The 123,849-nt window shown below is 44.3% G+C and overlaps 4 protein-coding genes and 1 long non-coding RNA gene across 16 annotated transcripts; 2 read left to right on the top strand and 3 right to left on the bottom strand.

Annotated features, from left to right (window-relative positions):
* Positions 1-3,103: 3,103 nt before the first annotated feature.
* On the top strand, positions 3,104-60,215 carry AGBL3 (AGBL carboxypeptidase 3). The gene is made up of 18 exons (XM_055334575.1): positions 3,104-3,166; positions 4,094-4,154; positions 6,911-7,096; positions 11,028-11,135; positions 14,461-14,599; positions 15,733-16,512; positions 21,930-22,092; positions 23,244-23,370; positions 24,784-24,884; positions 25,105-25,217; positions 26,466-26,532; positions 33,055-33,141; positions 36,524-36,581; positions 38,032-38,103; positions 49,307-49,355; positions 50,897-51,090; positions 55,736-55,967; positions 58,041-60,215. Exons 1-18 carry the CDS (start codon positions 3,104-3,106, stop codon positions 58,462-58,464), a joined length of 3,024 nt encoding a protein of 1,007 aa, XP_055190550.1. The 3' UTR covers positions 58,465-60,215.
* Positions 60,216-61,857: 1,642 nt separating this feature from the next.
* On the bottom strand, positions 61,858-78,207 carry LOC129515633 (uncharacterized). 2 transcript variants are annotated; one of them, XR_008665614.1, is made up of 4 exons: positions 77,732-78,207; positions 74,829-75,969; positions 69,953-74,417; positions 61,858-65,050 (listed from the first exon to the last, which is right to left on the bottom strand). It is a non-coding gene; the product is annotated as an uncharacterized LOC129515633 (long non-coding RNA). The 2 variants fall into 2 exon arrangements; XR_008665613.1 differs by lacking the exon at positions 61,858-65,050 and having other exon boundaries at positions 74,231-74,417; positions 74,704-75,969.
* On the top strand, positions 65,078-80,073 carry TMEM140 (transmembrane protein 140). 7 transcript variants are annotated; one of them, XR_008665612.1, is made up of 3 exons: positions 65,078-65,121; positions 65,244-65,333; positions 68,648-69,152. XR_008665612.1 is itself a non-coding variant. In XM_055334587.1 (3 exons), the coding sequence occupies exons 2-3, from the start codon at positions 65,283-65,285 to the stop codon at positions 80,062-80,064; spliced, it is 642 nt and encodes a 213-aa protein (XP_055190562.1). In that variant the 5' UTR covers positions 65,084-65,121; positions 65,244-65,282; the 3' UTR covers positions 80,065-80,073. The 7 variants fall into 7 exon arrangements, 5 of the variants coding, with proteins under 5 accessions (XP_055190562.1, XP_055190565.1, XP_055190564.1 ...); XR_008665611.1 differs by having other exon boundaries at positions 65,080-65,121; positions 68,119-69,152; XM_055334587.1 differs by lacking the exon at positions 68,648-69,152 and adding an exon at positions 79,474-80,073 and having other exon boundaries at positions 65,084-65,121.
* A 651-nt stretch (positions 80,074-80,724) lies between these two features.
* CYREN (cell cycle regulator of NHEJ) lies at positions 80,725-84,531 on the bottom strand. 4 transcript variants are annotated; one of them, XM_055334593.1, is made up of 5 exons: positions 84,294-84,531; positions 83,420-83,538; positions 82,587-82,662; positions 81,502-81,734; positions 80,725-80,920 (listed from the first exon to the last, which is right to left on the bottom strand). In XM_055334593.1, exons 2-5 carry the CDS (start codon positions 83,524-83,526, stop codon positions 80,728-80,730), a joined length of 609 nt encoding a protein of 202 aa, XP_055190568.1. In that variant the 5' UTR covers positions 83,527-83,538; positions 84,294-84,531; the 3' UTR covers positions 80,725-80,727. The 4 variants fall into 4 exon arrangements, with proteins under 4 accessions (XP_055190568.1, XP_055190567.1, XP_055190569.1 ...); XM_055334592.1 differs by having other exon boundaries at positions 83,420-83,652; positions 84,294-84,527; XM_055334594.1 differs by lacking the exons at positions 83,420-83,538; positions 84,294-84,531 and adding an exon at positions 82,877-83,126.
* Positions 84,532-87,111: 2,580 nt separating this feature from the next.
* Positions 87,112-114,693, bottom strand: WDR91 (WD repeat domain 91). Of its 2 annotated transcripts, XM_055334583.1 has the most exons (15): positions 114,556-114,693; positions 112,852-113,031; positions 112,085-112,291; positions 110,377-110,460; positions 109,361-109,491; positions 108,146-108,311; positions 99,658-99,813; positions 97,955-98,148; positions 97,095-97,245; positions 95,725-95,819; positions 95,401-95,569; positions 93,467-93,575; positions 92,551-92,663; positions 91,098-91,295; positions 87,112-88,719 (listed from the first exon to the last, which is right to left on the bottom strand). In XM_055334583.1, the coding sequence occupies exons 1-15, from the start codon at positions 114,676-114,678 to the stop codon at positions 88,555-88,557; spliced, it is 2,241 nt and encodes a 746-aa protein (XP_055190558.1). In that variant the 5' UTR covers positions 114,679-114,693; the 3' UTR covers positions 87,112-88,554. The 2 variants fall into 2 exon arrangements, with proteins under 2 accessions (XP_055190558.1, XP_055190559.1); XM_055334584.1 differs by lacking the exon at positions 99,658-99,813.
* Positions 114,694-123,849: the final 9,156 nt, after the last annotated feature.

Genomic DNA, 123,849 nt, shown 5'->3' with positions numbered 1-123,849 from the left:
GCACTAAAATAATCTTCTCCATAGGACTACTTGAAATATGTCTATGTAAATATTTAGACTATAAACCACGAGACTCAAGCCCCAACTCTGCCTTTAATTGCTTATGTAACCCGATTAGATCATTTCTTGGAGCTTCTTCACCTTGTATATCTGACGTCCTATGGTTTGCAACCATGACTCTAAAATCCAACAGAAAAATAGATTCCGTATTTAAATATTCTCTGGGCACATCACCTTTAGTTGCCTATGTATGGCATAAAACAAAGTACAGTGGGGATCCCTGGGGGGCTCAGTGGTTTAGCGCCTGTCTTCAGCCCAGGGCATGATCCTGGAGACCCAGGATCGAGTACCTACATCAGGCTCCCTGCAAGGAATGGAGCCTGCTTCTCCCTCTGCCTGTGTCTCTGCCTCTCTTGCTCTCTGTGTCGCTCATGAGTAAATAAATAAAATCTTAAAAAAAAAAAAAAAGTGCAGCTATAAAGGCACCTGGTGGGGTTCAGAACAAGCATCTATGACATATGCCACTGGGCGTGCACAGTATTTTAAGCTGAAGACAATCTGGGCCCAGCTTTTTGTCACCCCCTTAACTGCCTCTAAGAGTTTGGAAAGAGGGCCTGCTGCAGGAAAACAGCTCTCACCAGAGGTAACTAGGAAGAGGCTGGGCTAGGTGTAGTAGGCCTGAGGAGCTTGGCAGGGCCCGTTTGTTCAGATTCCTCTCTGTGTCCCGCTGTTCCGCTCGGCAAGGCACACATTTGCTCTTCCCATCTTCCTGTGAATCGTGGACCTTCCCTCTGAAGCCCCAGACCCCACCTTTTCCTTCATTCAGGATGCCATAAGGGCCTCCATTGCCCCCCACGGAGCCTCTCAGGTCAGGGCGAGGTACCCATCCATACCTAAGACATGAAACTCAATTTTCTATTAATCTCCTATCAATGCAATTAATACAGCAGCCCAAAGAACTTAGAACATTTTCCCTCCCATACACATCAAACATCTTGAAGGCTTTTTCAGCTGCACCTGGAAAACTGTTTCAGATATATTAAATGGTCCCCCAGAACTAAGAGCAGGGGGGACCTCAAGATGATTTCAGGAACGACGTCTCTAGGGCTCCGAGGTCCCAGAGTGTCGGTCTGTTCCCGGAGGACCCTTGTGTCATTAGATAATGCGGGGCAAGGATTTGCGGTAGCGCCATTCGCCAACGACTGGGATCCTGGGAAGACTCGGGCTGACGAGGATTCTGTGCATGCATCGCTCCTCCGTCAAGTTTTTTTTTTAATTTTTATTCATTTATGATAGTCACTCAGAGAGAGAGAGAGAGAGAGGCAGAGACACAGGCAGAGGGAGAAGCAGGCTCCATGCACCGGGAGCCCGACGTGGGATTCGATCCCGGGTCTCCAGGATCGCGCCCCGGGCCAAAGGCAGGCGCCAAACCGCTGCGCCACCCAGGGATCCCCCGAAGCCCAAGTCTTAAGGAGCACGCTCGGCGGGGCCCCTCAGAAAGGAGGAGGCCAAGACCCACGTGCAGAGCCGCAGGGACAAGACGCCGCGGAGACGCCACGCGCCCGCCTCCCACCGCAGCAGCGGCCTCGCTCTGCCCCGGCCCGGCCCCGCCCCCAGCTCCCATCAGGCCCCGGGCTCTCCGCTTCCTCGGCCCAAATCGCTCGTGCGCGGGCCGCTAGGCGGTTCCCGAGAACTGTGGGAAGTCTCGCGAGGGGGTCCCGGCTGGGTGTGTGGGCGGGTGGGCGGGTGGGGGGGAAAGCGTCTCGTCGCCCTGGAAACGAGTGGCCTCGCCTCCGGGGGGTGAGGCGGGGCGGGGCTGTCGAGCCACAGCTGCGCTCCTTCCAGCCGCTAGGGCTTAGGCGTGGCGGGGCAGGACGGCTGCACCCCGCAAGGAAGGACTGCGGGGCGGGGCTGGGGGGGACGAGGGGGTCGGGCCAGGGCGGCCGAAAGGGAAACAGCGTCGCAGACGAGCCCCGCCCCGCCCTGCGGGAAGCCCGCGCGCCCCGGGGCATGAGCCCCTCCGCGCACCGCGCGGTGCAGACGCGAGGGTGGCGGGAGCGCCGGGCCCACGCGACTCGCGGCCGATGAAACCCACCGCGCCGGGGAGGTGACGGTGCCTGCCCCCCGCCCCCCGCGGGCGCCCGGGCGAGGACCTGAGCGTGTGGCTTTCCCGAGGCTCCGGGTTCGCGGTGCCGCAGGTCAGCGCCTAGGTGGGCTCCTCGGAGCGCGGCAGGGCGCACGGGTTCCCGGGTCTGCAGCCGTGGCGGCGCCCAGACCGGGATGTCCCGGCCTCGGGATGCTGGGGACGTCCTCTCTGTGGCGTTCGTGGTTGTTTAATGGTCAATTGCTTTGGTCCTCGCAAAAGTGACAGCATCTTAGGACGGAGGTGCTGTTACTCGGTTGTCTTCAGGACCCCGGGGCGGGGGGGGGGGCGCTTGCGTGGAGGAGTAGCGATCGCGGCGGGTAGAACCTGCTGAGAGCTACTGCGGCTCAGGCGAGAGCAGTGGGGTATTTCCAGAGTATCTGCAGTATCCCGGACCATCGCACAGAGAGCATCATCTATAGAATAGTAACCACAACAGAAAGAGGAAAGTGTAGGGCAGCCATTTGAGCTTTTGGTCAATGGAAAATTAAGCAAAAATTTAAAAAAAAATTTTTTTTGACCATATTGTTAGATTTCATTGAGTAACTATGATTTTTTCTTTGATTCGTGATCTTTTTAAATACCCTCAGGATTATTCTGAACCTGCTCTGCCGGGTGTTGAACTAAATACGGGGCTGCGTGCCCTGGGGATTTCCTTCTCAATTAAATTATTCTCTTGATTCGTCTTTTACTGCGGTTTTGGTCTCCTTTTCATGGCAATGGAAGATTTCTTCAAATGTTCGAAGTTGAATGTTTGACTAGCTGTGTCCTAATTAATATAGGTTTTAGTGGAGCCTGTTGTCACTGTTAATTACATACAGTTGGCTCTATCCGGGGGTTAGTCATTTAATGTAATGAACACCTTCAAATTCAGCAGAAAACTGCCCAGTAAGTTCCCTAGAAATTGTTTTACAGCCTGCCTACGTAATAAAAGAGATTTCAAGCCAGTTATTGGAAGAAATGTCAGAAGATTCAGAAAAAGAAGACTATTCAGATGGAACAATCAGTGATGAAGATGAGTCAGTATGTTTTTCTCGACTTTATCCCTACTTAATTTCAAATAAAACTTGTGTTATCAATTCCCAGGAAAAAAATATTATAAACCCAGCTGGATGCAGAAATCAATTAGATGTTTAAATCACCTGTCACTGAATTTGGAAAATAATTTGAAAGCCAAGCTATTACCATGTGCAGTATGCCCCATCTCAGAAGAGCCTACATCGATACTGTCTTTATGAGAAAATATTTTGGCTAAGATGCTTTTGAGTTTTACTTAACAGTGTGTACTAAATCATTACTAAAGTTTTATTTTTATAAATCATGTTCACTTATATATATTAATTCTGTTACATCGTAGTATGTATCATAATACTGGATCCCGTCTGTTCTAGACCTACTTTGTATCCCCATAAAAGGTTTAATATGGCTCTGATGTAACAAAGGAAAGGACACGGAGGAAGAAAAAAGGAAAAAACAAAACACAATATTTCAAAATAGTTTGGATCTAGTACATATTTCTGAGCGATTTCCTTCACATTTTAGTGAATCATCACATATAGAGGTTAAGGTCCCAGAACAAGCTCCCTTCAAATAACGTATCACCCTTTAAGTCCATGGCTTTCTGTGCTTCTTTTTCTTTTTCTTCTTTTTGTTCATTTTATTCATAGTTTAAACTGTTCTGCCAAGTTTACCAAGAATCTTTAAAATTTATTCCCTCCGTACATTCATTAATATGACTTTAACCAATGAAAGATAAAAACTTAAAGGTTTCAGGATTTTTGAAGTGTTGGGCACTTTGAGACCAGTAGCCCATAATAATCCTTTGGGTTTTTTTCACTCATTAAAGATTAGATGCACTCAATTCTAAGTACTCAAATAGATGTAAAAAAATTTCTGGATTTGGAAACTATTGGTATTAAAAAAAACCATTATAAAACTCTCTTGTTTTAGGATGAGGATACCTTCATGAAATTTGTAAGCGAAGATATCCACTCGTGTGCACTTTTAACAGGTTTGAACTTGTCCATATAATCTCCCTTCTCTTTAGGATAAAACCTTGAGTATTCGCTCAAGGTCAATGAAAAGTAAGAAAGTGTAGAAACTAGAAAAAAGTCAGATTGATTAATATAGAAGTGCATTCTGATATTGGATAAGGAAAGAAATCGTATCCACTTTTATAAACATCTCTTGGAGTTCAGACTTTAAAGGTTTTAGATAAACCTGATATTTAATGAAACTAAAAGTAGTCATTATTTATAAAAGGCTACACTTAACATAAGGAATTACATAGGCATTTCTTTAAATAACTAGCTCTATAATTTACAGTATGACTCGAGTTATAATGGACACTATTTTTGAAGTACATCTTTATTCAAATGAACTATGCCCATGTAAAGAGTTTCCTTAATAAAACCATTTATTTGCAAGTGTACATATAAGTGGGATCTTGATGTATAGTTGATTTTTTAAAATTTATACATTTAGTATTGTATTTAGAGTTTTCAAATACACTAAAATATTCTAAATATTCTCATCACAGATTATCTGAAATTGAAGATAAGATTTTAATTTTTTCTTTTTTCTTCTTTTTCCTTTTTTTTTCTTTTCTTTTTTTTTAAACCATCATCCTAAAACAAATCTTTTGAGATACCTACTCTTCTCAGTTTGGTATGTATCCTTCTAGGCCTTTTCCTTTGCATTTATGCACATATCTATACTCATAGAAAATTTGTAGTACTGGTTTATGGACTTGTACTACTACTTGTACTTGCCACTCTTTTTCTTTTTAAAATTTTGATAATTTGTGGAAGAAAGGAGGTAACTCACCATTTTAACTAACATTTCCTTTATTGCTGAAGAAATTGAGAATTATTTTATGTTTGTCTATAGTCACTCTTATAATGAATTGCCTGTTTATAGTAATCCTTTGTGAATGTTGCTTATATTATTTAGAATTATTTTGATGTTAAATTTATCATTATTTATTTGTGGCTCTCTGTGTTTATATCTGTTTTAAGCTACAATGGCCTTCCCTACCCCCAAGGTCACCAATATAATCATCTAGCTTTTCTCTAAAGACTTTGCATTTTGGTATTTAATTTCTCCATAATTTACATTTACAAATAGTATGAGATATGGATCTAGTTTTATTTACTCATTCATAGCTGCCTTGCCATTTTTGAGTCATACTGTAAATTAGGCAAAATGTATCTGTTCACATAATGAAATACTAGATGCTTAATAACTGTTGAATAAATGGATCTAAATACCAAACCTGAGAAGTACAAGGGAAGGTATTATTATTCCTTATTTACATATGGTAAAATTTATGTTCAAAGAGGCTGCATTAGCCAAGCAAAATCATATAGAAACAAAGTGATAGAACTTTGCTTCTAGTCCAACTTGCTATATCTGCTTTTTTAAAGAAATAGCTCAAAACTAAATCTGGGTAAAAAGCCACATTTTGGCGGTGGGAAAGCAAGAGGAGTCAGTGAGACAAATGGAGAACCACGTATGTGAAAGGTAGGGAGAAAACCAGAAAGTGTTGCATCATAAAAGACAAGGAACATGAGCTTAGGGAGGTGTGATTTTTTTTTTTTATAAATTAATTTTTATTGGTGTTCAATTTACCAACATACAGAATAACACCCAGTGCTCATCCCGTCAAGTGTCCCCCTCCGTGCCCGTCACCCATTCACCCCCACCCCCCGCCCTCCTCCCACCACCCCTAGTTCATTTCCCAGAGTTAGAAGTCTTTATGTTCTGTGTCCCTTTCTGATATGGGAGGTGTGATTATCCACATCAAATTGATGCCCCAAGCTATCCCATAGAAAAAGACAGGGCCCCTACACTGCAAGTAGGTAGTGAAAACACAAGAGGCAATGCCATTGTGTTCTATGTAAATTATGCTCTTCGAGTTGTCTTACACAGTGATCCTAGAATGAGAACAGTTGTGACTGAGAGTTTACTAGCAACCTTTGAGAATATAATAATGCCAGTGGGTGGTGAGGAATTATGCTGATGGAGTGTATTTAACCCATTGGACAAATAGTTGCCTCAGTGTGATTAAGTTTAAGAAGATTCTACAGTAGGGGCATCTGGGTGGCTCAGTCGGTTAAGCATCTGACTTCGACTCAGGTCATGATCCCAGGGGTCTTGGGATCAAGCCCCACATCAGGCTCTGTGCTGAGCAGGGAGTCTGTCCATCTCCTTCTCCCTCTCCCCAGTTTGTGCTCTGTCTCTCAGATAAATAAATAAAATCTTTAAAAAAAAAAAAAAAAGACTTGGGTTGCCTGGGTATCTCAGTTAGGTAAGCATCTGCTTTCCATTCAGGTCATGATCCCAGGGTCTTGGGATTGAACCCAGCTTGGGCTCCTGCTCAACAGGGAGCCTACTTCTCCCTATTCCTCTGCCTGCCATTCCCCTTGCTTGTGTCAAATAAGTAAAATCTTTTAAAAAAAAAAAAGACTCAAAAGTAGACAATTTGCTAGAAAAGCTGCAAGAAACAAATGTTTTTGGAATAACACTGAGAATTCAGCATCAATTAATAGTATCTGAGTTCAACAAATACTTTTTTTTAGCTATTGTGAAGATCAGTTGTTATAAAATTTCAGTAGTGATTTTTTAAATGGCATGAATTATAAGATGATATCCACAAATATTCACAAATTAATGGTATTGGAAGGGAAAAAAAGAATATATTAAAAAATTTTAGGAATTGAGATTTTGCTGCTTATCACTCATGATTGTGTTTGAATCTTTTTTCAGGTGACTCTATTAGTGACCCATTTATCCCCCGAACTACCCAGATACTGTTGGAATATCAACTAGGGAGATGGGTGCCACGTCTTCGTGAACCACGAGATTTATATGGTGTTTCTTCTTCTGGTCCACTGAGCCCAACACGGTGGCCATACCACTGTGAAGTCATTGATGAAAAGGTCCAGCATATTGGTATGTTCTTAATTTTTGGAATTCAAATTTTAGCAAACTTACTTTGCCAACCTTAATTTTAATGAGGAAACTCATGGTCTTAGATTAGTACGTTCCAATAGGAATGTGGGATCCAAAGCCCCAAGTAGACAGATGACTCTTATCAAGCAACCTATGGAACAGGAAAATATTTGCAAACCACATATATGATAAGAGGTTAATCTCTAAAATACATGAAGAATTTCTATAACTCAGTAGCAAAAACAGTAATAACTAAATTTAAAAACAGACTGAGGACTTGAATAGACATTTCTCCAAAGAAGACATACAAACGGCCAACAGGTGCATTTATTGGCTTTTTATGTCAACTGTCTGATAAAATCCTTTGCACATTTTATGATTTGTTGTACTTATTGTCATCTTCTTGATCAGTGTTTTCTATGTAGTTAGATCAGCTTACTGTGTCATATATATTGCATACTTTTTTCAGTTTGTCATTTGCCTTTTATCTTTAGCATGCAGAATTTTTAAATTTTTATGTAATCATTTTGTCTATCACTTTTTGTGGCTTCTGGGTTTTGAAATTCTCATGTTTCTCTTAGTTCTATTCAAATTGTGATTAAAGTTTTCATCCGGGATCCCTGGGTGGCGCAGCGGTTTGGTGCCTGCCCTTGGCCCAGGGCGCGATCCTGGAGACCCGGGATCGAATCCCACGTCGGGCTCCCTGCATGGAGCCTGCTTCCCCCTCTGCCTGTCTCTGCCTCTCTCTCTCTCTCTGTGTGTGACTATCATAAAATAAATTAAAAAAAATTAAAGTTTTCATCCATCCCCAGGACATTTTGGTACAAGAACAAGCTCTCATTCCAGTTCTGTTAACCATCTGGCCACTTGTTTAAAAAATTATTATTTTTTGTAAGCTGGTTGGAAATGCCACAATTAGTGCTAAACTTTTAGGTCTAATTTTGAATTTTATTCTATTCTGTTGACTTATCAATATTATGGCATGAATTTTAAAGCTTTAAGCTAAAGCTTTAAAACTACAAACTTTGTTATATAATAAACTTAGTTCACACTATTACTTTATTTTTTCAAAAATTTTCCATTTTTTAGGCTACTTCTACCAAGACGTTTCTCCAAAGATAAATGTGGCCAATAAACACATGAAAAGAGGGGATCCCTGGGTGGCTTAGTGGTTTGGCGCCTGCCTTTGGCCCAGGGCGTCATCCTGGAGTCCTGGGATTGAGTCCCGCGTCAGGCTCCCGGCGTGGAGCCTGCTTCTCCCTCTGCCTGTGTCTCTGCCTCTCTCTCTCTCTCTCTCTGTCTATGTCTATCATAAATAAATAAATCTTAAAAAAAACACATGAAAAGATATTCAATATCTTTAGTCATCAGAGAAAAGCTAATTAATACCACACTGAAATAACACTTTACAGCCACTGGGATGACTGGGATCAAGGTCTGATAACATGTGTTGATGAGAAATAAAACATATGCCCTCCAAAAAACTTATGTGTACTTGTTAATATGGCAACATTGTTCACAATAGCCAAAAGGAGACACCCAAATGTCCCTCAGTGGATGAGTACTATGCCGTGGAAGTCAGAGGAGACTACATTTTACACTTTAACTTAAACTAAGCATTGTTGACTGTATGGAGCATAACCTGCTGGTGGGTGTATACATTGGTTGACAGCTTTGCATTGTCAACTAAAAGTTAAGTTATGTATGTCCTAAAATTTAGAATTCTTACCTCAGGATCTATACCCAAGAGATTTGTGGGCACATGGGCTCCAAGGAACATGTATAAAGCTTTTCATAGCAACACTGTTCTAAATAGCCCCAATCTGAAACAACCTGATACCCATTATAAGTAGAAATGGATAAATTGGAGCACTTTTATGTAGCATTTTAATGTATTCTATAGCAATAGAAAAGAACACATTACAGCAACACACCACAAGATGGATTGATTTCACAAATATGTGAAAAGCAGAGAAGAATATGTATTATGTAATTCAACTTATGTAAGTATAAAAATAGGCAAAACAAAGCTATAGTTTCATATCAATAATTATGTAGATGTATTTATGAATATATATATGAATACTCAGATTATAAAATTATAAAGGCAAATGAAGAAGTAATTACATTATAGTAAGGTCAATGGTTATATTTCAAAGGGAAGAAGAAATAAATGATTAGAAGGGGGTATGAGTGGAGATCCGAGGGGCTGGCAATGTAATAGATCTTGATCTAAGTGATATATGCTTTGTGATAAAGCAACAGAACTGTATTTCTTTGGTTTTGTACTTCTCATAAGTATGATTCCTCATAAAGGTTTTGTTTAAATATTTGGTTTATTTCAGGCCATGTGAGTTATGGGTAGAAGTATGTTTCAGTAGATTTTAAAAATGAGCACAAATAATTGGTAAAAAAAAGTATTTCATAATAGAATCTGGAAATAGACTAGCACATTTAGACCAAATTATTTTTTATAAAGTCACCAAAGCCATCCAGTGGAGATAAGTCTTTTTAATAATTAATACTGTAACAACCTGGTGTCCATGTAGCAAAAACAATAAACCTTGACCTGTACCCCTCTCAGCACACAAAAAATTAATTCAAGATAGATCATAGGCCTGGGCAGCCCGGGTGGCTCAACGGTTTAGTGCTGCCTTCGGCCCAGGGCGTGATCCTGGAGACCTGGGATTGAGTCCCACGTTGGGCTCCATGCATGGAGTCTGCTTCTCCCTCTGCCTGTGTCTCTGCCTCTGTGTGTGTGTGTCATGAATAAATAAATAAAATTTTTTTTAAAAGTTGAAAAAAATAAGATAAATCACAGGCCTAAATGTCAAAGTTAACATCATAATGCTCCTTGAAGAAAACATAGGACAGTATCTTCATAATCATAGGATATGAACAGTTCTAGAGAGGACCCAGAAAGGAAAAAGAAACAATAAAAATAAGTTAGACTTCATCAAAATTTAAAACTTCTCATCAAAAGACATATTTAACAAAATGAAAAGGGGGGAATCCCTGGGTGGTGCAGCGGTTTGGCGCCTGCCTTTGGCCCAGGGCGCGATCCTGGAGACCCGGGATTGAATCCCACGTTGGGCTCCCGGTGCATGGAGCCTGCTTCTCCCTCTGCCTGTGTCTCTGCCTCTCTCTCTCTCTCTCTCTCTCTGTGTGTGACTATCATAAATAAATAAAAAATTAAAAAAAAAGAAAAGGCAAGCCACAGTCTAAGAAAATATTACTGGCACATACCTGACAACATGGGTGCAAACTATACGAAAAATCCCTACAAACCAATAATAAAATGAAAACTAATTAAAAATGAGCAAAAGAGTTGAATAGATATTGCTCAAAGGGGAAGACATATAATGGCTGATAAATGTGGAAAAAATATTAAACATGGGAAATGAAAATGAAAATCGCAGTGAGATACCACTTTACAGGAGGATGGCAGAGTTTTTAAAAATTTTAAAGGCTGACAACTCCAAATATTAGAATGTAGAACTGGAACTAGAGTTGGTATGAGTGTAAAATTGTGCAACCACTTTGAAAAAAGGTTCAGCAATTTGTTTCCTTTCTAATAAAAGAGAATGGACATCTGTGTATTTGTCAAAACTCATTGAACATACAATAAAGATTTGTACATTGCGTTATATGTAATATGTAAATTTTAGAGCAATAGCATGCAAGTATTGACCTAGGTCTCAAAAGTCTTTGTGTACTTCTGCTTTCTCTTAAACCCTATCCAGCTACCATGGAACAATCCATAGCTAGCTTGCTGGATAGTTGAAAGAGAGAAAGCCTGGATAGTTAAGCCCTGCGTGAAACACTAAATTTTAGCCTAGATATACCAATGAATAGTTTGAAAATATACAATAAAAATTTCCCATTTTATTTTGAAGTAGTATTCAAACAAAGTTTTCTCTTTTCTCCCCAGATTGGGCTCCTTCTTATCCTGAGCCAGTGTACACCCCAACAGGCCTAGAGATGGAACCCCTTTATCCAAATTCCAAGGAAGATACTGTGGTTTATCTAGCTGAAGATGGTGGGTACATAATGAGACATGTTGCTATAAAATATAATTTGGTACCTGGATTCATCCCTTAATTATATTTGCTTTACTATTTATAATGGAAACTACAGATTACCAGGAAGTCCTGATCTCTATCAAGATGTTTGGTTACAGATTGATTCAGATGTGGATTTAGTGCTAATTGTATTCTTGAAGGTGTACTGCAGTTTATGCAAAGTTACTTTAAAATGAAATATATTGCTCACTACAATGGAGGATTATATTTAGAAGGAATTATGCTTCATGTCAGTTTTCAAAGATAAATCCAGGGTAGTGTTCTACAACTATCGTTGCCTCTCTATTCATAGGTCACATTCATGAAATCTTCCAGATGACTTTTTGTTTTGTGCCAGTTTGATGCTTTCTTGAGATTGCACCTTTAAAAGGGTTTCAAAAATACCCTACCCTGCAACTAATATCTAAGATTATATTTCAGGACAGTGTTCTTAACGGCCGGGATCAATATTTGTACTTTGAGAACTCTAGTAATGCAAAATCTCATATCTGTTTTATGATAGTATGTAATAATCAAACATAGGTGTCTCAGCCTATACTCTAAAAGTGTTTTATACTCTCAAACACTCTAGGGTGTTGCTCCTAAAGCACCCATGTAAGGAAGTAAGGGACTCTTGCACCATTTCACCATCAGAGTTCTATATCTTAGCGATAACTTCCAGAGAGTGTATATATATATATATATATATATATATATATATATATATATATTAAATAATATATATATATTATTTAAAAGGATGGCAAAACAGAAAATTTTAGCAGGATTGTTTCCTATGTAGTAAGCAATTCTAAAAATTATATACTCACATATTTTTTAACAACTAGAATAAAGACAAGCATCCCTGATTTTTTTATTTAATTTCAAATATTTACATGGCTAACCTGCCTTAGAACTTCCATATGTAACTTAAATAAGATCTGATAAAATATTAAAATAGTTGAGGTGAGTCAGTCAGGGTCTTGTCAAGAATGGGATGGCATACTTGGAGTAATTTAAGAAAGTTTAATGGGAGTATAATTACAAAAGTGGACAGAATTAAGGCAGACTAACAACGTTGGTAAAGCAGCATAGGACTGTCTATAGAGCAAAATCATTGTGTTTCCTAGGCCTGAGAGAGCCAGATGTGTAGTATTAGGAGAGGGAAGTCCCCAAACAACTGGATGTATAGAATTTTGGGTTCCTATTACTTTTTCTAAAGATTTTTTCTTTTTTAAATATTTATTTATTTATTTATTTATTTATTTATTTATTTGAGAGAGAGTGAGTGTGTGCACAAGTAGGGAGAAGGGCAGAGGAAGGGAGGGGGAGCAGACTCCCTATTGAGAAGGGAGCCCAACACAGGGCTTGATCTCAGGACCCTGAGATGATGACCGGAGCCGAACCCCAGAGTCAGATGCTTAACCAACTGAGCCCACAGGTACCCCTAAAGATTTTTTTCCTTAAAGATGTTCCATTGTCTTGTGACATTTACTGTCTTTATTAAAAAGACAACCATAATTTTTATCATTGTTCCCTCTATGTATGATGTGTCTTTTTCTCTCTGGCTGTTTTCAGCAATTTGACTATGATCTGCCTAGATTTGGATACCTTTATGTTTATCCTGCTTGATGTTTGCTGAACTTCGTAGGTCCATAGGTTAATAGAGTTGAGATTTTCAAATTTGAGACCTTTTCAGTCATTATTTCTTTTTTTCCATATTATTCTCTTCTGTCCTTTGGAATTCCAATTACACAGATGTGGGTTTCTAGCTATGTTTTACATGTCAGTGTACCTTTTTTTTTTTTCCTTCTCTGTCCTTGAGTTTGGATTAATTGTATTTAATTTTTCTTTTAGTTCAGAGAGTCTCTCTTTTGCAATATCCAATTTTTCTTAAAACCATCTAATCTTTAATTTCAGTTATTGTATATTTTATTTCTAGAATTTTCATTTGGTTCTTTTTTTGTAGTTTGGGAGGTTTTTTGAGACTATCTGCTTATTCATTATCTTTATCTTTTCCTTTAAGTCTTTAAATATATGTATATATATTCAAAGTCCTTTCTTAATCCCAACATCTGTATTATCTTGGGGTGTGTTGAAAGTGTGTGTGTGTGTGTGTGTGTGTGTGTGTGTCTGAACATGGATCATATTTTCCTTGCTTTTCTTTGTGTTTCATAATTTTTCTCAATCATATGCAGGACATTGTGAAAGATACCTAGTTGGAGTCTGTTCTTTTTAAAAATTATGCTGAATTTTGTTCCAGTAAGCAGCTAAATTGCTGGCAGATCATTTTACTTCCTTCAGCCTTGGTTTTGTTTTATTTTATTTTATATTATACTCTTTTATATTTAATTTTATTTTATTTATGTATCTGATCTGAAGGCAGTTGCTTAACCAACTGAACCACCCAGGCATCTTGGTTTTATTTTTATGTTTTTTATAAGGGCATATCTATTTTCCTTTTGTCTTAGTCATTTAGTTCTAGGTCATGGTCCTTACCCTTGGATGTGGTACTTATACCTAATATGCAGCCTTTCTGGAGTCGTGATTGAATGCCTGAGGTAGTCAACGAAGCCTTTCCATTCTGGATAGTTTAGAAGTACAGTATATTTTCTAGAATTGCATATCTAATATCTCAGTCCCACAGTAACTCACTCTTATCTTGCTGAGTCTTATCCTGTGTTTATATAGCCAAGCCCTTAGCCAAGGACCAGGGAACCACCACTGTAGACTGTTGAGGCCCTATGTAGCTTTCTTATCTCTGGTGTCCTGCCTCGTAAGTTTCAGCAGCCTTAAGCAACAATCTTGCCTCCTCAGCTCAGTAAGACTGCTCTACTATTTTTAAGTGCCACTTTTTAAAGATGTAGTTAGATGGTATTTCCAGGAAGAAAGGCTAGGGTTAGCCATGGCCTTATTTCATGTATTTATTTTTTTCAAACATTCTATATAGTTCTAGTCTGTGTGTTATCCATATATATGAAAACAATTCATTTTCTTTGGTCTAGTTTTATAGATATTTATAGTGAAAGGGCAAGTTCAGGACCAATTACTCCATAATAATCAGAAGCAGAATAAACATTTTTAATATGAGAAATACATGAAATTATTTGGGGCATTACTTTTCTAGTCTGAATACTCTTAGACTTTTGTATTTCAACAAATCTGTATGTTAGTGTCAAATTACTTTAAAATTTAAAATCTTTAGTGATACTTCAGTTATATTGTGGCTTCAAGCTCTCTATATATAGAATATATACTTTAGACATGGCTTGATATCTTTATGGTATCTTCTTCTATCATCAGCTTACAAGGAACCCTGTTTCGTGTATTCCCGAGTAGGGGGCAATCGAACACCCCTGAAGCAACCTGTGGATAACTATGACAATACTTTGACGTTTGAAGCAAGGTTTGAGAGTGGAAATCTACAGAAGGTAGTCAAAGTGTAGGTTTTAATTATTTTTATTTGAGGAGCTAGACCAACTACTTATTATTTTCTGTATTAGGTACATTAAAGTTTTAGTATTCACAAATGAACTGCAGTTCCTTGAAGTATGATGCAAATTAGAGACAGGTTCGAATTCTGGACTCAAATACTCTGAACCAGTTTCTATACTGTACATTTTTAATTTGCCGGTGTGAAATGTTATTCAGACACACGCACTGCTTCTCAAACTTTTTAATGGAATGGTGTTTGGGATGAATGTCCCGTAAAATATGTTTAGGAACATGTGTACTATCTAAGGTCATTCTTTAAAAAATTTTTACTATAAAAATATTTAAGTACAGAAAATAATACAGTTCTCCATTAACCATCATATACCCTTCACTAGATGCAACAGCTATGGTTTTGCATTATTCATTTCATCTATTCTTAGGTCACTGTTGATAACACACAGTACACACAAAGGAAGTACATAGTGCTGATGGAATAGAAGGTTACTTGGTAAAGAAAAAGTCACAACTAACCCAGTAAGACTGTGTGTGTATACGTGTATTAAACAAATGTATCAATAAAACTATTTTCACCTTTATTTAAGTATCCTCAGTGACTAAGTTTGGAGAATGCAAATAGTTACCAAATACAGTCCTTGGAGAGTTTCAAATTTTTAAATGTATGTGGTTATATTAATTTATATGTTTTAAACCTTTCTCAGTGATAGTGTTTCAGATCCTGAGACTGAATCCAATAGAAAACAGGAATATATATTTGAAGTAAAAAACAAAAAACAAAACATTGGACTTTGAGTTTCAAGAGCTCTTTAATCATTTCTTTTATAGGAAACATAATTGGGCTGAAATAAAGAATTTTTCATTAAATGCTCATTTTAATGTGCTCTCTTGAATTACAAAAAAATTAAAAGGCCTTTAGAAAATTAGCATAGAAGCAGTTTCACATCCAATAGAAGAGGAAATTTCAAAACTTTTATTACTTGCTATTGGATGCTGCCTAAATAAGCAGTTTCAGGGGAAAAAGGCTTTCTGCAAATAGGTAAAAGTAAAATAATCTTCCTTATTTAATTTAAATGTCATTTTTACATTTTTATGTGTTCTTTTTCCTTCTTTTTTGTGCATTAGGGCTGAATATGAATACCAGTTGACTGTGCGCCCTGACCTCTTCACAAATAAACATACCCAGTGGTACTATTTCCAAGTCACTAATACCCAAGCAGGAATAGTCTACAGATTCACTATAATCAATTTCACTAAGCCTGCTAGCCTTTACAATCGGGGCATGCGCCCACTGTTTTATTCTGAAAAAGATGCCAAGACTCATAATATTGGCTGGCAGAGAATAGGAGATCAAATCAAGTATTATAGGAACAACCAGGGACAAGATGGGCGCCATTATTTCTCTCTTACATGGACATTTCAGTTTCCACACAACAAAGATACCTGCTACTTTGCTCACTGCTATCCGTATACTTATACCAACTTGCAAGAATATCTTTCCAGTATCAGTCATGACTCAGCACAGTCAAAGTTTTGTAAAATACGTGTCTTGTGCCACACAATTGCTAGGAACATGGTGTACGTCTTAACAATCACTACTCCCTTGAAGAACACTGACTCAAGAAAGCGAAAGGCTGTGATTTTGACTGCCAGGGTACATCCAGGAGAAACCAACAGCTCTTGGATCATGAAAGGCTTCCTAGATTATATTTTAGGAGACTCAAGCGATGCGCAGTTGCTTCGGGACACTTTCATCTTCAAGGTGGTACCCATGCTGAATCCAGATGGTGTGATTGTGGGAAATTATCGTTGTTCCTTAGCTGGACGAGATTTAAATCGTAATTATACATCTCTCCTAAAGGAATCATTTCCTTCTGTTTGGTATACCCGGAACATGATCCGTAGGTAAAATAAGCCTCAGATAACCTCTCTGTTTATTTAGTAAACTCGGTAGTCAGATTTTCGCTTCCACAGCTCACTCATTTTACTCTAGCTTTTAAGATGGCTTAACTGATAATTAAACTCTGGCTACTTAATTCTTTGCTCGTTCGTTCCACTCTTCTTTCTGGCATTATGCCACTGGATTCACTAGCCTTTTCTTAAATAATGAATAAATTTCTAGAACATTTTAATGCTTTGTGAAACTAATAGTTAAATTTGCATATCCCAAATGTGATTTCTTGCTAAAGCTAAATGTAGCACTAATGTTTACTTTGGGATGCTTGAGTCTCTTACATGTAAAAATTAATTCTGTCTCACTGGGTCTGCTGGCACTATGTTGATCATACCTTGGTCTATGATGAGCATTTTTTTATTAAATTTTTAATTTTAAGTCCAGTATAGTTAACATACAATGTGAAATTAGTTTCAGATATACAATATAGTGATTCAGCAATTCTGTATATTATTCAGTGCTCATCATGATAAGTCTACTCTTTAACATAATAAGTCTTTTGACCATTAGGTTATATAGTTATTAAAACTTTGATGAATAATAGTCTTATATTCCCCCAGAAAAATTGAAGCTTTAAATTTTCCAAAGAATCTAGAACAGCAAATGCACATAATATATAAATATTTGTTGAATGGTTGAACTCTTTAATAGATTAAGATAATAACAATCAGGAATAGGCATGTGCTAGAACAAAAAGATTTATTAGAGTCACAGAACCCCATTCCAAGTCCAAAGCCTCAACTTTTTTGCTTAAGAGTGTGGAGTGGAGTTCAAATATCAGATTGGAATCCTTCTATATCATTTGCTAACTGTGACCTTGAGCAATTTAAAAACAATCTAAACCCCAGTTTTCTCATCTATAAAATGGTAATAATGATACTTAACACACAGGAGGATTAAATCAGAATATTATTAATAAAGTACCCCAAATAAAATATGGAACATTGAAAGTTCTAAATGTATTCAGGTCAGGGTTAGCTCAAATATAAAAAGAAAACAATGTTAATGAATCAGATACAGATGTAAAGATTCTGTAAACTATTTAGGATTATTCACATATTTACAAAAATAAGCACTATTATAGAGAGTGTTTATAGCTGATCCCATTTTGTTACCAGGGCCCCCAGTGCAAGAACAAGAACTCCGTTTCAGGGCTGAGGCCCTCTAGGATACCTCCAGTCCCTCATCCCTCAGAGGAGTTGACAGGCTTCAGAAACATGGAGAAGCATGACTCCATGCTTCTCAGTTCAGCCTCAACTTTCACTTCCATGTTAATCCTTTTATCTGCTTAGGCACAGAGGGAGTGAAGTACAGATCTCCACAGGAAACACTGAAAACTCTTGCTTTCATAAGCCTCATAAATTTGGACTCCAGGATTCCCGGCAGTTACCTGAGAAATGTTAAGTGATAAGAAACAAAAACAAACAAAAAAAAACCTAACAAAACCTGACTTCCTGATTTTCCTGGGGTTGGCAACAATAACCAAGAAGGCAAAGTGCAATGTGATATCCTAAGTTGGATTCTGGGACAGATAATAAGACGTTAGTAGCAAACTAGTGAAATCCATAAGATTGGGAGTTTAGTTACTAGCGGTGTACCAATGTTGGTTTCTTTGTTTTTGAACACTGTACCATGGTTATGTGATATGTTAACAGTAGGGGAAACTGGGCAAGGGGTATATGTTTATGCTCTACTACCTTTGCAAAGTTTGTGTACTCTAAAATTCCAAAATTAAAAAAAATCATAAGAAAGGGAGCTGATTAGAATATCTATAATGTCTACTTAGTGCTCTTCGACATTAAGGGTTTCTGGTCCAATAGAAGATGGATTATAGGCCAAGGCCCTTTGGCTTGTCTTTATGGAAAATACTTTAAATGTCTCCATTCTTCTCAGATTACCTTGTAAGGTTAAGGCAGAAATCTATTCAGTAAGTTTCAGAAAGACTTCCAAGAAAGAAAACTACCTTAATGCAATGAATCATAGGTAGGTAAGCAGAATAAGAAGTCACATATATGTGGGAAGGAAAGCAGCTGTAGGTATATCTAAGATTTAGTATATTTAAAGAATATGAGAATAAGAAAGTTTCAGTAAGTTTTAGTATAGGATGCTTAGTATAAGATACTTAGAATATCTTAACCTGTGGGTTAGAAAAAAGACCCAAGCCATTTCTCAAGTGATTTAAAATTCATGTAAAATTATAGAGACCCTTTGGAAGGATGTAATGACATATCTTTGGGAGTTACTCAGAAGTTTATTTGGACTTAAATGTAAGAAACTGAAAGATCATTTAAATTGGGGAAATACTGGTTTTAAAATGTTCAGCATATTTCATATTTAAGGCCCTAACTTGATAATCTTGCTTTATAATCCACTTATTTTTCTAAAAACTTGTAATGATCATTTAGTGGCTTTATGTCAGTTTTAGGTTATCAATTAGAATTTATTGGGCACCAGATGAGAAAAGGGTAATCAATTAATACATGTAACAGACCTCACGCTGGGATTTCACTGTAGTTTAAAGGAGTGTTATTCCTAATCGAAAACTATGCTTTGAATGTTTTGATTTTAAAATTAAAAAAAAAAAAATAAGAAAAAAAGGGATCCCTGGGTGGCGCAATGGTTTAGCACCTGCCTTTGGCCCAGGGCGTGATCCTGGAGACCCGGGATCGAATCCCACATCGGGCTCCCAGTTCATGGAGCCTGCTTCTCCCTCTGCCTGTGTCTCTGTCTCTCTCTCTCTCTGTGACTATCATAAATAAATAAAAATTTAAAAAAATGAATGTTTTTATTTTAGGTTTTAATATTTTTGTTTTAAAAGTAATACATTTAATATTACTACAAATACCATTGCTAACCTTTTGGTATTTATCCTTCCAGGCATAACAAATAGTATGTGTAATATTGATTATTTAAGTAATATAATACATCAAGTTTATAAATATGAAAAAAGGGGGGGCAAAAAATGCCCATCATCCTACCACCTTAACACCACTACTTTTTTAAAAAAATAAATTTATTTTTTATTGGTGTTCAATTGGTCAACATACAGAATAACACCCAGTGCTCATCCCATCAAGTGCCCCCCTCAGTGCCCGTCACCCAGTCACCCCCACCCCCCGCCCACCTCCCCTTCCACCACCCCTAGTTCGTTTCCGAGTTAGGAGTCTTTATGTTCTGTCTGCCTCCCTGATATTTCCCACTCATTTTTTCTCCTTTCCCCTTTATTCCCTTTCACTATTTTTTATATTCCCCAAATGAATGAGACCATACAATGTTTGTCCTTCTCCAATTGACTTATTTCACTCAGCATAATACCCTCCAGTTCCATCCACGTCGGAGCAAATGGTGGGTATTTGTCATTTCTAATGGCTGAGTAGTATTCCATTGTATACATAAACCACATCTTCTTTATAACACCACCACTTTTTTTTCCTTTTTTTTAAATAAATTAATTTTTATTGGTGTTCAATTTACCAACATACAGAATAACACCCAGTGCTCATCCTGTCAAGTGTCCCCCTCAGTGCCCGTCACCCATTCACCCCCACCCCCCGCCCTCCTCCCCCTCCACCACCCCTAGTTCGTTTCCCAGAGTTAGGAGTCCCCATGTTCTGTGTCCCTTTCTAATATTTCCCACACATTTCTTCTCCCTTCCCTTATATTCCCTTTCACTATTACTCATATTCCCCAAATGAATGAGAACATACACTGTCCTTCTCCGATTGACTTACTTCACTCAGCATAATACCCTCCAGTTCCATCCACATCGAAGCAAATGGTGGGTATTTGCCGTTTTAATGGCTGAGTAATATTCCATTGTATACATAAACCACATCTTCTTTATCCATTCATCTTTCGATGGACACCGAGGCTCCTTCCACAGTTTGGCTATTGTGGACATGGCTGCTAGAAACATTGGGGTGCAGGTGTCCCGGCGTTTCACTGCATCTGAATCTTTGGGGTAAATCCCCAACAGTGCAATTGCTGGGTCGTAGGGCAGGTCTATTTTTAACTCTTTGAGGAGCCTCCACACAGTTTTCCAGAGTGGCTGCACCAGTTCACATTCCCACCAACAGTGCAGGAGGGTTCCCTTTTCTCCGCATCCTCTCCAACATTTGTGGTTTCCTGCCTTGTTAATTTTCCCCATTCTCACTGGTGTGAGGTAACACCACCACTTTTTAAAAATCTTTTTAAAGCCTCTCAAAGTTACTTAATTAATTTTGAGTTAATTAATTAGTCAGTTTGGGGGGCTATTTTTATTGCTTTAATTTTCATTGAATGCGTAAGCTATGCAGACTAAGAAATGTATAATAATTTCCTTATTTATTAGAAATTTACCAGAAAAAATCCAAACTTTGTTACCATTTTTCTGAGTGATATTTACCACTTTAATTAAGGGTTATATAATAATTGGCTTCAGCACCAAGTTGTCAGGTAGCCAATTTTTAACAAATATTTGGGCACTTGTGTGCATAGCACTGTTCTAGGTGATTTAAAGCATTACTTATCCTTAACAAGATTAAATATCAAAAATATGAAAACTTTCCAAGGCAAGTGTCAAGGAAATCATAACTCCAATACTATGTGCTCCAAGAATACAAAAAAAGAAAGAAAGAAAGAAAAGAAAAGAAAGAAAGAAAGAAAGAAAAAAACAATAGTGAAAGGGAATAAAGGGGAAAGGAGAAAAAAATGAGTGGGAAATATCAGAAAGGGAGACAGGACATGAAAGACTCCTAACTCTGGGAAACGAACTAGGGGTGGTGGAAGGGGAGGTGGGCGGGGGGGGGGTGGGTAGGGGTGACTGGGTGACGGGCACTGAGGGGGGCACTTGATGGGATGAGCACTGGGTGTTATTCTATATGTTGGCAAATTGAACACCAATAAAAAATAAATTTATTGAAAAAAAGAGAAAAATCTGTGGTCTTAACTAGTTAGAAAGTGAGACATGAAGTCAGCCTTGAAGGCTGAGGGGCAGTGTTTGAACTCACAGAGATGAATAAAGAAGATATTCTAGTCAGAAAGAATCTCTGTGAAAGCTAATGGGCCAAGTAGGAGAGAACTGTTTTCTGTGTATAGTGGAAACCAGAATCATAAAGCAGAGGGATCCTGTTGGAGAGTCTTGGGAGTAAGGTAAATTTTGTCCTTATAATAGAAGGTAAGCATTCATATTTTATGTATGGCTAATAGGAAATTATTGTAGATGTCTTAAAATTGTTAATAATATGCAGTGTGGATAAGAGAAAGAAGTTGAAAGCAATGATATAAGAAATTCTGTTTATTTGGATTTTAGACTTGTAAATCCATAGTTACATGCATAGAAAAATGCAGAGGTAAAATTTATTACCTTGCTCCTTTTTTTTCTCGGTAGATTGATGGAGAAACGAGAGGTTATTTTATATTGTGACCTTCATGGCCATAGTAGAAAAAAGAACATCTTTATGTACAGCTGTGAAGGTAGTGATAGATGTAAAGCATTATACTTACAGCAGCGAATCTTTCCACTTATGCTAAGCAAAAATTGTCCAGATAAAGTAAGTACCATTTAAGATGATTAACTTTTCTTTTATTACATGTTGCCCATGTGAGACTGCAGGATAGATCACCTTATTCCGTAAACTGCTTTTTTTTTTTTATATATTTTGCCTGGCTTATACAATTGACCATAAAAAAGCAACTATGTGGAATGTTTAATGACCAATAATTTGAAAATGTGAAGAAAAATATGTGCCTTGTCCTACCACCATACCTAATGATGGAAGACTGTTTTCCTCCTAAGGTCAGAAATAAGGCCAGTATAGCCACCCTAACCCCTTCAGTTTAGCCTTATGCTGGAGGTTCAAGTGCTGAAAGGCAACAGAAAGAAATAATAGACAGACACTCTGGAATAAAGATGGTATGATTTTCTTCATAGAAAACCCAAAGCAATGCACCAGAAAAACCTCCTAGAACTAATAAGTAGGTTTAGCAATGTCCTACACAACAAGGTCCACCCTCAGAAACGAACTACATTTCTATATACACACTGAACAACTAGAAACCAAAACTGAAAAAAATATAATTTACTGTAGCTTTAAAATAAATTAAACACTTGTGACTGCAAAGGAATAACACAGGGAGTTTTTTTTTAGAGGTAATGGAATTGTCCTATATCCTGAGTGTGATAGTAGTTACACAAATCTACACAATGTGTCAGACACATAGAGTGAAACACAAGCTAATTTTATTGTAAATAAAATTGCAAAACTTTATAGATACTGACATTCTAACAATCTTTCAGGACAGCTTTCCAATGATTTAAGCTTGTGAAAATAAAACATCCTTATTCTATTCAAAACATCTACATTAATCTTTATTCCTAACCATTTAAGCCCTTTCATATAAGTTTTTTAAAGTATAAGAGCTTATCCCAACAGTATCAAGAATTAATCAGTGGGGTTTGAATGCATATGTCATATATAAAAAGTAAAACGTATTGCTGGCATTCAAATCTGTACTTCTGAGAAATGTAAATATGTCATCCTCAAAATGAGGGATTTCCACTGGTTTGGAAATAAAAGCAGCCCCTGAAGCTTTAGAGAGAATTACTGCTTTTGTACTACTTTCTCATTTTCAACCCTACTTCCTGAGGAAGACCTTGTACTCAGAAAAACACGTTTTCTCATTTTTATTCGCTTCTTTTTAGTTTTCGTTCTCAGCTTGCAAGTTTAATGTCCAGAAGAGCAAAGAGGGAACAGGCAGGGTAGTAATGTGGAAAATGGGAATCAAAAACAGCTTTACCATGGAGGCTACTTTTTGTGGATCTACCCTGGGTAAGACCAAGTGCTCTCATTCATGGCTCTCAGAGCTTTACACCAAAGAAACATTTTTAATGTGAGGTTAATAATGTGGACAGTGTGACAGTGAGCACTTTCCTCCTACTTAAATGCATGCTGGTGTCCAATCACATGTTTATATATAAGGTAGGATGAATAAACAAACTACCATTCTGTGTATCTCCAGCTCATCATTTCCCTTGGTTTAGAAAAGGAAACATTAGCATATGGAGAATACCTAACTGGTTATACCATGAACTAATCTTTAGTTACTTGTTTTCGTTTTGTTTTTAAGAAGGAGTCCTTACAGATGACTTGTGATTTCAAGCAATGCTCACTCATATGTAAAACATCAGAAATGTTTGGGCTTTTTTTTATTTTAAGATTTTATTTTATTTATTCGACAGAGAGAGAGAGAGAGAGCACAAATAAGGGGAGCAGGCAAAGGGAGAGGGAGAAGCAGGCTTCTCTCCCAGCAGGGAGCCTACTGCAGTACTTCATTCCAGTCCTGGGATCCTGACCTGAGCCAAAAGCAGACATTCAAGCTCAACCAACTGAGCCACCCAGATGCCTCAGTATAGAAATGTTTTTAGTGGATTTGCTATTTGCAAGTCAGATTTGCTATTTGTTGGTGGTTCTTTGAGAGAGCCAGTTTATATTTTAACAGAAGGACTCAGTTCTTTTAACTAAAAATAAAAATGTGCTCTCTGTTTCCATTTGAGAAATCTTTTAGTCACATCCAGTTTACCCTTAGAATATTCCATATTAAGATATTGTTATATTTTTAGAAAATTTATTGACTCAAAGGCAAGTGCTAGTAATCCACATACATAATTTGTTTTTTAAAGCACCTGAAACTGGGCGGCCCTGGTGGCTCAGCAGTTTAGTGCCGCCTTCAGCCCAGGGCATGATCCTGGAGACCTGGGATCAAGTCCCACGTCCGGCTCCCTGCCTGGAGCCTGCTTCTCCCTCTGCCTGTGTCTCTGCCTCTCTCTGTGTGTCTCTCATGAATAAATAAATAAAGTGTTTAAAAAAATAAAAATAAAGCACCTGAAACTGATAAAACATTATCTATGATGATGAAAACATTAAAATATTTACCCAAGTTTTTCACTAAGTGATTATGAGTGAGTTTATAGCTGGTAACCAAGTATTCCATAATTCCTGATTAAATTTTCTTCTGCCTTACAACATAAACTAGTCAGCTTTGATCCAGGCATGGGGAGGGAATGAGAGAAAGCAATAAGCTGTTAAATGACCTGACCTAGAGAAGAAAATCCAAAGGACAGGATACAGAATCATATTAGATGTTTTGTTTATTTATACTCTCTGTTGTGCCACTTAGGCCTACCTGTTAAGGACAAATGATTAACTCATTCTCAGTGGTGGATAAACCTATTGATGTTTTAGGTAATAAACGGGGCACTCATTTCAACACAAAAGACTTGGAGTCAATGGGATATCATTTTTGTGATTCTCTCTTGGACTATTGTGATCCAGACCGAACCAAGGTAAGCAAAGTCCATTTGCTAAAGCATCAAACTCCAGTTTATCAGATAACATAACCTAACTCTAAGGGCCAATGGCAGTTTTTCTTTTAATATCCGACCAGTGTTTGAGGTTTCTGGTACTTGATAGCCGCCTAGCTATGATTCCAGATATCTAGAAATATTCAATTAGTTTAATTAGGAAATGGAGTTAATTTATAATTAATTTATCATTTTCCCCTAGTATTATCAGTGCCTGAAAGAATTAGAAGAAATGGAAAAACACATAAACTTGGAAAAAATCCTTGAGGATTCAGATACTTCTCTAAAAGAAATTACATTGGATATAGAGTCTAGGTAAGTCAAGATGGTGAATGTAATATAACTTGTGCTCTTTTACTGTGCTCTTTATAACAGTAGGACATAAAATTCTCAGTCTCAATGAAAATCCCAGCTATAGCTGGAGGAAAATTTTTTTCATGCAGTTTACTTTGGCCTGACTTCATCAAGACTTCAGTTATTTAGTCAAGTAATATTAATTGAGCACCTATTATGTACTGTATGTGAAAGACATACTCCAATTTTTAAATTTTTATGTTTAATATATTTTTTTAATAAAAATTTTATTTATTTATTCATGAGAGACATAGAGAGAGAGAGAGGCAGAGACATAGGCAGAAGAAGAAGCAGACTCCATGCAGGGAGTCCGATGTGGGACTCGATCCCAGGACTCCAGGATCATGCCTTGGGCCAAAGGCAGATGCTCAACTGCTGAGCCACCCGGGCATCCCAAGAGATTTTTAATTATATGAGAGGAAGAGTGAGCAAGCAAGAGAGAGTGCATGAACTGAGGGAGGGGCAAAGGGAGAGGGAGAAGCAGGCTCCCTGCTCAGCTTGATCCCAGGACCCCAGGATCACAACCTGAGCCAAAGGTGGATGATTTACCAAAAGAGCCACCCAGGCACCCCCTCAAATTGTTTTTAATGCTGACATTACTCACAGAGAATTGACACATTTATAGAGATGCCACTACATACTCCAAATTAGTGAATAATAAATGCAAAATGTAATGCTAAGGGAATGTTGTTGGAAAAATAAAGGTACTAATTTCATACAGTTTCCTGTAGGAAAGACAAAACAAATATTTGATTCTTTTCCTCTCCTTATAAATTTTTCAGACTTTGAATTAGTGCCCCTGCAACCCCCAGAGGTGACTAATAAGTGTGTTTGCAGATGGAAAGTATCATTTTGAACTCATGGATTTGTTTATTTTGATGTGTTCCAACTTCAGTTGTTCTTCTAATACTCTAAGATGCCTAGAACTATCAGACATTTACACTTTATAATATTTACAAATTCTTCTGTAATGTTTACCTTTGTAAACATTCTTTTTATAATTAGAACCATTTCTACCATTACAATAATAGGATAAAAGTTACAGCTGAAATTTTAAAATGCCACCAAAATATTGCTATCTATTTTTTATACTTATAGAATTAAATTGATAAATAAAATTGTAAATATAAATAAAATATAATTATAAATAATAATTAAAACAATTTGATAATTATTACATCAAAATTATTTATTATTATTTTTTTGTAGTAGCCGAGGCTCTGACAGTTCAGAATCCAATGAGTCTCAGAATTATCTTCTCAAATTAACTTCTCAGGTATGATTGAAAATTTCTGCCTATTATATGGATATACTAAGTAGGTACTTATTGTGACTAGCAATCTGACAAAAGAAATGCTTGCAGTTGTGTAATTATTGTATAGCAAGAATTATTAGTTTTTTGATTATGGAATATATCTTTAAGTCATAGAATTTTCTAACCTTAGGATTTTTAACACCCTTACTCTAAAGATCCAGAAGATTATTTCTCAAAAGCCACACCACTTGTTAATGAGAGGTGGTAGCATAACATACATCACCTTACTGCAAATCCAATGTTCATTTATTCATTTATTTAATGACTATATATTGAGCTTCAGCTGTGCTGGGGATATAGCAGTGAACAACAAAATGAGACAAAAATCCTCTTTCATTGCTTATATTCTAATTGGTAGAAATAAAAAATAATGAGAAATAAGTAAAATATATGATGTGTTAGGTAATGATAGGTGCCTAATGAGGAAATTAGGAGGAGTAGGGATTGCAGGCGGTGTTAGGTAACCGAATGTTTATGCCCTCACCAAATATGTATGTTGAAACCCTAACCTACAACATGATGGTATTAGGAGGTGACCAAGACAAACTAGGGCGCTGCTCTCTCAGTACCAAGTGTGTGGTGCTGCTGTAACAAATACCTAAAACCGTGGAACTGGCTTTGGAACTGGATAATGGGTAGAGGCTGGCGGAGTTTTGAAGTGCGTGTTAGAAAATGCTAATATTGCCACGAAGGGACTTCTAAAGGTGATTCTGGCAAGAGCTCCCAAAGAAGAGGGGGAGCAAGTTTCCATCTTAAAGAATACACAAATAATCATGTACTGAACATTGGCATAAATATGAATATTAAGGGTGATTTTCATGAGGTCTCAGATGGAAATGAACATGTTATTGGCTGATGGAGAAAATTTCAATCCTCACCACAAAATGGTAAAGAATTTGGCTGAATTGTGTTTTAGTGTCTTATGGAAGGTAGAACTTGTGAGTGATAAAAGTGAATATTTAGCTGAGAAGATTTCTTTGTAAAGTGTTGAAGAGCAACTTGATTCCTCCCAACTGCTGATAGTAAAAGTACAAGGAGAGATAAATGAAGAAGGAATTGTTGGGCAGAGAGGAACCAGAAAGTGAAGCTTTAAACAATTCTCATGCTGCCATATTACAAAAAATAAGAATGTGTTTTCAGAACATGAGAGACTCATAACTCTGGGAAATGAACTAGATGGGGTGGGGGTGACTGGGTGACGGGCACTGAGGGGGGCACTTGATGGGATGAGCACTGGGGAGTTATGCTCTATGTTGGCAAATTGAACACCTATAAAAAATAAATTTATATTAAAAAATAAAAATAAATAAATAAATAAAAGAATGTGTCTTCAGAAGAGAAGAATGTAGAGGATCAACTATTTGTTAAAGAAGTCAGTGTGTAAAAAAAAAAAAAAAAAGAAGTCAGTGTGTGTGTGAACCACAGAACCAATCAGCCACCCCATCAGGGAAACTGCCAGTTTGCACTGAAGGGCTTGGAGAGAGGACAGAGTGAAGGAAGGCTGTCATGCTCCTTGAATTTTACCGGACAGTATCATAGATCCATTTCCAAAAGTGCAATGTTCTGCAAAACAATAAAAAAGAAGGCCTCAGAGGTAGCTTAGAGGTTATCAGGGCCACTACCACCTAGATTTCAACAGGATAGATGGCCTGCAATTGAGGCCAACAGGATATGATGGCAGGCTGCCTGGAGCCATGAGCTACATTGTAGGCAGTGCCCCTGGCAGAGAGCCAGGCATGAGCAGCACCCTGTCAAGCTGTGAGGGTGACGTTGACACCCCAGTAGGTCCAGAAGGCAGAGCATTGAGTTAGTGAGGACTATTGTTGAGCCTTGAGATCTTGTCGACTTTGTCTTGACAGATTTTAATTTATTTGGGACCCATCACTTCATCCTTATTTTTCTTTTTCTCCCTTTGGGAATGTCTGTCCTGTACCTGTCCCACCACTGTATTTTGGGAAGCACATAACTTGTTGGAATGGAATGGGGTGGAATGAATACATTTTTCGTGAGAGAAGAACTTGAATCTGAGGGCCCAGGAACAGAATGCTATGCCTGAATATTTCTGTCTCCCCTAAATTCATATGTTGAAGTCATCGTGCCCAATATGATGGTACTAGAAGGTGGGCCCCTTAGGTCATGTGGGCAGAGCCCTCTAATTGGGATTAGTACCTTATAAAAGAGGCTTCAGAGAGACCCCTAGTCCCTTCTGCCATGTGAGGATACAATGAGAAGTATCCTTCTCAAAAGCCACACCACTCACCTGACCATACTAACACACTGATCTCAACCTTTTCCCAGTAGAACTATGAGAAAGAAATTTCCATTATTTCCAGCCAACCAGTCTGTGGTATTTTGTTATAGCAGCTGAATGGAATAAGACAGATGTATTAGTTTTCTATTGCTGAGTAACAAATTACCCCCAAGCAGCAGCTTCAAACAACAAATACTTATTATCACACCATTTCTGTGATACAGGGGTTTAGGAGTGGCTTTGCTGGGTGCTTCTGTCTAAGGTGTCTCAAAAGATTGCAGTGAAGGTGTTGGTTAGGCTCTGGTCTCATCTGAAGGCTTGAGTGAAGAAGGGGATCCGCTTTTAATCTCACATACATAATTGTTGACAAAATTCAGTTCTCTGGAGGCCATTGGGATGAAGACCTCAGTCCCTGATTGGCTGTTGGCCTTTAGTAGACTATCCAATAAGTCACTGCCACATTCAATGTTGCCAAATTTTGTTCTATGTTTTTTCTAGGAGTTTTATCCTTTTAGGTCTTACTTACAATTTTGAGTTAATTTCTTTAATTGTATTTATTTATTCATGAGAGGCAGAGAGGCAGAGACACAGGCAGAGGGAGAAGCAGGCTCCATGCAGGGAGCCCAGTGGGGGATTCGATCCCAGGATCACACCCTGAGTGGAAGGCAGACACTCAACCGCTGAGCCACCCAGGTGTCCCATGAGTTCATTTTTGTATTTAGTATTGGGCAAGGGTCCAATTTCATTCTTTTGCAAGTGAATATCCAGGTTCCTGAGCACCATCAGTTGAGAAGACTGTCCTTTCCCCCATTGAATGGTTTTGGCACCCTTGTCAAAAATCATTTGACCATGGGCAGCCCAGGTGGCTCAGTGGTTTAGCGCTGCCTTCAGCCAAAGGCGTGATCCTGGAGCCCCAGGATCGAGTCCTACATCAGGCTCCCTGCATGGAGCCTGCTTCTCCCTCTGCCTGTGTCTGTTCCATTCTCTCTCTCTCTCTCTCTCTCTCTCTCTCTCTGTCTCTCGTGAATAAATAAATAAAATCTTTCCAAAAAATCATTAGACTATTTTTGCAGGGATTTATTTATGGGCTCTTTATTCCTTTTCATTGATCTGTATGTCTGTCTTTATGCCAATACCACACTGATTTGATTACTATAGCTATGTAGTAAATTTTGAAATCAGAAAATACAAACCTTCCAGTTTTGTTGCTTTTTTTTTTTCAAGATTATTTTGGCTATTTGGGGATTCATATATTAGAATATTAGAATGGATTTTTCTTTCTGCAAAAAAAGTGTCATTGGGATTTTATTTAATTAAATCCATAGGTTTCTTTGGGTAGTACTAATATTTTAATACAATTAAGGCTTCCACTTCACGAACAAGAGGTACACTTTCATTTATTTATGTCTTTTTTCTTTCAGTAGTATTTTGTAGTTTTCATTGTATAATTCTTTCACCTCCTTGATTAATTCTTAAGTATTTTATTCTTTTTGATACTATTGTACATGTGATTTTTTGTAATTTCTTTTTTCAAATTATTTTGTGTATAGAAATGCAATTGATTTTTGAATGTTGACTTTGTATCCTGCTACATTGCTGATTTAATTTATTAGTTCAGATAGATTCTTTGTGGAATCTTTAGGATTTTTAAAATATAAGATCATGTCATCTACAGAAATCATTTTCTTATTTTCCCATTTCAATGCCTTTTATAAAGTTTTCATGCTTAATTGCTCTGGCTAGAATTTCCAGCATTCTGTTGAATAGAAGTGATAAAAACAAACATCCCTACCTTGTTCCTGACCTCAAAAGAAATGATTTCATCCTTCATCATTGAACATAATGTTAGCAGTAGGTTTTTCATACATGGCTTTTATTGTGTTGAGGTAGTTTCTTTCTATGACTTGTTTGAGTTTTTAAGATTTTATTTGTTTATTCATAAGAGAGAGAGAGAGAGAGAGAGAGAGGCAGAGTCACAGGCAAAGGAAGAATCAGGCTCCATGAAGGGAGCCTGATGTGGGACTCGATCCCAGATCTCCAGGATCAGGCCCTGGGTTGGAGGCAGCACTAAACCACTGAGCCACCTGGGCTGCCTGTGTTTGGGATTTTTTAATCATGAAATGGTGTTGGATTTTGTCAAATACCTTTTTTCCATCAATTGAGATAGTCATATGGGTTTTTTTTTCCTTCATTCTGTTGATGTGGTGTTTGACATTGATCAATTTGGTATATTGAGCCATCCTTGCATTCCAGGAATAAATCCTATTTGGTCAGTATGTACGTCCTTTTAATATGCTGCTGAATTTAATTTGCTAGTATTTTGTTGAGGATTTTTTACATTAATGTTCATAAGAGAGACTTGTCTATAATTTTTTTTCTTGTAGTGTCTGTCTGGCTTTGGTAGTAGAATAATGCTGACCTCATATAATGAGTTATAGGAAGTTTTCCATCCTCTTCAGGTTTTTTTCCTAAGATTTTATTTATTTATTCACGAGAGGAGGGGGTGGCAAAGACACAGGCAGAGGGAGAAGCAGGCTCCATGCAGGGAGCCCAACATGGGACTCGATCCCGGGACCCCAGGATCACGCCCCAGGCCGAAGGCAGGCATTAAACCGCTGAGCCACCCTGGGATCCCCCATCCTCTTCAGTTTTTTTAGAGAATTTTGAGAAGGACTGGTATTAGTTCTTCTTTAAATGTTTGGTAGAATTCTCCCATGAAGTCATCAAATCTAGGGTTTGTTGTTGCTGGGAGATTTTTGATTACTGATTCAAATTTTCTTTCTTTGTGATATAGTCTTACTAGGTTTTGTATTTCTAAGAATTTGTCCATTTCATCTAGGTTATCTAATTGTTGGCATATAATTGTTAATAGTGAGTCTTAATAGATTTTTTAAAGATAGCTATCTTACAAATACCTTCTCTGATCACAACAGGATGAAACTGCATTAATAACTGGTTCCTTTCTTTTACATATATTAGTCTCTTAAATTATATGGAAAACAAAAACTACTCTTAAAACCATTGTTACAAAAATATACTAGCTTTTATAATGCCCTGTGTTGTTACCTTGAGATCTTAATTTCACTCTACAGTTTCAAGTTAGCGTCCATTGTCTTTTCATTTCACCTTGCATGACACCCTTGAGCATTTCTTGCAGAATGTGTCTAGTGGCCACAAACAAAAGCTGAGTGAGTTCATCTGGGAATGTGTTAATTTCTTCTTAACCTTTGAAGGACAATTATAACATTGTTGAACACTTTGAATATGTTGGTGCCCTATCTTCTGGGCTCCAAAGTTTCTGATGAGAAATCTACTAATAATCTTTGTTTTAAGATTTACCTTAGAGAGAAAGAGAATGTGTGCCAGAGGAGGGGCAAAGGAAGAGAATCTTCAAGCAGACTCTGCACTGAGGACAGAGCCTGATGCGGGGTCAGTCTCATGATCCTGAGATCATGACCTGAGCTGAAACCAAGAGTCTGAGGCTTAACCAACTGAGCTATCCAGGCACCTGGAGAAACCTATTAATAATTTTATTAGGATTCTTGAATGTAACAATTTGCTTTTCTCTTGCTACTTTCAAGATTCTCTATCTTTGAAAGTTTGGTTATAATGTGTTTCATCATAGGTTTTTTAATTCATCTTACTTGGAGTTCATTGAGCTGCTTGGATATTTACATTTATGTCTTTCATCAAATTTGGGAAGTTTTCAACATTATTTCCTCACTCATTAGCACTTCTTTTTTTAAGATTTTATTTATTTATTCATGAGAGAGAGAGGCAGAGACACAAGCAGAGGGAGAAGCAGTCTCCACGCAAAGAGCCTGATGTGGGACCCAATCCCAGAACTCTGGGATCACGACCTAAGCCAAAGGCAGATGCTTAACTGCTAAGCCACCCACGTGCCCCTCGTTAGCACTTCTGGGTTGCTGGTTCTCCAGCTCAAAAGCTGGGATATATGAAGTGAAAACAAAACACAGGATCTACTTACCATCCTGCTGCTCCTCTGTTCCTGATGAGGTCCCTTACCAGTCTGCCTTCTTCTTTCTACTTTTTAAAGTTTCTTATGTTTATTTTGTATATAATACCCAGGGTTTTTAGTTGTACATAGTGAGAAGAATAGAAAAAGTACTTTGTCTTCCTAGAACTAGAAGTCTCAAGATAGTTTTATGTCTGGAATATATACCATCTTTGATGTGTTAAATATTGATTTTAAATATTGTTATTTTATTTAGATAAAAAACAAGAAAAAGCACCTGAAAACAAAGAAGGAAAGAAATTCTACTGTAGCAAGTCCTCAAAACAACAGAGAAGAGCAAGAGGTATTCATTGATCCGTTTATTAACAGTTCTTGAAACAATGGTTGCAGGGAATGTCAAGTCCTTTCTTGTTACACTTCCTATACCTTAATTTTTCCCCCAGGAAAAGCCAATTATTAAAACTTTGCTCATATTATTTGCTGTTTATAAAAACACCAAAGAACCTTGACAGATGAGAGGTGGGTTGTATTAAGGTGCTATATTTAAATTTCATTTATACTTACTTTACTCTGAAAAGTATTTGAGGCATCTTACAAAGATACATCTAGGATAGCAAGAAGAAATAAATTGAAACTAAGAAAAATTCAATGGCAGTATAAGAGTCTAAGAAGAGATGGTGCTGAGATATTGACTTCCATCATGACAGCATGAGGAGCTCTGCAAATCCATTCACCTAGCAAAAACTGGTGATATTAAAAAAAAAAACCCACAACCATTTAAAATTTCTGGAAATTGTCCTAAGGGCAGGTAGCAAATGAAAAAACAAAACAAAATAAAACATGTATTTGTGAAAATCTACTAAAACTCAGTAAAAAGAAAACAGCAAGCGCCTATGGCATTAAATCAAGATTCCCCCCACACACACACCTCCCAGTTCAATGAAACAAACTCCACTCCAGACTAGTGTGGCCAGGAACACAGGGCCCCCTTGCTCCACAGATGCCAGTCAGCGGGCTATCTGCCTAAGAAGGTCAGGGCATCAGTATATCATATCCTGCCTCCAGCTACCTACTATTGAGGCTAAGTTCCAGGTGAGTACAGCCAAGGGGTAGGGGCTCCCTTCTTCTACCCAAGCCCCATGCATGAGACAGATACTTTGCCACGAGTGCTACATTACATATTTTGGCCCTATTTGCCCTCACCCTAGCTTATAAAATAATAGAGAAGACCTGGGACTACTGCCCTCTTTCCACCTACAGCTCCCCTCCTTAAATGGGTGTCACTAAAAGAAGAGTGCCATGTCCCCACCCCCAACTCCAGAGACACTCAAGTCAGAAACTTTGCCTTTGGGGAGAACCAGACAAAAAGATAGCTTTTTTTAAAGAACTTTTGAAAGAATTACATATTCACAGGAAGTTGTAAAGAAATACACGTACAGGAACTCTGTTGCATTTTCTTCTCCTTCCAGTGTTAACATCTTGCATATTGTTATACCATATCAACGCCATAAGACTGATGTTGATGCAATCCACAGAGCTTATTCAGATTTGACCAGTATGCATGCATTCATTTCGTGCAGTATTCCTCATAAAATTGTTAAGTCTGGTCTTTAAAGCACATTGTTATAGCAACATTGCATATTTTTACATTGATACCTGATTTCATGTTTGTAAATTGTGCAATCTAAGCAACATGAATATGCTTGGGAAAGGGCCAAAATTATAAAAAAAAAAATCAGTAAACAAACTCTCTAATCAACCTCAGTATGTGAAGTCATTTGCAGAACCCAGTAACCAAAGTAGATTTTGTTGGGAGGATTGGTTTTTTTTATTGTTTTGTATGTAGATTTTATGAGAACCATATTTATTTACTTCTCATAAACATATCCACCTAGTGGTTTTTCTCCTCTACCCAAGCTATATTTCATGTAAAATATAATAAATTCCTTTATATTAAATGTTTATATATTTTCCTCTTCCTTGATTGGAGCTTCAAAATTTTTAGGAAATCATAATCTGTATTTAATGTTGGATTTTCCAGATGGAAATCTGTCATCAATTGGTCATTTGAAAAGGCTGCATACATTATAAATATGCTTATAAACTAGTAGGAGTTCTTAACCTTCGATCTTGAAATTTATTTTCTAATAATCTTTGGCAAGAGGAGTGAACAGTGTCATCTTAACTGAGTTCAATGTCTGAGGACAACTTAAATTCATGCTCTGAACTATTTGTTTGTAAGATATCCATACATCCCCCAAATGATATTTTTAAGTTATTTTCAAGTATCTTATTTAACTTTATTTCCTACCAGGACATTCTCAATAATTGATTTTAAAGGCTTTCAGCAAAAACAAACAATTATAGATGGCATGGTTAGAATTAGGAGACCATGTTCAGAAGGACACTGGTCTAGTGATTTTCTATAGGATGAATGTAATAATTTATTGTGGCTTACAGCATCATTTCAACCAAGGGAAGAAGGTGAAAAATGACTGTATTCATCAAATCAAGTCTTATCACAAGTGAATTTCTCCAGCCTAATCTCACCTCTCTAAATTGTAGTGGTTATATAATATTGCTACTTTTAACTTTGTATAATTTTTTCTAGAGTATTTTTCCTTTATCTCTGCCTTCAGTTATTGTTTTGATTTTTATACTTTCATTTTCATAATGGTTATATCAATTTTTCCTGCCAAATTTATCTGCAGAGATTTTAGTTTTTAATTCATAGTCCACTTTTCATCAGGAGTTGATATGCATAACATGTTGGCAAAAAAATATTGTTTTCATTTTTTTCCTTTTGTTTGCCCTTTTGGAAAAACTCTTTATAATATCCACATACCACAGATGCAGAAACAAAAGTTTAGAAACAAACTTTTTTTTCTTTTTTTTTTTTAATTTTTTTTTAATTTTTTTTATTTTTACGATAGTCATACAGAGAGAGAGAGAGGCAGAGACACAGGCAGAGGGAGAAGCAGGCTCCATGCACAGGGAGCCTGACGTGGGATTCGATCCCGGGTCTCCAGGATCGCGCCCTGGGCCAAAGGCAGGCGCCAAACCGCTGCGCCACCCAGGGATCCCTAGAAACAAACTTTTTAAACAAAAGTTTAAAATGTCTTAATGGTCACATGATTTTTAGACTAGTCAGGATTTGTTGTCATAATTCAACAGTGCTTTATGTCTCATTTAGTCTACCTGGGACATTATTGGCAACTCCTTTTTCAAAGTAGAAAGCAGCATCATGTGTATGCTCTTACTTACTCTGGACTTTCACAAGATATGAGAAAATGCTTTTCATCTTTTTTATATAAATACAGTTTTGTAATCAATTATACTTTTTCACACAATTTTATATATTTTTTTCATTTCATAGTCTTATCTTCTTACATCTTTATTCTCATTTAATAAGTGGGATTGTAAGCATACATTTTTGTCTTTCTCATTGTAAATAAATTCTATATGAAGTCAAAAATGTTTTTAACTCCCTTTAGTAGTGTCAAAATACAATATCAATATTTTCTTTCACTCATTGCTTCCGGAGAAAAACAGTGTTATGAAAGATACTCGGAGGCCCTGATTTAAGAGATATTTTTGTCCACTCTAAGCCTGTAATGATAAAATGAGAAATGTTGAAAACTATACCAAATGTGATACAGGAAATATATGGCATTTTCATATTTACAATATACTATTATTTTCCTTTTTGTTCTGTGTTCCATTAGACATGTGATAAAGGACACTCAGTGCAAAGACACAGAGAACCAAATTCTGATGTGAAAGGTAATGTTCTGCTTCTACCCTCTCTAAACAATTTATTCAATACACACTTTCTTGTGCCAACACTTTGAGGTTGCCAGTGTGCTTGGTGCTAGGGATATTAAGAAGTATGCTATACCATTTCTTGCCCTCAGGAGCTCAACTTTTAACAGGGGGAGAGAAACAAGTAAACAAATTAAGTGCAGCGTTATAGGTGCAATGCCCGTATTCTAGACTGGATTCTCAAAGAGCATAGAGAAAGGAGTGGTCAGCTACACTGGAGGGTTGGAGTGAATGGTCCGTGTACTTGATGGATATCTCTGATTTGAGAGGTTTTCCCCTAAACAGAATTTAGGCATTTTATGTTTTATAAACCATCTTGGTCCTCTCATTTCTTAACTTAATAGAGGATGAGCCCAGGAGAGAAAATTATGAAGTATTCATTTGCTTCCACTAGAATCTGCTAGGTTGGATATGAATTTGCCTATTTGTACTACTATACATTTATATCACACTTATTTACAAAAAGGAATCGAGATAACCTAATTAAAAATATATATGTGTATATAGATCCATTTAATTTATGATCTAGCAGGCTAATTAGAAATAGAAATGGTAATAAGAACCACACCTCAGTGGTTGAGCATCTGCCTTTGGCTCAGGTCATGATCCTGGGGTCCTGGGATTGAGTCCCACATCGGGCTCCCTTTGGGGAGCCTACTTCTCCCTCTGGCTATGTGTCTGCCTCTCTGTATGTCTCTCATGAATAAATAAATAAAGTCTTTAAAAGAGAAAAAAAAAAAAAGAACCACACCAAAGAAAGGGGAAAATTCTAACCATAACTAATATGGTTAATTGACTTGAAACTTAACTACTCTTTCTCATAGTGATCATCCAAGAAAATCACTTTTTATATATAACTTTAACATATTCTTCTGTTATTAAAACTGAAAAGCACATTTTAGAATATTTATTTTAGACCTTTTCTACATCTGAGCATATATACTCCTTGTTAATCACAGAATATTCATGTTATTTTGCAACCTATGTTTTCATTTAAAATTACAGTGTATTATAAATTTCTTTACATGTTAATAAATGGTGGCAAAGTATTCCATTGTATTAGTTGAACCTTAAATTTAACTACCTTCATTATTAAACTTGGATTTTGCTTATTTTTTTCTGTTAGAAACAATAATGAAGACCTTATAACTCTGTATATATTCTTATTTATGATAGATTCCTAGAAAGGAAATGCTGTTCCAGAGGGTATGAACATTTTTTAGATTTTTGCAATAAATAGCAAAAATGCAACACAAATTCATATTTGAGGACTGTTGGTTTTAATTCATTTGAGCTAAACTATTTACATGCTATCTTCTAGCCATTTTTGTTTAGAAAACATAAAAAATAGGAAGTATAAAAGCCTCAAATTATTTTCATGCTACTAATGATCTTTTATCATCTTTTCTAGATATAAAGCCAAATAGATCAGATGATTATATATTTGACTATTTCAGAAGACCATTCCCTAATCAAGGTTTGGGTGAGTAAACTAGGAATATAGACAGTAATGAGCGCTCACAAGTCACCTAAATGTGAGTTACTTAACCTTATGTATCTGATCAATATCTGCATGTAAGAAATTAGATTATCTTCAAACTGATAGCCAAGGAGCATATTCACCTTCCCAGAAATTGTGAATCTCAAATCTTTATTTTTCTCTCTAGCTCTAGAAATTCATATAGGAAGCCAGTAGAAATTATTTATATATCAAATTGCTTTCTTGTCATTTTATCTAGTAAAAAAAAAAAAGAATACCTGTCTCATTGTCTAATCTCTTCATTTTCATCTCATGAATTCTAAAGAAGAGAGAAACTTTGATGAGAGTCCTCCAGCCTCACCTATATTATAGGATCCAGCCTCATTCAACCTTAGATTGACTACACTTGGTGACAAGTAGTTTACTTTAATTGCCAGACAGTTCATTCCATTGACAGAGCTTTAGCATTAAAAATATTCTTTTTATGTTGAGTTAAAAACATTTGTGTCTGTAAATTTCATCCACTTCTTTAATTACACAAAACAAAAAATGAAATAACCTGAAAAGTAAACATTTTTGACAGACTCCTTTTCCCTGATTCTCCTTGAAAAAAATGAGAACAAATGTAATGCCTCTTCCACATGATAGATCTGAAGTATTTTTTTAAAGCTATCGTGTATTCCCTGAAACTTTCCTTCCGTTTCTTTCAATCACCCACAGTACAGGATGAGTCAAGTCCTTTACCACCCGATTCATTCTTTTCTGTCACTGTTCAAGCTTGAGTGAAACCAAACACAGTATTACGGATGTCAGCTAGTGAGCGTACAATAAATCATCACTCTCATTTGCTTCTTTCTTGATTTCCATTAATGCAGCCTAAGGTTCTCTTGGAAACTCTCTTGGAAACTATCCTAAAATATTGATAAGTTGTGTTTATGTATACTCAAACCCATAAAGTTTTGTTTTCATTGTGCTGCTGCTACAGGGTGTCTCCATCTTCTACTTCTTCAATTGGTATTTTGGTTCAATGTCTTGGGCCTTAAATTTATTCCTGTTAAATCATCTTAGATTCAGCCTTTCATGAACTGTTTACCTTAAGTATGAAGTATTGTTGTGCTCTATATTTATGTGTATGCATATTCAGATGGAAATATCTGTAATATACAGTTGACCTTTTGTCAAAGCTTTAGACTTCTATGTAATTATCTCCTAAACATTTCCACAGAGATGTCCCACATATCCAAATTCAATTTCACCTAATTCTACACTAAATGCTGTTCCTCCTGTATTCTCTCTATAACCTTGGTATCAGTACTATCTACATAACCATCCATTTCAAGCTATAAACATGAGTTAACATATTTTTCTCCTTCCATTTCCATCCCTGAGATCCAGTCAACCACTGAATCCAGTGGATTTTACCTCATAACCTCTTTATCTCCATTTTAACTGTCATCATCCTTTTCAGACTCTTATATGTTTACAGGGAGATTTCTAATTGCCTTCCTTGCCACCAATATTGTCATCCTAATTTCACCTTTCATACTACTACAGAAGTGATCGAAAACACCAATCAGATTAGGTAAAATAACTACCCAAAACCTTTCAGTAATTCCTAGTTTCCTAACAGTGGTTGAAGTTGGCACGGTCCTAAAACTTAAAAAGAGAAAGCCTACAAAAGTTTAACTTCTAGTTTTGAAATAATTTCAGGAATAGTATGAAGAACTCTATCTGCCTATCTAATATTTCCCCCAATCCTTTTTTTTTTTTGGCAGATATCATATGTCCTTATTCCTCAGCAACTTCAACATATATTTTCCAAGAATAAGAACACTGTCTTACATTAAAATCAGGAAATTCAACTTTGATACAATACTATTTTATATCGTATTACAGTAATGTAACAATAATGTCCTTTAAAGCAAAAATCACATTTAAATACCATATCTCTTTATTCTCTTTCAATTTGGAATAGCCACTCAGCTTTCATCATGCACAGGCTTGGCATTTTTGAAGATCATGGGCCCCATTGTCTTGTAGAATGTTTGATTTTAAAGTTTTAATACACAGGAGAATTACCTGGGAAGTTTATGGCAACCCCAGCTTCTGATTCTGAGCTAGTCTTTGTTGTCAGCTTCTGAATCTACATTTTTTGTAAGTTACTTCAGACGGTTCTGATGTTGGCCATTTGCAGACCATCCTTAGTGACTCACCACTTAGGGAGCTCTAGTGAGAGATGGTAAAAGGCCAAACAGAACCTAGCCCATCAAACCCTTCTTCATATTGAATAGGTTTCTTTCTTTCCATAATGTTGTTAGTTCAAATGAAAAAGATCTTTTGGCAACCGCTTTCTACAACATAGAAACCAAGTTCTATAACATGATGTGCATTTCAATAAGAGTTAGATAGATTGAGTGATAATGATATGCACAAACTTCTCTGATTGTTCAGAGAACAGGATCAAATCCAGCCTGGAAGTCTCGGGGAATGTTTTCTTGAAGGAATTGATCCTTAAATTATGATGCAGTCTTAAATAACAAGTTAGGCAAGTAGCAGAGAGAGCAGAGAGTCACTTCCTTGAATTCTTAAAAAAAAAATTTTTTTTGCCAGTGGTTTTCTGATCTTATATGTAAATTCTTTCCTTACTTGAGATATAATATGTCTGGAGCTAGAAATAACTCATTCAGAGCCTTTTGACTTCTGTCTTCTCTTACCAATATTTATTCTCCCCTTTCTAGAGAGAAGAAAACTATTTGATAGAAAGACAGAAGCAACTTAAGAACTGTCATCCATCAGGATGATTGTTAGTAATATAATCCCAGAAGAACAGATTTAAACATTCTGTGATATATTTTAATTTTGAGTATAGCAAAGTAAAAGTTACGTCTTGTTATCAATATTGATTCATATCTTAACTTGATATTTTAACCTCCCTGACACTATTCTTCTATGTCGCAGCCACTCTCTTATAATCAGTCTTTGTTATATAATATCTTTTTCATGTTTGTTCATGTTCTTTTAAAAAAATCTGTTGGTTATCTGTTTCCCAGAAGTCTCAAGCTATACTAGTCAAGGATTGTGCTGGATACTAACATACGGTGGAAATACAGTCTATTCTCAGTAAGCAGAAAGAGTGACAAACATAATGGGATAAATGCTCCCTGCTGTGTTATGGGATTACATTGGAGTCATTGGGGATAGAGAAGTACCAGAGAAATTATCTCAAGAAAGGCAACTGTTTGGATTCCAGGGGCCAAATAAATAATTTTTTAACCAAGATCTGAATCTATTAAGAATAAAGACACAAAAACAAAATACTAGCAAACTGAATCCTGTAACATACTAAGAGGATTATGCACAGTGACCAAATAGAATTCATCCCAGAAATGCAAGACTGATTTACCATATGAGAAAATTAAGCACTGTAGACTTCCAGGGAAGATGGTGGAGTAGGAGGCTCCCATGATCACCTCATGCCATGGATACAACTAGATAACACCCACATCAGGGCAAATAACCCAGAAAACCACCCAAAGACTGGCAGGACAGAACTCTTCATAGCTAAATGTAGAGGAGGAAAAATCCTTCCCTACCCCACAACACAAGTAGGCAAGGCAGAGACAAGGTCAGGAGCTATAGGAAGGAATGCCATTAATGTGGAGAGGAAAGAGTACCAGACGCTCACACCAAGCACTCCAGGCCTGGAGAACCTGCAAGAAAACAAGAGGGGCATAATTTTGAGAGTTCTTCCAATCAGCAGGGCTTAATACCGGGAACTTTAAAAATCAATGGCTCAACTCTGGGAGAGTCAGGAGGGCAATGGGGAACTTCAGTCCCCACACTTAAAGAGACAGCACAACAGCAGCCCCACTGGGATACAGCATGAAAACAGCAGTTTGAAAACACACAGGGTATACAGGAGGGAGATTTGTTTACTCATCCCAAAGCGTGTTCTTGAGGGGCAGGAATCTCTGGGAGACTTCTCCAGGAATAAGAAAGCTGGCAGGTGCCATTTCCCTACCCCACCCCCAGCCTAGACACACAGACACCTGTGGGAAACAGTACGGTGCCAACACTTCCTACCTAACTTGCTAACAGTGTGCCCCACCCCAACACTTTCCTTCAGACACAACCCTCCAAGCAGGCCTCAGTTCCAGGTCATCTCCCACAGCAGACCTGCACAAACCTTGCTAACACCACATGAACTGCCCCTCCAATATGCGATTGGCAGAAACCCGCCTAAAGCAGTTCCACAGGCCTAAAAGGGTGCATGCAGCCACGACAGAGACCAGCACCAGCACCACTCTAGAGTGACTCCCACCCAAGGGAGATTGGAAATAACCACACACACCAGTCCACCTGCAGCCCTACCAGTGGAGCTGCGTCAGACATGTAGTCTGAAAATAGGCCCCACCCACCAATCAAAACTTCTCAGAGGACAACACACGGAAAGTGTCCAGTAGTTTGGTACTACAGTATCTCTGGCAAATGCGTAGTTTACTCCGGCTCCAGCCCAAAGCAGTCCAGACTGGGACACTAACAACACAGGATCAAAACCCTACGTACAGGGCAGCCTGGGTGGCTCAGCGGTTTAGCACTTCCTTCAGCCCAGGTTGTGATCCTGGAGACCCGGGATTGAGTCCCACATTGGGCTCCATGCATGGAGCCTGCTTCTCCCTCTGCCTGTGTCTCTGCCTCTCTCTCTTCTCTCTCTCTCCTCTCTCTCTCCTCTCTCTCTCTCTCTCTCTCTCTCTCTCTCTCTCTCACTCTCTCACTTTGTGTGTGTGTCTCATGAATAAATAAAATCTTTAAAAAAAAAAAACCTACCTACAACAGGCAAAGAGAGCCAACCAATGCAGATGACTGGACTAGAGACAAAAGTGGCTCAACCATAATAGTAGGGTGCACAAAGTACAAAAATGAGATACCTCTTAATTAACCAGCAGGTTCTGGTGAACAAAGGACACGCACTGTAGGGCACTACAGAACCTCTTCTTCATGAGCCATGCTACTTTGAAGAGCAGGAGACATAGCTGGCTTTCCTAACACTGGAAACAGACACAGAGAATTATGTTCCAAATGAAAGAAAAAGACAAAAATCACAGCAAGAGAGCTAAACAAAATGGACATAAGTAAATGCTTGATAGAAAATTTAAAGTAATGGTCACAAAGATACTGGACTTGTGAAAAGAGTGGAGAACTTCAGTGATACCTTCAACAAAAGACAGAAAGCCAATCAGAGATGAACAACTCAATAACTCAAAATTAAAAATACACTAGTTGGAATAAATCGTGGACTAGAGGAAGCAGAAGAATGGATCAGCAACCTGGAGAACACAAATGAAAACTAATCAACCTGAACAGGGGAGAAAAACATAATAAAAATTGAAATTAGACTATAAGAGAACTCAGAGACATCATTAGGTGTAATAACATTTGCATTATAGGGACCCATAAAGGAGAAGAGTGAGAAATGAGAGCAGAAAATATATTTGAAGAAATAGCTGAAACTTCCCAAATCCAGGGAAGGAAACAGAAATCCAAGTCCACGAGGCACAGAAAGACCCCAACAAAATCAACCCAAGAGACAGAGTAATTAAAATGACAAAAAGTTGTGATAACAAGAGAATTTTAAAAGCAACAAAAGAAAAGAAAACAATTATATACAAAGGAAAGCCCATAGGACTATCAGCTGATTTTTCAGCAGAAACTTCACAGGCCAGAGAAGGGGGCCATGATACATTTAAAGTGCTGAGAGGAAAATATAATATTCTAGCAGCCAATAATACTCTACTCAGCAAGGCCATCATTCAGAATAGAGGGAAAGATAAAGAATTTCCCAAATAAAAGTTTAAGGAATACATTACCCCAAAGCCAGCCTTACAAGAAATGTTAAAGGGGAGTCGTTGAGGAAAAGGAAAGACCATAAACAGGAGTAAAAAAAGTAGGAAGCATAGAAGCAATAAAATTATATCTATAAAAAAATCAGTCAAGGATTTCACTAAATTTGTTGGGGCACCTGGGTGGCTCAGTTGGTTAAGCATCTGCCTTCAACTCAGGTCATGATCCCTGAGTCCTGAGATCAAGCCCCACATCAGGCTCTCTGCTCCACAGGGAGCCTGCTTCTCTCTCTCTCTCTCTCTCTCTCTCTCTCTCTCTCTCTCTCTCTCTCATAAATTTTTTAAAAAAGAAATTTGTTCCATCTCTATACACTAATAATAAAGCAACAGAAAAAGAAATTAAAACAATCCCACTTACAACTTCAACAAAAATAATAGAATGCCTAGGAATAAACTTAACCAAGAAGGTGAAAGACTTGTATTCTGAAAACTATAAATCACTGATGAAAGAAATTGAAGATAATACAAATGGAAAGTTATTACATGCTCATGAATTGGGAGAGCAAATATGGTTACAGTGTACATACTACCCAAAGCAACCTACAGATTTGATGCAATCCCTATCAAAATACCAAGTGTTTTTTATAGAACTAGAAGAAATAACATAAAATCTGTGCAGAACCACAAAATATCCCGAACGGCCAAAGTATCTTGAAAAAGAAGAATGAAAGTGAAGGCATCACAATCCCGATTTCAAGATACACTACAAAACTATAGTAATCAAAACAATATGATACTGGCACAAAAGTAGACACAGAGGTTAATAGAACAGAATAGAGAGCCCTGAAATAAACCCTCAGTTATTTGGTCAGTTATTCTTTGACAAAGGAGGCAAGAATAGGCAATGAGAAAAAGGCAGTCTCTTCAACAAATGGTGTTGGGAAAAGTGGATAGCTACATGCAAAAGAATGAAACTGGACCACTTGCTTATACACCATGCAAGAAAATAAACTCAAAATGGATTAAGAACTTAAATGTGAGACCAGAAACCATAAAAAGCCTACACTAAAAGAGCATAGGTAGTAATTTCTTTGATAGTGGCTGTGGCAACATTGTGCTAGATATGTCTCCTAAAGCAAAGTAAACAAAAGCAAAGAAAAAAAAAACTTTTGAGACTACATCAAAATAAAAAGCTTTGCACAAAAAAGGAAACAATCCACAAAACTAAAAGACAACCTACCAAATGAGAGAAGATATTTGCCAATGACATAGCTGATAAACAGTATCTCGAATATATAAAGAACTGATACAACTCAACATCCAAGAAACAAATAATCCAAATAAAAATGGGCAGAAGATGTGAACAGACATTTCTTCAAAGACAATATGCAGATGGCCAACTGACACATGAAAAGATGCTCAACATCACTCATCATCAGGGAAATACAACTTAAAACCACATGGAGTTATCACTTCACACCTGTCAGAATGGCTAAAATCAACAACATAAAAAACAACATGTGTTGACAAGGATGTGGAGAAAGGGGAAGCCTCATGCATTGTTGGTGGGAATGTGAACCGGTGTGACCACTATGGAAAAGAGTATGGAGAGCCTCAAAAAATTAAAAAGAATTATCATATGTTCTAATAACTCCACTACTGGGTATTTACCCAAAGAATACAAGAACACTAACTCAAAGATATATGCACTCCCATGTTTATTGCAGCATTATTTATGATAGATAAGATATGGAAGCAACCCAAGCATCCATCGACAAATGAAAGGATAAAGAAGATGTGATACATACATATATATGTGATATGTATATACATATATACATACATATGCACACAATGGAATATAGCCAAAAAAATAATGAAATCTTGGCATTTGCAACAACATGGATAGAGGTAGAGGGTATAATGCTAAGAGAAAGAAGTCAGAGAAAGACAAACACTATGTGATTTCACTGACATGTGGAATTTAAGAAACAAATGAACAAAGAGGCAACACAAACTCTTAAATATACAGAACCAGAGGGGAGGTGGGTGGGGGAAATGGCCAAAATAGGTGAAGGGGATTAAGAGTATACTTATCGGGAGACAGAACATGAAAGACTCCTAACTCTGGGAAACGAACTAGGGGTGGTGGAAGGGGAGGTGGGCGGGGGGTGGGGGTGACTGGGTGGCGGCACTGAGGGGGGCACTTGATGGGATGAGCACTGGGTGTTATTCTGTATGTTGACCAATTGAATACCAATAAAAAATAAATTTATTAAAAAATAAATTAATTAAATAAAATAAAAAATAAAAAAGAAAGTATACTTATCATGAAGAGCACTTAGTAATGTATACACCTGAAGCTAAAAGAACATTGTATGTTAATTGTGCTGGAATTGAAAACAAAATTTTTAAAAAGCAAAAAAACTACGATTAATATGTTAAGCATTCTAATGGGAAAGGTAACCAACATGTAAAAACAGGTGGGCAATATAAGCAAAGATCTGGAAGCGTTTAAGAAAGGATCCAAACCAAATGCTAAAAGCCAAAAACACTTAACAGAAATGAAGAATGGCTTTGATGGCCTCATCAGTAGCAGCGTGGAAGTGGCTGAGGAAAGAAATCAGTGAGCCTGAGGATAGGTGAGACCCGCTTCCCAAACTGAGATGCAAAGACCAACCAGAAGGAGGAAAACGAACAGAACATCAAAGGTCTGTGGAGCAATTTTAGAAGATGTCACACATAATACACATACACACCAGGAGAAGAGGAAAAAAGAACAGAACCACAGAAAACATAAAGATGTGTATTGTTAATGTGTTGTCCAAATCTCAGTGATACTTCGCTCGTGTATCTGAATGGTTGGCAGTGAAAAGGTAAAATTCGGCAAATTTCATTCAGTCTATAAACTTCTCATCAAAGAAAATGAAAAGATCTTACCTGCTACATGTCTTCACATGTTGTACTAAAAAAAAAAAAGCGTGATTTCCTATCTGTGATTTTGAGGCGTTCACAATGTAAGTTTTTGGTCGCTCTTTAGTTTCCTCAAAATTTGCAGAAACACTTAATGAAATTTTTGACCTTATAGAAAGGAAGAAGATAAACTCCTTAGACCTGAGCCTGCAAGATCACTGTTGCCAGCTATAGAAAAGCCATCAAAATGTTTGTCTGCCATGAAATTACCTTTTTGACATGTGACACAAGAACGTCCTCTAATTTGGAAATAGTCTGAAGATGAGAATACAGGGAAGCACTACAGTAAAATAATTTATATGCTGTTTCTCTAAAACTGAAGAACTTTGAAGAAGCACCAAGGACTATGGAAAAGGATTCATTGCATGTAAGCTGTCTGGTCTTGTGTGTAGCCTGTGACAAAAACTCACACAGTGATAAGACATTTAGGGGAAAGACTGACTCAGAACTCAAAGATGGGGCAGCCAAATGAAACGGCCGTGAAAACTGTGATTTGTTTCCACAGTGCACCGGACTCTGTTCATCATATATTCTCAACTCCTACTCCTTCTGCTTGGAACACTCCCGTCCCAAATCTTTTCCTAAGTAACCCTTACACAACCTTTACATTTTACTATCAAATGGCACCTGCCTGGCTTGCACCTGCTGTGCGCACCAATAATGCCCTCTCATCCACTCTCTCACCGTGTTAACTGTATTCTGCTGTAATCACCTGATTCCTTATTGTAATCCTCACTAGGCGATAAGGTCTTTAAGGGCATGAATGATGTTTCATTTGACATGTTGTCCTCCAGTGACCTCTGTACCTCTTCATCTGAACATTCCCATGGTAACAACTGCTATCACTGAATATACTCAAGCTTTGACATTTTAAAGTCAGGTATCTAATTTGCTTATCAAAACACATTATCCCACTATAGCTGCCAAAAAAAGTATGCAAAATATAAAATTTAGGAGGATACCACATTGATTCTGAGAAAATAAGAATTTTTCTGTTTGCACCTTGGAGAGAGTTGTGTAAGATCATGTGAATCCTATAAATTATTTGCATGGAAATCAAGAGGAATAGACTTGTGTTAAGTACAAAAAGATTGAAAATTTTCTAAGTTAACCAAAGTAAGTGGTTAGTTCACTTTTAGCTCCAATAAAACTATTCATTTATAAACCTAAAAAGAAAGAAAGAAAGAAAGAAAGAAAGAAAGAAAGAAAGAAAGAAAGAAAGAAAGAAAAAGAAAGAAAGAAAACTGTAATTTATTTGAAATCCACCTTCAGGTTAAGTTCAGCTTACCTCTGTGCTTTATAAACATTTTCCTTGAGAAAGAGAAGTTTAACATATGGTGACATCCAGTGTCACCAGAGTATCCAAAACAATAAAGAGTATCCAAAACAATGAGTATCTAAAAACAATGGACATTTCAGACATGCAGAACCTACCTGACGAATTTAAAGATGCATATTGCCTGTATGCCAAAAATCTAGTCTACCAAAAACAAGCCTGTAGATACCAAGGGGGTGACGTTTTTAGAGAGAGGGAAACTAATTGCTTAGAAGTCCAAAAACCTACTGCTGCTAAAAAGTAAAATCCTTTTCCATGCTCAGATTTGTCTATTGGTGGGATATCTAACAATGTCATTGCGCTGGACTGCCACCAGGGACCAATGTAAAAATCGGCTTGGTAAGAGGAGACCAGCAAGTCGGGTCTTGGAATGTGCTTAGTGTTAGTTACCATTACATTAAAGAGGGACATCCTAAAGCTAGAGGCACTTCAGAGAAGAAAATACAAAGTGCAAAATTCCCTACTTTATCATGGGACATAAACCCACCATTGTTAATTTTTATTAAATATAGGAAGTATCTGTTAACCTCATTATATTTACATTCAGCTTTTATAAGTTTTATATTTATGTATCTTAAGAATGCACAAGGGGGACACCCGAGTGGCTCAACCTTCAGCTCAGGGTGTGATCCTGGGTTCAGGGATCGAGTCCCACATAGGGCTTCCTATGAGGAGCCTGCTTCTCCTGCTTTGTCTCTGCCTCTCTCTGTGTGTCTCTCATGGATAAAAAAATAAAATCTAAAAAACAAAAATTCACAAGAAGGACACCTGGGTGGCTTAGTGGTGGAGCGTCTGCCTTTGGCTCAGGTTGTGATCCTGGAGACCCAGGATCGAGTCCCACGTTGGGCTCCCCACATGGAGCCTGCTTCTCCCTCTGCCTGTGTCTCTGTCTCTCTCTGTGTCTCTCATGTCCAAAACAGAGTAATTGAAGATAAGCTCAGTTAAGCTAGCCATTAATGTATAAATGAGGTAATTGTCAAGAAATAAAAATACTAATAAGTTTTGTTCATCTTTAAAATCTGCATTCAGAACTTTTATGGTATATTCTCTTTTTTAGTGAAAATACCTGGACGAGCTCCTGCTTGGCTTCTAAAAAGATATTTGAGGTAAGGGAACTCGAATTCTTCTACTATTCCTTTTCCTCTGACTTCTTTGATTTTGATTTTGAATTAAAGCAACAGGTAAAGGTAGCTTTTTTATAACAATTGGTAATTGATGTCTCCATAGTATCTGTGACTAGGCCAGTGTTCTACATAGCAGTGCTTATATAATATATGTTAAAGGATTTTGAGATTTCAGTATTCTCAAACTATCCCCAATGAATGCCTTAAAATTTACAATTAGATATTTCTACGTATTTGTCATTGCATTATCTGAGTTTCTCTTTAAAAAAAAATTCTGGCATAAGAGAATTATTTAGTATCCAATAATAATAATTGGATGACTATCAAATTATGACCTGTAATAGCAATTGGAACATTGGTCACATAGGGCTAATACTTGTACCTAAAAATTGGAAGACTAGAAAATGAATTCAGGGGACACCTGAGTAGCTCAGTGGTTGAGCATCTGCCTTTGGCTCAGGGCGTGATCCCAGGTCCTGGCATTGAGTCCCACATCAGGCTCCCCAGCAGGGAGCCTGCTTCTCCCTCTGCCTGTGTCTCTGCCTCTCTTCTCTGTGTCTTTCATGAATAAATAAATAAAATCTTAAGAAAGAGGAAGAAAATAAATAAATTCAGGGATCACATAGGTAAACTTTGTCTAAAACAGTCATTATATCACTAGCACCCTTGGCAAGTTTTCCTGTTCTTAGGAATAATGACATGGACAACCATCTGAACCATGGAATACTAAGTATCTGAGGATAGACTGAATTTGTCCAACAGAGAAAATGCTTTTTTCCTTCCTTTTTTTTAAAATATATTTTCTATTTATTTATGATAGTCACAGAGAGAGAGAGGCAGAGACACAGGAGAGGGGGAAGCAGGCTCCATGCACCGGGAGCCCGACGTGGGATTCGATCCCGGGTCTCCAGGATCGCGCCCTGGGCCAAAGGCAGGCGCCAAACCGCTGCACCACCCAGGGATCCCGCTTTTTTCCTTCTTTGGCTCTTGAGCTTCCTTGGCTCTTGGCTCTTGGCTCTAAGAGCTTTGTTTCTATTCAGTATAATGGGTTGTGTGGAAACATGTAGACTCTCCTGCCCCAGAAACCTACAGAATAGGTAAGAAGCCATCTTTAGGCATGCCTGTACTTAGATCTAGGATTGATCAAACTAATACAGTTTTTAAAAATATATTATTTATCATACCTATGGAAATAAACCAAACAATATATCAAAATAAGAGAAAATAGAAAAAGTATTAAAGTCACAAGATGTGAATTCTAGACCTGTCCCTCTTATTACCTGCGTGATCTTGAGCAAATAGCTTAACCATTCTGATTCCTTAACATTCCCTCTCTGATGTAAGATAGGTATAACATAGGCCATCTTGCCTTTATTATAGGACTGGTGAGATCTCTAAGTAAGATAATATCTGTAAGTCTCCTTTACATACTGTGAGGTGTAATATACAAATATGACATTACATTACTCTTGATTAGATAGTTCACTATTGACATTGAAATCAGAGTACCCAATTTCTTTCAGCTCCCAAAATATGATTCAGAGGCTCAGCAAAAACCAACACAGACAGTTGGAAACCAGTGAGAAGCCAATCCATGAAATAATTAAGCCCAAGAGCACAAACTTGTATGGAAGCTGTTTCAAAGTGACATCCTTCAAGTGTCCTATAAGCACACTAACTCCCAGCTGGACTGAGAAGACACAGATACCAACAGAAGGTATTTTTTTTATTGCTTAGGATTTTAATAAATACAAAGGTTGCTTTCACTATATCATCATTAATAAATCCTATGAAATTTGGCTAATGGGAACCCTTTTATAAACAGGATTAATAGCCATTTTATTCCTGATTCTGAAAAATACTTGCCTCCTTTAATTTCTATATGAGTTTTAAAAATAGTATTTAATACAGCTTTGAAAAAAATCTATTTAATTGACATATTCCCAATACCTTGTCATTGATACCTTCTCCACACCGTAGAATAAAAAAAGAAATGAACTGATACACATGACAGGGATGAATCTCAAAATCATTGTGCTGAGTACAAGAAGCCACACACAGAAGAGTAAATGCTATGTGAAATTCCACATATATAAAATGCAAACTAATATACAGAGACAACAATAAAACAGATAAAGCTTTCCTAATAGGAGAAGAGATAGAGTAGGAGATGAAGGGAAGAATGGACTAGAAAGGAACACAAGGAATCTCTTAACTATGATCTTTTCTAGTTCTTGAATGTGGTGATAATTTCACAATTGTTTATGACTGTCGAATTGCCAGAGTTTTAGTTTCCAGAGCAACTAGCTAGGTGGAGTTATCCTCTACTGAGATAGTAAAGGCTGAGGGCAGAGCAGCAATTGGGTTTAGACTTGTTTTTGAAATGCCTTTCAGACACTGAAGCAGAGGTAACTGAATAAGCAGTTGGATATATGAGTCTGGAGTTCCAGGAAGAGGCCTGGGCTGGATATACATTTAGGATATATCTTTTCAGATAAAGATAGGATTTTAGGGCAAGAACCTGGATGAGACTCTTAAAGTGAGGATGGGTATAGAAGAGGGTTAAGGAGCAAATCCTTGGAAATTCCAGTACTGATGGATCAGGAAAAGAATAAGAACCAACAAAGAAGCAGAAGGACCATCTTGTGGGTTAGGAGGAAAACTAAGAGGATGTGTTGTCCTGGAAGCTAAGTTAAGAAGATATATCAAGGAGAGGGTAATAATCAACTAAGTCTAGTGCTTCTGAATAAGTGAGATGAATTTACTATTGGATTTTACAGCATGGAAGTTTTATTCAGGATCTTGATCAGAGAAATTTCAGTAGAATGACAGAGGTACAGATCTAATTAAAGTGTATTTTAAAATAGGAAAGAGGGCAGCCCAGGGGGCTCAGCGGTTTAGCTCCTGCCTTCAGCCCAGGGCATGATCCTGGAGTCCCAGGATCGAGTCCCACGTCAGGCTCCCGGCATGGAGCCTGATTCTCCCTCTGCCTGTGTCTCTGCCTCTCTCCCTCTCTCTCCCATGAATAAATAAATAAAATCCTTGAAAAAAAAATAAAATAGGAAAGAGATTGGAGACAGGTAGTCTTCATGGAATTCTGTTGAAAAGGGAGATTTCTTTTTCAGTGTCCCCCACAGCTACTAAAAATTATGTTTCTCAACCTTTTCCAGCCTGTTCTGAGCTTTTTCATTGCTTCTTGATTACATTACCTTACAGGCATATGCCCCGGTGAATCTTAATGACGTATTAATAAAAACTCTTTTTTTTTTAACTGAACTAAGTCACTTCAAAAGGAGTTATCTTTTCCTAGTCTTGTGCGTTGTCCCTTTATTTACAGTATATGCATTTAGGGCTCTACATTTTCCTCTAAAATGTCCTAACTCTGTTAGCACTCAGTTTATTAGAGAAGAAATTCTGTCCTTTCCGATTACTGAACTTACCAAGTATGAACTGAGATGGATTCTATCAGAGATTAATGAAAGGTCCAGTCAGGCGTCTCCAGTTCTGGAAGAGTTTATATTTACTGATGAGTTATGGTACAGATACAGAGATTCAACTGACTGGGGAGAGCAGGGGAGGAGTCATAAATCCTAGCAGACAGATTTATATCCGAGTCATTTCTTCTTTAGGTTTGGTAAACACAAACACAGTACTCTTGTAGTACCCAGTCTTCTATTTAGCTAGACCAGCAGCACCCGGAAGTGAGTCATGGCATTCCAGGCATCATTACTATGTCCTCGGAACAGGCTTTACAGGCACAGGTAACCATTATAACCATTTCACCCAGCCAGTGATGGGTTCCAAATATTGAGCAAGAAGAAATCCAGTTATCGAAGCTGAATGATGGGTTTAAGAGGGAGTTTCTTATACTGTTCTCTCTTTTTTATGGAGCAGATATTGAAGTTTTTAAAATGAAGTCCAAATGAGTACTCTCCCAACTATCAGTGGTGCCCTAGATCTCCGGCCCAATCTCCTCAGTGACATAGTTCTGATCACTACCCTCTGTCTCACTTTCTCAAAATTTAGTCAACATTCACTTTTAATAATGGACAATTCCTTTTATAAAAAGCCTTACTGCGGAAAATTCAAACATAAACAAAAGTAGAGAGAATAAGCTGATCCATTGGGACCCATGACCCACCCTTAATAGTTATCAGCATCTTCCTATTCTTCTATCTATATTCCCACTACTCTTTATTTTTTTGCTAAAGTATTTAAAGCAAGTTCAGCAAATCACATTTTGTCCATAAATAGTTCAGTGTATAACTAAACCTTTTTTTTTTTACTAATCATAATCTGTTTCATGGTTTTATTCTAAATATATTCTTTTTCTTATGTTGTCTCCATACCGCCTCAGGCATTATAATTACAAGTAATCCCACCACATCCTTTAAGATGTCTAGTAGGCTTCCTTCAGGCTTTACTCAGGGTTTCTTTTTATCCCTCTTCTCTCTTCCTTAGTATATTGGATTTTTAAGAATTGTGTTAAAATACACGTGAAATAAAATTTACCATCTTAACTAATTTTAAGCGTAAAGTTCAGTGTTGTTAAGTACACTCACATTGTTGTGCACACAATCTCCAAAACTGAAACTCTATACCCATTAAACAACTCCCATTCCTCCTTCCTCCCAGCTCTTGGCAAATATCTACTTTGAATCTCTCTGACTTTAACTATTCTAGGTATCTCATATAAGTGGAATTAAATATTTGAAAGACAAACACATTATTTGTATTTGTCAAAATGTGACTGGAGAGATTTTTCATTTCTAGGAAAAAGAAATAGATGCAACTTCTAGCTCTTAGATTTATATTGATCTTTTTTACTGACTATAGAAAGAATGTATAACATGTAACTGAGTACATATTTATAGAATAAACAAGTAGGTTTTTAGAGAGAAGCAGAATTTTAGAGAACATTTACTTTAACTAGGTGTATAGATAAGGCAAATAAATAATGTATTTGTCTTTCCGTGACTTGTTTATTTCACTGAGCATAATGTCCTCAAGTTTTATCTATGGTAGAGGTGGAGTCAGAATTTCCTTCCTTGTTAAGGCTTCCACCTTTTTTGGCTCCTGTGAATTAAATAATGCTGCTTTTATGAATGTATACAAATAACTCTTTGAAACTCTGCTTTCAACTCTTTGGGGCATATACCTAGACATAGAATAACTATAGGATTCCAAAAATTCTATTTTCAATTTTTTGAGGAACCACCATACTGTTTTTCATAGTCACTGCACCATTTTACATTCTCACCAACAGTGCACCAGGGTTGTAATTTCTCCACATCCTTACCAACATTTGTTATCTTCTGTTTTTTTTTTATAGTAGTCTTACTAATGGAAGGGAGAGATAAACACTCTCTTTAGATGTTATTATAATAATTATCACAATTAACAAAATAAACAGTAATTCTTTCATATCTTGTAGTAAAGAAGGGATTTCCAACATGCATTTCCCATGGTTTTTCCCATATCTCCATCATTCTGTTTCCCAAGATCAGAAGCTTTGGAGTCAGCACTGATTCCTTTCTTCTCTCATCCCACACTAATTCATTAGAACAATCTCAAAATACAGGATTATATAACAGCAGGTTCCTGCTAAAACAAATCTTGGATCGTAACACTCCTCTGCTCAAAATCTTTCAGTAGCTCCCCATTTCACACTCAGTAAAATCAGTCTTTACAATGGCCTGTGTGAACTGAGTCCAGATTACCTATCTGAGCTGATATCTTAGCTCTTTCCAGTTAATTCAATCTGTTTTAGGCACTTGTGCCATCCTTTTTTGTATTATTATTGGAGTTCAATTTGCCAACATATAGCATATCACCCAGTGCTCATCCCGTCACCCAGTGCCCCCCTCAGTGCCCATCACCCAGTCACTCCAACCCCCCACCCATCTCCCTTTCCACTACTCTTTGTTCATTTCCCAGAGTTAGGAGTCCATCTTGATGATCCTTCAATACACTACCAGGCTCCTAGCTCAGGGCCTTTGCACTTAACTATTTTTCTTGCCTAGAATGCTCTTTTCCTCTGGTATCTGCTTGACTCACTCCCTAATTCCTTTGAAATGTCAGCTTCCCAGGGAGGCCTTGCCTAAACACCTTTAAAAAAAAATAGAAATCACTACCCACCCCACAAGAATTCTTTGTTCCCCTCCCCAGCTTTATTTTATCCTGTAAACTTTATCATTATCTGACATATGTTTTTATTTGCTATTTTCTGACCCTATAATTAAAATATAAGCTTCAAATGGATAAGAATTTTTAGATAGATCCTTGACATATGATGTTCAATAAATAATTGTTGCGCCAATTCAATTCATATATATATACAGATTTTTGTGGTTGCTCCCCAGATCTGCGTCACAACTTTAAAAGCAAAATGAAAGAAAGTACTCTCTTCCAGAGCAAGAAGACTGGCATAAATTGGACAGATGATGAAAAAAGAATCTACAGGGATAAAAGAATAGCTCAAACTCAAGAAATATTGCAGTATTTGCTCCCTAGCATGGAAAGCACTAAAAATGTGCAAACCCCTCAGATAAAACAAATACTCAATCCAAGAACTAACTTCCAAATTCAACATCAGTAAGTCAATACAATTTTATCATTCTCAGCTATGTAATGCCTTTTTTTTATAAGGAAGCAATGCTTATTACTTCATTATCCTAAGAAACAAAACATTTGCTCTTAAAAATGGTGGCAGCTGTACCACATTTGACAAAGCGACAAAAACCCAAAGCCATCAGAAAACACTGGATATGTGAAGGGAATAGGTTATCAGGCCTTATTTGATTGTTTATTTGCATGAAATCACTCATTAACTTGGATCTATGAGTAAAGTAGGCATGAATAAAAGTATAACTGTATCATGACTTCAGATTTCTCTGATGTGTTTAAGCCTTATAATCCTAGGGAGCTTAGGATTTATAACTTATTATAAGATTTATTTACTTACTTTAGAGAGAGAGAGTGAGGGTGGGGGGGAGACGGTGGGAGAATCTGAAGCAGACTCCCCACTGAGTGCAGAGCCTAATGCAGGGCTCCACCACACAACCCTGAGATCATGATCTGAGCTGAAACCAAGAGTCTAATTGACCATCCAGGTGCCCTGATGTTCATTTCGGTATTATTCATAAGAATCAAAGAGAGGGACGCCTGGGTGGCTCAGCAGTTGAGCATCTGCCTCTGGCTCAGGGCGTGATCCCAGAGTCCCAGGATCCAGTCCCACATTGGGCTCCCTGCACGGAGCCTGCTTCTCCCCCTGCCTGTGTCCTTGCCTCTCTCTGTGTGTGTCTCTCATGAATAAATAAATAAAATCTTAAAAAAAAAAGAGTCAAAGAGAAAGGAAAAGAAATGAACCTAAGTGTTCAACAATAGAAAATTGCTTAAATTATAGTACGTCCATAAAATGAAATATTACATAGCTATGAAATATTATAAATACAGATTAACGTGAGATAATGTTCACAATGCATAAGTGAACAAAAGCTATAGAACAACTTTGGTATGGTTGTATTTATAGACTATGTAAATATATAATGTGTGCATATTATACACATTCAAACACATATACACCTAGAAAAATCCCTGGTAGCACATAATCCCAACAATGATTATCTCTGGATAAAACACTGGCAGAGGATAATATTCCTCTTTATGCTTTTTCCCCTAAGTTTTGATTAATGCCTATTTTTTATAGTATAATCAGCAAAGTCAATAAAATTACAAGAATAGGCAATTGGTGACAGTTTCTAGTTAGAAGGGATAGCTATCATGCTGGAGAAGGCAGTGCCTTCCTAGTATTTACTAGGTCAACTAATATGGACAAAACAGATAAGCATAGGTCCAGGCAAACAAGGAATCAATCACACATGACAGTATCAGTAGACTCAAAACTCAGGAAACTAAAAACAAAATACAGTGGACCTAGGCAAAGGTGACAATTAAGACCTAGCCTGATTTTTAATCATTATTTTCGTGAGAAATTTCTTAGGGGCTGGAACTTAAATTGTTCTGTTCTTAACCAAAATGAATGAATCTACTGAACACTAATCAATATATTATCAAGATGACTTACATCTCTTTATCTCTGTCAAGCATTGGTCTGAATCAGATATTAAGGAATAAATCTCATATTTGGCATTCCATCTGTTAATGATAAAAATTCTTGAGAAGGACTATGCAGATCAAAATGTGACTGGAGAGATTTTTCATTTCTAGGAAGAAGAAATAGATGCAACTTCTAGCTCTTAGATTTATATTGCTCTTTAGAAAAATGTGTAACATATAACTGAGTACATTTTTATAGAATAAACAAGTAGGTTTTTAGAGAGAGGTGGAACTTTAGAGAACATTTACTTCAACTAGGTGTATAGATAAGGCACTGAGCCCCAGAGTGGCCATTGTATCAGGAAACTGGGGGTATCTCAATAAACATAGACTCTCAGCATTCAGAAGTACAAGATTGGGGTACTTCTGAAAAATCATGTCTAGAAATTAAAGGCTTAGATCATTCTCATAGAAATAATGGTAAAAGTCCTAAAGGAAGATGAATTCACCAAAGGATTTAAAAATATGACCTAAACTATGACAGATACCTAAGGACTACAAATACCTAGAGTACCTGACAAAAACTCATGTATTTCATTTCTTTCCTAGATTAAAGCCAGCTACTTACATAAATATAAGGAGATACAGCACATCCTGGATAGCACCCAGAAATCACCCTTTTATAAACCAAAGAAATCTAATGGTAAGCTCTCCGGAGTGGTTCCAGTCTATGTCCCAGAAGTCATTTGAAAGCCTTTCACCGCTCAAAGCACCCAAGAAGAAGAGAAAACATTCTCAAATCAAGGCCACAAAGACTAAAGACATGAAACCTCTCAGCTTCAAACAGGAGACTACTCCCTCAAATTTTAAAAAGGATGTGGATATTATCAAAGAAAAGAGTCTTCAAGCTGAAGAATCCAATAAGCAAAACTCTATGCAAATAGCTCCACATCCAACTGAAAATAGGGATGAACAACCAAATAAGAATCATGGACAATGCACCTTCTATTTGAAGTTCCAAACGGACAAATAATTTAACTTTATGCTGCTCTGAAAACTGCGGATGAAAAATACCATATGCTTACATAGTAAAAAGAAGAGGAAAAGAAAAAAAGAAACGCCTTCCCCATCCCTCTATTTCTCCCCTTACACATACATATGCATATACTAAACTACAAATTCTAGATAACCCATCTTCTTTAGTGGCAACATCTTTCAGAGATTTAAAAAGAAATCCAGAGAAAATACAGAAAATTTCAAATCACTTATTTATATTTAATTTTTGTCAAGATGGAAAAAAATCTATGAACTTTTGAATTCTCTCAAAACAACTTGTACATAGAACACCAAACAACTAAGAACTCAAGGACGGAATGATATGTATTATCAATTACTTTAACATCCCTGGTAGGAACTTAATGAATCAGTCAACAAACATCTTTTCTTGAATTTGTTTTATCTTTAGTGTGCTAGAAACTATCAATGATATAAAAGACATTTGACATTTCTCCCCACTAGAAGACTACTGTTTAATTGTATATAAAACACACAAGACTAAAATAATTACAGAATAAGATGATGCATAAAGTGCTAAGTTGTACACCTTCAACAGTTAAAATGCTATATACTGTTCATTGCACAGAACAAAAGTGTCACAAAATAGCACTGAAATGCATAATTATGGTTTACAAGGGTCATTTTACTTTTCAAAATGTAGCAACAATGTAAAAGATTAGATGTGCAGTTTGCTTTCGAGCTGTTGAATGTACATCTGCAGCCATTTATTCATGCGAAAGCAAATGGAGCATCTCACGGTCTGTCATTCATAATGAATTCCAGAATCCATTATGAATGGAATTCCAGAATTCCACCATTATGGAATTCCTCAAAGACACTGCAGAGAAATTGGTATGTCAGTCAAACAAATCAAGATGGATGTGATAAGTGAGAAAATGAGTCACAGGTCAACAGTGGTGTCCATTATAGGATAAGGCTAAGCAGAGAGAGAATCAGGTAGAGGAGGAGGCACATGAAAGTAAGTTACAGGCTACAAGTCTAATTAGGCCATGGTAGCAGGATGGAACTGGGAAAATCTAAGGTTGGGTAGTCTACTCTCAATAATTCCAATTGAAGCCCCAAAGAGGATTCAAGGAGAGCTCACTGGGGTGGTATTAAAAAAGTAACTGCCATGTTTTTGGTTTTGTTTTATTTTGGGTTTTAATAAAGTTTAGTTTTTAGAGAAGGTTCACAGCAAGACTGAGTAGGAAGTATAGAGATTTCCCATAAACTCCTTGACACTCACATATACATAGCCTCCCCGTTATCACCATGGCCCACCATTTGTTACAACTAATGAACTTACACTGATACATCCTTACCATCCAAAGCCCGTAGTTTATAGTAGAGTTTACTCTTAATGTACATTCTGTGGGTTTGGACAAATGTCTAATGAAATATATCCATCATTAAAGTATCATACAGAGTAGTTTTATTTATATTCACTGCCCTAAATATTCTGCATATACATCTTTCTCTCCCCACTAAGCCCTGGCAACTCACTTTGTTACTGTCTCTACAGTTTAACCTTCTCCAAAATATCACATAGTTGGAATCACAATATGTGTAGCCTTTTCAGATTGGCGTATTTCACTAGTAATATGCATGTAAATTCCATCATATCTTTTCATGGCTTAATAGTTCATTTGTTTATAATGTTGAATAATTATAATCTATAATGTCATTGTCAATAAAATGTAAAACTTCTGGCAGTGTTAACTAAGGAAAAAAAAAGACAAATTAATATCAAATAAAAGAGAGACCATCAGTGCTGATTCCATAGACATTAAAAGATTAATAAAAGGATATTCCAAACAACTCTCTACCCACAAATCGGTTAACCTATATGAAATGGACCAATTCTCTGAAAGACACAACCTGCCAGAATTCATACAAGAAGAAACAGACTAGCTGAATAGGCATATGTCAACTAAAGAAATTGAATCAATAAGTTGCCAAAAGGGAAATCATCAGACCCCAATGGGTTGACTGAATTCTACAAAAATTTTAAGACATTACACCAAATCTCTACAATTCTAACAGAAGATAGAAGCAGAGAGGATGATTTCCGAATAGTGTATGGAATTTAAAAATGATGTGGCCACTTTGAAAGACAGTTTGGCAGTTTCTTACAAAACTAAACATACTCTTCATGTAGGATCCAGCAGTCACAGTCCTTGGTCAGAGTAAAGGATTTGAAACCTATGTCCACAGAAAAACTTGCACGTGGATGTCATTAGCAGATCTATTCATAAGTGCCAAAACCTGAAAGAAACCAAGATACCCTTTAGTAGTGGAATGGCAAATAAACTGTGGTGCATCCAGACAATGGATTATTTAGCACTAGAAAGAAATGAGCTATCAAGTCATGAAAAGACATTTGTATTGCTACCCATTTATAAAAGTGAATGAAGGTGTCCAATTCCATCCATTATCAAAAACCTGGTAATGGACTAACCTACCCTCTGTAAAACCAAATCATCTACATAAAATAATTGATTTCAGGCAATAGATGGTGAATAGTGCAGGACGGCGATGCTTGTGAGAAGGCATATATGGGATAAACTCCATATTCACTCCCACCTTTCTCTCTAGAGGCATTTTTTCCAAACCCTTGTTCTGAGAAGTGGAACCCAACAATCTTACTGGCCAGAGTTTGAATCTGCTATTATAACTGAAATTTGGAGGCAGAGTACTGAAAAAGAATGAACCACAGAAAAGTAGCCCCTAAACTATGTAGAAGTTCCCATCAGGTTCTTGACCATATCCTAAGATGTTTATGTAAAGGCAAGAGTATGGTAAACAGAGTAGAAAAGAGTCCTGGCAGACACTGAAGTTCCAACCCAGAATATAGAGACCTTGGTGAAAATCCTCAACATTGAATTGAAACCCCAGAAAAACCATGTCCTGTGAGTAAAGACCATGCATAGGAGCAAGGGCTATATCCTAGGACTAAGGACAAAATTGGAATAGAACACTCTAACAAAGATTAAAATAAAGATAATCTGCTAGTAATACAAATTCTGCCAGAAAAAAACTAAACATTCTTTGAAGATAACATAATCCAGCCCTTCTACAATGTATCAAAACACCTTGTCTGGCATGTAAAATTAGGAGATAGGAAAAAAAAAGTGACCAATAGTCAAGAGAGAAAGCAGACAGAAGCAGACCCAGAGATAATTCAGTAAATGGAGTTAACAGAAAAAGACTTCCAAATGATCATTATGTTAAAAATTACACATTAAAGGTAAAATCAATGAAAACATGGAGCATTTCAACACAGAATTAGGCTTTATTTTTATTTAAACTAAACATATTATTGGTTTCAGAGGTAGAGGTCAATATTTCATCAGTCTTATAAAACACCCAATGCTCATTACATCATGTGCCCTAAGGCTTAATGCCCCTCACCCAGTACCTTGTCCTCCCACCCTCCCCTCCAGCAACACTGAGTTTGTTTCCTATGATTAAGAGTCTCTTATGGTTTGTCTCCCTCTCTGATTTTGTCTTATTTTTTCCTCTCTTCCTCTATGATCCTGTTTCCTAGTTCCACATATAAATGAGATCATATGATAATTGTCTTTCTCTGATTGATTTATTTTGCTTAGCATAATATCCTCTAGTTCCTGTCACATCATTGCAAATGACAGGATTTCTTTTTCTTTTTTTTGATGGCTAATAGTATTCCATTGTATTTCTATACCAAATCTTTATCCATTCATCTGTCAATGGACGTTTGGGCTCTTTACATAGTTGGCTATTGTGGACATTGCTGCTATAAACATTGGGATGCAGGTGCCCCTTTGGATGACTAAATGTGTATCTTTGTGGTAAATACCTAGTAGTGCAATTGCTGAATCATAAGGTAGTTCTATTTTCAACTTTTTGAGGAATCTCCATACTGTTTTTTGGAGTGGCTGCACCAGCGTGCATTGCCACCAATAGTGTATGAGGGTTCCCTTTTCTCTGCATCCTCACCAACATCTGTCATTTCCTGGCTTGTTAATTTAGCCATTCTGACAGGTGTGAGGTGGTATCTCATCATGGTTTTGATTTATATTTCCTTGATGCCGAGTGATGTTGAGCATTTTTTCATGTGTCTGTTGTCCGTTAGTATGTCTTCTTTGGAGAAATGGCTATTCATGTCTTCTGCCCATTTCTTGATTGGATTATTCTTTGGTGATTGAGTCTGATAAGTCATTTGCAAATATCTTCTCCCATTCTGTCGGTTGACTTTGTTTCGTCAACTGTTGCCATTGCTGTTGAAAAGCTGCTTATGTTGATGAAGTCCCAATAGTTCATTTTTGCCTTTGTTTCCCTTGCTTTTGGAGATGTGTCTAGCAGAAGTTGCTAGTAATACAAATTACTTACTTACAGCAAGAAGTTGCTGTAGTCAGGGCATAAAGGTTGCTGCCTGAGTTCTCCTCTAGGATTTTGATGGATTCCTATCTCACATATAGGTCTTTCATCCATGTTGAGTCTATTTTTGTGTATGGTGTGAGGAAATAGTATGGTTTCACTCTTCTGCGTGTGGCTGTCCAATTTTCCCAACACTGTTTATTGAAGAGACTTTTTTAGGATAGTCTTTCCTGCTTTGTCAGAGATTACTTGGCCATAGAGCTGAGGATCCATTTCTGGGTTCTATATTGATCTATGTGTCTGTTTTTGTGCCAGTACCACATTGTCTTGATGATTATAGAGCTCGAAGTCTGGAATTGTGATGCCACTGGTTTTGGTTTTCTTTTTCAACATTCCTTTGGTTATTCAGGGTCTTTTCTGGTTCCATACAAATTTTAGGATTATTTGTTCCAACTCTGTGAAATAAGTTGATGGTATTTTGATAGGGATTGAACATATAGATTGCTCTAGGTAGCAAAGACATTTTAACAATTTTGTTCTTCCAATGAGAATTAGGCTTTAAGAAAGAATCAAATTGACATACTATATCTGAAATTAATCATTCATTACATAGGTTTAACAACAGGCTAGAAAGAACAGAAGACCAAATAAGTTTTAAGACTGGTCAGCAGAAGCTATCTAGAATAAAACTTAGAAACTTAAAAAAAAAAAAAGGCCAGAATAGAGGGTAAGAGACACTCAGGATAGGGAGTCTCTAACTCTTAATGTGTAACAGTTCCAGAAGGAGAAGAGTAAAGAGAATGAGATAAGCAATATTTGAAGAAATCTGCTGAAGTGAAGCTCAGCAGAGTTTAAGCAGGATAAATACAAAGAAAACCATACCTAAACACATCATAGTCAAGCTGGTAAAAACCAAAGATAAAAGAAAAATTGTAACAGCAGCTAGAGGGTGGGGGGAAGCTACATTTCATACAAGTGAAAAACTGTAAGAATTGGATCTGATTTCTTTACAGAAACTATTGAAACCAGAGGAAAATGGAATTGCAAACTGAAAGGAAACTGACAACCTGAAATTCTAGGTAAAAAAAAAAAAAATCCTTTAGGGACACCTGGGTGCCTCAGCAGTTCAGTGTCTGCCTTCGGCTTAGGGCGTGATCCCGGGGTTCAGGTATCGAGTCCCACATGGGGTTCCCTGCAGGGAGCCTGAGTCTCCCTCTGCCTGTGTCTCTGCCTCTCTCTGTGTCTCTCATGAATAAATAAATAAAATCTTTTTTAAAAAATTCTTTAAAAAATCGAGGCCACTATGAAAGAGGAGGGCTGAGTATCTACTGTGACACCATCCTCTTGGCAAACATGACTCAGATTCTATATCATCTTTGAGTCCCCATACAGGGCAGCAATGATGTCTGGAGGAGCTGGGGTCCTGAAGTTGTCACCAATCTAGCTCAGGCAAAGGGCTTTCTAAGATGAAACAAACCATGAGAGACCCCTAACTCTGGGAAACGAACAAGGGGTAGCAGAAGGGGAGGTGGGTGGGGGGATGGGGTGACTGGGTGACGGGCGCTGAGGGGGGCACTTGGCGGGATGAGCCCTGGGTGTTATTCTATATGCTGGCAAATTGAACACCAATAAAAAATAAATTTATATTTTAAAAAAAAAAACACCCAGTGCTCATCACAAGTGCCCTCCTTAATGGCCATCACCTATTTAACCCACGCCCCACCTCCCCATCAGCAACCTCAGCTTGTTCTCTATAGTCAAGAGCCTGTTTCCTGGTTTCAAATAAATTATAAACAATTATCACTTGACTAAACATTGGCCATCTTCACCCCCTCATCTTTAAGCCTGGCAAGTGCCTCTATTCTCCACAATAACAGGTGGGCCAAACTCCCCCCACCGGTCTCTGCTGATTGTTCCTCCTAGAGCTAAAGGCTGTGTGGAGAAAATTGCTCATGGCAGCATCCTGGGTGATGGATAAGAGCGGCTCTGGGCCTCAGTCTGCTGGAGAGATACTAGGACAGTGAGATTCTGTAGAGGGAAACAGGATAGCAAATTCAGCTGAGAGAACAATATGCTTCCTCCAAAGAGGTAACCACAGGTCTTAAGATGACTCTGTGCTGACGATGGCAGCATGTGACAGAAGGAGCCTGGGTCGATGAGTCACCTCACCAAGAGCGCTTGGACTCCACTGCAGCAGAGCTCCACTGAAAAAAAACAGGAAATGTTAAGATACAAGCAGTTCTCCTGGATTCTTAACAGTGAAGCAACCCCTCTGGTGAGTCCCTTGGCCCCTCCGACCCAGCTTGTCTGCACTGACCAGACACAGGCTCACACAAGCCTACAGGGAAGGGAGATCCTTGTGACCTTGACAAGTATTATCTGGCTTCGAACCTGCAGAAGGAAACTAACTCAGAAGAAGGAGGCTCACCCCAGAATATGGGCCCAGGAGTCCTGTACTACACACGTCTCCCCATGCATGCCGAGGAGGTAGGTTATAGCGCGCCGCTACTTGGATCCTCTAGGTTTTGCATAGTGTCAGGTGGGGCCTACAGTGGCCAGAGCTTGTGGGTTAATCTCCTCTAGCTGCAATTAGCGTTTTTATATTTCCCTCAGTGCACAATACAAAATGGACTGTGTGTGTGTGTGTGTGTGTGTGTGTAGCAGCAAAGTTGGGGTGTAGCATTTTAATCAACCGGGCCTCCCTTCTCTGCTTTACTGCTAGTCTGGCTTGGGTTGGAAGGCTCTAGTCTGTTTTAGAAATAGAATACTCCACAGAGTTCCAAGCAGATAGTTGTGGTCCACCGGACACCAATAACAAGCAACAAGCTTCAGTGGCCCTGCAGCCATGAGCATCTCTGGACTACCACAAAAATATCTTTCCAGCTTGGTACTAGAGCAGGGCTCCGGTGGTAGTATTTGACTACTTGAGACCAAGCCCTTTGGGGTTTCCCTTCAGTATACGCTGCTCTGATTTTTTTAAAATTTTTAATAAGAAGCCACCATACTTTAAGGAATATGAAAGAGGTAGCCAAATGCTCTTCTGTCCTAGTTGAAGAACATTGTTATGTCAGTGAAAAGATTAAATGAGTTTATACAAGGCTGTGGATCTCTTGAGTCACCTCTCGTAGAGGCCAGTCCTCTGAAGGTACAAACTGGCAGCACTTAAGAGAAATGTGAATAGGATGACCTCTTCACTTGAGGACCCAGGAGACCTCTCAAAAATGAATCAAAGAGTGAGCTCCCCAAACTGCCATGTTATTATGTGATAATGTCTGTTCTTTAAGAACAGACAAGATCCTGGCAACTGGGTGGCTGAGTTGATTAAGCATCCAACTCTTGGTTTCAGTTCAGGTCATGATCTCAGGATTGTGGGATCGAGCCCTGTGGCAGGCTTCGCACTCAGTGGGGAATCTGCTGGAGATTCTCTCTCTCCCTCTCTGCCTCCTCCACTTACTCCTGTGCACAAACACGCGCTCTCTCAAATGAATAAACAAATAAATAAATGAACATATATGCTCAAAGAGGGATTGAAACCCTTCCAAGGAGCCCATAAAATCTCTGTGCTCAGGTGGTAAGTTAACCTACTCTTTAGAGAAAATCCCTCAGATGATGGCAACTCCCCCTTTTTCCCAAAGGAAAAGAGGACAGTTAGGCCATGAATTCACAGGGACCCAGGGTCACATGCAGGTCTAACTCAGACATCAATGCAGCTGACCCCTGAACATCCACACCCATGGCAGGACATCTGCTTTTTTTCTCTTCAAAAGTAATTTAGATTTCAAGTCCACAATACATAACTACTATCTATAATCACCATGCTGTCCATTAGTCCCCAGAATCATCTTATAAACTGAAAGACTATATCATTTGATCAAATCTCCCCTTTTTCCCCTCAACCCAGCCTCTGATAAACTCAGCTATATTCTATGTTATTGTGGGTTTGATTTTTTTTTTTTTTTTTTTTTAGATTTCATACATGAGATCCTGCTGTATTAGTCTGTGTCTGGTTTATTTCATTTAGTATAATGTCCTCCAGTTTTTGCAACTGTTATTGCAAAAGCAGGATCCATGTTATTGCAAAAGCAGGATTTCTTTCTCATGGCTGAGTGATATCTCAATATATATAAGGATATAGATTATATAATATAGAATCACATTTTCTTAATTAATCTGTCAGTTTGCTTAGAAAGTAGATCTCAAGTGTTACCACCCCCCAAAAAAATAAGTCAAGTGATGGATATATTAACTAACTTGATTTAGTAATCATTCCACAATGTATATGTATATTAAATTATGTTATATACTTTAATTTTTTTTTTATTTATTTATGATAGTCACACACACACACACACAGAGAGAGAGAGGCAGAGACACAGGCAGAGGGAGAAGCAGGCTCCATGCACCGGGAGCCCGACGTGGGATTCGATCCAGGGTCTCCAGGATCGAGCCCTGGGCCAAAGGCAGGCGCCAAACCGCTGCGCCACCCAGGGATCCCCCTTTTTTTTTTTAATTTTTTTTTTTTGTTATATACTTTAAATATATGCAAGATTTGTCATTCAGAGTACAGCTGGAAAAAAAACATTAAAAAAGCAATTTAGATTTACCTCTGTTGAACACTTTAATTGCTGCTATTTTTTGTTTGCTCTTAATTGATGTTTAATAGAATTATAACTCCTGAGAGCATTTTTAAAATATAGGTGGGTTTAACTTAATTATGATACATTATTTTTCTTTCATTGAGTCCCCTAGAATGAAAGGATGTAAATATTGCATCTTTACTATTATTTAAACCATCATTGACAGTTTATAAAACCAGGCAGGCTATTTGAGGGAGGGGGTGGAGATTATTTCAATATATCATTAGAAATCTGTAAAAGTAGCTTAATATTTACCCAAGAAACTTTATTGGTAATATTAGTTTTAACACAATGAAAAACTGGAACAGTAAAGACATCAGAGTTAAACTTATCAGTATTTTTATCAGTTCTAAATTCATAGATTAAAGGACTTGCAAGTTACAACCATTTGTTTCTTATTTTGTAATTTTCTGAAATTTGTAATTTCTGATTTGTTCATGTATTCAACACTTAAATATCCTTAGACTTTATTCAGTTAATTTGCAGGTTGGATTGGTGTTAAGTACATAGAAGTCCAAGCAAACAAAGAATTAAGGCAATTATCATCTTCAGGGAAGATTAACAGTTACATGGGGAAGGAAAAAAAAAAGTCACAATTTTTTACGTGGTTCCCCTACTGTGTGTTATATTTGCAGACCTTGAATACTGATTTAAACAAAATCTTCAGGGGATCCCTGGGTGGCTCAGCGGTTTAGCACCTGCCTTTGGCCCAGGGTGTGACCCTGGAGTCCCAGGATCCAGTCCCACGTCAGGCTCCCGGCCTGGAGCCTGCTTCTCTCTCTCTCTATCATAAATAAATAAATCTTTAAAAATATAAATAAACAAAATCTTCATATACCCAGTCTGGAAGGAGGAGGAAGATAAGACCCGTTTGAGACACATGGAGTCTGGGAGAAGAAATTAAATCTTCATCTGTTACAGTTGAGAGTCAATAGATTATACCTGAAACTGGAAAACCAGGAGGGCCGGATACAAGCAGGTTAATCCTGAGAAGTGACCTAAGGGATCCCGCTCAAACAGGTGCAACTATTTGCCTCTGGAGGAGAAGGGAGAGCTTGCGATTGCGGCTTTTCATAAGGAACTCCAGAGAACTGTTGGGTTCTTTTGAAACAATGGGCGTTATATTCAAGCACATTTTTTAAAATGTTTTTCTGTCTCTTGTAGACTACATCACTGTGCTCACCGGCACTCCATTTTCACAGGAACTATTTTATCTAGATGTGCCAGAAGGTTAATTTTGTCTCTGCCTTGAAGGGCAGTATCACTAAGTATTTAGAAATCCTGCTTTTAATCTTCACGGGGGCCATCACCGTGCACCCAGCACTGGCACCCAGCACTCGGCACCCAGCACCCGCACGTTATCTCCAGTTTGCACAGCAGCCAGGGCGGGTAGGCACTGTTTCCGTTTCACAGGTGGGACTCCGATGCCGATGCTCAGCTCGGTGAGCTACTTTGCTCGCCTGTAGCAGGGAGGCCTGACCCCAGAGCCTCTCTTTCTCCTGGCAGACCTCGGCTTTCTAGGGTCTGGGTTCGAGAGAACTGCACGGGGGAAGAAATGGCCTGGGGAGGTGGGGGGGCTCCGGTTCGGCGACCCGAGCCAGCCCCGCTCCCACCTGGACCTCGCAGCCGCTCCCGTGCGCCAGGAAGCCCGCGGGGACGGGAGGGGAGCCCCCCAGCAGCGGCCCCGCGCCCACCTCGAGGTGTCGGGGTGCCGGCCCGGGGAAGCCCGCGGCCGCAGGTCTGGGGCCGGTTTCCGCGGGGGCTGGGGGGGTGGGGGGGCGGCGGGGGCCGAGCAGGTGCAGCGGGGCGCGGGGCGCGGGACGGGCGTCCGGCACAGCGGCAGCCTCAGGACGGCCCCTCCTCTGCGAAGTCACGAGCCCCCGGCAGCGGGGAAATGAAAGTGAAATCAGCGGGGGGCGGGGGCGGGGGCGGGGGCAGCGGCGGCACCCTCGCTCGGCTCCACCGCCCCGAGCTCTCGCGGGGCACCGGCCCCCCCGCCGCCGCCGCCGCCGCCGCCGCCCCCGGGAGCGCGGCCCCGACCCCACCGGGAGGAAGCGGAGACCCGCCCCCGCGCGGCCTCTTCGGAGCGTAAGTACCGGCCCCGCGGCCGCTCCGCCCCTCGCCCCCCCGCCCCGGGCGCCGGCCCCACCGCAGCCCCCGCAGCAGCGCCCGGCGCCCCGGCCCGGAGCCTCTCCAGGTACACGACGCGCCCGCCCCCTCCCCATTCGAGTTCGGCTGCTGCTTCTGTTGCCTCGATGACTTCCATGAGACTGACTCACCTGCGGAGCCAGGGGCCCCCTCGGGGAAGAAGGCGCGCGCACACAGCTGCTGTGCACCTCGCAGCACCTCGTCCCCGCTCCATCCCTCCCCAGGCCCCGGGCCTGAGCCGCAGCAGGTAGGACGACCCCGGATCCCGCCCGCCCCTACTCCCTGCCGGCGTCCTCCGCAGCCACGCCGGCCTCATCTTACCTCGTCGTGAAGGCTCTTTGCTGCGTTTCACTTTTACAGAAACACGTGATTCTGGAACTATTTCTCACGCAGAAAGAGAACAACTGTCCGTGGTGCCACCCCGGGGATGGGTGTCACGGCCTCCCGCCGAGGCTTGACTATGCTTCCTTCGGCTCTTTCTCCAGTCCTGCCACCTAGGGCGGTTCTAGCCCGGCCTTCCTCGAGTCTGCAAGACTCCCGTCGCCTTGACCTGCCGTAGTTGCCGTCCGGTGGCAGGCACTCAAGTTCCTTCACACCTTTTGCCGAATTCTGTGCTGCGCATTCCTGTACATAACTCACGGATTGCATCTCCGTGAACTCCTAAGTGGAAGGAGTAGGCCAACAAGATAGGACGATGTTGAGGGGCTTCTGTGCGTATGGTCAGGTGGCCGCCTGGAAAGCTTGCACGAGTGTTTGACCACCACTTGTGCCACCACCTCCCCCCCCCCCCCCCCGTGACCGTGACCATAGGAACACGCCGCTTCCCACACGCTCGCTGTCAGCCACTTTCACCTGCAGTTTGATAGGAAAACTCAGAGGTTATTTGACTTGGCATATCTTTGCTTATATTACCAAAGGTATAGACTTTTTTCATGTTAGCTCATGAGATCTAGTGATTTGTGCAAGAAGGTGATGTATTTGGCCTTTCTCCTCTTGGCACGGAGCTCCCCAAACCCTTGGAATTTCCTAAGTGATAATAGACAACAGTGTCTTTAGTCGTAACAAACTCCTTTCAACCAGATCTGGATTTAGGTTGATGAACTGAATTTTGACAAGTCCCTGCAGATGGGGTTTGGTCACCAGGGGAGGCCACCTTGGGATTAGAGGGGAACTTCCTAGAGCCTCACCCCACAACCCGTGGGGAGGCAGGCTGGCTGGACATTTAGTCACCCACACCCAGTGATGTCATCCTTCGAGCCAGGTCATGAAGCCTCCTCTGGAGGTGGGGAGGTGGCTCTCTTGGGACTAAGCCCTTTGCCCTTGGGACCTGGCACTCTCTTCGAGTGGATAGTGTCAGAATTCAGGTAAATAGGACACCAGCTAGTGTCACAGAGAATCGCTCGGTGGAGGGAAGCTCCCACACATCTGATAAAAGGTACCTACTTTGGCGGACCTCTTCTGGAACGTCTTCACATCTTTGTCCTTTTCTATGGGGGTTAATGTTTTCCTTATCTGTTTGTATGAACAGCAGGTGTATTAGTAATATGGATCATTTCATGTTTACTGCAGATATTTGCCACACTCACCGACTTGTAACTTTATTATATTGCCTTTGCTGTATGGAAATGTATCTTCCTAAGCAGTTAAATCTGTACGACTTTTTTGTGACTTCAGTTTGCTCTTAAGTTCAAAGTGCTCTTTCCCGTTTGCAAGTCAGATCTTGATTTTTTTCCAGATCTTTCCTTTCTGTCCTCAGTTCACATTTCACGCTTGGATTCACATGAAATTTACTTTGGTGTGTGGCGTGAGATGAGGACTTAAACTAGTTTTGTTTTCAGTTAGCTCATCGCTTTCGCACGGGTTAATGGAAAACCTTCCACTGGACTAGACTGCCACTTTTATCACATATTAACTATGAAGTTAGCATAGTTATGAACTATGTGTGGCTTTTCTGAGATCCTCTACTCTTGAGCTGTCCATCCTCGTACCCCGGGTCGGGGGGCGGATTACTACCATTCTGGAGGTTTGGGCCCAGTTTCCCCCATCTTTTCTAGGAATCTACCTGGGATCTGTATTACTTTAGTTCAGTGACTCTGGCCTGCTGTCGGCCTCAGAATGGTATATTTTCAAATGATTTAATAAGTGTGACAAATACCTGCAAATTTAATCGTTGAATACATGGACAGCACGTTCTCTTTAGCAACTGAGCTTGACGGGTGCTGTGCAGGCAGGGAACCAGGCCTTGGGCCGGGCCCCATGCAGCCCCGCCTGTGGTGGCAGTCCACAGGGGATTCGTTTTTTCAGCCCAAACCTAGACTTCAACAGACTTTGGGAGGTGATCCCGAGATGCCCAGCGTTTTTGTGAGGAGAGCCACCTTCCGTGTGGGTGGCAGCAGTAGGGGGGTGGGGGTGCTAACCGGGCAGAGGGCGGGAAGGAACAGCCCATGCCAGCCCTGAGACTGACGTTTCCTGAGCTTCCCAAATACTGGCCCCGAAGGCTGGAGGGGAGGGGGAGGCCGCACAGCATCATGACTCCATTTGGCAGGATTTGCTTTCTTGGGAGTTACTTGGGTGCATCTTGGAGCCCTTTTGGATGCATTACAAACTCGCCACGGAGCAACCATGTGCTCCTGTGTGAGGATAGAGGTCAGGTTCCTGGGAACCTGGATCATCTCTCCAGCCAACTGTCTACAAACCTCTTGCAAAATTTAAGATCTAGGTCTTAGTGACTGTTCCTCTCTACCTCCTCCTCCTCTCGGGTGCAGCTACCTCCATTCAGGGAGGCCTTGGTGCTTCCCGCAGGGTTAGTTGGCAGCATGGGAGTGAGGTCACCCCGGGCCTCTGCCCCGCCTGTGCCCTCAGCCTGCTGCCTGGGAGCCCAGCTCCCTGTGTGCACAGGGACAGGCGTTAACGGGACACTCAGAAGATTATATTCCGCACCTCTCACCCTGACCTACAAGGCCCTAAGTGACCTGGGTCCACTCACCCGCCAGGCCTCATCTCAGTCATGGGGCTGTAGCCACCCCGGCCCTGGAAATCAGCTCCTCTCCCAACCGCGTGTTTATGACAACTGCTATCTCTTCCTGGAAGGCTCTGCCCCTGGCCCCACTCAGGGTGGCTCTTTCTCACCCCTCAGGCCTCAAACCCAACGTCTCCTCCACGTGCAGGCCTTCCCTGATCCACTGAGGGAGACGAATGGCTTCCTCCTGTCACCTTCTCTCCTTTACTTCATCCTGTTTATTTCCTTCCCACATCGTTTTTAAAAATCACAATTATCTTTTTAAAAGTATACCATTGGCGTTGGTCTCCCCAACGAGAAGGCAGGCTCGGTGAAGCCAGGCCCCTGGTTTGCCCCGATTGCCAGATTCCAGAAGGCCTACAGCAGAGGGAACCATCCAGAAGGTGCCATTAATGGGGTCAGAAGGTGGGACCCCCGGCCTCCTCAGTAGGAAGGGGGGTGTGACTCTCCCTGGGGAGTCGGGGAGAGGGCCGGCCGGGCAGGAGGACCATGAGCAGCCCTAGTCTCCAGGACTACTTGCCTCCAGACTGTGCATCGGGTCCTGTGAACCCCAACCTCGGCCTCCCGCCAACTAGACTAGCAGGGGAGCCCCACCACAAGGACCAGATGGGAGGGGTCCGAGGTGCAGGCATGGACTCAGGGAGAAGAACCGTGTCTCCCTCTGAATTATTTTCCAGCCCTGCCTGCAGCTGGATCACCTGCTTGCGAGGGCTGGTACCTGGCAAAACAAATGAGCAGAAAGCAAATGAACATCAACAGAGCCACTGAGACAGGCCCCCTCTCGGTGTCATGGGGCTCTAGGGGCCCATGATTTTGACCCTACGGGGTGGGGGGGGGGTGGCGGGCAGCCTCGTGGTGTCCTAGTGTTTCTGCCGGTGAAGCTGCTATTGTTTACGTGCAGAATTGAGTAAGTCAAATCAGCCTGCGTGGGAGGCTGGCCTGGGGCCTCGAACCCGGGCGCTGCCCCCGCCCCCTCTGAACAGTAGGAACCCGGGCTCATATTTCAGCCAAAGGAAATATGACACATTTCCCCTTCTTCTTCCCTTTTATTTGTGTCAGAGCCACACCCAGACCATGACCACACTGCTCCTGTGTCCGGCCAGGGAGAGGAACCCGGCCTCGGCCTCTGCTCACCGCACAGTGCTCAGCCCGCCCAACCCTGTCCCACCCGTCCTCTGGCTCTATTCCCCCTGCAGGTCCTCCCCCTCTCTCTGCTCCTGCTGCACTCCCAGCTCCCTTCCTCCACCTGCCCCCACCTTCCTTTTCACCCCAATCCCACGTAGGGACAGGATTCCCGCTCCCACCCCAGGCACAGGCCCGCAGCGCCTTCCAGAAGGGATGCAGTGGGTGGGGGGGGGGGCGCTCCGAGGCCCATGCGGACCCCACGGCCCCAGCCCTGGCCTTCCCTTCTCTGACTTCCAGTTTCCTCTCGGTGATGACAGTGACGGAGCTAGTGCTTCCTAGATACCGCTCCCCGGGCCACACACCATCATCTCACTCAGTTCCTAGGACGCCTCCAGAACCAGTTCCAGTGGACTCGCTTTACGCTGACAATGCTGGGCCCTGGGAAGTGAAGGACCGCAGCAGGTAAAGGGCAGACCTGGGACTTGAACCCAGAGCCCCGATTCCACATGTCTCCGGATGGCAGTGCCTGGCAGGCCTGCTGGCGGCTCCATGGACACAGGTCCGTAGTCGTTACGGCCTCCTGCCAGACGGGTGTCACTGTCCACTGGCCCGGGGGCTTGGGGACCTTCCCTGTGTGCTCCTCTGGAAAACAGAGATGAGAACCCTAAGAACCTAAGGAGGCGGCACCTAGTACAGGCCCAGCCCAGGCCCGGCTCTCAAGGAACGCCCAGGAGGGCTACGGCCTGGTGTCAACTATGAATGAGCCTGCCATCCGGTTAGAGCTGGTGCTCAAGGCCTTCCACTGCCCAGAGAATTCCTGAAGCTCGCCCTCCTGCCCTCCCACTGCTGCCCCCTCCAGCTGTCCGAAGCCATTAATGAAAAGGCCCCCGGATGTGAACTTAGAACTGACAGCAATCTAGGGACCCACCTATTTTCTCTTCCAAGCTTCTGTTCCGACACCAAAATGATACGATCTCGCCTCCACCAGGCAGCCCTGTAGGCCCTGGTGGCAACGGCTCATGGCCAAGCCCTTGGCCTCCAAGGGCCCCGTACCTCGTGTGCTCTCACTGTGCGGCTCAGGTGACACATCCGAGAGAGAGGAGCATCTTGTAGAGGGCTCCCATCACATGGAAGAATGAGGGGCCAGAAGGAGGACGACCACCAGGACAGAGATGTAGGTGGGGAAAAAAATAAAACATGGGGAGGAGTCTGAGCAAGTCTGTGTGCCATTGGCAACATCCATCCGGTCATCCACGTGTCACTGAAGAGACCTCGAGTGCCTACCGGGTGCCTGGTGCTCGGGCCAGAGCAGTAAAAGATAGATTTCTGGTAGATAAACGGCCAGCCGGCCACAGACACCTAGGAATGGCCAGCGGATCAAATTCCTTGCCTCCACCCCACTGGGACTAGTGAGGGGGGACAAGGAAAGGCTAAGGACGGTAGGTGGCAAAAGAGCTGTGGAGAGAGATCAGGAAGGGGGCCCCAGTGGTGCTGGCCGCTGGGCCTGTTAAGGTTGAGGTGCTAACCAGGGCTGCACACAGAGCTCGGCAACACGTTCCAAGGGGACTAGAAGCCCTGCATCTGGTGGACGAGCCACCGTCTGGCCTGAAGAGGTGCAGGGGTGCTCTGCGAGGCCACCGCAGGGCACGGCACGTGACAGGGGCATGCAGGGATGAATGAGGAACCTGGCAAGAGACCCAAGCTCAGGCTCTGGAGACCCTCTGGGTGCTGGATGTCATCAGACCCAGGGCAGGAAGAACAAATCGAAAAGAATGGACCGACGGGGGTTGGGGGTTGGCTTGGTTGTTCTTACAGAAGACGGAGTAGAGGAGAAGGGTTTTGTGGGAGTCCCAGTCACTAGGACACGAAGAAAGGGTAGCATGGAAGGAAGGCCATGATCTGCACTGTGATGGACGAGAATTCGCGCATGGGCGTGTGATGGATGCGTGTGTACGAGGGTCACAGAGGGAGGCAGCGAGCAGGGGAACAAGCATACTAGGACAGCTTGGAAAGTGCCCTGGGATTCCGTGACCCGGCAGTGTGAGGGCCCCTCAGGCATCCTGAGAAGCAAGCGTCAGTGGCAAGAAATGAGGATCCACAACATCCAGCAAGAAATGAGGATCCACAATGTCCAGCGCAGTTACTTCTAGTCTTGCCGAATAAGGTCGGACAGCGGACCGCGTGCATTGGGCACCTGTGGAGTGGGATGCAAACACAGACTTCTGTGAGCCCGGCTGCGTCAAACAACGCTATGGAAGGAAGTGTGATGTCTGCAGTGGTGATTCCTACCGCCACTCAAAGTTATAGACATTTTTAGTCATTCACAAATTTTTCTGTTTTTTTTTTGTTTGTTTGTTTTTTTACAATCAGCATCTACTGCCTTATTATAAACCGGAAAAAAGTTCAGCTAAAAAATAGCAGCAGTGATTGAACAGCCTTCCCGGTTACCGTCCCAAGGATTGGAAAGCTCCCAGTGGCCAGAACAGGATTACTAGGATTGTTCAAAGCCACAAGAGCCAGGGCCAGGCCCTGAGGGCAGCAGAGAAGAGCGCCATGGGGCTTTCCAGCCAAACACCCGTTTGCTTCCAAATGTTTAGACAAAGGAGCCACGACTGGCCTCCAGCCCTGTCCAATGGTCCCAAGTCTCTCCAGGGGTCCGCAGCCACAGCTTTGCTGGCTTGTCAGGGTGGGTGTGTGACAAGGAGCCAGGAGTGACTGACTACAGGATGCCACAGGGCATTTCCTTCCTTCCCTCCCGCCCTCCCTCCCAAGCTCATTCATTCAAAAAAAGTTCCTAGTGTGTCTCAGGCACCATCCTGGGGATAAGGTGGATGGCAGAGGGGGTTGGGGGAGGTCAGCAGCATTGGAGGCAGACAGCAGGTGGGACCCCACAGTGGGTGGGCTGGGGAGCAGGCTCGGGGATGCGGCCGCCCGCACCTCGCCGCTGAACAGAGCAGGGGTGCAGCACAGGGAGCAGGTGCAAGTGGCGCCAGGTGGCCTTGACTGCAAGCTCCAGACCCCAGGAGCTGATCCTGAACTCTATGCCTGTAAGGACCCAGGAGAAGGGACACTAGGGGCGACCTCCTCCTCCCCCTGCGCCGCTCCCTACCCCCGGGGTTCCCAGCTCCATCTTTCTTTAGTGCAGCCTCCACTGAAGACCTCCTAAAGGGCAGCTGGGAGAAAGAGAGGAAACCCCAGACAAAGGCCAGGCGCCTGGAGGCCCAGAGGCAGCTGCCACCATCCCCCCTCTGGGGCCCCAAGCCTTTTGCATGGGGTGGGGGTGGGGGTGGGGGGGCTCTGTCTTCAAGTCAAAAGTGCTTAATATAGCGAGTTTTGGAACCCAGGTGGAATAGGCCTGGAACAGGGGCGATGAGAGGGAACGTTCCTAGGAAGCCAGCCCCACTCCTGCTCGGTCGGGCATAAGCAGCGGAGGCTAGTCAAACCTCGTTCCTATCGAACCCTTGTTCAATCGGGGGTTCCAGCCTGGAAACCTGTTCCACACCCTGATACCTAAATCCACTAAAAACCACAGATACAGGTTCTTACAGGTGTTGGTTAAATATGCAGAACCATACAAACCCCTCCCTGCGGGGGCCCGGGGGACACTGAAGACCCCTGAGGACCTGGGAGGCCTTGCTGTGCGGCACCAGCACTCCAAGAACCTCCCGGCTACATTCAGACAGGGCCTCAGGCCTCCTGGGTTTCATTAATTCAGGCCTCCAAAGGGGGCAGTGAGTGGGGGGGGGAGGGACAGGCCCCTCACACTTCCACTGCAGGGCCTCCCTGCCCAGCTCCCCTGAAGAAGCCGTGGGCCCTGGTCGTCACAGCCTGTGTCCCCATGTGTCCACATCCTCATGAATCCGAAACCTCCTAAGGGGGCTCCGGCCTGGCCCCCAGGCAGCATCCCCAGCTCTCTGCCTAAGGAGTTACTGAGAAATCTCATTGTTTGCACTTACTCAGGTCTCTGACGAGCCACCTGCTGAAGGGTGAAGGATTGTCCTCTGTGTGATGGTGTTACTCTGGGCGGTGACCAGGTTGACAGTTCCTTGTGAATGAAACCAGTGGCCCTGTTAGGCCCCAGGCTGCTCCCCTCTCCCTGCCACCAGGGGAGGACAATCCAAACTGTCCAGCTATGAAGCAAGGATGGGTCTCCCAGCCACGCCGTGGGCTTGCCAGCCTCGGGAGCTGTCCCCTGCCGTCTGCAGCCTCTGGCTTGGTGGCCCCGGCGGCCCACATCCTGCCCCTCACGAGTGTTCTTCCCCGCCTGGGCACTTTCTGTTTCTGCAGAACAAATGAGGGATGTGGCCAGATGCCCCTTCCTTCCAGGCAGCTGAGGGACAGGGAGGGGGCTGCTCCTTCCCGGGGTCCCTTCCGAGGGAGTCTCCCCCCCGCCCCGCTCACCCCACGCCAGGACCCCACTCTGGATTTTGTCCCCTGCACCTGGTGTCTAGTGAGGCTGGCAGCCGGGAGTTCCTGAGCACTCCAGAATGTCGGTGGCTGTTTTACTCCATATTTTACAAATATGCAGACGACTGTTGTAGGGGCCAATTTAGGGACGTCCTAGGAGTAAAAATGGAGTGAAAAGATTTTTCAGGTTTGATGAGGAAGGTGTATGCTATATGAGAGGGGCTACAGTTAAGTTTTCTGCAGACCGATTGGGCAATATGCAGTAAAATCACTAAAAAAATATTTCTATCTTAGACTCAGTGACTGTACTCATGGACACCTGGCCTAAGGCAAAGTCAGAACCGTAGGGCAGGACTGTCGTTTATAATGGTGAAGAACGGAAACAAGTCAATCATGTGCTCATGAGCTATTATGCGGCCATTAATGTTTTTGAAGACCATTTAACAGCTTTGAGAATATTTCAGAATATTCAGTGAGAAAATCGTTGTGGTCAACCCTATAATTATTTAACAAAAATATCAGCACATAGGAAAAAAACTACCGGTAGGGAATTAATAGTGGTTTTATGTATGTGGTGGGATAAGAGGCTCTTTTTTTGTATTTTTTCTTTTAAAAATTATTTTCCGAGATCCGGATAATTACCGTTGTCCTCAGGGGGGAAAAATAAGTCACAGACACTTAAGAAAGGAGTATGACTGTGTGATTTCATGACCAGGTGGCGTCTTGTCTTGAGCGAGTCCTGACTCCCAGAGCAGGGCAGGTGAGCTCAGAGAGCAGTCTGCAGAGCTCCTCAACCCCAGCTCCTGTGAGCATGAGCTTCTGAGCTTCTAGAACCACCAGGGCCTGGCCCCAACCCTAGAAGTTCTGATTTGACTGCCTGGGTCCCATTGATGGTGGTTCTCACAGCCCCTGGGGGGCATGGCTGTGGCCCTGAGAACTGGGGACCCCTGTGCCTTCGGCTGTCCCCCAGCTCCTGGCCCCCAGGGACCAAGAGGCTCCTCCTTCACCCCTGACAAGCCCATCCTCAGAAGGACCTTAGAGACTCCCTCATGGACGTTTGCAGGGGCCTGCGGTGGAAAGGGCAGCGAGGCCTTTGTTCAGAGGGCAGGGGTTAGCCACGGGCACCCCCATCTGCCCCGGGCTGGGCAGCGGAGGCCTCACTTTCCCGGATTCCCTGCTCCCTGCACCTGGGAGGGCGGTCCACAGGCTCCTGGAATTCCAGAAGGGAGAACCTGAGCTTGTGAGGAGGCTGGGGGAGAGCCGGGGTGCTCACTGATGTGACTTCCCGCAGGTCCCCAGGAGGCAGCGGAGCACAGGGCAGGAGGAAATGGCCCTCCCGAGGCCCAGGCGGGGCAACCAGCTGCTCTTCCTGGGCATCATGTTAGTCACCGTGGTGGTCATCTCCCTGCTGTTCTACGCTCTCCTCTGGAAGGCCGGCAACCTCACGGACTTGCCCAACCTCAGAATCGGCTTCTACAACTTCTGCCTGTGGAACGAGGGCACCGGCTCCCTCCAGTGTCACCAGTTCCCCGAGCTGGAGGCCCTGGGCGTGCCACGGGCTGGCCTGGCCCTGGCCAGGCTGGGTGCATATGGGGCCTTGGTCTTCTCTCTCTTTGTCCCCCTGCCTCTGTTCCTGGCCTGGTGCAACGGTAACGATGGAGAATGGCAGCTGGCGGTGGGCTTCCTGGCCATGGCCTCTGCGCTGCTGGCCAGTGGCCTGGGCCTCTTCCTCGCCTATACGTGGAAGTGGGTCAGGCTCTCCCTCCTGGGGCCTGGGTTCCTGGCTCTGGGTGCTGCCCAGGCCTTGCTCGTCCTCCTGCTGATGGCCACGGTTGTGTTCCCTCGGAGAGCAGAGGACAAGAGCAAGCTTGACAGCTGCTAGTTCTGTCAAAAACATGATTGCCAGAGTTCAGTCTGAACCTCGCTCAGAGAAGGTGCCAGAAAACCGAGGGGCTGGTATGTCTTCTCAGCCTGTTTCATAGCAAATGCCGATCTCAAGCTCTAGCAGACGGGGCCCCTCCAGGGTGAAGGTGGGGTACCCCGGGTCAAGAAAGCCAGGAGGCAGCAATGGCAGGACAACCTGAGTGCAGGGTTGTCCGTCCTACGGGGCTTCTAGGGCTCACAAGGACACCCTAAACCCGCGTAGCTCGCAGTCACAAGAACTCCTGCTTCAATGCACTGATCTGAGCAGGCCGTTCTTACGTCATCCTCAGAATGACAGGAGATTCCTGTCACAAGGCCTGATTTCCGGGATAATCTGCCAAATGTCGAAGTGGAACCCAGTGAGGATTCATGGCTACAAATGGGGAACATTCTGAGAGAGAGAGAACAAGAGAGAGGGCCAAGAGTGCCTTGGCGTCTCCCTTGGGCCCTGGTGAGCAAGCTCCCCCTCTCCATGGTGGGTGTCATGGGATGGGCCCAGGGGTGACCCCTTGAGGGATTCACTCAAGACACAAGCCATGGGCACAAATTGAGGCCTTGGTGGCTTTGAGGGTCTCCTGGACCTGAAACCAGACAAATCAGGGGGTCGGGGGGCAACTCCCTCCTAGCACGTGACCCAGGCGAGCAGAACAGTCCCAGTGCACACCGAGGCCGCATCCCTTCCCTTCTCCAACCAGAACTGGAAAGGACAGAAACACAACCTTGGCCTTGGGGAACTGTTTGTATTTCTCCACGCAGCGCATTGATGACCCCGCACAGCAAAGGACTGCCTCGTCCCACGCCTGTCAAAAGCCACACTGAATAAAGACAGAAATATGGACTCTGGGTGTCTCGTCCTTAAGAGTTTCCCGTGGGCTGCAGCCCCACTCGGGCTTCACGACTGCCCAGGGACCAAGGCGGAGCCAGCCAGGGAAGGAAGTGGGGGCACGGGCCGGAGGCCTTCCACTCAGGGCCCCAGGCAGAGCAGAGCATAGTGGCGCCGGGTGGGCAGCTGCCTCCAGGGCCGCTCGAGTCATGGAAACTAGGTCTAAAATAGGCCTCCTCCTTAAGTGGTAGGAATTCCAGTGAACTTCACCACCATACTCTCCCTCCTTTCAAAATTAGTAAATTAACCCCTTGGTTCCAGTGGGTTTGACCCCATGTCCGCCTTTTCCCTGGGGCTGACCCTCCAGGTGGAGGAGGCGCAGTACAGAGAGTCCAGGGGAAGCGCATCCCAACAGGACAGCGCCCAGGGCTCAGGGCATCTGGGGCCAACCTTCCAAGAAGGTCAGGGGAGGGAGGCCCCGGCAGGCAGGGCCAAGGAGCCGGCTTCCCTCAGACCCCAGCAGAAAGTCTTGGGAAGTGTGTCCTTTAGCTGAAAAATATTTCCCTGACGTACTTCAGCATGTCCTCGTCCTCGTCCTGGTCAGGGCTCGAGCGGCACGCAGAGTCAGGCCCCACGGGTCCCTGCTGGGGGCTGAGGCCCTGAGTAGGGGCCTCCTTCCCATTGTCTTCATCCTCACTTCTACTCCCAGGGGAACTCGGGGCCCATGCTAAGTGGGCTGGGAACAGCTCTGGCTTATCGGCACCAGCCGGAGTCGCTGACTCCCAGGGCTCTTCCTGTTTCCGGGCCTGTAGAGTAGGAGAGACAACAGGGAAAACAGACATTGTGTTATTTCCCGAAGGAACGTGTGGGTTTATCCATCATCGGCGAAGCAGAGCATGTGCAGAAGCCACTGTGAAGCCAGCGTGTGCCCAGGTCAAGCGGCGCTCCTAAATCAGAGCCTCCCCGTCCCCTCCCCTCTCCGCCCCTGAGGAATACCAGGGTGGAAAAGAACACTAGGAAAACTGTATCTGGAAAGGCAGGGGTGACAGGAAGGAGGACGGGACACAAAACTTGAGTGCGGGCCTTGGCTCTGTCACTTGCTGGCTGTGTCACTAAGGGAAAAGGCCTGGGCCTCAATTCCTTTATCTGTAAAATGGGGATAATATCTGAAATAACCATCTCCAGGTGACGGCAAGGATTCAGTGAGCCAATATATACAGAAGTACCCAGTCAACATACACACAACACTATGGTGGTACAACCACTATTCGCTTCAGGAGCCAGAAGACCTGGGTGGGGGCATTCGGCTAAGGAGTCACCTCACCCAACTGAGACCCCGCCAAGAACATAAGCATCTAAAGGCTCCCCATCGCCTCCAGCTACCAGCCCAGTCACACCAGGGACAGCTGCCCTCCCTCCCACAGCCACTCCCGCCCCAGGTGTCCCGCCCAAACACTGAGTCACATCTCACACAGGGAGAGGCCAAGGGGAGTGTGACCGTGAGAGATGTGCTAGACACGGGACAGGTGGAAGACATGGGATGACAGGGGACGGGGTTCCCCGAGGCCACCTGAGAACGCAGGGCGTCTCTTTTGGTGCCATTAACCGAGGGCCCAGTGCAGTTTCTGGTCATGACTAAGAGCCACAGTGGACTTTACCTCAATCAGGATCCCCAGAGCAACGTCTACCATCTCGGCCTCACTCATGCAGTACGCAGTCCTCACTGCAGACAGTCTGAAAGGAAGGCATGGTGCTCAGATGGGGACAGACGGGTCTCAGGTCTCACAAGGGGGAAGAGAAGGAGAGCAAGAGTCCCAGCCCGGGGAACTCCCACCTGCCGCCACTGGAACAGGGCATGAGGGCTACTCCTTGGAGCCCCTGCCCCCACACAACGGACTCCAGCGGGTCATATGACAGGTTATCAGGCCGAGTCATGACCAAAACCCACCTGCACCCGTGGCCACTATAAAGCAGGACCCAGCAGGTCTGAAGGGAGGTGGGTCAGTAAAAAGAGCCAGGGAGGGGAGCACTGAGTGCCGAGCCTAGGAGGATGCAGGGACGCTCCCTCCCGGGTGGCCTGAGGACTCCCCCAAACCACCATCATTCAGCTGATTTCATGCTGCTCCAGCGACTGCTGCTCATCTGTTCCTGATCTTCCTGCAGGCAGACTGGCCCCTGGTCCACTGAACTTGACCACTTAACGGTCACAATGCTTACTGCAAATGAAGACACCGGCATCTTGGACAACTGGTGTCTGAGAGTTTGGCTACTGTGCATTAGCCAGAAGGGGAGCGCTGCCTGGGAGCTGACACCTGAGGCCTGGCTGGGGAGCTGCACCAGCACCCTGTGGAGGCAGCTGGGGCCTGGGACCCTGGAACACCCACCACCTCCTGCTCCCCCAGCACCGGAAGGTTCAGCCCCAGCAAGTATGATGCCCACAAAACCCCCCCTCCTCCTGTTTCCCCAGGTCCCCAACCAGAAGTTGCCCCACCTTGCTGCAGCAGCTCCCTGCACTGCCCTCTTTGGCTTGGGGGTCTCCTGGGTTGTCATCCATGCGGGAAGGACCCTCTTCTTATCCCCGGATTTTACAGCTTCCATCTCTTTTCTTTCCTGAAGTCAGAGCCCAGGCTTAACGACTTGCTTTTCTAAATCAGGACAGCAAACCCCATTCTCATCATACCAGGAATTCCAGGTTTGTCCTGCATGGGAGTCATACCTTAATTCCTACAAAGAACAAAGTTTAGGGAATTCTAGTAAGTCAGAGTACTCCCAGCCATCAACTGTAATTACTGGTCAGGACAGGCCAGAGGTTAGCTGGGCAAAGAGCAGGGCCCAGATGCTGGCTGTCCCCGGGGTGCCCAGCCTGCCCCACCCTTAAGGTATCTTCCATCCTCTCTCCCTCACCTCCCCAACTCCAGACCTCTCATTTCCTCGACCTTGGTGCAGTTACAGGGAACCCCAGGACCACTTTAATTCACCCACACTCCCTTAATCCAAAAGATTCTTCTGACAGGCCAGATTCTAGCCGGCAGCAGGGATGGGGAGGGGGACAGGGATCCGGGAGAGGGGCAGGGATGGGGGAGGGGCAAAAGGGATGGGGGAGGGGTGGCAGGGACGGGAGGGGGCGGGGACGGGGGCAGGGAGGAGGGCCGGGGAGGGGGTGGGGCCTGGGGAGGCCTGGAGTGGCCCCGGGGCACCCCCAAGCCCAGCCCCCCCCCCCCCCCCCCGCACTGCCTGCAGCCTCTCCTTCCCCACCCCCCCTCAGTCCCCGCCGTGGGCTCCGCCCAGGACCGCGCCGGGGCAGAGGTCAGCCGAGACGGGCCGGGCCGGGAGCCCTCTCCAAGTCGTCATCATTTATCGCTCACCTGGAAGGCGGGGTACCCGTCAGGGGCTGCGAAGTGCGCAAGGTCGCCAGGAGGTTGGGCGCAGCCCGCGGGGCCCGCAGCCGCTCGCTCGGCCGGCCTGACCCCGGCCTGACCCCGGCCTCACCCCGGCCTCACCCCGCCGGTCGGCCGCCGGGCTCCAGCGGCAGAGGCGGAGCGAGCCCGCGCCCCGATCCCCGCGGACCCGCGCCGCCCGCCAAGCCGGGGCCGGGAGCGGAGGGGACGCGCGGGCACCTCGACCTCCACCGGGCGGGCGGGCGGGCGGGCGGAGGGAGGGCTCCCGGGCCAGGCTCGGGGACCGCGCGCTCCTCGGGCTCGGCCTCCCCGCCCCCGGGCTTCCGGGGCCTCCGGGCTTCCGGGCGGCGGGGACCCGGCCGGCCCTGCGCGCGCCCCCGCCGCCCGCGCGCCCCCGCCACACCCGCACCCGCGCCCCTGCCGCCCGCGCGCCCCCGCCACACCCGCCCCCGCGCCCCCGCCGCCCCCGCGCCCCCGCCACACCCGCCCGCGCGCCCCCGCCACACCCGCGGCCCCCCCCGCGCCCCCGCCGCCCGCGCGCCCGCGCCCCCCCCGCCCCCGCGCGCCCCACTTCCGGCCCCCCTTCACCCGCGCGGGGACCCGCTCGCCGCCCGCAGGCAGCCGCCCCGCCCTGCCCCGGACTCCCTGCGTCTCGGGCGGACCCTACTGGGGCTCCTCTGAGCTCCCCGCTGGGCCCGGCCCTGGGACTCCCCGCCCCTCCGGGCCGCGGCGCAGCAGGGAGCGTCCAGCCGTTGGACCGGGACCCCAGCCCCCAATCCCGAGCGCCCTCACACCTGGGCGGCTCTCCTAACTCCCCGCCTTCCAGGGCGCGCGTGGTCACCCAGGGGGCCTTCAGCAGGCCTCCCGGAGCAGAGTGGAACCAGAGCCGCCCCCGCCCTTGACCAGGCAACCCCCTTCTCCCTGCTGCGTTCACAGTGAAGCCCCATGGCTCTCCCCGACCAGGAACCTGTGGTATCTGACCCTGAAAAGAGCCTGCCTTGATGTTTTCAACAAGTGTCAAGAATAATGTTCTATTTAGTGGAATATTTTTTACAGTCCCCAAACATGGCTCCATTTGAGGTTTGCCAGCCAGACTTTACTGGAGTGTCAACTCCTGGGCCGCCCCCACCCCCGAGTCGACCCCCACCCCCGAGGAAATTAGGGGGAGAGGAGGAGGGTCTGCATTTTAAAAAAAGGAAAAAAAAAAGCTCGGGATTCCCACAGGGACCAAGTCTGACTCTCCCTGCTGGGGGTACACATCCCAGGGAGAGAGGGCCCAGGGTAAGCCCTTTGGGTGCAGTAAAAGAAACGAAAGCCTCTGCTTAGATTTGCTATCTTAAAAGTAGTTGCCACTGACACTGAACATTCAGATCGGCGCAGGTGTTCCCTCGGCGGCTCCACAAAGCTCCCCAGGCGTCCTCGTCCTTGGTGCTTTGCGGTCAAGTTCAGCCTGACGCCGGGACCTGCAGTGGACGCGTGGAGTTCACATCCAGTTTAAGACCCACACTCAGCTTAGAGGCAAAGGAGCCCCCAGGGCACGGCCTTGACAAGACATGCGAGCACAAGCCGTCACAGGTCAACCTTCCCCTGCTGCACTTGGAGGTGAAAGTATGATCAGAACCGACCGTCCGGCCCCCAAATGTGAGACCAGCCACTTGAAATGTGATCTCTAACACACACATCAGCCACGGGGATAATGACCCTCCAGCAGCTGGAGGCGCACAACAGGGGGGCTTGCAGACCCTGACCAGATGCTCTCCTCCCACTGTATGTGCAGCACTTTCACCCACTGGGCCGGGAAGGTTTAGCCCAGTCGAGGCTTCATGAGATCAGTGGTTTCAAGTCACAGGGCCAAGCCGCGGTGCCCGGGGTCGTCTAGCTGCAGGCTGAACCTGGACTCCGCTTCATCTTTTCAGGAGGGCAGTACCCCAGGGGCCTCTGCTCCCAAGCTGAGCCGGGACAAACCCAAGTCTAACCCAGGAAGCAGCATTTTGTTTTGTGAATAAAGGAACAGAAGACGCTTTTTCTTAGTGGAATCCCTCCTCCTCTACATGTCTGCCTAAAACCTCTTCCCAGGAGAGAGGAGGAACGGGAAGCCTTCGTACCTGAGTAGCTGCAGGGAGAGAAGCCCACGCAGGGGTAGGAACCCCGGGCTGTGGGACGCACACAGTGTCAAGTGCTGAAGTGCTTTGAAAGCCATGCTCCCAAGCACAGTGGAGCCGGCAAGCACAGAAAGCACAGACAGGTGGGGGGGCTGGTGAGGGGGCCCCCAGGCCGGGCTCTCAGGCAGCTGTGGCCAGAGGACCGTAGGCACACCCACACCCAGCCCATGGGCTTGGCACCTGAGGCTGCACTGGCTTGATGGCTTCCCCTTGAGCTGCCCTTGCCCAAAAGAAGTGGGAGGAGTCTTGCTGGGGTCCCGGGCAGGTGCCCCGGCCAGCTCTTGTGAAGGACAGGGAAGTCTAAGTCTTGATGTGTTCTCCTGGAGGTCGAGAGCTCCTCCTGGAGGGGGGACAGGTGACAAAGGGGGGAGCATCAGGCGGCACTCAAGATGGAGTGAAGGCTGAGGAGAGACAGGCAGACAGGGGCAGGTCTGGCCACCTCCTTTTGCCAATTTCAAAAGATCAGAGGTTCCCGGGGTTTGGGGGTTTCTGTGTTTTGGGGCAGTGTTGTGGTTTTGTGTCTTTAGGCAGGGCCGTGGAGCCCCTCAATCTCAAGCCAAGGTCAAAACAAAAGGGAGGTGATGGGTGTTCAGCCCAGACCATAAAGGAAGAGAGAGAAGACACAGCTTTTCAAGTGTTCTTTGTTTCTCTGTGATCCTTAGACATCTCGGTAGCTGTGGAGACCATATTGAGAAGAGAGAAGGGGCAAGAAGAGAAAACTGAAACAAAACTTTGAGGCTAAACAGTGAATTCTGTCACACAAATGAAACACGTGACGACGGCTCCTTAAATGTCCTATTGAATCACTAGGGGAGATACTTTGCTGTTTCACTGCGGAAGACAAGGAAAACTGTGAATGGAGACGTCTTGGTTTTCCTCACTTGAAGAGAGGGTTACCAAGGCAGAAACAAGTAAAAATGTGCAAGGAGTTACTTACCAGCCTCTGGTGTTCTCTCATAGCTGGGTCACCTCAATACCTACTTTTCCTCCCAGATCCCAGCAGACGGGAGCTGAGGCCTGAGGACCGACTTCATGATTTTCCACAAGTAGGTAACTGGGAGCACCCCCACTCCAGACCTGCACCACCAGAACTGGGCTGGAGCCCAGAGGCCTGACGACGACTGCCCAAATGTCTGGGCACCAAGGCCATCTCTGTCCCGCATCTGCAGCCGGAGAGCCCCACCGCCCCCCACCTCAGATGGCCAAGCAAGCTTGGCCCCCTGGCCCCAGTCCTCTCGCCAACCATCAGCACACGGCACTGGTGGCCAGCTCCCGTCCGCCTCAAGGATGTGAAGGTGACAGAGAGGAACCCCAGTGGCGGAGGGAGGGGACACCCACGTGGAGCAGGCAAGACCAGAGCCTCAGACCCTAACCTCATCCCAAGAAGCTTCAGCAATGCAGGAAAGAAAAGGAACGCTATGGCCTCCCTGACTGGAGCCCAAAGAAACAGCGACAGCATAACCATCATCTCGCCAGCGGAGTGAGATGGGCCATCTTAGCTCTACAGCAAAGCAACAAGCAAACCTGCCACACGGCTCAGCCCCACAGCTGGCACAGCTGGCACGGCTGGCACGGGAGGCCTAGGCTCAAAGCCGACTGGCTGCCTCTGGCAACACCTGCCTCTCCAAGGGCAAAGGGTGAAGGGAGACGCTCTGCTGCACACACATGTTCCAGAAAGACATACCAGCTGACCGCGAGAGCATTCTTTTTTTAAAAAAAAGATGAAAAATGAGCAAATATATACACAGTCCCTGTCAGCCCCTCCTGGCCCAAAAGGGCAGCCATCACACTGCATCTCCTGCTTCCTGAACTTTCCTCCCCACCGCCTGGAGCATGCCTCTTGCACTACCCAGCATGCTGGTCTCTAGGACACAATGTGCCACCACTCCATGTGGATCCCGTGTGCTCACTGCAGCCCAGCAGTGCCTGATTCCCAGGACAATCTTTCCCTGAGGAGTCCCCACACTGGCCAGGGGTGGGAAGCAGAGTCCCCTGTCTTCCTGTCCTGTTTCTCCACTCCCCTCAGGATAATACTGCTTCCGTGGTGTCCCTCAGGGTGGGTCCCCTCAGAGTTTATGAGCCAGGAGAGTGGTCAGCTTGATCTTGCCATCCATGGAGGCAGTGAGGCACGTCCCGCAGTCCATGGCCGTGCTCCAAGCCACGGTGACCACAGGGGCTCGGTGGCCGCCCAGGCTCACGCAGCTCTCCAGAACCTTCTCATCCCCGCCCAGCTGCAAGACAGGAGAGAGGAGGTGTCACAAACACGGCCATTATAGTTACTCCTTTGTCTTAGGTGGAAAACCATATCACACACCTGAAAAGACAAGAGAATTTCCTCTGCCACCTTTAACTCGCTGTGGGCCGGTGCCTTCTGCGCCCACCCCGACCTACACCCAGTTGTTTCCCTACATGGCTCCCTGCTCCCCAGCATGAGATCGGGTTTCTGCTGGTTGGTTTCCCATTTGCTTCCCCCAGGAGTGCAAGCTGCAGGTCATCCGCCGCGGGACCCAGCACAGCGGCACCCAGGAAGGGCCCTGAGGACCCCGGAGGAGCCCAGCCTCTCTCCCACTAGCACCAGCCACCAGGACTCAGCCTACAGCATGAGGAGTCGGAAGGTATCAAGGAAGGGGGAGCCAGGAGCATGCATAATGACCAATCCAGCTACAGACAACACCCATGAGGAAGAACCGGAAGTCGTTGGCCTTTGTAATTTAAAAATCATAGCTTGTTTAAAGTCTGTAAAAATAGGATCAAAAATTCATTATATTCCTTAAGTAAGTAGACCCCGTATCTAGCATTTCAAAAATTATACAGAGGGAAATCCTGCAACCTGACTGCAAATCATGAGCCCACAGTAGCCACCCTGGCTCAAGCAGAATTCCAGAACCTTCTCATCCCTACCCAGCCGCAAGAGAACAGGAAAGGGGGAGGCATTCCAGACAAATGACAAAGGCTAACGGGAACAAATGACAAAGGCTGACTGGGACAAAACACAAGTGACAAAGGCTCATGATTAAAAATACACAAACATCCATACAACACACATAAAACCATACACAAAGTATAGCATAACTGAAACTCAGTTTTTAGCCAATAAAATACAGTTAGGCTTGCAAACCAAAAGCTTTGTACAGCATCTTCTAACAGCAATTACAAGAAATTACAGAGCTAATTTTAAGAAGGCAAGAGCCACTCAACACATCATCTGTGGAAAAGAGGAGCCTCACTGATGGTAAACCCAGATTACCTGGGGCCGTGCTCCGGATCAATGGTCTAGAGGGCTCCTGATGCCACCTCCTCTGCACTCCCCTCCGCCTCCCCCAACTCCAGTGCTCTCACTTGCCTCTGTCCCTGTGGGGCCGGCCCCAAGGCCTGCCTCACTCCCTGTCCTCCCAACAACTCCTCCACCTCCTCCAAAGGCCTCACATTCACAGACCACGGCCCACCCCCCACCGCCCTGCAGGGGTCTCCCCTCAGCACTCAGCCCCTGCCCAGCTTCCTGGGCTCAGTACCCTGCCCTGTCTAGGATGTGGGTGTTATAAGCGTGAGCCCCACGAAAGCAGGATCACACGGTCTCCCCTGCGTCCACCCACAGGGCTTAGGCCGATGCCTGCACACAACTGCCATCCACAGCATGGGCTGTCCACAGACAGATGACCCATGGCAATGGGGACGTGGAGAGCCCCCAACCAGAGAACACTATACCTGTGGCTCTGTACTTACACACTGAATACTACCAGTAGGCAGAGTTACCACTGAGGCTAAGAACAGGTTGGCATGGTTACCAAACAAATATGCCGAGAGGCGCCTGGGCAGCTCAGCCGGTGAAGCATCTGCCTTCAGCTCAGGTCATGATCCCAGGGTCCTGGGATGGAGCCCTGAGCTGGACTTCCTGCTCAGCATGAAATCTGCTTCTCCCTCACCCACTGCTCATCACCCTCTCTTGCTCTCAAATAAAATCTTAAAAAAAAAACAACAAACATATGCTTAGACTACAACTCAAATCCTCCTCACTGGTCTGTTTGACAATACCAATAAAACAGAAGAGGTTTAGAATTTCAGACAACTGTACCAGAAAAGTACACGAATCAGAGAAGCTCGGATGTGAGAATTAAAGCAAGCACATCAACTGAGGGACAAAACCAAAGTGGACAATGACATCATGGTGTGATAAACCACAGCCCCGAATTTCGCCTTGGCCATGGACTGGAATGTCCGTAACCCACGGCACCTCCGATAAACTAATATATCTATACCAGATGAGTCACAAAGCAGACCACCTCCCCATGTGCGTCGTGCTCCCCGCCCCAACCCAACACACTTCCCAATGCCTCTCCCTACTTTTTCACACTTTCTCTAACAGGTATTATTCCCAAGGAACAAAAGCAGAAAAGGGCCAGAATCTTGTCAAAGGACAGCAGATGGACAAAGAAAAGGACGAGCATGCCATGCCATGTCCCCATCCCGAGCGGGGGGCCTGCCAGGCCTGTAGCCAGGGGGCCCCAGGCGCTATCCATCCTGGATCAGGGGCTTCCCTGCACTCAGCTGGGCCCAGACCTCCAGGGAGGAAGCCCCCTGCCCACCATGACAGCCCCATTCACCCCCATACCTTGTAGATGACGCCCCCTGTGGCCGAACACGTCAGCATGTAATTTCCCTCCGAGTCAAAGGCGAAGAGTCGGCCCCGGGGCACTTGAACCTGCTTGTAGCCACTGTAGCCAGACAGCACAAAGGGGCCCGTGGCGTCGGCGGGGAGGCCGTACTCAGACACCTTCAGGCCACTCTTGTGGATGTTCCACTGGATGAACTGCAACCACAAAACACAACCTGAACGCTCTTTCAGCGGGAGCTGGCCACGGCTCTCCAGGGCCAGGCCTGGGGGTGGGGGGAAGGACGGATCCCAGGGTAGAGGGGGTGGGTCTACAGGCCACAAGGAAAGCTAGTGGGACAACTCCCCAGTCTGTCTTTCCCTAAAACAAGTTAAACAATTTTCTAGAGAAGAACATCTTAGAAAGAGTCCGCAACTTCACAGCAGAGCCTGAACTTTCTCTCTGGCCTGACTCCCGGAGAAGAAGCGGGCAGGCAACTACCCATGTTTGGATTCCCATCGCTCAAGCAGGGGGAATGCTCCAAGGGATTGTTACTGTTGTTGTTGTTGTTGTTTCTAGGGTTAGAACCCAAGTGGATTTTTCTGACTTAGAAGCAAAGAGAAGATAAATTCCAAATATCCTCCCCATCTCAGCAGTGTAATCCACTGAACATGAGCAGTATGGTTACAAACTGGCTTCATGTACTGTAGTGTACATAATCCTTTCGTCTACACCATGGACCGGCTGCCTGTGTGACAACCTCTTAACTGAGAATCCTACTCAAATAGGAAGTTAAGCTTTAATTTAAAAATTCTTTCCCATAGTTTTCAAATGAAGAATTCACTTTGTAATTACAGTTTTCAATGAATAATACAGGTACATGGTGTAAAATCCAAAGTACAGGGGGGTATACGGGAAAAACAAGTTTTCCTCCCACCTCGGCCTGCCTGCCTCCCAACCGCAGCTTCCTTTCCAGAAATCCTAATGTGTCCTTCCAGAAAGAACACATAAGGGGGCACTTACCTTCACTTTTTATCTCCTGACTTCCTTTTTACATTTCTTGACTCCTCCCTGGCCTATACACACTGTCTCGAGGAAGCATGTCTACATGTCACACTGTGACCACCCGATGACCTAGGTGGGCACAACCTGGGCCCTAATCTGGACCCCACTGATCCACCTAGAGTGGGAAGAGTCACTTCTGCTACAACAAGGAGGAAGGCTGGGTTCTCCCCTTTTCTGATTGCCAATTCCCACTACACTTGTTCAAACCTCACCAGAGATTGGTTACTATCACTACCCCTAACATACTGATGACACGCTAAGGCAGAGAGGGGCCCGAGGTCACGGAGCTAGTAAAGGGTACGGCCAGGATTAATCTCAGCCCCTCGTGCCATTCTGGTGCTCTCTGGAATCTCAGATGCCTGAGCCAGAGGAAGAGGAGTTTCCGATCAAAATCCTGCTCCCACATACCTTCCCATCCTCACCGATGCTGTACACGGTATTCTCATCGTAACTGAACTCCACAGAGTAGACCTCCCCACAGTGGGCCTTCCAGCTCATGGCGCACTCATGCTGCTGCATATCTGAGGCAAGGAGAGAACACTAAGAACCCCATCCAGACCCTGGGGAGGCATCCACCCACAACAGGAAGCGCCTCTTGCCCTATGCCCAAAGGCAGGAATGGTTGTGGGGCCAAGGGCCTCCTGGGACCTACAGCTATCACAGAGCTGACCCTTGCCCAAAAGGTCTTTCAGTTTGCTCATTCTCTCCTCCAGTGTATTCATCATCATCAATTTAACATATCTAAAATGAAGCTTTCTTCCCTGGGTTGAAAATGAGGTTCAGGAATCCCCGGGGGAGCCTGAGCTCATCTGGGCAGCCCGCAAGTCTAGGGAGACAAACAAATCCTTCCAAGGCAGCCTCTGTAAGGTACCCCCAGGGCGCCTGGGGGGTCTGCTAGACACGGTCCCTAGTTCCCTCCCAGACTCTGCTTCTCCTGGGGGCAGGCCTGCACAGGGCTCCTGAGACAGTGTGCCGGATAACTCAAAAGCACACTGTTCTGGTGCTTTTACCAGGAGAACAAACTAGCCACACCAGGCAGACAGCACGGCATTACTCATGTGTCCTCCTGGATCTCACGTAGGACTCGGATCAAACAGCTCCAGACTCAAGGACTGCTAAGCCCCACCACACTGACCACGTGCAAGGTGAACGATCACAGAGGTCTTGAAAGGAGCAGGCTTGGACCAAAGTTAAGCTCTACTTCGAGCATCCCAAATTGGGACTTCTGCAGTAGCTTCTAGTCTTCTTGCATTTTTGTGCAAGACTCCTTCTGTGGGACACTGAAGGAGGGGGCCAGACCTCCACGAGCACGCCTGCTGCGTACCAAACAGCCGGATGACGCCATCAGCCGCCCCTGTGACCAGCAGGTTTCCGTTGTGATTGAAGGCTGTGCAGTTGATGGCAATGGGCTCTGGGTCCAGGGAGAACTGGAGCTAGCGAAAAAATAAAAAAATAAAAACCGACTAAATCTCAAACTGTTAGAGAACCACCGCCCAATATTCAAGACAAGTTCTGTCTGCAAACGGAAGGGACTAAGATTGAGGAGAGCGCACAAGAGCATGAAAAGCACTGGAAGGTTCTACTTTCAAACTGCAACGATACAAAGTTGCTTGTGTTACAGCTTCTCATTATAACTGCACACCTTTGACTGCAACACTCCTTTGTATGTACTCGTATCTCATCAAAACTTTAAAGATCACAAGTAAACATGAAACTATAAGTGCCTTTGAGGAAAAGAGAAAGATTAAGAAGGATCTAACTAACCTGGGCTGTACAAGGGAAAACACTTGAGAGGTGGAGGACAAAGGTGTGCCAGATGGGGTGGGGATGAGAAGTCTCCAGGGAGAGGACAGCACTCAGGGAAGACCTGCAGCCGCGGGACACACCGCAAGGCTGGCGTAGTGGGGGGCAGATCTTGCAGGGCCCACGGTGGTGTGGATGGGAAATCCAGAAGGACAGGGAGCAGTGGGACATGCCAAGAGCCTGCCACTCCCTCCAGCGGGTCGGGGAGCCATGGCAGGAGGTCATGCGGTGTCCAGAGAGGGGCACTAGAGAGCCAGTCGAGGGCGGGTTCCTGCAAGTGCAGAGCAGTGGGCGGAATGGAAACATCTTGCAGGTGGAGCTGACGAGGTCTGCTCAGGGACTCTGCAGGGTGAGGGAGAAGGCTGGCTCCAGAAAGACACCCAGTTTCTCAGTGGGGCACGTTTGCCAAGACGAGGAATCCTCGGGAGAAGATGAGACGTGGCAGGGCACGGTGGTTGAGAATTCCAGTGTGGCACCGATCCCTGTGCCCAGGGGACACCCCGAGGTGGGAATGCACACCATCTCTAGAGGCGGATGTGGGGAGGTGCCAACTGAACGCTTGTGCCACAGCCCGGCTGTAGGATGGGCACCCTTCGTGCCATCCAGTGACCTTGGGAAGCTGTTGTTCAAGGCAAGAACCACGCCATGTTTGCATGCCCAGACTGATTTTAATAAGAAACATTGCTGCCTTTTACATGTGTGAGCTCACACATCATCCCTCTTTCTCGGGGCTTAGGGTCCCAGCAGCAAGCTCCTGCTACGGCAGGTGGGTAGTCCTTGGCTCCTGAGGAAGGTGGGCCATATGTCTCACAAGCCAGCTTCTATGTGGCTTCTATGTGGCTGTCAATTCTCAAGAACATGCACATGTCCGCATCAGTTCCAGCTGCTGCTGGCATTTCCATGCAATACTAGGTTAACGGGGAGTCAGAAAGAGACTCCACTTGTCTCCAAAAAAAAAAAATGAGCCACTGGATTGCATAATACCAAGTGAAAGAAGCCAATCTGACCATGCTATGAGATTCCAACTATGTGAAATGATGGAAAAAGCAAAGCTATGGAGATGGTATAAAGCCTGGCAGTGGCCAAGGCCTAAGGAGGTAAATGGGAGATCTCTGTACGCTCCTCCCAATTTTGATGTGAACCAGAACTCCTCCAGTAAATTTCTTTAGAGCCTTTCAATATAAACGAAATGAAATTTAAAAATGCTAAAGACACCACAAGGGCCCTCTGATGGACTGTGTGTGACATCTAAGCTCGGGGCACAGGTCTCAATCTGGCGTGTTACTACTTTCCCAACACGTCAACTTTGAACCTGCCTCACCAGTTGGAATCTGAGGAGCCCAGAGCAAGGAGAGGATGAAGCTCGGGAGAAGTCAGGGATGCAAACACACAGCTACCCCAGGAGTGTGACCCCGCACGGACCCATGGGGAGACCCACAGGGGCAGAGCCTGCACCTGCTGCTTCATGGTTTTCGTGTCCCACAGTAGCAGCTTGCCAGGAACCTGATTAGTACCCTTGCTGCCGATATCCAGAGCCGAGAAGTCCATCTGGGAAGCGAGGCTCGGGGCTGCGGCCGAACAGACGAAAGAGGCGCCGCTGGGGCTGCACGCAAGCGACAGGATTCTGCAATACACGTGGGGCTGGGTCAGCACTCTGCCTGACCCTCAGGCTTCGGCTCTGAGGGGGGCCGCCCCTAGCCCCCAGGGGCCGGGGCCGAAGGCCCAGCAAGACCCAGGCCCCACGGAGCATGGCGAGTGTGGGCAGTGGCGACTGCTCACCTAGGCATGTCATCGTTGATGTTGATCTCGCAGAGATTCTTCTTGGCTTCCGTGTCGTAGAGACGCACCGTCCCCACACCGCTGCCCAACAAGAGCTGGAATGAGAAGGGGCGGGAGATGCGAGGAAGAGCATGGGGCTCATGCCCATCAGGGAGGACCGTGGGGGAGGGGCAGGCCCACTCCTGTGAGGTGAGGACAGCATCGCAGCCTGTGGGCTCTGCAGGCAGGCCTCCAACACACTCAGGAAATCTGGCTAAAATGGACCTCATTTAAAAGTTACTGTGAAGACATCACAGGTGACCTTGCACAGAAGCGAAACTTCAAAAGGAAATCTATGGACTAGGAGAGAGGTATCGCCGGAGATACACCTGGAAATGTGCCGGCTGATTAAATGAGGCGCTCGACCTTCCCTCCATTTCTGCCAGTTTTAAATCCTGGCTGTTCCCGTCCTCCCTTCTCGCTCACCATCTAGCCGACTACATTCTGACCTCAAATTAACCCTGGCAGGCTAATACTTGTACAGAGTAAGCTCGGAGATCCTAGTTCCATAGGGTAATTCCTGCAGGTTATCAAAAACTTTTTAAAAACCAATAAGGTTTGCCTCTTGGGCTGCCTGGTATGATGTCCTCGAAATAGAATATAATGAAAGAAAACTCGGGCAGCCCGGGTGGCTCGGCGGTTTAGCGCCACCTTCAGCCTAGGGTGTGATCCTGGAGACCTGGGATCGAGTCCCATGCGGGGCTCCCTGCATGGGGCCTGCTTCTCCCTCTGCCTGTGTCTTTGCCTCTCTCTCTGTCCCTCATGAGTAAATAAATAAAATCTTAAAAAAAAAAAACCACCTCTATAAATCAAATTTACCTCATTAACTACAAATTCTTTCTCAAGTAGTAAAGTCCAGGAGGAAAGAGAACACTGTATTAATGGCACTTAGAGGACCTGAGGGGCCCCCATAGGCCACCAGCCCCACCAGCTTCTCCGGGAGCCTGCCACACAGGGATGGGTCTGGGCAGGAGCAGGGGCAGCTGAGAACACGGGTGGCGGGCTGTCAGAAACTGGAGAGATGACAGGAGCTGACAGAGAACAGGAGGCAAGTCGGTGTCTCCCCCAGGCAGAGCACCCCACCGCCAGACAGGAGTGTTTTCCAGGTCCCACTACCATCTGATTTCAATTCCTGTTAACCCAATAACCACCACCCCTGCCCCCCAAATACAATCCTGCAGAGACAGTCTGGGTGCATGTGCCTCCCCACCCCCAGTTAGAGAAAAGGGAGGGTTTGGTTTGGCTGCCTCGGGTCAGCCTGTGCTGCCAGATGCTGGGGGACGGCCTTGGGAGCTCCCCACTCAGACGGCAGCAAGATGGGTGTCACTCACCAGCCTGTCTCGCTTGGTGGCCCACTCTAGAGACAGGAGCGGCGACTTGGAAATGGAGGACGCTTTGGTCTGCATGATGGGGTTGAAAGACCACACTTTGATGACCCCGTCCACGTCTAAGCTGGCGACCCTCCTCCCCGAGCAGTCCACTCTAAGACAGAAGAGAGGAGGAGGCTCTTACCATCCTTGCCTGATCCCACCATCCTCTCCAGCGAGCACCCACAGGATTGCTTTGCTGACTCAACGATTTCTCAAACTGCCTACACTCCAAGGATGGGTGAAAACTATTTCTAGAAGCATTCATCCATTCACTTGTCCGAGAACTACTTACAGGGATCCTATTGTGTGCTGAGCCCTATGGTAATAAGCAACAGGGACAGAGCAGCAAGCAAGGTGCACCAGCCCCATTCCTGGGCCCCTGGTGCCTCCTGTGCCGCAGCTCCAGACGATCTGCGCCAGGAGAGGGAGCCCAACCACTCTCTGAAAACCACAGTCCATGAGGGTTCCTCATAAAGGTCATGCTTTTCCCACATGTGACTAGAAGCTTGTACACGATAAATATTTAGCTACAAGTAAAGCAACATAAAGTAAATTAAAATTAAGTCTTAGAGAGTTCAAATAAAAGGTAACTTGTTCCTAAAACTCAGAAACCCACAGTTGTAAAGGACAGAGAGGTTACCTGGGCCAAGAGCAGCTATCCAACCCTCCTCTGATGCTAGAGGGATGGCTGTGGTCCAGCAGGGACCATCCCACCAGGTGTGCGTCCTGCCCACCACACCTTCACATGCACAGCCTGATAAGCCAGGCTTCCTGGGGAGCGTGTTCCCTGCCCAGGCCTCCCCCCACAGACCCAAGCCCACCTGCAGTGCATGATGGAGGAGTGGTGTTCCCCGTACTCCTCCTGCCCCAGCACAATGAATGGCTGCTCAGGGCGGACCCCTCCGCCCTCGGGACCTGCTGCAGAAGCCCGCGTCAGCGTCTCCAGCGCCTCCACGTGGAGCTCTGGGAAGGGCTCGGCCTCTGGGCCACTAGCCTCGGGCTTCTTCTCTGCACTCTGTGACAAGCCAAGCGGGGACAAGTCAGTTGGCTTGGGTCCAGCCTTTCACATCCGGGGACCCGCTACAGGACAGCTAGGATGCCAGGCCACAGCATGCTACGGGAGGCCCTCAGGGGGTACAGGGTCTAGAAGGAAGTACCCGGTTTGTCGGAGAGGCAGGTTCCTGCTCTGCCAGTGGCCTGTCTCTAGAGCCCTTCCCCTTCTCACAGGCCCTGCTAAGGGAGTAGTGGGCCATGGGCATCCTCTCCCTATCACAGCTGACATGACTCAGGACAGGCCAACAATAAAAATCAGTGAGCACCTAGTAAGTGCCAGGTTGTACCTGGGTGAATAGGTATTTGCGACTACGTTTGTTTCCCTCATTTAATCCTGCCCCAAACCTTCTGAGGTCCTACTACTAACCCAATTTTATAACTGTGGAAACTAAGTCTGAATGCAGAAAGTTAAATAACTTGCCCAAGGTCAAGAGCCGGCAAGGGGTAGATTTGGATGGGAAGCCAGGTCAGTCAGAGGTAAACCTAGCCCCCGGCCAGCATCTCACCATACCAACCAGCACCTCCACCTGGGAAGGGGTTGCCAAGAGACTGGGGCGACCAGCGAGACAGAGCGATAGAGACCCCAGGAGAGCAGAGCCAGAACAAGGCCGGGCACCAGAGGGTACCTCCCACACCCTGCCGCTTGGTGAGAACACAGCCGCCCTGGTCTCTGCCTCCCTGGTGCACTGAACGTTGACCACCATGGCTACTACCCATTCACCCAGATATAACCCAGGCTAGGGGGCATCAGCCAGGGCAACCTCCACCACCCCGTGTGGCTCCCAAGGCTCTTCTAAGTGCTCTCAGGGTTGCAGAAAGCACAGTTCTACAGCAAAAGAAATGTAACAGAGGGAGAGACCTCCAAGCTCAGACAGGTGCCCTCTGGGAGTGGCTGGGGGCAGGCGTGTCCCTAATCCTACTGTCAGAAGAGGACAATTCAAGATCAGAACCTTAAGGCCTATGCCATCAAACTACAACCAGCACAGGGCTGGTAACTGGCAGCAGTGCTTCTGAAAGAGGCAACGTAGCCCCAAGTAGGGGATAAATGACCAACAAGATGGCAAAGCCAGTAAATCCCTTGGGTGCTTCCCTTCAATCCTGAGTACGTGACAGAAAGAAAAGCAGCTTTACTGCCAGGAAGAGTAGACCCCGACCCATTTTCAGTGGTGATGTGAGTCCCAGGGCTTAGCGAGGCAAGGGCTAGGACCACAGCCCAGCCTTGCATGTCAGGGTAGCATCTCCAGCAGGGGATGCAGGACAAAGGGGTCCTGGGAAAGAGCAAGGCTGGGTGATCTGGGTTAAAGCAGGGGAAACGGGGCTCTCCTGCCAAGCCTCCCAGAATCTGACACGCTAATATTATCATGCAGAAATAAGGAGGTAAGAGCAGGTGCTGTACCAACCCCACCTATTTCCACAGCAGCCACACAGCTGTCCTTGCAGGCACCCGCACAATGCCAAGACCGAGCCATACCTGCAAAGTCATAGAGAAAAGCTCCTTTCTCTCTTTGCCGTGATCCTGCAGACGCCGCTGCCGGTGCTGTGACCAGCTGGACTCCCCAGAGGCCAACCCACTGAAGAGGCTCTTCCCGTCCTTGGGCCCACATGCTGCATCCTTTCCCTTGGCAGGCTACAGGGTGAGATACGGGGTTGTAAAGAGTCACTTCCTGCCTGAGCCCACATCATGACACCTCTGCCGGGGGTGGGGGGAATGGGGGGGTGGAGGAAGCGGAAGCCGGGGGGCAGCTTCCTTACCCTACAGCTCCCTGGGTAAGGTTCATGCCCAGCTGTGTAGAGAGGTAGTCAGAACATTACCATCTCAGCCTAGGGGCAAAGTCAAGAAGGGACCTAAGCAGTCTGGACCCCCTCCTTTCTGTTGTCCACTCCCCTGTTTTAAGAGGCAGGTCACCAGCACTCCTCAGCCGGCCTTATACTTCACCTACAGGCAGACACATATACCTCCTTTATCTAGCTAGGACAATTAACTCCAGGTAAGGAGGAGAAGACCAGCACTTACCAAGCATGACTGGGGGGGGAGGGGGGGGAGGGTCAGGCCCTAGGCTAGGTGTCAGAAACATCTACAACCAACTATATATTTGGGCAATACAAAAAAAAAGTTTATGCAACATACAATCACCTCTCTGGAGGCAAAAGGAACACAATACCCTCTCCTATTTTAGGCCAAGTGTATGACTAAGCCAGCTTAGTTTAACAAGTACTGAGGTATTTGTCTTTTTTTTTTTTTTTCAAGATTTTATGTATTTGAGACAGAGAGAGCAAGCAAGCAAGCAAACATGAGTGGAGGGCAGAGGGAGAAACAGGCTCCCCGGGGAGCAGGGACCCAATGTGGGGCTCAATCCCAAGACCCTGTGATCATGACTTGGGCCAAAAGCAGATGCTTAACTGTCAGAGCCACCCAGGCGCCCCAAAACTGAAGTATTTGGAAATGGTTACTAGGCAACCAGAAATCATTAACAGAAACTGCTGGAAACTCAAGGACCTTTGAGCAAGATACAATGGGCAGGAAAGAAATTGGCATCTTCTGGCCCCTTTTCACGACAAGAGTGATAAAGTAGGCCAAGGTTACAGCAGATGAATAAAATCCCCACCCCACTTCCATGGAGAAAAGACTCTTAATCTAGAGCCATTTTTAAAAAATTTTAAAGATTTATTTATTCATGAGAGCGAGCGAGCAGGAGGTAGGGCAGAGAGAGAGAGAGAGAGAGAACCCCAAGCAGACTCCCTACTGGGCACAGAGCCCAACTCAGGGCTCAATCCCGTGACCCCAAGATCATGACCTGAGCCAAAACCAAGAGTCGGACACTCAACTAAGTCATCCTGGCACCCCCAGAGCCTTTTGAAAAGGAGAGGTCACCTCATCCTTTCCAGATTATCTCACTGGGCTGTTTCCAACCTTATTCCCACAGACTGTGATGGCCAACACTGCTTCCCTCTCCCCACCTTATTTTATACTCTTAGCAAAGGAATACATATGCCAACAGCCACTCAGGTCTGAGGCCAATCTCTTGGCAAGTCATCAGCATGTAAGACGTAAATCAAGAGAATAAACTCAACCAAAGTCTGCTCGCTTTCTACTTCTACTTATTATTTTTTACGTTAACACAAAACAACTTAAAATGATTAACAGATTCCTTTGGACCCTGAAACCATGGGACGAGTTCAAAAGGAAATTTTAAAGGACTCTTGAGTTCACATAGAGCCTAACTAGCTGACCTTCAGGGTTATTTGTTTTTCTGACTGAGGTGCTCTCCGGGGTATCGACTTATGCTTGTATCAGAGGTTTCTTCTAGGCAAAGTATTTGATGCTCCACATTCTGGCTTATCTTAGGAGAAGTAGGATTCCTGGCCAAGATAACCTTAGAAAGAAAACCAACAACAATAACAGCACCAAAATATATTATTCATTGAATGCTGACCACATGCAAGGCACCACGCTAAGAACTTTACAAATGTGCCCTTAAAATAAAGATGAGGACATTGTTTTAATAGGAAGAAGTGAGGCTTAGGTCAAGTTACTGCTCCCATAGGGACCACTGGACAGAAGTCGAATTCCCACCCAAATCTGACAGCAAACTCCACGCTCTGAGAAACCTCATAAAAGCAGTAGCATGAAAAGAACAAAGAGAAGAAAGTGACAGCGAATAGAAAAGATAAGAAGAAATGTCAGGTTCCCAGAGCTAAATCACATAACAAGGACAAGGCCCTTCTCACAGCACTTCCGGCCATTTTTGAGAAGTAAGTAACCCATGGTTCATGGAACACTGAAGAGGTTCCAGAGTTTTAGAAAGTGGAAAAAGACTTCTCTTACTTACCCAGAAGAGGTGGTCAAGATATACAAGGAAGTCCTGAAACCATGGCATACCTCACATGATCCCCACGGAGGTAGTGCTCACTCCCTGGGTTGCAATCCCAGAGTGCCAGCCCTGATTATATATGAATTTATGGATTCCTCCCCATATCTCTGATCACGGGGGCAAATCAGACTAAAGACTTCCACAAGGGTAGCTATACTCGTATCAGACAAAATAGACTTTAAGCCAAAGACTGCAATAAGAAACAAAGTCATTAGGTGATGATGAAGGGGTCCATCCAATAAGAGGATATGACACTTTTAAGTATTTATGCACCAGACATAGGAGCACCCAAATACACACAGCAAATACCAAGGAGAAATAGGCAGCAATGCCATAATACTTAGGGACTGCAATACCCCACTTTCAACAATAAAGAGACCATCCAGACAGAAAATCAAGGAACTACTGCACTTGAACTACACTTTAGACTAGATGGACCTAAAGAACAAATACAAAACACTCCATCCAAAAGCAGCAGCATACACATTCTGCTCAAAGCACATGGAACATTTCCAGGATAGATCATATGTTAGGCCACAAAACAAGTCTTAATAAATTTGGTAAGACTGAAATCATATCAAGCATCACAATTATACCAAACTACAAATCAATTAAAAGAAGAAAATTTAAACATTCACAAATATGTGGAGGTTAAATAACATGTTTCTGAACAACCAATGGATCAAAGCAGAAATCAAAAAAGAGTACCAAAAAATACCTTGAGACAAATGAAAATGTAAACACAACACACCAAAACTCATGAGATGCAGCAGGTGCAGTTCTAAGAGGAATATTCATAGCAATAAATGCCTGCATAAAGAAACAAAAAAGAGCTCACATGAACAACCTCCTCAAGGAACTAGAAAAACAAATGAAGCCCAAATTTAGAAAAAATGTAAATAACAAGGATCAGAATGAAAATTAATGAAATAGAGACTAAAGAGACAATATAAATGACCACTAGGATTAACAGCCAGTTTTTAAAAAAATGAAACAGACAAACCTTAACCAGCAGAGGACTCAAAAAAAAAAAAAAAGGAAAGGAAAGAATTCCAAAAAATCTCTTTAAAAGCCCTCACATTCTAATAAAAAAGACAAAATAAAAAAAACAAAAACAAAAAACAAACAAAACGGTGGTAGAGGCCATGTTTTCTGATTAAACATGGCCATGGCAACTCTACAACCAGCTACATACACAGTTGGGGAAAGAAAGAAGATCACTTCCTGGTTTGACAGTTATTTTCCAAAATAATAATCCAGACAAGTGAGAAAGTCTCAAAAAGCCTGGACCAACTATTATGCAGTTGTGACAGATTTATCAGCGTGACCCAGAAATTTTTACACTGGACCCTTGAGAAGAAAAGGGAAAAGAACCTACATGATATTGCATTCACACCCTGGAAGTACGTAGACCACAGGGGATCCAGCCTGGAGCCCTAAGGTGGGGAATGCTACAGAGGGCAGACAGGTGCTCTGTGGCACTCTAATTCTCCTGCTCACCACTACACTTAAGACATGGTGTGTCTTCTATACCTATGGAGGAGAGAGGCTTGGGATGGACTTCCAATTCCTCTGACACAAAAGTCCCCTGTAGCACTTTCTTGGCCAGGACAGGAAATATAACACAAAAAAGTACAAAGGCAGGTGGGTTCCCTCCAAGTCAAGATGAGAAGGAAGTTGTCCAGTAGGTGGTCAGGTAAGGGCTGGACCATCCTCCAAAAGGAAAATTCAAACAGTGTTAAAAGAAGGCACCACAATGAACTGAAAAACTGTCTTTATAATGACGGTAGTTTATGCCAAGAGAGCTAGGGACCTACCTACACGTGACCTATCAGATCCACTTTCAGAGAGCTTCTCCTTCAACTGCATCTCATTATTTACTAAAGAATGTTGAACAACAAAACAATGTGCTAAAAACTGGTGAATGCAGCACTTCATAGAACACTTTAATAGATTAAGGTAAACGTGTGTCTAGCTACAACTGTACATAACCTAAATAAATGTTTACTGTGATAATACTGGTAATTTACAGTTTTGAAAGCAAACCTCATAAAAGTCTTAACTACCAGATTCATAAAACATTCCAAGTGGTCCAAATTATATTCTTTACCAGGTGGTCATCCAAAAGAGGCAGGAAACAAGTCCCAGTAATCTGGTCTCACCTGAAGTAATACAAAGCTACCCAGAGGACAGGCCCTCATCACACGTAAAATTATACAACAAAAGGCATGGAAGAGGGCTCCCATTTCCTCTGTCCCATTAAAATCCATGGAAACAGCCCCAAGGGCAGCTGTTCTTACCACTGATGTCTCAGTAGCTATGAAGTAATTTGATACTAATAAGAGTTACAAATGCAGAAGTTTGCTTTCTTTACAGCCAATTAGAGGTTATCTCTATAATACCTGGCAACCCCATAGCTTCCTGAGTGGGAGTGGAAGGAGTGGCATTATAAGGCTGGAGGGAAAGACCGAGAAAAAGTGGAGGCTGGGTGAGCCAGCAGTGCAGGTGCCCTCAGGCACTACTGTAACAGAGATCCTAGAATAGCTCAGGAGCTGTGGTCTTCGAGTTACTTCCATTTGTTTCTTAAATTTTGCCTCCAGATGTCTATAAAGCCCAGAGTGTACATCACCATATATTGTGCCGTGTACAATACCATGAACGTTTCAGTAGTAATGACCAGGTTACAATGATCCATCACAAGTGGGCAAGATGCTCATGTGATTGAAATGTCCATGCTATACATAAATCAGATTTAAAACAGGATGGCCTGATTATTTTATTTATTGCTAATGTAATAGCAATAATGTAATGTAATAAACCTTATGTTTTTTTTTTGTTTGCTTACTCATTAAAAATAAAGAGAGGGGCAGCCCCGGTGGCTCAGCGGTTTAGCGCCACCTTCAGCCCAGGGCCTGGTCCTGGAGACCCGGAATCGAGTTCCACGTTGGGCTCCCTCAGTCTGTCTCTGCCTCTCTCTCTCTCTCTCTCTCTCTCTCTCTCTCTCAGCCACCTGGACTGCCAAATAAAATCTTTAAAAAATAAAGAAAGAAAGAGAGGGACACCTGGGTGGCTCAGTGGTCAAGCATCTGCCTTTGGCTCAGGGTGTGACCCCAGGGTCCTGGGATTGAGTTCTATATATCAGGCTCCTCGCAGGCAGCCTGCTTCTCCCTCAGCCTATGTCTCTGCCTCTCTGTGTGTGTGTCTCTCATGAATAAATAAAATCTTAAAATGAGAAAGAGAGATCCATTGAGTCAAAAGTGAAAAAAAGACTGTGTGCTTCATATGCGCTAACAAAGCAAGGTGGCTCATTAAAAAGCAAATGTCATTTTCTACTAAGTTAAAAGCAATGTATCAAAAAAATAAAAAATAAATTAAAAAATAAAAGCAATGTATCATTAAAGTCATAAGAAGCGATCATACAACTAACTGTATTTGATATTGGTAAGAGAGCACTCAAATTTTAATACACTCAAATTTGGTGTATTAATTATAACAGAAGAATTAAAAACTTAGAATGTCCCCCAGAGGAGGGAGGCAGGATGGTGAGAGGTCTAGGTCATGTCATACAGGAAAACACTGGAGAGGAGAGGGAAGAATGGACAGAGAGTGCTCAGCATGGCAAGATAGGAAGTGTCCAAGTAGCTCAAAGGGCAAAGCTACGATCAGCAAGTAAAACTTTTAGAGGTTTCTACAAATAGCTAAGAGGCAACTATCCCCATATTAACAAGTAGTGAGCTCCACATCACAGGAAGCAATCAATCAGAGGACGTGCTCCTCTACCCAACAGGAGGGGGGGGGCAGATAACCTTTAAGCTTCCTGTAACTCTGAAATGCTCTGATTTTCCTCAACCTCAAATATACTAGTTATTTTCAGAATTGAAGTATCAAGGCTGAGTCTAATTAACAAATAAAACCACAAGTGACCGGGATCCCTGGGTGGCGCAGTGGTTTGGCGCCTGCCTTTGGCCCAGGGCGCGATCCTGGAGACCCGGGATCGAATCCCATATCGGGCTCCCGGTGCATGGAGCCTTCTTCTCCCTCTGCCTATGTCTCTGCGCCTCTCTCTCTCTCTGTGACTATCATAAATAAATAAAAATTAAAAAAAAAAATTAAAAAAAAAAAAAACCACAAGTGACCTAAACATTGGATTTTTCAGATGGCAGATATCTATCACCCCCATTCATGAAATGGAAAGAGAGCTACCTTTGCTCTGTTAACATACCTCACGGTGACCCAAGTTCTGTTGGAACAGATTTTAGAGACAATTGCTTGCTGCGAATTACATTCTAACCCTCATCCCATGAACATGAACTGCACAGAAAATTTCCAATCTCATGCAAATCTCACTACGTAACATTTAGTTCCCGGACACATAAAGAACAAAGCTACAGGCTTAACCCCAAAGAACCCATCTCGTGTTTTCTTTAAGTCAATGAAATTGAATTTCAGCATTTCCTGCATTTTTTTTCAAGAGACTTAGCACCCCAAACATCAACTATTACACTTATAAAATATTCAACTGTGACAGAGATCTGCAATGCAAACAATATAACTTACTCAGCCACATTCCACAGAACTGGAATTCGAATTTTCATGTTCGGGATTCAGAAAAACTGCCATGGCAATCACCAGGTTTGGTTTGGGACTGCCCTGGGACCTCATGAATGCCAGGGGACAGTCATACTGCGTTGCTGGCACCTCGAGTTTCAGAGCTGAGTCGAGGACTCCGGTAGGCCAGTACCTTCCCAAATGCGACCAGCACTGCTACCACGTACTGGGCGTGTACAGTCTGTCAGGCATGCGTATACCAACGGCTCTTACAGCAGTTCAGGAACTTCTCCTGGGCAATAAATGTTAGTATCATCCCAAGTAAATCAGGGTGACTTTAAAGCAATCTGAGCAAGGATGATAAACAAGGACCCGGGGCTGAAAGTACACGGCCTGACTCCGAAGCCTGCACTCTACTCCCCAGCGTCCTGCTCAGCACCTGCACTTCAACAGCAAAATAGCACGGGCTGTGCTAAAAGCCCTGCCACCCCTTGGGCAGCCCCCCCGCTTCCCTGCGGCAGGGAGCAGCCCCAAACTTCTGCATCACTTGCAGCTCTTCTCAGGCCAAGGGTGGTAAGAGAGGAGGGCAGCGATTATGATGACTTACTTTATCTGTAGCTCGTAAAAAACACATTAAAAGAAAAAAGCTCCCTGACCAAGCAGCAAAGTGTAACTGTGGGCCTGTTAAACTTTCACTCTGGAAAGCGTTGCCCACAGCAGTGAGTTCTGACCATCTCTGCCAGGAAAACCACTCAGTGGGACCCACGGCCGTTTTGGACATGACCTGGCATAAAAGAAATTCTCTTACGAGCTTCCATAAAAGTGAAGAACAGCCAAAGTCCTTTGAGGAATCAGTGAATACCAACTTGTACAAGCAACACATTGATTTAGAAGTCACTCTAATTTACTCCTCCTCTACACACTGCTTTAGATCACCAGACATTCAAACTTCCACAGTGGCCTGAATTCACCCTCCAGCCACCAACTCCCCATCACAAGCTCTCACGAGTTCACAGGAATTTAATGAGAAAAAGGGAAGAGAGTCAAAGCTCACTTCTCCCTGCCAAGCACCCGCTCCCCTGCAGGGGGTCACAGGCTTAAAGGCAGGACCCAGGAGTGCAGGCAATGTAGTGGCAAGGGGCCAGGTGAGAGGTCCCTCCAAGCTAGACGAAGTCTGAGACCCGGCTCCACCCCTGGCCAGCAGCACCCACCTGCCTACCATCTCAGGGTGCCCACGACACCTGCAGCGCTGGCCAGCAGGGTGGGTGAAGGCTGTGGGAAGTGGATTTCCTCCTCACTGCCTCCACTCTACTCTTAGCTTTGCCCTCCCCCTGCAGCACCATCACTTATGTGTGAGGGAAAGGCAGGGAGGAAGGAAGAAAGGGAGTGAGATGTGAACTTAGGATCTCATCAGGACACCAGAGAGAGCAGTCCTAAGGAGAGAACAAACGAGACCTCGCTTGACTCCACATAGGTTGAAAGTACAGTCGGATGTCAGGGGCCTCTTGGCAGGAGTTAAAAGGCAGGCCTTGCGCTCACCTGACCACTGAAGGGCTCCTTCTTGGCCGAGCTCAGAGCCTGGGACGCGCCCTGCGCAGGCGATAACCTTGAGGGGCTCTTCTTACTCTGAGGCAGCAGCGAGGACAGGAAACCCACTCGAGGCGACTGGGACAGGGACGTGTTCCGCTGGCTGCACACCATGGCCCTGGACAAGCAGACACACAAGGTCACGGGGCTGGAGGGGGACGTGAGGGAACCCAGAGCACGGGCCCCCTGGGCTCCGGGTCCAGGCCCCCACGTTGGGGCAAGCATTACCCCTGGCACTGTTTCTTCTACCACAGGGAGCATCTCTGCACCACGGTAAGGCCTGCGGCTCTCTGCCGTCCAAGAGCCACTGGCCACACGTGCCGCTGAGCACCTGAAATGGGCTGGTCCGAAGCCAGGCACGCCAGCGGCGTAAGACCCACACCGGAAGCCAAGCCTCAGCACAAAAATGGTCACAAGATCTCAGGAATACTTGGTTTATAGTCGTCACGGGCAGAAATGGTATTTTGGATACACTGTGCTCTAGCAAATTCATCATAAAATTAACTGCACCTGTTTGTTTTTACAGTTTAAGCCAAGATTTTTTAAGTTACGGGTCTGGCTCGCTTTTGATCCCTGCCCCCGCCCCCGCCCCCTACCATGCTAGCTCGGAAACCAGAGCTGTTTCACCTGGTAGCGCACGCGACCCCACCTAGGTCCGGACTCTGCCGGCCTGCCTTGGCATCCTGCCTCACCTGCCACTAGCTGCGGGGCCACTCTGTGCCTCAGTCTCAACTGCTACCATCACTACCATCGGCTGGGGCCTCCGCTTTAACCGGCTGTGTTTTAAGGTGGCCTCTCTCCCCAATTGCCTACCTCTTTGGACCCTCGGGTAGGAGCACACTTCCACCAGACTGCATCCAACCTGCTGGGTGCCAACCTTTTCATCCATGAGGCACCGCTCTCAACACAGACTACCCGGGGCTTTACGAGGGCATCTGTGTTTATTACTCAGATGTGCACATCTGGTCGTGCAGGGCCCCTCCTCCCTTGGGGCAGGTTCAGAGGCCCAGCACCTTGCTCAGAAACCTTAGATGGGAACAGCAAGGGCCAAGGAGGCTCCCTGGCAATTCCATGTCAGCAGGGTCAGGGGGAGACGACGCGGAACAGATGAGAGGAGGGGCTGCCCTCACATGCCCCCCTCATGCCCTGAAGCCCGCACACACTCACAGTTCCGAGTCCCCCAGGCGGTCCATGTTGGAGACGTAAGGAGGCAATTTGTGTTGGACCAAGGCCTCCTCCTCCTCTGGCTGCAGCTCCTCTTTCTTCAGGCGGTGGATTTCAGCTTGCAAGGCAAAGAGCTGGGGGGGGGGGCGGGTTGCGAATGAGATGGCGGCCTCACCTCATCTTCTCACCTTCCCTCTGCTAAGGAGACACATCACCTCCAATACCCAACCTCGCCGGCTCTAGGGGCCCCTGGGTCTGCGCCTTGGGGAGCCGGCCTCAGCCTCTGCTCCCCATGGAGTGGGTAAACAGGCCAGTGGCAGCTGTCCCTGGACTACAGTGAGGTGAGAGACTAACACAAATCCCACTTTTTTGCTTTTCCTCATTTGACTTGCTTCTTCCTGAATTCATTGAGAAAAACAGCTCTACCCGGTCCTCCACCCTATGGAATCGACAAAATCAGGCCCTGGGACTCTCATGGAAAATTATTTTTAAATAAAGTTCAGCATTTTTGACCTCATGCCTGAAATAAAAATATATCCGCACCCAAAATGCAAACAGCTTTTGATCTCCCTTTTTCCAAATATATGACCTGCAGCGGCCTCAATGTCAACGACAGAGACATGTAAAGGCAAATGTGGGTCCCCTGACTCTCATTTTCCCCGACTAGAGGGTCATGGAGCTGAGCAGAATAACAAAATTATATCTGGGTTGTAAGCAACAGAGATGTGGATATATTTGGAAAGGGACTGGGGTATGAAAGAGACAGGAAAGCACACAGTCTTCCTCCTCTCAAACTTCACTGCCATTACTGTGCTGTTCCTGCTAAACATGAAGCTGGCGTCTGGTTTTCAGAGACTGTGACAGCCCCCAAATCGCCAGTACTGACTTGCTGGTGACTCACTTGCATCTGAGATTAGTGCTTTCCTATTTTTAACCAACCCTCCACCACCACTACCTAATTTCACATGTGAAAAGCGGAAGTTCTTCCCACCCAAGAAGCAAGAGTGTTCAGAACAAACCTTCTGCCGAAGAACTTCGTTTTCTTCTTGAACCTGGTTGGTCCTCTGGCATTCTGCATCAAAGTTCAGGATCACGGGAACTGGTGCACAAAGTTAAAGAAAAAGCCTGCCTGGGAAATGATTTAAAAGCCCTTCCCACACTCTTGACCCAGCAGCAAAACCCTTGAGCCTAAGTCATAGGGCGCAGAGGACAGACTTCATCCTGCGGGCTCTCCACACCCGTCTGGAAGAGTCTCTCCCTTGGCGCTGGATCTGGCCTGACTTTCTCCGGACAGACTCATGGACACACATGACAATCTGGCTGGTCAGCCCAGAGAGAGGATGTAAATCTAGACCTGAGCATTTTCTCCCCAACACCAGCAGCAAAGAGTTAGCACTCAGTGGGTTTTGCAGCCAACACAAACTGTAGCCAGGTCAGTGCAGACACTCAGGAGTGACACCAAGGGCCTGCCGGTCTACTATCTGGGCAGAAGGCTCAGTCTCCTGGCCTTCCCCTCTCCAGACTGCACCTCTCCCTAGCAAAGGTGTAGACTGAGCAGAGAGCTTCTGGCAGACTGGACAATCTCATACATGCTATGAATACCCACATTCTGGGTCAGGGAGTCAGCCTTTCCACCTTAAACAGCTTCAGTCAGGCACAAATCAGGTAGGGCTCCAGTCCTAGGGAAGGGAACTGGGGCTCAAATGTGTGTGTGACCTAGTTTGCAGGGCACTATTTTGCACTGAAAAGACCTTCACTGACGTTTCCAATTTCCTTAGAGGGTCCATATGGTCAGTCATAACCACCACTGGCCTAAGCCCACTGCTAGTTTAGCCTGAAAGCCCTCAGGATAAAAAGCAGTGGAGGGGTGGGGAGGAGGGGCTCTTATACCTGGCCAGAGTGGAAATCCCACTCAGACCCACAACACAAAAGGAAAGGGCACCCTTCCTACCTCCACAGATGTCCCTCCCAGAGGCCAAAATGGCCACCCGTGGTGGGGGGGCCTGTACAACACCCAATTTATCAGTGACTCACCAGGCAGATCCATTCAAACCCAATTCCCTTCTCCTCCTCTAGAACTCCAGACTAAAGAGCATAAGCCTTGGGGGATGTCCTGGGCCTCATGAATGCCAGCTTTCCATGACAAAATGGTCAACATGGTAGGCTACAAATTACGTACATTCTCCTTCTCTTAAATAGCCATACACATATTCTTAAAGCTGCTCCATTTTCTGGCAAGTTGAGGAACACTGAGGTCACTGTCAGAGTGACCCAAACGGTAACACAGGAAGGAAGCTGTGGCCCAAGAAATATTCTGACCTGCTATCTAATCTCAAGAAAGCCAAGGAATAACCTGGGGTGGGGGACCGGGGAGGAGGGCACTGGGCATGCACAGAGAGGGTATTCTCAAGGCTGGCCAGCTGCAACGAGCAGCAGCCACCTCTCGACCCCCTGTACCTGCCCAGCACTACTTGAGGGCTCCCGGCAGAGCCAAGCACTTGTACCCCACTGCTACTACCGTCCCGGCTCATGCATGTCAGCTATTACTTCGGCAGCGTCACAACAAAGATGTAGGATTTCCTGGCCAGCTGGCAAAAATAACCACAATCTGTCCATCCCCCTCACAGAACACATGACAACGGTCCATGGGCATTTTGGAGAAGAAACAATCGCCTCAAGAGCAAGCAGCAGACTCGGCCCATAGCCCCGGGCAGTGGAGAGGATATGCATGCACTGAAACAGTACGCTCAGGAAGTTGTGCAGGGACACAATGAACGTATCGGCCCACTGTCGAGAGAAGTAGGTAGCAAAGGTGGGGTTGGTGTCTGGGGATGGGAGGAAGGGCAGGACAAACCAATCCTTCCACTCAGCCTGGTTCTGGAGCTCTGTGGCCTGCTTTGCAAAGAACTCTTGAGCTTTGTCATTTCTGTTTGTCTGCCAAGATAAAGAGGAGGTGGGGTGGGGGGGACACAGACACAGAAGTCCAGAAGTAAGATTCTTCATTACTGCACAACAGAGAGCCTCTGGATGCCAGCCTGTCAGGTAAGAGGCCAAATATAATCTACAAATGCCATAAAGGACATCACTCTTTTCTCAAATTCCTTGTAATTTCCAAGAAGCTGGTTTAAACTGAAGTCCTGAAGATAAAGGCCATCCTAAAAATTCCTAGTTGATTTTCAAATAATCTAAGTGGCTTATTTGCCCAGGTCAGCTATAAGCTTTATTACTCAAACTAACCCAGCTACTTCTATTCGTTGAAACACCACCCAGGCTTATGTGCTTAAAACGAGAGGAAATAGGAATGAGGAAGACAAGCCAGATGATCTAGAGGTGAGAAGGAGGGGGAAAAGTAAGAAAACAGTCAAAAATAATTTGCACTGTGACTGTTCCACCCTTTCCCAGAGGAACATAGAGAGTCCTCCCTAGAAATTAAAAAGGAAATCTATTTTGGGGTCAAAGAACTCTCTCCAAGGAGTCTGTGAGCTAACAAGCACCTGGATGGTGTAGACGAGATAAAAGCGGAACAGACTGGTTTTCAGCTTGTTGATGGTGGGTCTGTATATATCCTCCAAGCGGCTGAAGAGCCGCCGCTCCAGGTAGCTCCAATAATCCCGAAGCGCGGCCAAGTCATACACCTGCATTAACTGCTGCAGCTGGTCCACAATCTTGTCCACCTGGTGGAGAAAGATGGGATGGAGGAGCTGGTGATGGACAAAAGGCAATGTTCCCATCATTTCGCAAAGCTCATACAGCTTTTTCCTCTTGCTGTGGCTTCTGAATGTTATTATTTTTTAAAGTTAGCAATCTAAAGTGTTCAAAACATAGGCATGTGGTAGTTAGAGTTATTTTCTGATGTTAGATCTGTGGTTCGACCCTTTAGCAAGCACGGAAATTTCCCATGTAAAAGCACAAAGCAGGAGACCTGAGTCTAGGTCTCAGACCTGTGTCTGGTTTACTCAACCAACTCGACAATGTCACTTTGATTCTCTGCTCTCAGGTGCCTACGATTTCAAAAAACACAAAGAGAGAGAGACAATCTCTGTAGTCACCCCCCCACACACAACTCCACCATTCCAGGAGTCCTAGAATCACGGACAGATGCGCTGATTCAAGTCATGGAAGCACCACCCCCGTCCTGGCAGCTGCTCAGATGTCAGCCAAAGAAGTCACCTCCATGTGAAAAAAATCACACCAGAGTTACACAGTCTGGAGGAGAAGGTTTTAGATACCAATCCAACACCCCCATTGGAGGTGGGGGGGGGGCACGGAGGCTTGGACAGCTGAAAATACTTGCTTTTTGCCTCTAAGTTCCACTAACTTTGGCAAGACAAGGACCCAGGTCCCCTAACTTGCCCAGGGCTCTTGCTGCTACTAGCTCACTGCCTCTCTCACTTCACCCGCCAACACCAACCAAGAGTCAGCAAAAACACACAAGTCACACACAGGTAAATTCCAAGAACTTCTAGGGCAGCCCGCGGGGCTCAGCGGTTTAGTGCCTGCCTTCCGCCCAGGCGGTGACCCCGGGGTCCCAGGATGGAGTCCCACGTCGGGCTCCCTGCATGGAGCCTGCTTCTCCTTCTCCCTCTCTCCCTCTCTCTCTGTGTGTGTGTGTGTGTCTCTCATGAATAAACAATTTTTTTAATTCCAGAAAATCATGTTTGAACAGGGGAAATACAAGGTTTTAAAATGTTCACCGGCTTCCCCAACTGAGGAGGCCAGTAAGTCACCTGCAAAGCCATTTTAAAACAAACACAAAAAGACATCGGAACCCAGCTAACATTTTGGGCTGCACAGCCCTTTGCCCCCAGGGCCATCGGAAGCCAACTTATTTGAATATTTCTGTTGCCCAAACTCAACGGTCGACCCAACCGTAGCTCCTAAAACCTCCATCTCCATCCAGGCCAATTGGCCAGCACCTGCCTGGAGGCGGCAGCGTGCAGGACCGAGAGCTGGACCAGGAGTCAGGGCAGCTGGGCTCCAGCCTCGCGAGGCTGCGGGCTCGCCGGGCACCCTCTGGCAAGTCACGGCCCCTCGCAGGGCCTCAGTCCGCCCTGCGTCCAGCGAGGGCCCCGGACGCGCGGCTGCCGACGGTCCCCCCGGCGCCGTGACAGCGCCGCTCCCGCCCCGGAGGGCAGTGCTGGGGGAGGGGGGCCCGCGCCCGGCTCCCTCGGGGCCGCCTCTGCCCGCGCCGCCCTCACCCGGAACCCTTTCTCCTTGTCCGCCTTGATCTCGGCGTCCAGCTGCCGCAGCGTGTGCGTGAAGCCGCGGAAGAGCAGGTACTCCCGGACCAGCTCATCCGTGCGCTCCACCGCCTCCGCCATCGCTGCGCCGGCGCCCTGAGCGGCCGCGGCGGGCGGGGACGGGAGGGGCGGGGCCTGGGCCGCGAGGGGCGGGCCCGGGCGCCGGCGCCAAGCACGTCACGCCGCCGCCCGCCTACCAGCGCGCACGCTTCGCGCGCCGCGCGCCTGCGGCCCCGCCTCCAGCCCCAGCCCTGGCCCCGCCCAGCCCCAGCCCTGGCCCCGCCCCGCCTGGCCCCGACCAGTCCTAGCCCTGGCCCCCCTCCCCAGCCCTGGCCCCGCCCCCACCAGCCCTGGCCCCGCCCCGCCCTGGCCCTAGCCCTGGCCCCAGCCCTGACCCCGCCCCCTCCAGCCCTGGCCCCGCCCCCAGCCCTGGCCCTGCCCAGCCCCTGGCCTCGGCCCCGCCTAGCCCTAGCCCTGGCCCCGCCCAGCCCTGACACCCCACCCCCGCCCCCAGCCCTGGCCCCGGCCCTGGGCCAGCCGCTTGCGTCCGCACCACCCTGCGGGAGGAGCGGCTGCGAAACCTTTTGCGCAAAAGCCCGGTCTTTTCGCGTCGCCCGCGCCCGCCTTGTGATCTGAGTTATTGCGAGTAGCGGCTGCCGGCCCCGTCTAGTAGGGCTGGGCCTTGGAGAACATCCCAGATAGTCACGAGGCGGGCGGGGGCTGCGGTGCCCTGCTCGGTGGCATTCCGTCGCCGGTTGCTCTATGCCCTGGCCTCGTTTTTACAAATAAGGGAAACTGGAGCCCCAGAGGTAAAGGGCCTCGCATGCAGGCGCACAAGCAGGTGTCATCAGAGTTCCCGAGAAAAGCCTTGCTTTCAGGAATAAAACTAATCAACTACTTCGGCAAGAGAGCCGAGATAAAAGAGAAAGCAAATTTCAGAACAGTCTCCCTACTATGGACCCAATGTCTTGTGGGTTTTGTTTTGGTTTGGTTTTTTTAGGATTTTATTTACTTATTCATGAGAGACCGAGGCAGAGACACAGGCAGAAGGAGAAGCAGGCTCCCTGCAGGGAGGCTGATGCTTAAACCATCCCAGGCCCCCAGGATCACGACCTGAGCTGAAGGCAGACGCTCAACCACTGAGCCACCCAGGCGCCCCTAATTTCTTGCTTTTAAAAAAAAGAGGGGGGGACGAGGATAACACATGCATATGTTTGTACATTTTAAAACAATATTATATACTCACTGCTTAGGGTTGTTTTCTCCAAGAGTTGAGGCTATGAGGTACTTTCGCTTTGTTTTGTTTTTTTTTTTTTACTTTTGTTTGAACTATTTACAAACTAATTTTATATATTTATGAACATGTTTGTAAGCAGGGAAATAACCAGGCTCTTTGAGCCTTCCGTTTCTCCTCCATACAATAGTGGCAATGACACCTACCTTGCAGAGTAATGAAAATTTAGTAAGATGACATATGTAAAAAGCTTTGCACAATGAATAGCCCGTCATTAAAATGCAGTATTTGTTCCCTTCTTTCCTCTAATGGTATGAGTTTTTGTTTATCAAAGTATAACTCAGAATCATTACTGCCACTTTGTCCAGACCCCCAAACCAAGTAAATAGGAATTTAATGCCACAGAGGCTCTGATCTGCACTAGAGAGCCCGCAAAGATAACAGGGAGCAAGCCGCAGGAAGCCGAGTTTCACCCTCTGCCTGCTTTAGCTGTCTTCACAGGTGTCAGTATCCCCCCAGGCAAACAGCCTTGCCCCACAGGGCAGAGAAAGAGAGTTACCTCTGTGACTCCTGGAATGACCAGACCAAAATCCTGCTTTGGGATCTCAGATTGTCAAAAGAGAGCTTCGAAATCCCAAAACGGAGCAACGGCCAAGACCTTTGCCAACAGGAATGTTGCTAATTAGATTTTCCTAAGGCTACCTGAAGTGCACAGCCACAGCTCCCACCTCCATCATCTATCAAATCAGCCAAGATTGGTTTCCTGGTCAGTGAAAGGCAGCTCCTCTGGGCCTTAGCACAAGCTCTTTCCTCTCTCAGGAATGTCTTCTCCCAGGTGCCCACATGGACAGCTCATGAAGGAGGCATCACGTGTTTGTGCTAATGCCACCCCAGAAAGGTAGTCTTTGACCATCGTGTACAAAAAAAGCAGTACCTTCACCTCCAGAATTCTTACCCTCCTTGTCCTGCTGTATCTTTCTCCTTAGCATAATTTATCACCGTCTGACAAACTAGATATTTTACTTATTTATTGTCTATCTCCCCTCTAGGCTAAGATACAAGCTAAATGAAAGTAGAGATGTTTGAATTGTTTGCTACTATGTCCTCAGGACCAAGAACAGTGACTGCCTTATAGTAGATGCCCAGTAAATATTTGTTGAATGTATGAATGAGGGCAGTTTCAGTGAGGGCCCAGCTACCTTCAAGCAGGATAGTCCTGCTAGAGGGAATATAAACCCTTGGATCAGTCCTATGTGTAGGCTCTGTGGGCTTCTGACCAGCCGGTTCCCCATCCAAAGCATCCCTCCTTCCCATCTTCTCTCCATACCCTTTTGCTCACTCTTTAAAGATTTTTGGAGACGTTCAGCTGAGTTGTCTTTATGTAACTGGAGAGGGCACTAGATTCTCCAGCTCACTCATTAGCTCCAGTTAGTTGATCCGATTAATCTTTTACTGCTTACGGCTGCTACAAAAGTAGCCTGGGGTTCCTTTAAGGAGGTGCTGTCAGGGGTCTACAGCAGTTCCATTATACAAAGAAAATTATGTGGGTACCCACAAGGTCAACCACGAATTATTTTTTCTTCCAGTCCAATCATCCTTCTTTGCCTTTGAGTTGGACAAGAAGGGAGGACAATGAACATAGCACTGGGGGGACAGGAAACATTTCATGAGCTCCTCTACTCGATGCCAGGCAGGTGTCAGGAACATGAAAATAAGCAAGACCAGGGGCTCTGCCCTCAGGACTAGCTCCTAGGGGGCTGAAGAAGAAGCCAGACAACTGAAGCACACACACTCTGGTTGCAGAGTAGAGGCTGGATTGGATGGGGGCAGGGCTGGACGGAGGATGGAGGCCAGAGAGTAGGCTGTGGCATTCCCAGCAAGGGATGAGACCAGACCTGTAGCGGTGGGGATAAAGAGCAGGGGGAGGATTTGAGAATTCCAGAGAAGTGCAACCAGCACCAGGGCTTGGTGACTGGTGAAGGTGAGTAAGGACCTTGCGTGATAGGTGATCGGCAGCTTTCCAGCTTGGGCATCTGGGTGGATGATAATGCCATTCGTGAGCACAGAGAACTCAGGGAGAGGAGACTGTGGGACTTCCCAACACGCTGCTTTTGGTGGAAGCTAAAACAAACAGAGACTCAGAAACAGGAAATAATACTAAATCCCCAGAGCACGGCTGCCCCTTCCTCCCGTGGAAGCTTCAACTATTATCTGTACACTGAGGGCTCCTAAAGCTTACGTCCAGCCCAGCCCTTTCCCCTGAGCTCCTGTGTAAATACCTGCAGGCGTCTCAAGCTTCACTGTACTCGTTCTGTTCAGAAGCATTTATGGAGGTCACAATGGTAGATAAGGCTCTAGGACTGATATCAGACGGTAGGTGTCAGCCTCTGCTTCTCCAAAGTGTGATTCTGTTACCACCCACCTCAGAATGACCTCAGAGCCTTGTTAAATTACAAAGTCTCGGGACCAACTCAGACCTACTCAGTCAGAACTGTCTGGGGCGGTACCTGGGAATGTGCATTCAGAGCAAACTCTAGGTGACTCCTGGGGACACATGATTGAGAATCACTTTGTGGTAGCAGAGGGCAGAGGGGTCAGCTATCAATCAACAGAGATTCCACATGTCAGTGACTAGGTGAAGCTTCAGAGTAATATCAACAATGTCTGCACCTGCAAAACACTTTGACATACCTTATTTCATATGAACTTGCAGCCCTATAAAGTTTTCTTTGCCTCATTTTAGGGGCACCTCGGTGGTTCAGTCGAGGTAAGTGGTTGACTCTTGATTTCTGCTCAGGTCATGATCTCAGGTCCTGGGATGGAGCCCTATAGTGGGCTCCCACTGCCATGGGGAGTCCACTTGAGAATTCATTCCCCTCCTCCCAACCCACTTGTACATGTGTATGCGCATGCGCATCCTCCCCCCGTCTCCATGTGCTCCCTAAATAAATCTTTTTCTTGTTTTTAAAATTTTCTTTTCCTTATTTTAGAAATCGAAAACTGAAGTTCAGGAGGACTAAAGAATTTTATTCAACGTCTCAAGTTTACGTTTCTGATTCCAAGTCCACCAGCGCTCTGCCAAGAGCTTCACAGCAGCATCGTTCCATCAGTCAACTTGTGAGACAGTCACTTGGGTGAATGAAGATGATTTATCCCTCCTCCTGAAGAGTCTTAGAATTCCAACTAACCACACAAGCTCTCTTTGGTAGCTGGAGCATTCTCCTGGGGCACAGATCAATCAGTTTAACCCCAGGTAGCCAAAGATAGCAGGTCAGAGAGCAAGAGTTCCTAAGCTATCCTAAATTCTGGGGTTACCCTAGAATTTTACCATCTGCCTTTCTAATCCTGAGGCTCTGGGGTGCCCTTTGTGTACCGCACACTTTCTGAGATTCCTTTTCACCCAATCCTGACTCTGCCCATGATTGTTCACTTGAACTCCTATCATCCTTTTAGACTTAGCCCCGTTATCCTTGGTCCTTCCCCATCTGGTAGCACTGTCCCCACAGCATAGTACCCTGCATGTGGTTATCACATTGCTTGGTGGCCATCTGCCTGTCTTATCAACTTGGTTGTAAACTCCTGAGAGCAGAGTGTGTCTTGCTCATCCTAGTGTCTCCAGTGATGAGCACAGTCCTTTGAAAGTAGTTGCTCAGTATCTGTTTGTTGAATTAGTGAGGAAATAAAGGCCAGGTGACTGTACTGCCTGGAATTTAGGCTCCATGTACAATACAAAGCATCCATCGCCAGTGCCAAAGACAGAAAAATCTTTTCTACCTGTGGCCAGTGCTATAAAATCCATGAGCACTTCTGAAAACTGAAAGAGGCCCGCCATGACCCATGTAGTGATTCACACGTTCCCTACTGATGCCCCTCAACCTTGCCTTAGAAGGCAGCCTATTTACCTGTTAGTGTTTAACTCATAGAAAATTAATGACATACACATTAAAATAAATGCCCTTTCCACCTATCAAAATTGCATTTTAAAATTTTTTTTTTAAAGATTTTATTTGTTTATTCACAAGAGACACACACACAGAGAGGCAGAGACAGAGGCAGAGGGAGAAGCAGGCTCCATGCACGGAGCCCCATGTGGGGCTTGATTCTGGAACCCTGGGATCACGCCCTGAGCCAAAGGCAGATGCTCAACCACTGAGCCACCCAGGCATCCCCTCAAAATTGCATTTTTTAAAAAGTATTGTCCAATATTGATAAAAATAAAATGAAAGGGGCATTCTCAGAAAGCTTCAGAATGAGCTATTTTCCAGGAATTAATTTAAAAATGATCAAGCCCCCAGAATGTCCTTACTCTGGAACCCAATGATTCTACTTCTAAAATTCCCCTTCAAGAAATAATTTAAAAATGGCAAGATTCGGGATCCCTGGGTGGCGCAGCGGTTTGGCGCCTGCCTTTGGCCCAGGGCGCGATCCTGGAGACCCGGGATCGAATCCCACGTTGGGCTCCCGGTGCATGGAGCCTGCTTGTGTCTCTGCCTCTCTCTCTCTCTCTCTCTGACTGTCATAAATAAATTAAAAAAAAAAATGGCAAGATTCGTGTCCAATAGAGATTATCTGCAAGAGTGTGAATTATTTGTAACAACAGTTATTTACACTAGTGGAAGTTGTAAGTACTCAGAGGCTCTATCACCCAACACCTAAATGAGGAAATTGCATCTCTCACTGAGTGGCAAACTGCAAAACCCACTCAAAGGATCAGATACCAAAAACGCAAAATCCGTGGGCAGGGAAAAGCTCCTAGGCTCACAGGATTTGGTTGAAGGTCATCAACTCACAAAATAAATATGGTGTCAGTCAGAAGAGGTTTCATTTGTCATTTTTAAAGAGTTTTTATTTATTTTTTATCTATTTGACACAGAGAGAATGCACACGAGCAGGGGGAGAAGCAGGCTCCCTGATGCAGGGCTCAATTCCAGGACCCCGGGCCCACGACCCAAACTGAAGGCAGATGCTCAACTGACTGAGCCATCCAGGCGTCCCCAGTCAGAAGAGGTTTTAAACACAGAAATCGAGAGACTGACTGTGGGCAGAGCCAATCAAAGCCCTTATATCCAGCTCAGCCAACAGATAATGCCCTGTGATCTGTCCTCTGTCCTTCCCAAGACAAGGAAGCCATAGACCAGCCCCAACTGGGCCATTAAAAGCACCCCACTCCCCTTTTCCTGGTTCTAAGATCATCAAGGGACTATCTGATTCTCCTGGCACTTGGCTACATGGATATTTATGGCATTCTAGTGTCTTTCTCCTGGCAAGCTAAAAGGGAATTCCCGATTACAACAGCCTTCCAACGCAGTTGGAAGAGGTTGTTATTTATTTCAATGCTGCCATGAACCCTCCCTGTCCATGTGACAGTTGTGTTTCTCATTGAACAATGAAAAATGTGGCACTGAAATGTCTCCCTCAGGCCCTGTGCAGCCAAGTTACCATGAATCCATCTTTCAGAACCTGCTCACCCCTGGCCACCACGAGAACCAGGTCCAGCTGGCCTGTTTTTCACACCAACTCCATGTGCAGGAGTCTATTAATAATTTCCACAGGGAAAAAAAAACAATGTGAAACAATCAAAATCTTCAACATTCGGGAAAAGCTTAAATAAGTTATACTACATCTATCCCATGCCATATTATATAATTGTTAAAAATCATGTTTTTTTCAAAGACTAAGTAGAGAAATTGTCACACTGCATGTTAAAGATGTAAGATTCACACTGCAGAAAAAAAAAAAAACCTCTGGAAATTTCTTATAAATTAAGCCTGCAATTACTATAGGACTCAGTAATTGTACTGTTGAGCATTTATCCCAGAGAAATGAAAACCTGCCTTCACATGACAACTTGTACATGAAAAATCATAGCAGCTTTATTCATAATAATCAAAAACTGGAAACCATTCAAATGTCCTTTGACTCTTTTTGATAGAAGCCAAAATAAATAAGGCCCACAGGCGATCCTGGGACCCAGAACAGAGCCATCCTACCTCACCTGCTCTGGTTAAACAAATTGTGGTCCATTCATACCAGGGAATCCTATTCAGGAATAAAGAGAAATGCATCAGGAGCTTGCTTCAGCCACATATAGACTAAAGAGAAATGAATTAGTATGACACACACAACCCGGATGGATCTCAAAGAAATGATGCTGGCGAAAAAAGCCAATCTCCGGGGTAACACACATACCAAAGATATGATTCCATTTGTATAATGCTTCAGGAAAGACAAAATTTAGAGAATTTGGAGACCAGACTAATGGCTGCCAGGGGTCAGGGATGAGTTGGCACATCGGTGAGGTAGCGGGTGTGATTATAGGAGAGTAAAATAAGGACTCATTGTGGTGATGGTGTGTTCTGTTCTGCATCTTCACCATGCTCATTGGGGTGTGAACCTACATGTGTGATAAAACCATAGAGAACGACACACACACACATGCACGCATGCACAAATGTGTACAAGTAAGCGAGGGATCGCTGAATATTATTACTAGATTATAAATTTCAATATCCTGGCTGCGATACTGTTCTATAGTTTTGCAAAATGCAACCATTGGGGAAAACTTGGTATGTGGATCTCTCTGTATCTCTGTATTATTTCTTACAACTGTTTACGTATCCACAAATGACCTCAAAATAAAAAGTTTAGTTTTGGGGCGACAGAATGGCCCAGTTAGTTAAGGTCCAACTCTTGATTTCGGCCCAAGTCATGCTCTCCGGGTGGTGAGGTCAAGCCCCCTGTGTTGGGCTCTGTGCTCTGCATGGAGTCGGGTTGGGGTTCTCTCCCTCTCTCTCTCCCTCTGCCCCTCCCCCTGCCCTGTTCTATTTCAGTGATTCATCATTTGCATACAACACCCAGTGCTCGATCCATCATGTGCCCTCCTTAATGCCCATCACCCAGTTACCCCATCCCCCCACCCCTTCCCTCCAGCAACCCTCAGTTTGTTTCCTATGAACCCCTCAGTTTGTTTCCTATGAATCTGAAGAATATGATGGTTTGGAGCATCTGGATGGCTCAGTGGTTGAGCATTTGCCTTCCGCTCAGGTCGTGATCCCTGGGTCCCGGGATCGAGTCCTACATCAGGCTTCCTGCGGAGACTGCTTCTCCCTGTGCCTGTGTCTCTGCTCTCTGTGTGTGTCTCATGAATAAATAAATAAATAAATAAAATCTTTAAAAAAAAGCATGTTATGGTTTGCCTCCATCTCTGTTTTTATCTTATTTTTATTGCCAAAACCAATGTTATGAAGGTTTTCCCCCATACATCTTCTCTGAGGAATTTTATAGTTTCAAACCTCAACTTTCTTTATCAGTATTTGTGTGGGTCTTTCTACATGTCAAAACATTTTCATGTATATTAAACCCTTAAAACAGAAACCCCAGACGGAGGTCCCTTGAAAGTTGGTGTTGAGTCATGATGACAGACTCTGAGCCTTTGGGAATTTTACTCTGGAAGTCAGGAGAATTCTCACTCTAGGACATGTCCTGAGAATCCTTTATCTACCCTCTTACCAGAGAAGGTGCTGAGGCACGCTGACCCAGCAATACCTGCTCCCATGAAGGAGCATACTGTATCCACAGGCTCTCTTGGAAGCCAAAGTCTGGCAATACGCAAAGGAGATAGTAGCTAAGAGCCCATCCGGGATCGCCTCGCCTTCCATGCTTCTTCTAGCAAAAAGGAGAGCCCCTACCTGGAGTCAGAAAGTTTGCCCCTCTGTTGACCTCTGCATTCTCCTCCCTCCCTAAGAGCCACTGTCCACAGACCTCAGTGCAAAGCTGCCAGGTTTTGTTCTGAAACTTATAAAATCACGTCAATTTATCTCTTGTGTAAGGTAGTTGATATTCATCTCACTAAACGTCACCCTAAAAGGCATACAGAACAAAGAACCCAAAAGAACCTTAGATGTTTAGACCTTAGGCGAATCACTGCCCTTCCTGGAGTCTGACTTCGCCATCTCTAAAATGGAGATAAGACTCTTCACAGGCTCGCCCATCAGGATTAGGAACACAGTGGACACGCA

This window comes from Nyctereutes procyonoides, unplaced genomic scaffold, assembly GCF_905146905.1.
Source record: "Nyctereutes procyonoides isolate TBG_1078 unplaced genomic scaffold, NYPRO_anot_genome, whole genome shotgun sequence".
Classification (NCBI taxonomy): domain Eukaryota; kingdom Metazoa; phylum Chordata; class Mammalia; order Carnivora; family Canidae; genus Nyctereutes; species Nyctereutes procyonoides.
Note: the sequence above shows the minus strand (reverse complement) of the source record. Positions and strands in the feature narration are given on the sequence as shown.

Coding starts and splice junctions, on each gene's coding strand:
- AGBL3 (XM_055334575.1), top strand. CDS start 3,104: ATGTCAGAAGATTCAGAAAAAGAAGACTATTCAGATGGAACAATCAGT. Junction 22,093..23,243: donor GCAAAAATTGTCCAGATAAA/GTAAGTACCATT, acceptor GCTTCTTTTTAG/TTTTCGTTCTCAGCTTGCAA. Junction 38,104..49,306: donor ATTCCCTAATCAAGGTTTGG/GTGAGTAAACTA, acceptor TCTCTTTTTTAG/TGAAAATACCTGGACGAGCT.
- TMEM140 (XM_055334585.1), top strand. CDS start 76,408: ATGGTCCCAAGTCTCTCCAGGGGTCCGCAGCCACAGCTTTGCTGGCTT. Junction 76,462..79,473: donor AGCTTTGCTGGCTTGTCAGG/GTGGGTGTGTGA, acceptor GACTTCCCGCAG/GTCCCCAGGAGGCAGCGGAG.
- CYREN (XM_055334593.1), bottom strand. CDS start 83,526: ATGGAAGCTGTAAAATCCGGGGATAAGAAGAGGGTCCTTCCCGCATGG. Junction 82,663..83,419: donor CAGGGAGCTGCTGCAGCAAG/GTGGGGCAACTT, acceptor CCTTCCTTTCAG/ACTGTCTGCAGTGAGGACTG. Junction 80,921..81,501: donor GAGGACGAGGACATGCTGAA/GTACGTCAGGGA, acceptor GTCTTTATTCAG/TGTGGCTTTTGACAGGCGTG.
- WDR91 (XM_055334583.1), bottom strand. CDS start 114,678: ATGGCGGAGGCGGTGGAGCGCACGGATGAGCTGGTCCGGGAGTACCTG. Junction 110,461..112,084: donor GCGTACTGTTTCAGTGCATG/CATATCCTCTCC, acceptor TAACTTTGTGCA/CCAGTTCCCGTGATCCTGAA. Junction 99,814..108,145: donor AGGAGCCCTTCAGTGGTCAG/GTGAGCGCAAGG, acceptor CTCACCCTGTAG/CCTGCCAAGGGAAAGGATGC.